Source organism: Telopea speciosissima, chromosome 6 (assembly GCF_018873765.1).
Source record: "Telopea speciosissima isolate NSW1024214 ecotype Mountain lineage chromosome 6, Tspe_v1, whole genome shotgun sequence".
Classification (NCBI taxonomy): Eukaryota; Viridiplantae; Streptophyta; class Magnoliopsida; order Proteales; family Proteaceae; genus Telopea; species Telopea speciosissima.
In genome coordinates, this window is record NC_057921.1 from 62527047 (window position 1) to 62649943 (window position 122897).

The following is a 122897-nucleotide window of genomic DNA, read 5'->3' on the forward strand; positions in this document are numbered from 1 at the left end:
ATGGGTCATAAGTGATAGCAAGCAACTCCAAAACTAAAAATATTTTATATAAACAAAAGGACAATAAAAATGACACCAAAGAGATTTGAAAAGGCCATTATAATTTTAGATTGATTTCATGAAAGTCAACTAATAGATTTCACGTTGATAAATTAAAATTATTTTATTTGCATCAATCTGAAATATTTAAATAATAAAAAATCCATTTGATACTTCAATTTATGAGAATAAATTCTTTATATTTTTTTTTAACAGAGAACAAGAATCATTTTATTAAAATAAATCCGAGAAAGAAAATTTCATTCTCAGGAAAGAACAAGATACAATAAAAGGAGGGGGGTGACCCCAACAAACAAAAGAAAATCCTAACGCAGACGAACCCTTAACAAGAAAATAAGCTTCCCTATTACAATAAAACGAAACCTAATGAAGTCAAACAAAAGAACTAGAAGTAGCAAATCCTCAATTACAACCTTTGAGTCCCAATCAACAGAGCATGAAACATTATTACAACCATTAACCAAACACTAGACAATCATTGAAAACTGTTGTAGACTTTAACCCCAAGGATTGGGCTAAAACAAAGCTATCTCACACAGCTTCAGCCTCTAGCATTAAAGCTGATGATCCCTAGCTAGTTTTGTATTTCGCCGCAAAGAAAGCGCCCGAAGGGTACTTGATGAGAACTCCACGACTGCCTTTGTATGTGGCAGCAAATCATGCCCCATCAGTGAAGACAGTAAAAACAATCAGAATGAATAGTAAAAGACCCAAAACCCGAAGCACCTGAAGGAGACCCATGAGCAGTAGAAGCACACAAATGGCGTTCTGCAACAGAGGTAAGGATGGTTGCCGAAGTATTTACGCAAATTAGGCGCAGAATGGTTAAAAACAACACTATTACGACTCTTCCAAATCTGCCGGTAATGGAAGATCATAAGATATGAAAATCATGTAAATTTTCCTCAAAACACTCGCTATTGAACACGTAAACGTTTAGATGTAAAGGGGATACATAGGATCCAGATCTTCTATTGCCGAGTTGCCCAATAAGATCGTGCTATTGAGACATACCAAGGCAAGAAATGACTGCAGAAGTCGCCTCACTATGTCTCGACAGCACGGTCCTGTACGACAGCTCCGCAATAGAAGATTCAAATTGGTGACACACACCAACACATTGCTGCAAAAGGGCAAAAGATACGAGCATGAGTAATGGACTCCTCCTCCCTATTACACACTGGGCAGAGGGCACCTTATTTCCAGGGTGAAAATGGTCATACGACGAGTTTACAACCCAATGGACCAAAGTACCCTTCAACTTTGAACTTTTTAACTCACTAACACAATCGTATAAATACTGCATATTCTCTAAACCCTAGTTTTCTTCCACAGCCACTACTCTTATTCTCTTCGTAGGTGAGATGTGACTCGAAGAATCCCTTACTTAATTCCTCTTGTGTTAGATGTGGAGTTTGAATTAGTTCTTTCTTTTGCAGATTCAGTTGAGGTTTCTCCTGAAGGATCTTTACCGGAGCACATCGGGCGGTAAGGGTTTACCATATTTTTTCGATCGTCATGAGCTTCTTTCCTGTTTCGAAGATTTTTCATATATCTTCGAGCCAAAACTCATGGTTTTAGGCTTTAATCGTTTTCATTTTGTTCTTCTCTTCTAAATGTTGAAATATTACTTGGTCGGAACGCCATTGATTTTGTTTTTAGTTGTGTTGGTTACTATTCGCCATTTGAGATGTGGAATGCTATGTATTTTTTCTGTTAAACACTTCCTTCTGAACAAATCTATACATGGGTTCTCTGTGTGTTGTGCTCCCATGTATAGACGAGAGAGTTATACATTTAGGGAACTTTACTAGATGTGAATTCATGTCAACAACATGCTAGAATGATGTTTGGTTAGTTGTTATTTTCACTCGAATTGAAACAACAGCTTGACTAATATCCCATTTCTGGTATTGTTATTTGTTTGGTGATTTGGTTTATGATGATAAATCTTCTAGGTTTTATCAGAAAGAATCTAATTATTAAACTTGTTGCATTGTGAATTGCCAGGAGCAGGTGATGGCTCCACAACAGCCAAAGAGTGGACTCTTTGTGGGCCTGAACAAAGGCCATATTGTGACCAAGAAGGAATTAGCTCCACGCCCATCTAGTAGAAAAGGAGTAAGTGACATTAGTATCATGTTGTCAATTTATGCCCCTATTTTCGTCTTTTCTATGGCCCTTCTGTGATCAAGTTGGCTTGGTAAATTGTTGTGCGCCTTGGTATTATATCTAAGTCTTTATTTTCTCCCCTTTAATTATCATCTGATGTATTGTAATGAGGAGAATGCCAAAACTGGATATGTCCAATTCTTTTATTGCTTATTAGCGAACTGGGTCCTTAAAACATTTAGTAGCAACTGGATATTTCATTTGCCACTTAGCAAATTAGCAATTGGTTGCCTGTTGTTCGGATATGAACATGTTTCCTACTGAAAGATATAAATGTTGATGTTGTCACTTGATGGTGGTATTTTTTATATAATTTATGTAATTTATCCATTGATGACTTCTTAACATGATCATTCAATTACCCTTATGTTGTTCAGAAAACCAGTAAAAGAGTACACTTTGTAAGGAACCTGATAAGGGAAGTTGCTGGTTTTGCACCTTATGAAAAGAGAATTACTGAGCTTCTCAAAGTTGGGAAAGACAAGCGAGCTTTAAAAGTGGCAAAGAGAAAGCTTGGCACTCACAAGAGAGCAAAGAAGAAGCGTGAGGAGATGTCCAATGTTCTCCGCAAGATGAGGTAAATTAATAAATTTCCAATCTGTTATTACATTTTCTAGTGCGTGTTGACGTATGGATATCCACAGGATTTGATGGGTGTAGAGACCCTGCATATTAAATAGTCAACCAAGTTCTATATTCAAGTTTTTATTCCATTTGGTATTTTTTCTTAATTGCAAATTGTCTTTTCGTTGGATGGTTTATACAGGTCTGCTGGAGTAGGGGACAAGAAAAAGTGAGGCTATTCATTTTTGTGCCTGCAACTCTCTTAGTCTCTTGAAAAGAAGAACAGTAGGTGGAGATGTTTGCTTAGCATGGGTTTAAGTATTTGTATTGGAGAATGAAATTTTGACCTGAGTCATTTTGTTTTAGTTTGAGACGGAAAACAATGGGCTCCCAATTTTAAGTTTTGTTTCAAGAATCAGAAATTGCATGCTTCACTAGTAAGTTGGTAGCTAAATCAGTTTGTGATTATCTACACTGCTCATACATTAAGCACTTCACCCAGAAGCTGAGAACTACGTGGTTGTTGGGATTTTTACTTTAGCAGTGGTGGTAGTAGCCAGATCCGCCTGCGATGATGAATCCTCTATACTAACACTAATTTAGGGCCCTGCCCTAATGGTGATGTTTGAGAAATGCAAAGGATTTCTGAGCAGTGTTAAGTGATCACTTCTACTGATTGACTTGACAACAAATTCAGCTCTGTTTTGATTTTTATTCTCGTTTTAGGTTTGCAGATGTGAGAATTTACAACCACACTTAATTAACTTTGTGTCTCTCTTTTTAGGTTATAGCAGATCTGAGAATTTTCAAGTACACTTTCTTGATTGTGTTAGCTTTGTTCTGGGCTATTGGTTCCATCCTAGGATGAATTCATCTCAATTGTAAATTCCCCCTCCCTCACGGATGAATTCATCCATCTTACAACACTGTTCCTTTAAAAAAAAAAAAAAAAAATACATGAAACAAAAATTTAGCTACACAGGAAGCCCCTAAATGTGGGTAACCTAGGAAACATGCCCTCTAATATTTCATCATTTAAATCTTGGGAGTTTTAAAATCTTCAAGCCTCAACCCAGTGCAAAGGTTCAGTTTACTTGGTTCTGGCGAAGGCCTTCACTGTTCCACCAATGGTGATGTACCCATTTGAAGTCCCTCTATTTGTCAGTTTCATGGAGATTGTCAGGGATCTTGGGAGGCCCGATTTGAGATAGTTGGGAATCATGGTTTGCAATGTCGGGTTGGTATTACCGACCTGATACCTATCCACTTGTAAGAGGACCCGAAGGTGCAAGTAATAATAAATTATTTTTATTAAAAAGCAGGGCAATTTGGTTTGATATGGACCGATTGAGAGCGCATTTGTATCAGACTGGTATTTTGGCCAGATAGATTCTGATCCGGATAGGCTCTCCTCCCCCCTTTGGTCTTGTTCTTTATAACATTGGGATTGTTCCTGAAATGGGTTGCAGACTATTTAGCATGCCATCGTATAGGTATTTCTTTTCTTCATGTACCTTCTGAGCAGGTAGAATCTAATCCGCAAGGCGTTGGGCTCCTCTCCAGTGATCCCAATCACTCAGGGAGTACCCATCGAACATCCAACAGCTGGCTGACTGTGCCATGCCGGGATGTGTGCTTTCGTGCATCTCAAGCCCAGTCAGTCTAGCCGTTAGATGTCTCATGGGCACTCACTGGGTGATGGACTCCCGGGAGAGCCGAATCCATAGGCATGCCATCTTATTTTGTCCTTTGGCGAAGAAGAGTATGGGCAACTTTCTCCACACGCCAAACAAACTGAATTCATTCTGGCCGATTCAATCAAAAGGTTTGAAGTGATTGTTAACTCTCCCTTCCTTGACAAGTTTGGAAAAAAAGAAAATGAAAATAATTGATAGCAAATGGAACTATATTAGCTTCCCTCTATTTGGGAAAATCCTAACAAGTTGATCATATGTCAAAAACCATGAAATCCAACAGCTATTCTAATCTCATATAATGTATGATGTGAAGGACAGTCTAATAACCTTTAAAGCAAATAGAGATGGAATCCACAATTTTGGTAAATATGATCTTTAACCTGATGACCAGTACTACCAACTGACTAGATGTTTTGCATTATTGAAGGATTGTTATTTTAAAAATGATGTTTCTGCTATACTGTCTGATGCTAGCTTCATTTCATGTGGGGTATCTGGATGGTGTTTTGTTCTTGGTTTCCGGGAGGGAAACAAATCTAGCCAGACTTGGAAGTGGAGACTGTTCCAAGTGCATATGAAGCAGAATCGAAAGGAGCTTGCTTACACACTACCGTCAAGCTATCAGAGATCTTAATGCAGAAACATATGAGGGTTGGGAATTAATATGAATAACAACAATCATAACCTTATTCAAACTAAATTGGGTAGGCTAAATAGAATAATTATCACCTCCAATTCGTTGTCCGCTCCAATTTCCTCCAAATCTTCACATAGGAGCGGAAATGACCACTCTACCTCACCTTGGGCAATGTGTTCGGGCAGGAGGTAGGGTGGTTATTTCTGCTCCTGTGTGAAGAATTGGAACGGACAGCGAGTTGGAGAGGCCAAGACAGTAATAAAAATAAGAGAAAGAATCTGTTGGCCGACCAGATAAACCACAATCTGATCTTATTTCAGACATTTTTAACCTTGATTATATGACTATGCCCTATCCATTAAAAAATTTGAGTACATTAGTCTATAAAAAAAATAATAAATAAATAAAAATCGATTTAGTGTGATTTACAAATTTGAAAAAAATGTCAAATTTTGGTTAAAAAAAAAGGGTCTGATGAGAAATATATTCATCTGGATATTAAAAGCTAAGGGTCTGATGAGAAATATATTCATCTGGATATCAAAAGCTAGCAAAGGGTTACAGTGACAGCCTCTTTTTTAATATATTATTTTATTTTAAATTTACAGCCTTTTTTTAATATATTTTTTTATTAATTATTTTTATTTTAAATTTGAGAAATTTACATAGGTCTTCCCTGAGATATCATATAATTATAAAAACACTCATCAATTTTGGATAATTACATATGCCCCTCATTTTTGTAAAAATAATAAATGCACACTAACAACGTTAGAATTAAATATATTTGGACTAAATTGCCCTTGAAGATATGATAGAATGTGCTTAGGGAAAAAACTAGGGGTGTAAATGAATAGTCAAAATCCGTGTCCGTATCCGTTCAGTACTATCCAAATCCATTCGAAAGCTAAACGGATGCGGATACGGATAGACAATAGCTATCCGAAAAACTATATTTACATGTAAATGGATAAAATATCCGATCCGTGTCCGTATTCGTTTAGCACTATCCGAATCTGTCCGATAGCTAATCGGATGCAGATGCAGATATAACACTAGCAAAAACCCAATTCATCCCTTTGCGCAAGACCTGCAAGTCATCTTCTCCAAATCCTGTTCACTGGTGGGCTTAAACGCACAGAGTTTCCCATCTCCAAACATCACGTAAGGCTTTCCTTCTTTGACGGATTCGACCTGCCCACCCAAGCTCTTGAAGAATGCGGTCGGCCTCACGATGCTGTAGGTGAAATTCTCATCTTCCTCTGATTCTCTCATCAGTTCAGCCTCAAATTTCAACTTCGCACGCTGGAATTCTAGAAGCGGCAAATTGCTGAGAGTAGAACGAAATGCGAAGCACCTCGTCTCCTACCAACCACAAGGCTATTCTTTGTGGCCTCATAATCAATCTTCCACGAGTCCTTGACGCCATCGGTACGGCTAGCAATGCAGGAAACGACAACGTCGATTGAAGATCCGAAGCTTTCCAGACAGTTTTCCAGAAAGCTCAGATGGATGACGGCGGAGAATCGTACATTGGCCCCCTTTAATTTTTCCAAGGTCTCTTCCTTACTGTTTCGCCTTCTAATTCCGCTCCTCTCTCTGGCAATGGCGACGACGTTAAAACCTCTGTTCACCAATTCTTTGACCATGAATTTCCCTATGTAACCAGTCGAACCCACTACCAAAACATTCACGTCTCTCAGATTTTTCTCCCGAAATGTTGACGGGGCGGTTTCAGCTTTCGTCGGTTGGGGCATTCGAAGCCGTGACAGAGCAGAACTTGGCTTAGCGGGTTCAGAAAATTTTAGCAGAAGAGCTGATGATGGATTGAAAAAGCTTAGACTGAAGTGAACTTGGATGATGGGCAGTTGTTGAAAAGGATAGCATTTTTGGAAGCATCGCAGCTGTGCTGAACGAAGTGTGAAGCCATTGCTGGAGAACCAGAGTGACATCTCTCTCTTCAGCTACTGTGAGTGAAGTGGTGAAATTGGAGGAGAAGGGGTTGAATGTTTACGAACGAGGAGGAATCAAACTGGCTTCTGAATTCTTCTGCGGTCGTGGCGAATTGCTCCTCTATCGAGAAGAAATCGAGAGTTGTGGATCTGGAGAAGATGATTTGCATTCGCAGAATTGGGTTTTTCCCTTTTTTTCAAACCCAAGGGTAGAAATGCAAATTCAATCCTATAAGCAGGGGCAATTTGGTCAAAATATATTTAATTCGTTGTTAGTCCCAATTTAACGACATGAGTGCATTTGTTAATTTTTTACGAAAGTAAAGGGGCATGTGAAATTGTCCAAAACTGAAGTGTATTTTTGTAATTACATAATACCTCAGGGAGGCATCTGTAAATTTCCCTTTAAATTTTCAACATTTGAGACTCAATGATCTGTCACCCAATTTTCTTTTTCTCAGACAAAAAAATATTACCCAAGTTATTCAAGTCAAAAGTATAAGTGAAACTCAGAAGAAAACGTGAATTATCCCAAGGCATTCTGACTCGAAACAAAATTTATCACTTCTAACTATAGAGAACCAACGTGTGATCTTTTCTTCAGTCGTATATAACTAGGTGTTCTTGGCCATGGAGTTGAGTTCTCAATCGACTGGGTGAGGACAATTGCAACAGAACAGAGGCAAAGCGTATTCTTTTGGTGAAAGCCAATAAAATCAGCTCTTTTTCCTTATTCCATTTATTCATTCTCCCAGGGTATTGAGATTACAGTTTCAGTTTCCATCCAGGAAACAGATAAAAGAAAAACACTTAATCCCTGAATGTCTACGACAGCAAAATTGAAAGTAAGAATACATAATTCATTTCTCAACGGCTAACACCCATACAAATAATAGTAGTGTACTAAAAAACGTTTCATGTCTTGAACTTCTGAGTGAGTTTCTCTACTCCTTCCCTGCAGTCTCCTACAATCCTCTTTGCACCATCCTGAAGGACAGAGCTAAATTCAGCTGTGTTTTGCTGCAACTTCTGTGTGACTTTCTCTACTCCTTCCCTGCAGTCTCCTACAGTCCTCTTTGCACCATCCTGAAGGGAAGAACTAAATTCAGCTGCGTTTTGCTGCAACTTCTGTGTGGATTCACTCACCTTCAAAACAGCAGCCCCTTGGAACTCTCCAGTTCGTTTGGCAGCTTCGGTGGCCCACTGCTTTAAAACAGCAATCAAGGAGATTATCTTTTGGATTATCTTCTCGACTACTGCTTTGCCATTACCTTTCAGGTCATGTGCCATAGCCTTGAGTTTGTCCGCCAATTTCTCAGCCCGGTTCACAGTTTCAACTGCAGACTGTTTTCCTGCCTCAAGCCATGTAACGCCAACATTGGCATCATCTTGGAGGTCGCTGTCGACAACAACTTTAATGCCATGCCTCTCCCAACGTTCTCTAGCTTCCTCTATAGCTTTCACTTGCTCCCTCGCTCTTTTTGCTTCGTCTTCCGCCCAAGCCCTGGACAACCAAGAATAATAAAGAGGGGGGAAAAAATTTTGAACTTATGTAATATTAAATCCCTTTAGCCTCAAATTGGTCCAGGCAAAGGATAATTATCTATCAATTGTTGGCAATGTGAACTAATAAGTAGCGTTTATCCCTAGACCAATCAGGAAAAGATTAAGACAGTGCTTTGGACATGTCAGCTGAGGTGGGAGCACCCAAGAGGTCAAGACATTTCTCCAAGCTACTTCTCCCAATTTCTTAGCATAGAGGGGAGGGGGGGGGATATTTTCCATTTCTTCTGGTAAGAAGCATGAAGTTTGCTTTTATACTGTTGTTCTATCATGTTTCCCATTTCATAAATGTTTAACATGCAGGCAGTAGCAAATTTTCCCATTTGAAAAACTTTTTTCTTGATTCAGACATCCATGCATATGGAGAAATTAACCATAGGAAAGTCTTGGCTTGGAGGTTGAGGCTATAGGACCCCATAAAAGGGTCTGCTATCCCAATTATTTGCCATGTGTCCCATGTTCAGATCAAGGCAAGACATGCATAGACCCTAGCTAAAAGATCAGGATAAACAGAACTCACCAAAGTTCATGCAATAACATCTGAAGTTATCATTAATTTTTGAAGCTCCACTAAATCTTTCACACTTGAAGATAAATACATGATAATTATTGATCTAGTTGATCTTTCAGGTGGAACATATCTGACAAACCAGATCTATATCTCAGTCACCACACCCTTGGTATAACAGGTGGCAATTCAAAAGCAAACCAGATCCATAGCATAGACTATAGTCTCGGCCCCAAGATCCAAGACACTGTAGATATGATATATCTATCCTATAAAACTGTGAAGGAGAGACAATTATGATGGCATAACTCAATATACATATATAATCATCAAAATAGATATTACTTGTCAAAGTATTATTTTATTTAGGAGAGAGACTAAAGTTCCTCAGTTTGGAAAAGAGAGACACTGCTGTTCATACCTGGCCATGGACAACGCTTTCCGCTCAACCTCCAGTTCATATTGTAGACGGACAATTGCTTGGTTTTCACTTTCAGCTTCCTTCCTAAGCTTGTCAATCCTTTCTCTTTCAAATGATATCTCCATCTTGTTGCTCATAAGGATCTGCAACTGCTCCTCCACCTCATGCCTTAACTGTGACAGAACTTCCATTTCTGCCTCAACAGCAGCTCGTCCTCTCAATAGAGCACTATTTTCTTCCTCTCTGTCAGCTCTTAACCTCTCCAACTCCAGTCTTGCCTCCTCAGCCAACTTTTCAACAGCATCTATCTTTTCCTTCTCCATAGCGAGTTCCTTTTCAAAAGTTGCATTGACATCCTTTTCAACTTCTGCAACTAAAGCACTATGTGCTGCAACAGCAGTTTCAGCCATTGACTCTGCTTCGATACGTGTGAGCTCCTCACTGACAATGTCAGCAGCTTCACCAATGGCAAGAGAAATAGCAGCTTGAGCTTTTGTGACAGGCTTATCCGGCTGAAAAAGTCTTGTGTAACCTGTCAAAGAAAACAGAGCATTTTAAATTTTCACTCCCAAATTGAATATACAACCATCACAATCTAAGCAACGACAATGGAAAACAACAGTATACCAAAGGCTAGTGCCATGATTCCCTGTTCTCCAGCAGATAGGTCAGCTACAAGAGCAGGCCACGCATCTGGGTTTATCTTATCAATGTCTATAAAGCCAGAATGTTGATACATGATCTGGCAATTATTTTATTCAGAATTTGTCAGACATTCATTAAAACTCACAATTAATTGCCAAAAGAAAACTAATTTAACTTAAATGACCTCTCTGTCAACTTCTGGTAGTTGCTTTTTGTCTAGGGCCATCTTCCAGCTCACAAGATCCTGACGAGACAAGGGGCTGCATCACAAAAGTTTAACCAAATATTAGAAGAAAGGTATAGCCATGAGAAGACACAAATCTATGTCAAATTAACAAACTGAAGACAGTATAAAATCCAACACAGAAATGCACATATGTGAAAAACAACCACAAGACTCAAATGAAGACACATGTGATGAGTCTATATCAAACTAAAAGACTGAAGAGTGCCTGAAAAGCCAACGCATTAATGCACATATATGATAATATTGAAGAGAACCTTTACTGGTATTAGTTTCCTCGTTTGATACAAAAAGCCAATTTTTTTTTTCAGGAACACTAAAGTCATAGGGAGTGACTAGGCCAGATTTGGTATGATTTCTATTTCAATTTCGGATTGATTTCATGAAATAGTCAACAAATAGATTTTTTGGTAAAGAAATTGAAATTGTTTTGGTTGCATCAATCCAAAATATTTCAACAATAAGAAATCCATTTGGTAGTTCAATTTTTCTCTATTTTTCTCTATATTTCTTGGGAGAGGGTGGTGGTGGAGGGGGCAGCGACAGTGGTGGTGGTGAGACCATCAGTAGAAGAAGAATGGTGGTGTTTATTTTTAACATGAAATTACTGCTTTGCCCATCAAATTAACCATGTGCTCATTAAAGAGCAAGAGTAAAATCCAATTTCAAAATTGAAATAGCTTCTCAGCTATTTCAGAATTTCTATTCCATTTGACTTCAATTTCACTGAAATAAGGTGCAAACATCAAACCAAACAACTTCCGAAATAGAAATCACCCCATGAAATTGAAATAGAAATCATACCAAATCAGGCCTAAAGTACAAGAGATTTATATCATAAGACGAAAAGAACAAGAAAATGGAGATTGTTTAACAAGCCAACTCTTAGACCTAACAAGGAAGCATCCTTGATCATGGAAGGATTGAACACAAGAACGGTGCAGTCAGAAAAGCTAATATGTATTAAAGGCAATGTATTAGAGACCCTTTCTTGAAGGGATGAGTTAAAATTGCTGGAAGCACTTAAGTTCTCACCTTTCTGGAGAGAAGAAGAAGGGTGTTGGCTCTTCATCTATAGAAGAAAGCATATCACGTCTCGAAAGCTTACTTGAGACAAGTCCAGCTTCTGCCAGGCCTGCAATTGCAATGTATTAGAAACCTTAATGCACATGAACAGAAACCTGTAAAAGCAACACGAAACATTTTCCCAAAAAGTAACAATGCTACAGTTCTGTAAATGCAGAATTAAGCACTTCCATTTTCTCACCTTGAATGGATGGAAAATCAGGATCTTCAGGTGTAATATCATCAAATGCAAGATCCGTAACATTCTCAATGTACATTGCAGGATATACTTTTGAACCTGTGTTCCTATAAGACAGAAAGGAGTTCTTTGTCAGAGGAGCATATGTTGCTTGGGGCAAGGCACATAATGCTTGGTGCTGCTCACTTGCTCAGAAACAATTTTCACAATTATTACAAGCATTCAGCTGCTCATTCTAAGAGTTTAACTATACCAATGGAAATAAGAAAGGGACATACTTCGAAAGAACACTGCTTGCAGAAACCAACCAACGAGCATACTCACGGCGAGTGCATAGATCGCCAGGTTGAACATCAGCCTCAATAACCTAAAAGAAGGCAACATTTCAGATAGCTACATTTGAAATTAACTATCATATAAGTTCAATTCTCAAAAGCTTAATATGATAACAAGTCAGTATAGAAGATGCAATTCAAGTTCTTGTGCATGTATGAGCAGTATAAAATTAATACTGCTTCAGCCAGGTAGAAAGAATTACAGATCAACATGGATCCACTGATAAGGGCCAATATGCATAGGGTTTTCAGTAAATTGGCATGACATTGTAAACAAAATTCAGCTGAATCCATTCATCTACTGGTTTTATTAGTGATCAAACCACAACTGACTGACAATTTGTAATAAACTAAATATCAATAGAAATAGCAGCAGTATCCAACTTAATCTCCAATTCTATGGAGCTGTTTCAAATATGAATTCCAGTTGATTAAACACCCCCACCACAAACCACACACACACACACACACACACACACACACACACACACACACACACACACACACACACACACACACACACACACACACACACACACACACACACACACACACACACACACACACAAAAGGAAGATCTATTTCATGAAAAGTAGTAGTGGGATAAATCAAGCTGTATCCACCATTCATTTAAGAGGGAGTAGGCTGATCATTCAGTAACAAGGGTAACAGAACGCTATTTAATTTACCTTACTGAACCACATTTCTAAAATAAGGTGTTCAATTGTTAGACATGAAAATGGATGGGAAGATGAGACGAGGAAAAGTAAGTGAGAAAACATGGGGGTGATTTTTCTTGGTCATGATACAACTGTTACCAATGGAGGACACCAACCCCATCATATAGTTGAATTCTATCCCTCACTCAACCATGCCTAAGTATGCTTCCTTGTCATGTGACAATCAAGAAAAGGACAAATGTGTAGAGAGATGTAGAGAATGCTTGAATGAATAAATCGATCATTCAGGCCCTGTTTATATAAAGAACAGAATTACAACTGAAAATAGAAACTTAACTCAGTCCTAGTCCTACTAGGAATTCCTAATACAACTAGGAATCCCAAACTAGGACTCGGCTGGGACTAAGAAAAAGAAAAAGAAACATAAATAAAGTGGGACTAATCACCCTAACTCGACTAGGACTAATCCTAGTAAGCTAGGACAGGTAGGACCAATCCTAGTGGAACTAGGACTGCTTACCCCAATCGGGTATGCAGTAAGCAGCCTATTTCAACAGCTTCAATTAAAATATAACGATTAGACACAGATTCCCATTATTTGTCACCCTAGGTTGCATCTAGTGCTATTCCAGTTCGCATTTGTGAATAACCAAGAAAAGAATGCAATTCATGGTATTAAAGTTGCAACTCAGAGAGGACAATGTGCAAACCAGAAACAGGAAGGTGCAACCTGAATTTTGTTTTTGACTGAATGCATGATTTAAGCTCCAAATAATATATTCATTCTTCAAATACAAGTAAATGCATAAAAGCATAGTTAAGTAGGTATGTTGGTATTATCTGATGCCTACTGAATATACCTCCCTACACCAATATTTTGATCCATGGCCAGGTTCTCTAGTCAAATAAGCTTATTGTTATTATTTTTGAAAGTAGACAACAAACAGTTAAGAGTTATTCTCAAACCTTGTTACTAGACTATAGAATGTTTTATCTTTAACCCACGTAAGTTGAAATCTTCTCCAGAGAAGTATGGTTTTCTCTATCAACAATTTTAGAGGAATGAGATTGGGGAAGGATGCTGGGAAGATCAAGGAAATCAAATACTTAAATGACTTTTTCTCATGACTTTTCAACCCACCCACCCCCCCCCCAAAAAAAAAAGAAAAAAAAAAAGACTTCTCATGTCCACTACACTACATACATGGTGCGGCAAATAGCATCCCATTCTTTGGCAACCTTGCATACTTCAGTAGATTTCTTTTCTCCTTTCTTTTCTTTTTCTTTCTTTTTCCCTGCTTTCGCTAAACCACCAGCATGGAATTTCTTTCACTTGTCACTTAATAAAAATGATACTGGTGGATGGGCAATCAAAAAAGATGCCAACAATTGCAGTGTGGACAGGATTTCACCACTTCATAGTTCATACCCCTTAAAGAGATAATATCAGCAACAGAATGAAGAAACTGATTGATATATTTGCAAAAAAGCCTTTTCCATGATGATGAAATGATATCCTGAGGAAAATGATGTCACCATAAAATTCAAGCAGCCACCATAGCAAAACTCAAAAGCCGATCTCAGAAGAACAAATAAAAATAAAACACAAGTGATTGTCTGTACAAGTCAATGGAAAAACAATGATAGACTAACAGTCATCACTTTATATGCCTGAAAACTGAGCTTTACTGAAGAATAGCAAGCATGAACTTATAGAATCATCACTTAATTATTCAATACAAATCCTATACAATAGGCAACTCCAAAATGATCAGTTATTGCAGATGGAAATATCGCATTACCTTCAAAACTTGCAATGCTGCGAATGCCTGCCCCTGAACTTGATCAACAACTGCAGGAACCAAAACCTTGCCAGGTGGAACCTGTAGAGCTGCAGAAACTAATGATGGAGCAGGTATACCAGCAGAGGAGAAGGAACCCTCAGGTATTGGTGACGCAATTAACTCTTTGTTTCTTTCAATCTCATTATAATCATCTGTACTGGGTTCATTTGCATTTGGATCAGCTAAGATTGACAGAGAGGCTTTTCCAGGTGGCCCAGCATCATCTAGAGTATTCTCTTCTAGAGTTGAAGTAATGCCCTCATTTGGAACCAGCAGTGTTATGCTGAGGCTCAGATCTTCTTTGATTGAAAGAGAGGTTACAGTGTCCATTACATCTTTGGACTCAACCTGGGAATCTGGAATCACATCCGATTTTGGAGTGATTGAATTATCCAAAGCTAAAGGCTCGTCAGGAGTATGTTGGCCAGAACCAGAAACATCCAAAGGAACCTTGGAATTTTCTATTTCCCTCACTACAGTAATTCCCTCCTGATGGTCGGAATCAAGATCTGTTGAATCAACATCTGGAACAGATGGGTTAACATGGTTGACAACACTGAGTTCCATAGCCAATTCTGGCAGAGCAGCACCTGGGCCACCTCCTGACTCCTTAAAGTTGGAAGTATCAGAAGACTCATCGACTACATTGTATTCAGGCATTCTAGGTGATCTCAGATTAGAGCTGTAAGGTGTCAATATTTCATCAACAGGTGGTCTAAATTGCAAATCTGCTTGACTGGAAGCATTTGTAGTGGCATCAATACCACTGGAGGCCGAATCAACTTTTTCTATTAATGAAGTCCCCACATTAATATTATCATCAATACTGCTTTCAGAAGTAGCTTCAGTAATTTCTGAATATGAACAAGAATCCTTGATTATACCTGTATTGCTTTCAGGAATATGATCACCATCTAAGCTTCCCTCATCAGGCACCACAGTGTCGTCCTCATTTCTGACCACTTCAACTCCATCATCCTGATCACCAGAGGCTAACGATACTTCCTGCTGCACAGTAAGAGGCTCCATCTGTGGTTTCATTCCTGTGCAAAATAAAATATTCAGATAAATACCAAAAATACTTGTGTGGGAAGAGGATATTCCTAGTCACTTATTTTATGGTTAAACTCTAAATATTTTTTACACAGAATCATAGTTAGAGAAGTTCCTGTTGCTAATTAGCACGAGGATTATCAAAATGGACACCATTCTAACAAATATTAACCAATATATATATATATATATATGAACCAAAAAACTCACTTGAAGATAAATTGTTGATCGTAAACATAAAAAGGCAATTCGCAAGAGAAAAAAATGATATACATGCATACATACCAGAAGTGCTCCTTTTGCTTAGAGATATGCTTGCAAAAGTAAGTCCAGCTGCAAGAATCACTCCAGCTACGCCTACTCCAATAATCCCTGAAAGTAAACTACTACAAAAGTGTCATTAGTCTACTAAAACCTGGGGCTTCAAAGAAATATGGGTACGGACAAGAAAAAGATATGTGCCTTATACATTTTCTGGATGACAAGATTCTGCATTTAGCCAACTGAACCAAGGTGATAGATGTTTAAAATGTTTTACACCAAATGTCCTATTCTGCGGACGGATTTGAAAAAAATATATATATTGGACCGGAGCTCACCAAATTATTTTGTTTACATGTTTACTTCTATAACAGGAGGCATGAATGAGTCTCCCAGATTATATGTGCAGAACTGGTAGAGCCAATTACAGGGTTGGAGCTGAGGGGGAACCTGGTTCCATCCTCCCTCTCCAGGATATTTGGGGGGTGGGTGGGGGAGGGGAAGAGAGACACCATTCTCCCCTAAGTCCCTGTTGGAATATTGTATATAGCTAATATTGTTTTAGTGATAACCCCAAGGGGTAGCTCAGTTGGCAAGGTCCAACACCTCACAATTAAGAGGTCATGAGTTCAACACTTCAACTCTCCATGGGGCTTACTTATCAAATAAAAAATAAAATAAAGGGAGAGGGTTCTGTGGGCAAGCAGGGTACTCCCCACCCTCTCACATTTATTTTTTTAATTATTGTTCTTTCATTAAAAAAAATCATTATAAGAACATGTGAGGAGGTGTAGTATACGCCTTAGGCTCAAAAAGCCTTTTCCCATAAATAAATATTGTTTTGGTGGTTCTAACATGTTTGTTAAGTGTTGAAAAAACTAGTTCTTCATTGTGTATGTTGTGCTGGATTTCAATCAAAGGATTACTCTGAAAAGAAAGGTCTTTCCGTCAACTCCTCTGAAGTATTAAGATCTTGAGAAGCCAAGCAAGTATTGATCACTAAGCTTCAAGCAAAAAAGGTAAATTTCCAACAGCAGTTATTTGGAAGATGTCATCTGATGGATTATGAATAACATTGAAGAGCTCAAATAATTGAGTAATTCAGAAGCCAAGCATCTATATCTTCATCAAGCTTCAACAGTATTATGGTTGTGAAGACTAAACTAATAGGTTTCTAGACTTGGAATCTGTTTTTACCGGTTGTATTCTTTGAATCCTAAGTTGTATTGATCATTCCATGACCTTGACCTATATCGTGACCAATGGTTTAACCAGTCCTCAAAACTGGGCAATAGCTTAAACTAAACCCTGACCTGACAAATGGTGCTGACTCTTCTTAAGAAATACTTGACCTTGAACTTAGAATGGTTTATCACATTTTTAATCAAGTCAAAATGTCCTAGAAATCATGACTATATCACTCGGCATGTTGGCCAAGTCACCCGCCTGAAGTTGAGCCCAAATCTAAATCAAATAGAGGTTTAAAAGCATTGCGAAAGAACTCTGGGCTCAACCGCAAGATAGCCGAGGTCAACCGAAGGGTGGTAGAGAGTTGGGTTTTAGACCTCTTTAGTTCGAGGTCGACCGTGCAAGAGAGAAATTTATAAAAAGGGACACAAATCTTGTAACGGCTCTCTCACCGAGGTCGACCTCGAGAAGCCGAGACCATGGCTGTCTCAACGGCTAAAATTTTATCCGTTCGAATTAAGCCTATAAATAGGATTTTAAACCTAAAATTCAATGACTTTTAGAGCAGAAAATCTTGAATAGAGAGAGCCATTGTTGTGCTACGATCTGAGTATCCAAAAGCCATTGTCGTGGGGAATTAAGTAAATGATTACAATTGTATATCTACCTTAGATTAGAGGGTTTATTGATTTGTGTTTCATTTGATTATTTGCCTACAAAGAGACATTCGTATTATGAGTTGAACAACTCATCTTCACTTTGTGAAAGTGAAAGGGACTGATCTTCTAAGAAAGAATTGAGTTGTAGGTAGTGATCCTAGGAAACTACCAGGTTTGGAAAACACTTGGGTTGGTTGTGAATCCAAAAAAAACATGATGTAAGGATTTATTGGCACCATTGGAAGACCAATACAGTCAGTGGAAATCCAATTGCAGATGTAGTACTTGGTAGTGGATGTAGGTCACGGGAACCGTACCACTCTAAATCCCATGTCTTCTTTGTGGTTTGTATTGTTGTTTTCATCAACCCATTTGATGTAAATAAGTCACTTAGAGGGTTTATTTTATTGAAAATAAGCTTTGGGGTGGGTTCTGTAGGTGTTGGGCTTTTGATCCCATGGGTTTATTTTGTAATTGACCAATTTAATGGGCCTAAAATATGGGTAGAAAATAAGAAAATGGGATTTACTTTCTTAGCTTAGTTAGAGTCCTATTTTGAGTTTGTTTTCTTTATTATTTCACTTTCTTAGTCAATTTAGGTTACCTTATTAGTTAAGATAGGGTTAGATCTTTTCTTTTTAGTGTCTAAGTCTATTTTTGAGTCTTCTATATAAGTTTGTAAGATAGCCCAGCATGGTACACGAATTTTATTAATGAAATATTGGCTTTAGCCTTTGTGAAAATCCTGAGAAAGGTTTGAGGGCTGAGATAGCCATTCCCTTCCCCAACCCCATTCCATCGATCTCCATTCAAGTTCCATTCAAGCTCTAGTTCTGCCCTAGCTGATCTCTTGAAGAAACATATTCAGTTGCTGGAAATTCTCTGCAAGGTTCAAGATATTTTCAAACAAGAAGTAAGTCTGAAATTGAAGTTCTACAATTATTCTTCTTCCCTTCTAGAAGTTCGCATGCAAGGTAATTTTCGCGAGAATTCTACCCAGCCAAATCTAACCGTTAGAACCAACTGAAATTTTGATTGAATCTTCCTCAAACCCTAAGAGAGACTCGATCCAAATTTCATTACCATCCACCCAGCCGATTGTCTGAAATTACCCTTTTACCCTTCAACCCTATTTCTACTAGGAGTCCTCAATAACTTCAGATTTAATCATCTGACTTAACTATTACTTTCAGCATCTCTTCTCTCCCATATAATCCACACTCTCCTAACTTAACCCTAACATCAAACCCTAGCCCTAATTTTACAATTTTCACATATTAGACCTAGCCGAATTACCCATTCAAGAACAGATCCTAGTTATTGGCTTCTAGTTGGTTTTCTACCAATCTAGAACTACATTACCATTTGTTCTTTGAGTGTTCAACGGAAGAGTACGAACAAGTGGGCAACATTGGAATCCAATTCACCCCTCTCTTGGGTTGCTACATATATAGTCCATCAACACCCCTCCAAAAAGTACTGAAATATAAAAATTACTATGATGTACCTTATCTCCTCTTTTACTCCTTTGACATGCCTTTTCTCTTCAATTTGTTTTGTTTCATGTGGATCAATGGAGCTATAAACTCAACCAAAAAAATAACTCTTGTAGACCATACAAATCCATTGTCTCAGCTTCATTCTTTCACTTTATTTATTTTGACACAGGGCCTAGTTTACATTCTGGGAAGACAAGGCAATATGAGAAGACAGTCCCAGGCAGTGGATCTAAAAATCCTTATCCATCCATATGTCAATGAAGGACAGGAAGGAATGATTAATAAACCACCTTTTCATCCGATCTGAAGTGTCTACAGAGAGAGAATCACTCAGGATTGGAAATATATTTTGGGGTTTTCCTGTTTAGTATCAATGGTTTAATTAGTAAAGGATTTTCAAAGCCACTTGGAAAGCATGGACCATTGTGTAGTACTTATGTTGTGGTGCATTTGTGAAGAGGAGGAATTTCCATGACAACAGTAACCAAACAAAGAATCACTCAAGAAAAAAAAACACTGGGATTGTGGTTATCTTATAGTCTAAGTATGGGGGTGGGTTTCTGTAGCATTTAGTAACCATCATTTCAAACCATAAATATTGAGAGGAGCTTGGAGGATATCATCAAGCTGTTCCCAGTGGATGATTTTGGAAACTTCAAAGCAAAATGGAAAAGCTCGGTAATCGTAACAGCAGCATAATCAAATTATCCCCCATGTGAGTGTGAATTAAATACATAAGAAGCTCCTACGCTGCTTCAAGGCTAAAAGTTCCTAACAATCTAAAGATTATGTGGCATCAAGCTGAAGGGAAACCCAGGCAATGCAACGGCTTAGGATTGTACATTTTCCAGCAAACTCAGGAGCTGACCATTACGATTAACATCTAGTTTCCCCTCGATCCTAAGCCACTTAAACTGAGGAAAGTATATTGAGGTCATGCGCCTAAATTGATGCTATAGTTCTGAGGTAGCTATCTTCTGTAAGTTTTACTTCCCTTTGCGCTTCATGCTTTCGCAACTACTATCATATTTCTTCGTTCAGTAAACAGAACAAGAAAAGGTAGAAATTATTCAATAGTACAATACTACAATCATTAACCAGAAAAAGAAGAATCTCGCACACCTCCGAACCCTCCCTTCCGCTGCGAGCCACCGGAATCCGCACCAAACCATCCAGAGAAATTATCATTCGACTTGTCAGAATTTGTCCATGAATTTCCACTAGGACTCCGGTCAGACTTATCACCCTCATTCGCCGCACTTCCAGCGGCAGCTAGGCAACGAACTCGACGATTTGAATTCGTACGAAAATGCGTCCGTGGAAAGGTCAAGGAAGATTTCCTGCAACTAAACCCTAGTCTAAGCTGAAACGAATTCGGCGACGAAGGAATGGTCAAAGATGCCATAATCAATCCCCCTCAGCCGGAGAAACCGATTGAAAATACAGAAATCTGAATGTACAGGCACAAATACAGAATTTTCGAGAGAGGAGAGAGAGAGATTATGGATTGAACAAGCTCAATTTGCAGAGAGCTCCTTCAAAAAACACAAATGTAGATTGAAAGGGAGAGCTCCAAGCCTCCAACTGCGGAGTTTTGGGAGATTTATATATTTTAATGAACACAGGCTTCACTTGCTCCTTTCTTTGTGAGAGTAGGACAGTAAAAATGTTTTTTTTTCTCTCTCCGTCAATACTAAAACCTTTCGGCTTTCGCAATCACCACCTACATTCCCACCGGCGGCCGGGCCGGAAACCGATATTTCCACACGCCGCCATCGTGTCCTCTTCACTCTCTTTATGTTTGCTTAAAGTGACATTTTTGTCCCCAGAAATGGTGGAGGATGGTACACCAACCATCCAATTTAGGAAGAAGTTTTCCTTCACCACGGCAACCACCAGGGACGGATCACCACCTTATCAATGGCCATAAAAAATTACTAGATTAAAATCTTCTACAGTGTGGGCCCCAGAATTCAACTTGTGGAAAAAACTTCATCCTATGGTGTGAGTTCGGTGTAATGTATTTTATTTATTTAATTTTTTTTTTTGAACTTGGTATAGTTAGATGTCGTATCTTTTACGTGTTAAGTTTTCAGGCCTGCACTATAGTGCACCGCAAGATTAGGATATTATAGAGGATTTTTTTTTTTACAAATTTATCTCCTATTTATAAATGGTTGAACATACCACCTAATGTTTTGCGATCCCCTGTGAACACCAATCGAAGGATACCTTATTGACTATGTCTCAAGAAAAACTCGGTTTGAAAATCTATTGACTCATGGGTTTAGTCCTTAGATATGACTTTTCAAGCAAGAAGAGGATAGTATAGACATCTGTAAATAAAACAAGATTTTAAAAACCAAATCGGATGCAATCGATTTTGATCTGAATCAGTTCGAAACATATTGGAATTGACCAGAATCAAGCCAAACCCTAGAAAAGCTATATGAAGTGGTATTCAAAGTGGCTTAAATTGGGATCGGGTTCGACCGATTCCTTATTTTAAAACCCTGTGTACATGGGAGGATAGGTCATTATGGGATCCCAATTGTGGGATTCCTTTTACCCATGCTAAAAGGAAACTTTTGCCTAATTTCATAGTGGGAGAGTTCCCGAGGACACCAATGTGGAGGGAATCTCTTATACTTTTTTTTGGGAAGTGAGGGAATCTCTTACTCCACAATAATGGAGTGTGGAGAACAGTATCATTCATATAGGACCCACATAATTAGGACAAAAGAGAGAAAACAATAAAAAAAATCCATCGAAAGAACTTGATAGCTATCCGACTTAAAAAATAATAGTGACATGATCGGATCAGAATTTGGCCCACATGAGTTGTGCCCCCGCTCGTGACCCGCATCAAGGCTTAAGGGAATTGGTGAAGTTCCCTCAAGTAAGGGTGTCAAAATCAAACTGAAAGCGAATGGAATTGTTTAATAAATGGTTCGATTTTAATTTTAAAATTGAGGCCGTTTAATTAAATGGTTTAAATTGAATCGAACCATTTAACACTCTTAAATGTACATAATGTGTCAAAATCAAACAAAAACGTTTAACGAAATCAAATTGAACCATTTAAATCGAAATCATGAAATATTTAATAAATGATTCTTATGGTTTTAAAATTAAGACCATTTAATTAAACGATTTAACCTGAACCAGACCGTTTAACATCCTTATCCTCAAAGGCAACCTCTAGGCTCTAATAGGGGTGTCGATTCTAAGCTCGTACTTGTAGAATCCACCTGTCTTCAGTCTTGACCAATGAAAGCCTGAAATCAGTCTGACACATTTATGAACCGTTTGTTTTACCCTAATTACCCCATAAATTCCTTAATTTATCTCAAATATACTCCTTTCTAATCTCTTGATTAATTTATCATCTTGCATCATGTAAGCTATATATAAATGAGTAAAAATATAAACTTGATAATTGAGTATTATTGCATTATGAAGTTGATGGGCAAAAAATAAATGGAGCATATAATCAAGGCCATTTATATTGTTTGAAATGCTATCAAATGTATGTCCATTGAGAATGAAGCCCATAAAACTCCAAATAAATTTGAGATTTACTTATTAACCATTATCTTAGTGAAGAACATTTTCTCAAATAAATTCTTGTTTCATCCCAAAGAATTGAATCTCATTAAGAGCTATATGGACCAAACTTGAATAGCCCAATCATAACTAACCCATTTAGTATGAGCTTGTTTATAGGCACGTTTAGCCCATTTATACTCCCCTTAGTAAAAGACCAGTATCCGATCGACCACTTATAAATAAGAGCATACCTAACCTATGACAACCGATTACTTAAACAATCCGATCACAGTGCAGGATCCTAAAATAGGGGGACTGATTAGACTTGACTAAAACTGACCGATTGACACCCCTAGTCCTCTAAGATTGTGACATGGAGCTAATCCTTGGTTTTGGGATTGGGACTGTATCAACAGTATCAAATTGGTCGGTATTGATCTAGTTACAGCTAAATCCTGCTGGTTTTCGACCGATTCCACCTTTTGGAAACCTTGGTACAACCTATCTCTTTTGAAACTGTGGGCCTACTCATGTCCATCCAACAGTAAATGGTTAGTTTGACCGTTTGATAAGAGTCCCAACTCCCAACCCAATGAGTCGAAATGGTTGGCCATAGGACCCCATTCCTTTACAGGGCTTGTTCCATGTAAAAGGAAAATAGTACTATGCCACGCCAGGCACATGGGATGGATGCAATGATCACCCTGCCCCCCTACACAGGCTGCCCATGTGTTTGGGCGCAGCCTGTGCTATGGCACAGAGAATATTCTCCCTTAAAACATTCACAAATAGACAAAAGAGAGAACCAAAGCAATTAAATAAAAATTTATTTTGAGCCAATGGGGTAAGGTAGGATAGCACCTATGTCTATCTCTCTCTTCCTCCCGCACGAACCATACTTATCAACTTACAAATCTGCCTATTTTTTTAAATTTAACGCAAGGAGAAAAAGGCGGCAAAATTAGAAAAAGGTAATATATGCCCATGACGTCAGGCACGGGAGCCTTCGAGATCACAACATTATTATATTGCTCTGCTTCTCCTCTAGGATATGAATCTGGTATGTTGAAATGAAGTTTTGAACAAACAAAACTAAGCTGTCTTTTTTTTCTCTTAAATGTACCAAAAAAAATTAATTATACACTTAACTGATGCATGGCGCGTTAAAGACTCGAACAAGCAACTTCCAATAAGAAGCACCACTCGGGAATAACCATTGCCCTGTCCTGTACTACTTGCCGTTCATATGCTCTAACATTGCAGTAAGAAGGCCTCAAGTTTCCCAATTTTTTAAAAGAAAAAGAAAGGGGTACAAAAAACGTTGGCATTTCCAAAAATCCAACGCCATCAGAGCAACCATCAATTTTCAGTAGATTGGAGATGGAAACTATGGGAAGCTGAATCTTTTTCCTTTGACATTCATTTGGACGAGTTGAGATCTCCAATTCCACCTCCTTCACACCAAACAACACAGCATCTTGATCTACAGCAAATAGAACTGCGAATAGAGATATTCACGGATCTTGTAATACTCTTCAGTTAAGGGGCCCTCAAGGACTACTTGCTGAGTGCTAGTAACTCCACCCTAAAAGATTATTCCGCAAACAAACCATTAAAAAAAGAATGAACAGAAGTAGAAGAAAGAAAATGATATTAGCAAACCCTTGGAGACAAATCACCTTCTGGGTGGCATCTCCAATCTTCCGCAGTGTCACATACTCCCCACATCTTAAGGCACCCCCTGCAAATTCTACCTGAGAGAAGCATTAACAGTAAGAAACATTAGGTCTCAGGTATCAGGGGAAACAACCCCATATTTATCTAGGTTGGAACGTAAGATTCTTGCGTCCGATGATTTCAGGGATTGCCTCCAAGACCTGGCCCAACATCTGAGCATGGTGGATTAGCTAACAGTGAGCCACATTATGTTATCTTCAGAGGGAGCTCCCTGTATTCATTTGAAGCAAGTTGGTCCTACCCCTTTTTTTTGCCTTTTCTCAGGATCCCACTTCGTTATGTACTTATTTGAGCAAGAATGGAAGTCTGAATACCTGTACACCCTTGCTTGCAAGAAACTGCTTGAAATCTGCCAGCTTTAAATCACCAACAAGGACAGATTTATGTGGAGGTGGGGTTGAAAGAGGAAGCAGCGACAGCATGCCACTATCTGTCTTCCCTACTTCAGCGTCAATCCAAGCAATCTCATAGTCCCCCAGCTGTAATTGTACTATCACATCAGATGGCTGCCTGTGTGTGTGTGAGAGAGAGAGAGAGAGTGAAGGGGGGGGGGGGGGAGGTTACTCAGATAGTTCCTACATAATAGTGTGTGTATAATTAAAATTTAATGAAGTTAATAAATACCTAGTGTCATCATTATGTAACTGACAATCCACTAACCACCTCCTCCTGGTTTTTATTAGTAATTTTTGTAGCTTCACCAAGGGAAATTTTGAAACCCTTCAAAGGAACAACACTTTCAAGAAGCCTTTTGCACAAAGAACATTAACGGCCAACTAACAAATGAATGAAAACAGCTTCTTCTTCTTTTTTCCTGGGTAAGACAGATTGGTAGAAACCTCAATTCAATGGATCCCACCTGAAAATATGTCTATGCCAGAAGCAGACTTCTCAACTGGATGACAGTTATCAATTCTAAAAAGACTTGTTGAAATTTCATCTCTCAGATATTTAGGAGATCAGATTGTTTATCATCTGTCAGTCTTTGTCACCAAAATGGGGATCCATTCAACGGCGGACTGGTGATAGGGATCCTAAGTCTAGAAAACGAAAGAAGAGGAATAAGAGCTGAATTATTACCTACTTGTTGCAGACCAAATTTGTGACCTTTTGATTGTGGGTTCAATGGAGTACTTTTTGGAGTTTATGCATATATCTTTAAGTAGGGTTTACCAAGTAGAACGACTGATTACAAGGGTTTTGCAAAGGATCAATGACTCAAAAGTTATTTTCAGTCAAAGTTGTATTTTGAGGCAAATTCGTAATTTAGGGTGCCTGAAAAGGGTACTTTTGTAATTTTAAGTTTGGGAAAATTTCTACTTTCTTAAGGGAAAAGTATCTACTTAAAGCACAGGTAACAAGTTATCTACCAAAATGAGTAACTAATTACTTGGACCATAAGTAACTTACTATATATATAATGTATGGGAAAATCTTGTTGTAACCTTAGTTTTTTGCTCCTTGCCTTATTCCCAAAAGTTATTAATGTAGGGGTGATCTTGTCATTTCACATAGACAATGACAACTTTTGAAAATGACATGATGACAAGTCACTTTCAACTTATTTTGAAAAGCCTTTTTTACCCATTACAAAAATAACTTTTGGGAATATAAGATAGGCAAAAAAGTAAGGTTACAACTTCTTAGTTTACCTATTTGGTGACAACAAGATGCACCCTATATATAAACACCCCTCTATAGGTGTATTTAGAACTCGGAACCTTCTTTTGATTGCCCCTAGTCTTATTCCCAAAAGTTCTTTAAGTTAGAGGTAAAAAAGGGTTTTCAAAATAATTTGAAAGTGGCTTATCATCATGTCATTATCAAAAGTTGTCATTGGCTTTGCACATTTTTCAAGTACATATGTGAAATGACAGGATTTACCCTCATTAAAAAAAAATTATACTGAAGGTGAAAAAGCAAGGTTATAAACTATTTGACATCTTAAGCGATGTCAATAAGAAAATATTGTTTGGAAAGAAATGAAGTGCATGACTACTGCAGTATGGATGCCCCTTTGAAGGTGGATCCTTCAAGCCTAGGTGTATTGCTAGGTGAATTCTCTTTTTTCTCCTCTTTTCTTTTCTACTTTCTGTTTTCTGTATCCATTACAGCAGTTTCTTTAAGCTCTGGAACAGTTCCTTTTCACCACTTCTGTACAGTGCACTAATCTCTCACCAAAAACACAGCCCTAGCCATCTCCATCATTTCACATCTTCATCCTTTCATCAACAATCAATACCTACCTAGTCTCAACCTAAACCCTAACTTTCTCTTTTCTGTATACAATTTGCATGAAGGTCATAAATGGCAAAAGAGCTAAAGAAAGAAACAGAAATGAGAGAGTTGTAATCCCAAAACACAAAGCATATGATTGAAACTCCAAATCAATAAGTGGCAAAGAATTCCCAACATGGCTGTGATCCACTGAACACCATCTTTTGCCTAATGATCTGCAATATCATTCGCCGATCTTGGCTTCCAATTGAATGAGTAGTTCATTTGGCGAGCCATAGCCATGATATGCCTGATAATGTGAGAGAAGTTTCTCTCTCTTAGTTCCATTAAAAATTAAGTGTAGTTGTGATTTGATTCTACCACTTGGACACTGTTATGGTAGAACAGTAGTTCTACATCAATCAGAGACTTCCTAAATTTCTGCATGTTCTATTGTTAAAGCTCTTGCAATGAATGGTTACCATGTCATCAGTTACTTACTCTCCACCTCTATCCTCTGAGCACGACTGAAGAAACACTCAAATGTTTATCTAAACACTAACATCAATGAAATTCTCGGGTGAACACTATTAGAGTCGAAGAGATGACCTACTCCACACACACACAAGGGTGGGGGGGGACGAGAGAGAGAGAGAGGTGAAGAGAGGGCAGAAATAGACAATACAAAGCATTAAAGCATAAGAGGTTCATACTAAGATACCTTCTTGAAGAGCACATTACTCATCAGCCTCTCAGAAAGTTGCACCTACCATTCATACAACAGACCCAAGAGGAAAAAGGATAAATCCAGGGTTATCAAAATACTGCTAACCCACAAAATCTTAAACAGTTGTCGATGGCAGGTACCTTGTATGCACATAAATCTGAGGTGACATCAATTGCTTCCCCAATTTGAGGTGCATAAACATGGGGGCAAACATGTTTCAAGCAATGTTGCTTCAAATGCTCTGTAGCCTCTGCTGTTCCATGCACCAAAACCTTCATATAGGAAAACACATTGTGAAGTTTATTTCTAATGCAAGTGATGCATTACAACCAAAGAATTGAGTACATGAAAATTGCATTAGGTAGAAAGCCTACAAAACTAGTAACAATGGGGAGCCAAATAATTACGGATGATACTGTATAGTAAATCAACATAAAAAAAAAAAGAAAGAATGTCCATACAAGCTTCAATGGGGCCACATGTGCAAGAATTGATTTGATTGAACGGCCATCAGAACGACCCTCAAAGTCCATGTAAACAAGAGAACACTTCACTTGCACCTGAAACAGAGAAAAACGTTAAACATTCATGGGTGATCAGAGAAATGTACAGCACTGCAACATATTTATAGTTAACAGCTTAAATGACAAGGAGATCGATAAAGGTGTTGTTGTAATATGGGTATAGGGGTAAATCTGTCCATAGGGGCATTATTGTACTTGTACCTGTATGTCACTTATTATAAATAAAGTAGGGCAGTCACAATAGCAGTCTAATCATTTCTCATTCAAACATGGTATCAGAGCTGAGATCCACCTTGGGATCCCAGCCGCCGTCTCTCTCTCTCTCCACCTTCCACCACTGCTCTCGGTGCGTCTCTCCTAGGCCACTGAGGGCCAGATCCTTTCTGTTTGGATTCTCAGATCTCTCTTACACAATGATTTGAGAGACACTCTATGTCTCAATTGATTTCATCAGAGTTTTGGGAGCTAGATCGATTTTTTGTGAGGGTTTTGGAGCCTGGATCGACTTTTTCAGGGTTTTGAACCCTCTACCGACTTTTTGTCAGTTTTTTGTGATGATCATCGATCCCTTCAAGGCTTCATCTCACTTTTGTCTGTTCTAATCTGTCTCATCAACCAGAGTGGTAACTATGTTGGCCGACTCAACTGCATCAACTGGAATTGAAGGATCAAGTCGTGGGACTCATAACGATTTCCCTTCATTCCCTGTTAGCTCTGCTCGATTGGATGGGAGTAATTATTTGATGTGGTCTCGCTCCTGTTACCCCTCCATTGATTCACGTGGCTATGCAGGTTATTTGATGGGTGAAACTGGAAAGCCTACTACTACTGATGCTTCACAAAGGAAGTGGAGTTCTGATAACTCCTTGGCAATGCTTTTTCTTATCAACTCTATGCAACCTCAAATTGCTCGAGGTTATCTCGTATTTGATACCGCAGCCACGACTTGGAAAGCAGCTTAGGAGTTAGGACACATACTCTTAGGTTGGGAATGATGCCCAGGTTTATGAACTACACAAGAAGCTTCATGAAACCAAGCTGAAGAACCTAACTCTTTCCCAATACTATTTTGAGTTGCGTAATCTGTGGCAGGAACTTGACTGCTATGACACCTTCGAGGAAACTTGTACTGCCGATGCTACTGCCTTCAAGAAATGAGAAGATAAATTTTGAGTTTATGATTTTCTGGTTGGGATGAATGTTGAGTATGATCAGATACTTAGCCGAGATCCTTTCCCTACGTTGGAGCAGTCTTTAGTCTTATCCATTGATCCAGTTGGAGGACAGCCGCGCAATGCTATGTTACAGCCCACAACTCTGGAACGTTCAGCTCTACTTTCTAGGTCCACTCAACCTAAAGGTGGTCGCCCTCGCTCGAGTGATCGTTTCCCTTCTTATAAGGAACCAATCAAGTGTGACAACTGTGGTAAAGACAGTAATACCAAGGATTTCTACTGGAAGCTGCATGGCCGACCTACCTCCTGCTCACGAGGTTGTGGCCGTGGTCGATCCTCCCAAGCTGCACATCACACTGAGGTTTCTGAACCTGTATCTGCCAGTACCAGTTCCTCTCTTTCTCAGGATGAGCTTGCTATGTTCAGGCATTTGATGACTCGTTTGGAGCCTTCCACTTCTCCCGCTTCCGCCTCTACATCTACTCTGGTTTCCTCCGACTCCCACCTTGCCTACTCAGGTATTCCTTTTGGTGGTCATTGTGCATCGGTTGTCTCTCGTTCTTGGATTATTGATTCTAGTGCCACTAATCATATGACTAGCTCTTCTAGTCTCTTTTTTCAGTATTCCCCTTGTTCTAGTAAAGACAAGATTAGGGTGGCTGATGGTTCCTTCTCAGTTTCTAGAAAGGGTTCTATCATTTGTTCTCCCTCTTTATCCTTAGCATCTGTTCTTCATGTTCCAGATTTTTCTACTAACCTTCTTTCTATTAGCCGTCCTACCACTGATCTGAATTGCAAAGTGACTTTTCCCCCTTCTCATTGTATTTTTTAAGATCAGGTGATGGAGGAAACGATTGGTTATGGTAGTGATTTTTTTCCCTTTTCATTGTATTTTTTGTTGTTTTCAGCTTTGTTACACCATGATTCACACCCAGTTTAATGCTACCATCAAAATTCTCCGTGGTGATAATGGCAAAGAATATATGGAGAGTTCCTTTCAGTTTTATCTTGCCACTCAGGGGATTATTCTAATAAGTTCAACGAATTAGGGCAACAGCATATCTCACTGAAGAAAGGACAATGACAAAGACAAACTACCAAAATATTTATTATACATGATCATGGTACATTCAATACCTAATGAATGAAATAGATCTTATGAAACAGGAATCAGAATGATCATGGTGTATTCAAGTTCTAACTTCTAATGCATGAAGTAGATCTCATGAAACAGGAACCAGAATGATCATGGCGTAAACCCCATTCAATAATTAACAAGATTAATTGATTCACACTCACCCAAACACAACTGTTCATTTAATTCATTGATTTCCCCACTGATTGCACTTAAGTTCCAACCACAACATGGAGACAAAGCATCTTAGGGTGCAACAACTAAAAGCTGTAGTTTAACTTACAGTCAATTCATTTGAAACAACTTTTGAAGGCTTTGAATCAAGTATCAAGTTAGCAGACCCTTCATCAAGTTTCCCATCCAAATCTCCACCAACCTAAGACAAAATGTATAATATCAGTAACTTATTGGACACATCATTTAAGTAAGCTAAAACCATAATATAATACTATATTAAGATATTTGCCCCTTCCACTAGGATATTTGCAGTAAATAGACTAATAAAAAATGGAAACAAAAGATTTGAATGAAGCAAAAAACTTCATACCCATTAACTCACTGTTAGTTAATGTTTCAGCATATGAACAATATCTATTATTTTTTAAGGTCAATTATGGCCATATCAACTCTGATATAATATACAAAATGAAGTTACAATTCTCCTAAATTTCAGAATCAAATGATAACATCAAACCAGGGAAGAGACATCAAATATTATGCTAGAGCACACACAACAAGAAGACAATTGAAAAATGTAAACTTACCCGCATTGATATTTGGTCCATGTCTTCTTCCTTAAGTACGTAATCATCAGGATTAATGACCTCCCCAAAATCATCCCATTCAGAAAAGTTCTCAAAGAAGGGAAACATCGGGGAAACACTAGTGGATGGAGGAACAAATCCATCAATGAAGATGTCTTGGTGTCCACCACCATGTGGACCAGTCACTGCAAAGTATATCAAGAAGTGAATTTATCTATTTTTTTTTTTTTGGGACAAGGCAGGGGTTAAACAGAATGTTATTTAAAGAGAAGGAATCAAACTAAGCATGTGTTGTATTCACAGCAAAGATTGCATGTATAACATCCACACAGTGAACACACAGTTGCAGAGAATTACTGATGCAAAGGGAAATGTTGTTTTGCCTACTAAAAATATCTTTCATCGAAGAAAAGAATATGAAAATGAAAAAGAAAATCTTCTATGGAACACCTAGCATAAATACAAAATGCTGGAGCACACAGAACATGCTTGAGAATGCAAAATGAGCATAGCATATCTTAGGTCATCACAGAATCAACAAACGGCCAGGCCAGCTTGACTTCATGATTCATCCTCTTCGCATTTCCGGTTTTCGAACGGGTAGGAAAGGGCCAAAGCCCAACCAATTGATTTATTAATGGATATTGAGAAGGGCCTACCCCAGGGAATGTTGGCTGGGAAGCGAGGGTTCCTTGAATAAGGAACTGGATTCATTTCCATGAAAGACATACTCTGCCAGAAAATTAGTAACACATGACAATTTTCTGAATATGGTTTGAAGAAACAATGTCAAGCAGACCTGCATTTCACATGCATCGAATGTATGGTAAAAGATAAAACTTGAGATTACCACATATTATTGATCAGAAAGGAACAAAAACAAGTTTCATGACATGAAAGGATCAAATTTCCTAAAATTTATTTCAAGAATGAATTTTAGATTTATCAAAAAAAAAAAAAAAAAAAAAAACTAATAAATGCATATAAAAACTAATAAATGCATATAATCCGGAGTTCCGGAAAGTGCCCTGAACACAACAAAGAACTTATGTGTTTGCCTATTGTCCAAGTTTCACATGGTAAGCGACTCAGGTGGGTAACTATAGCTATCATTTTTTGTTCTCTCCCAAATTATTTTTTACTCCACATAGCCCGTCTTTCTTGTATTATTTTTAAACAACCGAAAAGGAAAATAACAAAAAATACTTTGAAGTGACCATTGAATCATCTAATATTAATATTAGTTCAATAAAGCCCTTGATTTCTTATTTTCTGTAATGGAAAATATCCAACTACATAAATACATTCAACTAAATGCAAGTCCCCAAAAAATAATCCTAAAAGGAAGCAGGTCAGGTGGAATAGATAGAGGAGGCAGATCCGACAATTGATTTTTGCCATGCAGCATGCCAATTGAGAAAATTTGTACCATTGAAAGGAAAGTAGACACCCTGTATCGGTCAGGTGTCACATTTGGGGCCCTCATTCAATTCTATGGCTCACCATCCTTTCAACCTTTTCTCAAATATTTAAGGGTCCAGAATCATTCAAATCTTATAGAAGTCTGCTGGTTAGATGCAATAGCAGCAGAATATGGGTGACGAACTGACGATCAATCGCAGCAAATTAGTAGGTCAGAATGACCTAAAAGTAGGGTTGAACGACCTTTCAGATGGGGGAATAGTGTCCCAAAATCTTAAAACAGAGTATCGCATTGAATCACCATCGAGTTTAAAAAAAACTCTTAAAACAGAGTATCGTATCAACTGAAGAGGATCAGCAACTCTGATCAGTCAAGAATAACTATCAAGTGTACCTTCAAGGAAGACCAACAAACCCTTGAAAATAGAGTCATCCTCTGACCTGATATGGAATAATTGAAGATCTCAAGAGTCATCAAAAAGAGATTTCCAAAACTTGCCGCCAGGATTGTAGATCACAGAATATCAATTGCAATAGATTAGACACTCCATGGAAGGTAAGATACAGATAAAAGGGACCCTAGTTTAGCATTGAATCACCATCGACTAGGGCCTTAGGTAGATTGAATCAGCATAGGATGCTGCAACCCAGAAACTGGGACCTCTTAGAACTTCAAAACCAGATCAAGTGTAGTTGAGTCTGATTATTGAAGCTCTGATATCATGTAACAGAGTATAAACCAATAGCACCAGTAACCAAGGCTTAGACAAAGAAGAAAGAGAGACGATGGAAGAAGAGAAGAATGCTGCTGAACCACGATAGACTCAGCTTAGAGATCTATCGTGGGCTATATTTTTTTTATCTTTCTAACTTACAATCATAGTCTGAAGAGGAAACTAATCATATCTAAATAGGAAACTTATTCTAACTAGGGATAACAACTAACTACTAACAATTAACTCCTACTAACAATCAAAAACATAAAGCAAAAGCAATATACCACAATAGGGACACTCCCTCTATTGTGGAACCACCATGGTACACATAAAAGATGTACCCCACAGTACAACTTTAACAGTGAGGATCAATATCCATCACAAATTGTCACATAGTAAATATGGGGGAGTCCATGTTTTTGAAGACCCACGCACCTATCTCATGGTCATTTGGCCTCAAAAAAGTAGGGGGAAATATCTAAAAGTGAGTCTAAAGTGAAGAAAAGTTACAACAATGGCATCAATTTCTAACGCAGTAGAAGTATGTGGGGCTAGATATCATTCTAGCTCAAACGAACCCTCGAATACACAAGGTATAAGACAATCGAAACTAAGGAAGAAACGGCTGGTTTCATAAAATTCAAGATGAAGATTACAAACTCCACGGACAGCCTTGAAAACGAAGGAAATTTCGGAAGAACGCCTTGGCTGAACCAGCTCCGCCCTATTCACTAGTAGATCTCTGTCTCCCATTTCCAAAAACATGTTATAATGGCGAAGCAGACAACTATAGGAAAAGCTATGCCGCCCGGAAGTTGGCCCTTAGAAATTTAGTACTTTCTGCCAGTCCAGGGAGTCCACGAACTGTGCTGATATCTCCTCTACATCAGTTTCCATTATCATGAGATGCATTCTTGTAATATATGAAAATTTAAATCCATTTCCCATGCTTGTTTCAAGCTGAAATTATCACAAGTATCCAACTGGACCTGTCCATGTCTGCCATGTGTCCAGGAAGCATAACCTTGCGACGGTACCAAATGTTACCAACAGTTTTGACATTGCTTTTTCATCCCCCAAAAAAATTATAAAAAGAACTTTCCAAATTTTGATAGAAGTATAAAACAAAGAGGATTGTACAAAACAGGATACATTTATAGGAGAATCTAAAAGAATACAAAACAATTACAATTAATGCATAAGCATACCATCTGAATTGACTCGGGTATTGTTTGCATCAATGACCATTGGATCACCCAAATTAGCATCAGACTCATGAGATGGTTTTAAATCCTCTTCCTTGCTAAGACTAGCTTTTAGAGCTTCCTCTTTTTTAATTCGGTTTTGTTCTTCTTCATAAGCTCGTAACTCCTCCCCAACCAAAGGAACCCTCTTGCTCATGGTGACCTTTACTGCTTTAGGTGGTGGATCTGCTTGAAGCATGCGTGCTAACGTCGCAAACTGTATGGATTTTAAATAAAAATATCAGGATAGGCATATTTTAAGAGCAATGACAAGGGAATACCAGCCAAATTCATGGAAATTAAATTGTCCAAATATACATGCATCAATACTGAAAAAACAAATAGTGAGCAGTGAGCTTATGCATACTGATGACACACCAAAGATGGAATGTGGCAATCACAACAGCAAATAATAACTATGCATAAGCAATACACACAGAAAGACTTTTTTGGTTGCCTAGCTAAATTTTCATAAACCAAGAAAGAAAAAGAAGATAACTGTAAATACTGAAACCTGCTAGCATCATCCGAGTACATGTGACAGCCAAATAAATAAATTGAGAGGATAGCATTCAATTTCTACATTTGAATACAAAGGGGGGGGGGGAATTAACCAATCTATTGACTTGCCTAAATGCTTAGTTGGGATAAGGCTATGCTGTTGTTGTTGTTGTATTGACTATCTAAATGATGCCCTAAATCATCGTCAATTCCATTCTGATATTTGATAACCTTCAAAACTAAACTGTTGGAATATGGGTATTCGTGTGACATGGGTCGACCCATGATATATGGTCGACCCATGGGGTGTTTTCTTATTCTAGTAATTATTTTCTATTCCTAGTTCTATTCTGATTATTATTACAGTCAGTTAGTTAGAGTTAGAGTTTTATTTGTAATTGGTTTATTCTTGAACTTCTATTATAAATAAATCGTGGAGACATACCACATTGGTAAGCCATTCAATTATTTCTTCATGGTATCAGAGCTGAAAATCGATACCTAAGAGATAAATCCCGCATTCCAAAACTCGATCTCCCTCCTTGAGATTGATTTTTTCCCTCATCCATCTTCTCCCTTCACGATCGATTTCCGCTAGATCGATTAACTCAGTTATTCTAAAACCCTAAACCCACCGAGACCCTTCTTCTCTCTTCTCTTCTCAAGTCACCACTGTTTCATGGGGACGGTACTTTGAGGTGATCTAATAATGATCTAGTACCTGCCCTAGATCTTACCTCCTTTCTTTTATCCTCTTTTATGATCTCCATACAAAGTGAGATCACTGTTTGAAGTTGAAGACCTGCAGATTTTTTTCTGTTTGAAGATCTGCAGATTATTTTTTCTATTCGAAGACCTGCAGATTTTTTGTTTGAAGACCTGCAGATTATTTCAGTTTGAAGACCTGCAGATTATTTTTCAGCCACTGCAGAAGATTCTGCAATTTTTTTGAAGATTCTCGGTTATTGAGGCTCTCGGCATTCCAGGATTTATATTTGGTTTTCATCTTATTTTTTCCTGCACTATCAGATTGAAACCATAAAGGATCCAATCAGCTACACAAAGCCGAGACTTATTTCTTTTGCAGGGATCAATACCTGCACTTTTCATCACATCATATTTATACTTTGGATTTTTTGTGATTGATAATCTTTTCAGTATGCCTGATTCAGATGAGTCTACCACCACCACTGGCCAATCTTCTACACAAGGGAATCATCATGATTATCCCTCTTTTCCAGCCAGCCCAGTGAAGCTCGATGGCACTAATTATGTACTCTGGTCTACATCAGTCTTCCTTTCCATTGATTCAAGGGGCTATAAGGGATATATCTATGGTACCACTGTCAAGCCAAGTGAGGCTGGTTCATTACAAGATAAGTGGAGTTCAAGTAACTCCCTGGTTATGTCCTTTCTTCTTAGTGCTATGACTCCTTCCATTGCCCATGGCTATGTACTACTTGATTCAGCCGCCAAAATTTGGAAGGCTGCTAAAGATACTTATTCCCAGATAGGGAATGATGCACAAGTTTATGATATTCAAAGAAAAATCCATGCAACCAAACAGGGTGAACTTACTTTATCCCAATACTACTCTGAACTCCGTAGTCTGTGGCAAGAGCTTGACTACTATGATAACTTTCAACTTGATTGTCCTTTTGATATTACTAAATTTCAGCATAGGGAGGATAAATTCAGGGTATATACTTTTTTTACTAGACTTAATGTGGAATATGATCAGCTTCGGTCTCAAGTTTTGAGTCGTTCTCCTTTTCCCAATTTGGAGCAAGCCTACTCTATGATACAGTTGGAAGATACTCGTCGTTCCACCATGTTACCACCTACACAGCCAAAGAGATCAGCTTTCATTACTTCTAGGGGTAGCCCTTCTAATACTGGTACACGTTCCTCGTCTGAGAAGGAACCTCTTAAATGTTCCCATTGTGGAAAAGAACGACATACTGTGGATTATTGTTGGAAATTGCATGGTCGGCCATCTGACTCATCTGATGGTCGTAGTGGTGGTCGTGGTCGAGGCCGTGGTCGTGGTTGTGGTGGTCGTAGTGGAACACAAGCCCACCTTTCTGAAGCTACTAAAACAGCTCCTACTACCACGCTTTCTGTAGAAGAACTTGCTGTCTTTCGTCGTATGATGACCAACTTTGGGTCCCTCACATCTTCATCTGCATCTACCTCTACCTCGACTGTGGTTCCCTCTTCTGAATCCAACCTTGTTCTCTCCAAACCAGTTATTTCTTTTGCTGGTCATTGTGCTTCGGCATTAACTCATCCTTGGATAATCGATTCCGGAGCCACTGACCACATGACTGGTCAATCTAATTTATTTTTTCGCTATTCTCCTTGTTCTAGCAAAGATAAAATTAAAATAGCAGATGGCTCTCTTTCCTCTGTATCAGGGAAGGGAGCCCTCCATTGTTCTCCTTCTTTATCCTTGTCCTTTGTTTTGCCCTAAGTTAACTTCTAATCTGCTTTCTATCAGTAGTTTGACATCTGATCTCACTTGTAAAGCTATTTTTTATCCTTCACATTGTGTCTTTCAGGACTTGGGGACAGGGAGAACGATTGGAACTGGTAAAATGCGTGGTGGCCTTTATTTGCTTGACGATGATCTTATCTCTAGTACTGCTGCTAAGCCTGGCCAAGCTCTTACTGCTACTTCCGCTAACCATCATTCATCTGAATTGCATCGATGGCATCGTCGATTGGAACATCCACCTTTAGGAACATTAGCTAAAAATTTTCCTGCTTTATTTCAGCATTGTAATCCTTACTCTTTATTATGTGAGGCTTGTGTTTTTACAAAACAAACTCGTACTATTTATTCTAGTTCAAATAAAAGATGTTCCAAGCCTTTTTCTATGATTCATTCTGATGTCTGGGGTCCCTCATGCACATCCTCTATTTCTGGTTTTAAGTGGTTTGTCACCTTTATTGATTTTCACACACGCACCACTTGGGTTTATTTAATGCGACACAAAAGTGAAGTGTTTTCCTGTTTTAAAGTTTTTTATAGCATGGTTCAAACTCAGTTTCAAGCCACCATTCAAACTCTCCGGAGCGACAATGGTCGTGAATATTTAGATGGGGCATTTCAATTATTTCTTGCTAATCAAGGTATTATTCATCAAACCAGTTGCGTTGATACTCCACCCCAAAATGGAGTGGCTGAACGCAAAAATAGACATCTTGTTGATGTAGCTCGCTCTATTATGTTTGAAATGCATGTTCCTTTTCATTTTTGGGGCGAGACTGTTTTAACAACCGCTTATCTTATCAATAGAATGCTCTCTCGGGTCCTTGACTATAAATCCCCTCTTGACTTTTTAAAGGGGTCTTCTTCCTATATTATTCCTCCCAAAATTTCCGGGTGTGTTTGTTTTGTTCGAAACCACTATGCCCATGGTAAACTTGACCCTCGTAGTCTCCGCTGCATTTTCATTGGTTATTCTCCCACCCAAAAAGGATATAAATGTTACCATCCTACATCTTGTCGTGTTTTTGTGTCCATGGATGTCGTTTTTCATGAAGCGGTGGCTTTCTTTCCCTCCTCGGCACCTCTTCAAGGGGAGTCTATATCTACTCTAGAAGATGTGCCGATTACTATTCCTCCTCTACATGAACCTATTGATGACTATCATGTACCTTTAGATGATGATGTCCAGGGAGAGCAGCAGGTACAGCCAGAGAAAGACTTTAGTCAGCAGTATTATCGACAAAAAAAAGGGCAACGACAGCCCACCACTGCAATATTACCACACCAAGAGTTGTCCTCTGAACTAGGACCGAATAACACTTTCTCTGGTAATATTTCTGATCCTTTAGATTCTGCTCCTTTGGATCCTTCTACTATTATTTCTAAACCATCAATTGACCTACCCATTGCTCTTAGGAAAAGAGGAAAAGGTCTTGTACGCAACATCCAATCTCACAGGTTGTTTCGTATGAGTCTTTATCCCCCTCATTTCATGCATTTGTTTCCTCTTTATCTTCTGTTTCCATACCACAGACTTGGCAAGAGGCATTTGCAGATACTAGGTGGAAAGAGGCCATGGTCGAAGAAATGTAAGCTCTTAAGAAGAGTGGTACATGGGACCTTGTCACACTTCCACCACAAAAGAAGACTGCTGGCTGCAAGTGGGTCTTTGTAATTAAACAAAAAGCTGATGGAACTGTTGACCGTTTTAAAGCAAGGCTGGTTGCTCACGGATTTACTCAAACATATGGGATAGATTATTTGGAGACTTTTGCATCTGTTGCCAAAATGAACATTATCAGGGTAATTCTCTCTTGTGTAGTGAACTTAGGATGGAGTCTACAGCAACTTGATGTTAAAAATGCCTTCCTCCATGGTGATTTAGAGGAAGTATATATAGATGTTCCTCCTGGGTTCTCATCTGTTACAACTCACGGCAAGGTTTGCAAACTTAAGCAGGCTTTGTATGGTCTGAAACAGTCACCACGTGCATGGTTTGGTCGCTTTCAGACGGCGATATTGACATTTGGTTATAAACAAAACAATGCAGATCACACCTTATTCATCAAGACATCATGCAGCATTATTACTCTCCTCATAGTATATGTCGATGATATAGTCGTAACTGGAAATAACCCTGCTGAAATTTCCAAGTTGAAGACTTATTTGGCTAAGGCATTTGAGATCAAGGATCTAGGCATACTTCGCTATTTTCTAGGGATTGAAGTGGTCCATTCTTCTCAAGGGCTATTCTTATCTCAACGCAAGTATACTCTAGATCTTCTTTCCGAAATTGGCATTTTAGGCTGTTCTCCTGTGGATACTCCCATTGAGGCAAATGCTCGTTTCTGAGACATTGATGGTGAACCAGTGGGCAAAGGGAGATATAAGAGGTTAGTCGGGCGACTAATTTATTTATCTCACACTCGGCCTGACATTGCCTATGCTGTGAGTCTTTGAAGTCAGCTCCTGGTAAAGGAGTGTTATTATCCCGTCATGATCATCCACAGATTAAGGCCTACACTGACTCAGACTGGGCTGGTTCTCATGATCGAAAATCCACCACAGGTTACTGTACATTTGTGGGTGAAAATTGTGTTACATGGCGCAGCAAGAAGCAAACAGTGGTGACTCGTTCCAGTGCAGAGGCTGAATTTAGAGCTATGGCTCTTGGTATTTGTGAGCTATTGTGGCTCAAAACCTTGTTACAAGATTTGAGAATTCCTATTACTCTGCCTATGCGACTCTACTGCTACAGTAAATCAGCAATAAGTATTGCCCATAATCCAGTGCAGCATGATAGGACGAAACACATTGAAATTGATCGTCATTTTATCAAGGAGAATCTGGATGATGGGACTGTTTGTGTTCCTTATGTGCAATCTGGAGAACAGTTGGCTGATGTGTTCACCAAAGGATTAAGTGAGAAAGTTTTTCAACCTCTAGTGTGCAAGTTGGGCATGACTGATATCTATGCACCAACTTGAGGGGGAGTGTTGGAATATGGGCATTCGTGTGACATGGGTCGACCCATGATATATGGTCGACCCATGGGGTGTTTTCTTATTCTAGTTATTATTTTCTATTCCTAGTTCTATTCTGATTATTATTACAGTCAGTTAGTTAGAGTTAGAGTTTTATTTGTAATTGGTTTATTCTTGAACTTCTACTATAAATAAATCGTGGAGGCATACCACATTGGTAAGCCATTCAATTATTTCTTCATAAACCAAAATAAAGGAAGAGAAGGTACCTTAGCCAGGGCCTGAATCATCCAGTATTGGTGAGAAAAGAGGAAAAACTGTATCAAGAGTAATACCTTAGCCAGTATGACGAGAAGATCTTTGACACATTTTATTTCATAATTTCAAAAAGACCCATAATCATAGACAATACCATTCTAGTGATCCAGGGGCATAGCTTGTCACATTATTCATGCTATGAGCATGATGCCCTAGAAGTGATGTTAGTCATCAATTAACATGCCACCATAACAACTGTTATACCCTCACTGAATTATTGCTGTAATGCTAAAAAATCATTGTTTAATAATTTGTGAATTACTTTTCCCAATTCAAGCATATGCTAGATCATATATTAAAAGTGAGATATTCCCAAAAAAAAAAAAAAAAAAAAAAAAAAAAAGAACAACTAAAATAATGGCTGTTACAACTGCCATAAAGCAACAGTCAAGATCCATCATTACCGCCATAACTTGAAATCTCTTAAAAAGATAGGGTTATTTATTTATTTGGGTAATAAAAGGGATACTAACTCCACACAGAAAAGGAATTCCTTCTATTAGCATCAACCAGTATAAAGACACCAACTAATTTCCCAAATTAAATGAGGTCGCAGAAAGAGAAAATTTCAAGCAGCGCACAAACATGGCTATCCAGATAACACCTTAATGGCTGAGAAAAGGAACTTCAAGCAGCACCAAAGTTTGTACAATTGAAACCAGAAGAAACTCAATTGTTTCCTCCAACATGCACAATCCAACATTTACCTATCCGACTCTCACAGAATCCCCAAAAAACCCCAACACCACCCCCAGAGAGAGAGAGAGATCCTATTTACAGGCATGAGTACAGCTGCATCTAACTAAATATTAAGAATATTCTTGTTTTTCAGTTATGCATGTTTGTAACTACAAATATTTATAAATGCAGTCGTGCTGCACACATTTGCACATCAAATATGCATGGAGCAAATGGAAGATTAAAAATACTGAGATTGTTACAACCACTTATCCCAAAAGCTCGAGCTATTAAGTAAGTGCGATAACAATCTATATAAACACCCCCCCCCTCTGTACGTGCAGGCCCATACACACACACAGCTCTGCAGGTGACACCATCACATGACACCAAGGGTCACAAGGCATAAGGGGTATGACACACAAACCCTTCACACTTACCAAGGATCGAACACCCAACCTCCTGGCTCTGATACCATGTTACAACTGCTTATCCCAAAAGCTTGAGCTATCAAGTAAGGGCCACAACAATGTATATCAAGTTATCAACACGACAATATATATCAACAGAGACTTTACAGAAAATTTGAATTATCCTATGCCTAAACTCAACTCAGCTTTATCCCTACTAAATGGGGTCGACTACATGGATCCTATGCCGATCAAAAAGAGATAAAAAGGATAAGTCTAATCCATGTCCACAAACAAGTAAAGAATATAATGAAGGAGAAGCTGATATTTTCTCTCCTTCTCATCCCATAATATCTGTCAGCAAAAATTTATATTTTTAAAGCCACTAGAGTGGAAGATAGACCTCATACAAAATATACCTGGCCTCTTTCTGTAAAAAGCACGAGATTCTTGTTGTCAGTAGCCCATTCGACAAATATGTTGTGAGAGAAACCCACTTCCAAACTGGCCATTGATGCTAGAACAATCTAAACAAGGTGAATCAGTACACTATGTATGCATGTACATATGTATGCAAGTGCATTTGTGTAGGGGTTGGGGGGGAGAGAGAGAGGATCCTGACCTTTGGACCATCTGGCATTTTCTCAAGATCATTCTTGTTGATTAGGAGGGTGACGTGCCTGCAATTATTGACAGAAATGGCTCTTACTGTTCAGAAGAAATAGTGGGGAAAAAAGGGAACAATTTAGTGGGTTCAGCATTTTAAGTACTTCCCAACTGTTATTTAGTTATTTACCAAGATATACCTAAAACAAATACGGATAGGAGCAAGAAAAAGGACTTCCAGGTAGCAAAGAAGAAATATTGGCAAGGACGCAATCTTTGGAAACTATAACAAAGTCATTGCTTACCTCAAAAGAAAAGCATTATCTCGTGTGTGTTCGAAGGACTTTCCTATAGAATCACTCATCCACTCAAGGAAGCTTTTAACATACTCAATTGTGCTTGATGCAACATACGTGAGAAAAAAGATGGGATAGGTCAGGTGATGCTGTGCCCAATGCTGCCATTTCAGCCAAAATCATCTTTAGAGTTCTGAGAAATTTAACTTGAAAAAGGACCACAGGTTCAAAAATACCTGTTCCAGCATCAAAATAAGTTCCAAGACTCGTCCAGCTGTATCAACAGGAAGTAGTACATTTCCATCTGCCCTTAGAGTCTTCAGTATGGCATCTATACGAAAAAGAAAGCATCCAATAAAGAAGAAAAAAAAAACCAAGTGAGCATTTTCACAGATGTATATTATTTCAAAGAGTCAATTATCACTGAGGAAAAGGGAATACCAAGAAACTCTTGATCCCTTTGGCGTCTAGAAGGCTGATTGTTCAAGGCATTGTAGGCATCTGTTATCAGAACAGCTGGTCGAACAAAAGATTCCAGGACAGTTCCATTCAAGTGCCTGATAAATATTTATAAAAAAGAAGAAACGTCCGGTGAGCATTTATTGTACACATATTTCCCACTTGGATTCAAGTATTTGGAAGGAGGAGCTGCATATAACCTTTCCTTGCGATGGTTGAAGTCAACAGCATATATTACATCTTCCCCATCTTTTGTGATCTTCCAAACTGTACCTCCCAAAAGATGCCCAGCCACATGAGGGGCAATAACAATTCCTTCACCTTTGCCTGTACGAAATTGTTAAGTTGAAGGAATCAAATGGATGAATTAAGAAGAAAATATAGAAGAATGGTTTATAGAAGAGCAGTAGTTTCAAAATATCTCAATCTCAGACCCACAAGCAGATCCACCTGTGTCATAAGGGCAGTGCATGTGCAAAGGAGCTAGGCCTGCCATTAATTAAGTTATGTCGTGGTCCTTAACGCACCACAAGTTCAGCACAAATGAATCTGCTTGGATGACAGAAATACATATATTCTAAACCAAGTATTCCCCTACCAGATCTCCTATTTGAATAGGCTTTTTAAAGAGGGAAGATTTTGACACCTACCAGTTAGATGATGGTTCTGAGAATATGTCAATTTGGTCACATTTTGGAAAGCGGAATCAATATCGTCTAGAGTAAACAAGTCAAATTCTGATACTTGCTGCAATAGGAAAGAACTCAGAAAGGTCAGCAGTGTCCAAATCTAGCTCCTCAGATCCAAATAACATAAGCTATAATGAGATATGTAAAAAAGATAAGAAAAAAAGCTAGCCAAAGGGCAGAATCGTGGGTATGTAAAAGAAGGAAGAGAACCCATACAAAGCCAAGCACGCAAAAAGGAGCTGATATGATGAGGAACAATTACAAGGCATTCAAGTTCAATATACAAAACAATAGTTGTAAACACTTCAGAATGAAAATTCAACTGGTACGGAAAAGAACATGTTTATCCTTTGAGAGTAGAAAAAAAAAATGCTTAACTGCACAATGCAAGCATCCCAATCCACTATCTCTCACCTTCAAAGGCTCCAATTTCAAAGGTTAGGGGAATGGAGAAGATTCAATGCTTCTTATGGGCGACCAGTAAGTTAAAACCGAAACATTGTCAGTTGGCTATGGGTTTCCCAATCAAAGACTATGATATTTAGGTCTTCAACAAGTGAGCACTATGAGCAAAGCACTCTATTTCAGAATCTTGATTCTTGATAAACCATTACAGAATCTATGTTTCATGAAATTTCACAAATCCAACATCATATACTTCTTTACGTTGTTTAAGTTCCAAAAGCAAAAAAACACAACAAACACAATAGACACAGGATCTGCATGAACCTTTCATTGTACTGTACAATTATAAGATAGGCATCTAGCTCGACAAATCTCATTAATAGAGCTAGGAATGCCCAGCCAAAACTCAGTAGTCAACAGAGTTGTCACGTCACCAAGTCGAGCCTCGGCGACGGCCAGGCACCTAGCTGCCTAAGCAATGAATAGGCAAGCACCATAATTTGACTAAAATATGCCCGGTATGCCAGTACACAGGTAAATTTTTCTTCTTTTTCTTCCCCCTTCTTCTCCTTCTTTGCCTTTTTTTTTCTTCTTCTAGTTCTTCCCCGTTCTTTTTCTTTACACCTTTTCCCTCTTCTTTGACTCGACCTGCTCTAGGCACCTAGAGATACAAGGTGATCACTCGCCTTAGGCATCTCAGGGCTCCTTGTCAACTAGGCAGCACTATGCAATTATGGTGGTCAGTACAGGCCAAACACATCTTCAACTTCTATTTTTTTTCTTTAAGAATAGTAAAGAATTTCCAGATAGTTACATTATCTAGAAGGAACCACCTAACATCTCATGATTGATTATGAAAAAGTGCAGACATTGGAAGGACGGAAAGAAACTTCACCTTTCGTGAAAGATAATGATCATACATTGTCAAGAGGCCTAGTCTGTACACAGGCTCTGTTGAGTAAACTGGAGCAGAAAGTCCGAGGTGTTTCATTGCATATGGCAAAGCACCAAGATGAAGTGTATCTGAATGTGATAGTAAAATGGCATCTATTGTCGAAGATACCCTGCACACACAAGCTATAATTTCAAGGAAATTCCACAAATAACATTGTACAATGGGGCTTTTAAAAAAAGCTAAAAATAACGGTGGCTCCTTTTTTTTTTTTTTTTTTCTATCTTGGTAAAGCTGACAAAGATATGCATGCAATGAAGAAGGCATGTTCACCTTCCAAACACCTGCTAGGTATCCCTGTGCTCTGGTCTACCGACATTCCTCCCTGACTTTCTGTTCAGGCTCAATTTGGGCCATGTACATAAAATATTCTTGCACCATGTGGCACTCTTCTATTGACATGGATTCCAGCTATCAGCCACCAAGGTGTGAAATTGGTTCGTGTTGACATCTCAACTCAAATCAACTCAACTCAGCCTTATCCCAACTAGATGGGGTCGGCTACATAGATCCTTTTTCTCCATTCAGCTCTATTCAAAACCATACTTGTTACTAGTCCTAAGCTATGCATGTCTTTCCTCACCGCTTCTCTTGGAGTAATTTTAGGCCCACCCCTAACTCTTTTAGTTTTAGCTCTTTCAATCTGAATCAAATAACCCCTCCGCACTAGAGCATTTAAAGGCCTCTGTTAAACATGTTCATGCCACCTCAAACAACTTTCTCATAACTTATCATGTATTGGAGCTACTCCTAAATTAGCTCAAATTTGTTCATCACGTATTTTATATTTTCTTGTTGACATCTATAGAACAAAATAATGTCCAACAACGAAAAGGTTAACCTAGGTTCTGAAATAATCACAAAAGACAATCACCCGATATTGTGCCTACAGGTGTGGACACAAGCAATGGGTAGAATGCACCATTTCAGCATTTCATGGGTTCCATCTAGCAGGTCTCTATGCCTATGACTGACCTAATCTTTTGTACTCCATGTCTTGGTATACTATACTACACACTTTCACTCTTAAAAACAAAAAATAAAAAAGATGATATCCACAGGAGGATAGAATATGGAAATTAATTCACTGTTTTGTCCGTGAGGAAAATATGTAAAGCCATAATTTTAGATACCTACACCTCAAAATGAGGGGAGCACATGAAGCAAACACCTCACACTAGAGCTATAAAGATTGGATTCAAATCATATTTAAGCATATTAAAATTCAATCTGAGCCCTGTCATATCTGATAAGTAAAATTTGAGGTTCAAATTCAATTGGATTCTGATCAGACTAGGATATGTCTCCCCTTAAAGGAATCAAGGTATTAACAAACAAAAACATTGAACGTCCTTAAAATATATTAAAACCTGGCAATGACAACAACAATTCTAAGAATTATGAATATTATCAGATCGGATCTTAAGGGGCCATTGCTGGAGCAATAGTAAAAGGTTCCAAATGCCATCGAGTCTTGAGGGTGGCCACTGTGAGAAAAAAACTGTAAGGTTACGACTGTCTCCAACTCACCCCTCCCATGGCCCCACATAAGCTGAACCAACACTGGGTAATGGCCCAGATTGGATCTTAATTGGATCAGATTGAGGTACACATGAATTCAATCCTATTAACAGCACAGATCCACCTTGATTGGTTCATGGTATACGTGAATACATCTGGGATCATGATTAGATCTTGTGACACCCCTACCTCATATGGTTACACTTACACCTAGAGTTTTGCTTCATTTTAAGGGGTTAAGCTTCATAAATTTCTCAGCAGTAGGATTGTCATTACAAGATTGAGACTTCTCTCTCTTTTCTAAATTTTAATTTAGGTAACACATCAATAACTACGTTCAACAAGTTTAGGATTTTTAAACTCTTTGGCAGTTAAATTTCAGATGAAGTGACTTTGGCAGTTCAATTTCAGATGAAATGACTATTGGCAGTTCAATCCCAGATGAACTGACTTTTGGAACTATTTTAAATGATAAAACTTAATTGAGGTCTTTGAGGGACCAAAATAATAATAATAATTGAGGTGTTTGCTTATGTGACTGAATTCGCTCTGTCATGTCATGGTCAAACAGAGCATTTAAATATAATCATCACTGCAATTTTTTGGAATTTTCTACGGCCCCGACTTTCTTTTATACGCTGTATTTGGTGACATATATTGGAAAGTGTATAACAATCTGGAACAGACTAAAGTTTTTTTTTTTTTTTTTTTTTTTTTTTTTGCAAAATAAAATTTCCATAGCCTTGAAAAGTGGAGCATGTAATCAAATAAGAAAACTGCCAAGAACCAACCATAAACAAGCAGATAGTACATTGAACATACAAACGTAACATACCCAATACTTTCTACATAACCTTCAATCCTTTTCAAATAAATAAGAAAATAACAAATAAGTAGGCTAAACTCGTACAGATTCTTTGCCCTTCTTTAACTACAATTATGAAAAGTAACAAATGCAGAATCCAATTCTTTCCTATTCTTCTACTGTCATTTTACCAAGTAACAGAGACTACAGAATGTGTTAACGAAAAATTTTCACTTGAGTTCAATTGCTTCGTCTGCCATCAATTCATCCTTGTTTATTTGTTTAGTTTCCCCAATAATAGTTTCCACTTAAACAAACAAAAATGCGTTAACGAGAAACTTTTAGAAAGGGTTCAATTGGTTCGTCCGCCATCAATTCATCCTTCTTTATATGTTTATAGTTTCCAGGGGATGAACAGTATATAACAAGTTCCATTTCTACTTAAAAGAAGGGGAAAAAAGTTTCCGTAAGAGAATAATGGGGTAGGTACTGACTTGGCAAGGGGTTGAAGAAGATTGGTGTCGAAGAGATCATTCCATCCGCAGTCGACGAGGAAGTTAAACCCATCAATGGAGAGCAGATAACAGAGAGGACTTTCGCTGTAGACTCCACAGAGTGGAGTGACCTGAACCGATGTTCCCATTTTGCACAGTCGCTTGCTTCTTTTTTCTGCTTACTGGAAGCTATCAAGCAGGAGAACTCAGAAGTGTAAAGACCGGAGAGAAAACGCAGGGCCTTGTAAGGGTTTATCTCGAGGCCTCGAGGGGGGATATTTTGGACCAAGTCTCTTATTTTTATCTGAGTAATGCGAGAGTGGTCATTTCTTCTTTTTTATTTTTTTTGGTAAGGGGGAGTGGTCATTTTCAACCCCTCTATTAGATGGAATTGTGAAAATTAAAGAGCTGGCAAATTGAGGGGATAAAGATCCCCCTCTCCAAAAACAAAAAAAGAAGCCCAAATTGTTACAAAAAAAGCAAACAAAAACTCTTGCCCAATAAAATATTCTTTTGTCCAAATAAGGGAAAAAAGATCCCTGATTCATCGCACTCTCTACACCCTCTTACAAGGCACCATGAAATGGTGCTTTTGTCCCTCGGTGGATATCGAGGCACGCTCTTCCGTTGGCCCTTGCATTGGTGTAGAGTGAGGATGTCAATTAGTACGGTACCCCATATCGACATATACTAATTCGTTACAGATATCTCATATTGATAGTTTGATACCGTACTGACTTGATTCGATATTATTCGATACGATATCAATATGGAATGGTGTATTTTCAATATTATGAATATTTGATATCATACCGAATATCGACTCCGTATAGTATCTCATACCAATTTATCAATACCATTTTGAATTTATTCGGTTCAATTTGGTATAGATAATTAGATATAGAAGCAATTTCAGTACTCATAACATAGTGACACCCTTAGTGTGGAGACCATGTGATCAAGTAGAGACCTCTTGCATATATGACTAAATGTCATTAAATAAAATAAATTTAAGGAACTTCAAACAAATGTTTGGCAATAGTTTTCATGCAAGACCTGCATTGAATACAGTTGGATGGACATTTACCAAAGAACCCCCGCCCAATATAAGATAGACTTGATGGGGGAATCTTCCATGCACGAGTCCTACTCCCCTAATGTTTTAACCATTTTCTAAGTTATAATGTTTTGTGTTGGGCTGAAATTTGACTGATAAGAACATAGTTTTAAAACTAAGTATTGGATCCGGAAAGGCCCAATCCAAATCGGAATCAATCGTCACAAATCCAAGATTTTGATCGAGTCACATATGTATCTCTTGGGGCTCAGATCTTGGTCGTTTGGATCGCCTGGATCGGCTGATCCAACCCATGTCCTATCGCCGGCAAGAGGTGTCAAATGTTGGGCCGCACCAATAGGCCTGACCAATTAAAGGCCGACACTCGATCGACCGATTAGTGGACAACCTGATGCTGGGCCTAGCTCGATTGTGACCGGTTGATAACAGTGTCTGTAGTCTGACTGAGACTGACCGGCACCGTTACCTGACAATTAACCAGCCGTTTATTGCCCGATTGGCTTGTTTAAACACAATTAGCTGGATTATAGTCTGATTAGCCGGTCATAGCTTGATTATAGACTAGTGGTAATCGACCAATTAAATCTTTATTGCCTTAAATTGGTGGGAGCCGATTAGACCTAACCATGCCCAACCACTTGACACCCCTACTCAGTATTTGCCTTCAGAACTTAAAAAGTCTCAAACTAGAAGGAGACGGTCAGCAAGTTGTTTTCTCACTCTCTCACTCGTTTTGACTCCAAAACATCTCAAACTCTATGGTTCAGGTCGTTTGGATCTACCAATGTCTTACAAAAATTGGGATTGAAAAACTTGTTTTCTAGGAAATCCAAGCGATATCTACCCAAAGTATTCAAGGAGTTCATAGGTATAAAAGGTTCAAAGATGAGAAAAATCAAATTTGCCACCAGGATTAGATCGGGACCATGGATCACTGCGATCCCAAATTTTGTCCTTGTCTCCTTGAAAAGAAGGCAGCAGAATCCTTTATTCTGTAGGCACACTCAAACACTTCCAAGTTTGTCACATTTCAAATTCTCTTTTTTGTGCCCTAGTTATCGAGGGCTCATAAGACACTAGGAGGGCGCCCAAGAGGGAGAGGGTTGGGGTGGGATGGGACTGGGGGGGGGGGGGGGAGGGAGGATGAGCTGGAGGGGGTGCATGCCATGCACCAATGCAAATGAGAGGACTTGATCAAGTGACCAAAGCCCCCGAGCATGCTTCGACAAAACATACCAAAACCGGCCGACCAAATCTGAAATCTCATCACATTTCAATGGGACCTTCTCATGACAATGTTGTTACAAACAAGGTTTCCTTATCACATATTCACATGTATTGTGTTTCCTGTACCTTATAATAGCTTTTCAAGCCCAGTTAAGTTGATCCAACTTATTTGCGTGTCAATATAATCTTTTTAAGGGCCGAGTTTCCCATCTACTTTCATCGTGAGTCATTATGGTAAGGATTCGGCTCCTCTCCTTGGAGAGCGTCGCCCAATGAGTGCCCCAATGAGGCAGTCAAAGGCTGGGCTGTGCCACACACATCCCAATGATTGACTGGGCAAGCACAGAGATGTGTGCAGCACAACCCAGCCTTTGGATGCCTCATTGGGCGATGCCCTCCAAGGAGAGGAGCCCAATACATACGATAATGGGATAGACATTATTATGAGGGGAGATAATTTCGACCTTCATCTAGTAGTGGTGGGGGGAGTAACAATAACCCTGGATGGGTGGGTGAATCATTTTCCATGGGAAGGAAAACTTTCCTGTATTTCCAATATTATTTGAAAAAGTAAAATTTGTCTGGAACTATTTTAGTTTGAACTCTAAAGAGTATGAACTGTTGAAAAAATACATAAGATAAAAAAATTTCACACATGATGGGTGGAATGGTTGAGATTGTCTACCAAAATGTTCATGTGATCCATCCAATGAATCCCTATTAATCCAAACGTTAATAGACACTGTGATGTTTGACTTCCATTCTGTTTATAACCTAACCTCTTCTCATAATGAGAATGTACATAACCCTACTCCGGTCTGGTCCGGTATGAAATGAACTTATAATCATGAAATCGACTCGATCATCAGATTATAAGTTCATAACCCCAGCCCATTCCCATTTTGGGTGGAACAGAACATTAAAATTGGCAATAAAATGGGTTCAGAATCTTCAGAGTTCAGACCAATAAAATCAGGATATTACTTTGTCCTGAGATCTTGTTCATCTTTTACTATCTGTAATTCAAACACAGAGTTCACAGTTTTGAATAGGAAATCATTTTAGTTGTTTGAAAGGCCACTTATGCCAAAACTGTAGGGATCCAAAACAGTCAGGTCTGGAACGGAGAATGCTACACTTGGTTCCAAACCTGATTACTCAATGCGTGACAAAAGCCTATCTGCTTCATAAACCATAATTTGACAGTTAATTCGATTTTTAATAGGGGTGGCTACAAGATGCATCGAAAAGGTTGGATTCAGCCATTCAGGCATAATTTACCAGATGTCACATGTTAAAAGGATTGAGATAGATTAATTCAGAAGGTCCCACAAAATTAGCATGATCAAAGATAAATGAGATATGGAAAAGAAAAACCTCAGGCAGAGTTGCCTTCTTCTGTTGGGTGGACTGATCATCTAATGTCAAGGGTTATTATCTAAGCCAACAGATGGATCCTGTGTATATCTGAGGTTGAGCCAATCAGTTACTACTACACTGTCAAGTGAACTTTGTTCAATGGGGCTTTAACAGAGGAAATTAGGGTTTACATGGCATCATATCTACTCTCATTCAAGGAACTGCTGGCAGGCTGGAAATGTGTGAGTTTGAAACAGAAAGATCTCATCATCTCACATCAAATCTCGAGATTAGTTGGATGAGATTATAAGTCTGTCTTCTTTTTGGGTATACACTCAGAGCTACATAGCCACTACTAGTTCTTCTTGACCTGTCACAGACTATGTTTTGATACCATAAGAGCACCTCACCCCTGCCCAGGTCCCCAATTATGTTTACTTAATATTTTCTCAATGTTCAATAAATACAATAAAACAGAAATATATATGATAGTGAGTAGAGACTTAAGATTGAAGAACAAAAAAACACATCGAGTAGGTGAATTTTAAACAGAGAGCATCCAGGTTGTGCACATCAAACTTAATTCCTTAACTACAAATTAATTATGGGCATCTGATATCCAATTGGAGAGCACCAGGATAAACAAATCAGACCTGAATCATAAACAGGGCTTAAGACTCAGCCCAGAACTGGTTCAATTATTAGACGGGTATCCAAAATTGGACTTATCTAGGCACAGTCGGGTCTGTAACAGGGACCCATGGACACCCCCACCCCCACTCCCACTCCCAAAACAAAAATGTTTACAGTGACAAAATCAAGATGAAATGAGATCACAGTTTTCAGAAATAAATAGTATGATCTATTCTCAATAATAATTGGAATAAAATCTGACGATAAAATTATGACTCTTTGAAATGCAAAGGACCAAGTCCATGGTGGTACTTTCTGGGCGATTCAATCCTCACGTATTAACCGATCTTATAGCTTTGCTTTTGGAACTGAATTTGCTGGTTTGGCCTTCCTAATTAGACCCTCTTGAGTCAGCGAAACAAGCAGCTGCAAAATCAACATTGAAAACTTCAACTAACATTACAAAACCCCATGTGCAAGAGGAGAAAGTAAAAGGAACATAGCATTGCAAAGTAGAAAAGACAAGTAAATTAGTTACCTCCCCCTTCCTGTTGAATATGCGGCCTGAACAGAAACCACGGGCATTACCCGAGGTAGGGCTATCAATCTGTAAACCATTTTATCCATTAGAGTCATAGTGACCATGAGGAGGACACCATAAAAAAAGAAAATTTTCTGGAACAGAAAACAAGCAATTTTTTTCTGATACTTGCCACGTATAATAGCCATTCATCGGCTTTAAAAGGCCTGTGAAACCACATCCTGGAAAGGAAAAGAAATAAATAAGTATTCAAAGAAATGCATGCCACCTAAAAGATAATTATAATACCAGATGGCACTTCGGATTCTCTAAGGAAAAGAAACTAATAAGAAAAACCAGTAATTCAGGATTCATGTGACATTCTCAGTTTATTTTTGCAGTATACAAAATCGCATTTCTAATAAAAACTAAAATCTGTAAACCTTAATAAACGTAGAACCATCTATTATTAGAAATGGAATCTGAAATACAAATTTTGGAGTCAAACTATAAATTGAGTGATGTGGAACCAGGCCATTGAAGGATTTAAAACATGTTTACTGTTGGATTATTTTCATGTCCATACATGGGGATAGTTGTACTTTTCCATGGGGTCAAACATTATCAGTTTGGTCTTTCTTTTTAAGGATTATTTAACTTACTATGTAGCATAAATTCATTTCCCAAACCCTTTTCCCTCCATCCCTTCCTTGAAGCAAGGACCTAGAAATCTGAAACCCAAGGCTGTCTTAAATGGTAGAGAGCATAACAGTATCACTCCTATCATGGGAATCCAAAACAATCCCCAAAGGCCTATAAAAGAGGTGCATATGCTGTGAATTCAAAGATGTAACTGTTTACGTGGCATTATGATAGAGTGGACCCTACCCGGGAGTTGGATTTCGGTGAGAATCATCCACAAGGGTCAAAGAGCTTCAAGGGAAATGGGTAATTTGGGATAGTTAACATTACTAACTGCTAGAATTAATTATTTCGTCTTTAATTTCTTTTCAGAGCTAGTGCTGGAACTGTAAATTGTGACAATTACTTGGCTTTAAGGAAGGTTCATTAATTATTTTCTTGTCCCTCATTATTTGTTAGTATAGTTGTTTGGGCTTATTTTGGGTCTACTGAGTCATGTAGGTTAGGTAACATCACATTTTCAGCTCATTTATAATCAAGTATATTGGTCTTCTTAATTGAATCCAAGTAGGAGTGCACCCAAGCTGATTTTTAAAGTTGGTAAAGTCTTGGAAAATCTTTGTTGCATATGCTTGGAACTGTGATGCATCTAAACCTAGGAGTGATTCATTGACCCATCTGCCATACTATGTTTTCCCTCTTCTTCTTTTTACCATAATTCTCTGTTTTTCATTAAACCTACAACCAAACTCGAGGCCAACATTAAATGATTAAATCCCCTTGCCTAACCTTATTTTAAGCCCCTTTGAATTTTCTGTTAACAAAACACAATTGGACTGAATTACTTGAATGATCAATGAGATCAGTCAAGCTCTCTATTTATAATAATAATGAAAGAGATTACAAAGGGAAACACTATTCACGATACTGTTCACATGAACAGTGTCACAGCCCTAATTACAATTCTACCCTTGTTCAAAAGTACATAAATAAAGCATAAATAAAATACCAAAAAAGATTCTGGTATACATTATTCAACGCTCCCCCTCAAGTTGGAGCAAATATGTCAATCATGCCCAACTTGACTAGATTAGGATGGAACAAATTTCCAGACAATCCCTTGATGAAAATATCAGCAAGCTGATCTACAGACTTCACAAAGGGAACACAAATCAGCCCTTCTTCCAATTTTTCCTTGATAAAATGTCTATCCACTTTAACATGCTTGGTGCAATCATGCTGTACAGGGTTATGTGCAATGCTAATTGCAGCCTTATTGTCACAGTACAACAACATAGGAAGATGAATAGGAACACCAAGATCTTGTAGCAAACCTTTCAGCCAAAGTAACTCACAAATGCCTTGTGCCATAGCACAAAATTCTGCTTCAACAGTAAAACGAGCCACCACATTCTATTTCTTGCCACGCCAAGTGACAAGGTTGCCACCTACAAAAGAACAATACCCAGAGATAGACTTGCGATCTGTAGAACCAACCCAATCAGCATCAGTGTACGCCTCTATCCGTACGTGACCATGAGGAGACAGGAGAATGCCTTTTTCCAGGAGTTGACTTCAAGTAGTGAAGGATACAAAGAACAGCCTCCATATGAGAAGAGTGGGGATCATGCATAAACTGACTCACAGTACTCACAACAACAACAATGTCAGGACGTGTGTGTGAGAGATAAATCAACTTCCCCACTAGTCTTTGGTACCGGCCTTTATCAACAGGTTCACCCTCCTTTTCTTTGAGACGAACATTAGCATCCATAGGAGTATCTGAAGGGTGACATCCTAACAAACCAATTTCAGCTAATAAATCTAGGACATACTTCCTTTGGGAGAGAAAAATGCCCTTAGAAGATCTGGCAACTTCATTCCCTTAGAAGATCTAGCAACTTCAATCCCAAGAAAGTACCGTAGCTTTCCTAGATCTTTAATCTCAAACTCCTGCCCAAGAAATGTCTTCAAACGGCTGATCTCATCACCATCATTACCAGTAACCACAATGTCATCAATGTAGACTAAGAATAGTGAGTTTTTCACCAACCCTCTTTATAAAGAGAGTGTGATCAGCATCACTCTGCTTGTAGCCCACAAAAACCATGGCCTTGTGAAACCGGCCAAACCATGCTCTAGGTGACTGCTTCAGCCCATAAAATGCACGCTTCAATTTACACACTTTGCCTTGGTTTTTGTCACAAGAGAACCCTGGTGGAATGTCCATATACACCTCCTCATCCAGTTCTCCATTTAAGAAAGCATTCTTCACATCCAACTGCTATAAATCCCATCCAAGATTGACTGCACAAGATAGCAAAACTCGAACAGTATTCAACTTTGCACAGGGGCAAAGGTCTCCTAGTAATCAATCCCATATGTCTGAGTGAACCCCTTTGCCACGAGTCGTGCCTTATATCTATCCACAATGCCATCCACCTTCTGTTTCACTACAAACACGCACTTACATCCAATAGTCCTTTTCCCTGGTGGAAGAACCACAAGCTCCCATGTGTCATTTTTTTCCAGGGCTTCCATTTCTTCCATCATTGCTGCCGTCCACTTTCCATCTGATAGAGCTTTCTGCCTATTGTTAGGAATACGAACAGAAGAAAGAGAAGAAACAAAAGCACGAAAAGATGGAGAAAGAGAGTCATAGGAAACAACATGGGATATAGGGTGCTTAGTGCAAGCCCTGACACCTTTGCGAATGGCAATAGGAAGATCAAGAGAAGAAGTATTACCGGGTGGAGAAGCAGGTTTTGGATCCAGGTTCGGAAACTGAATGGGTATTGGTGCTGTAGTGGATTGAAGCTGCTAATGTTTTCTTGCATAAGTCTGCACATTAGAATCATTAATCCTCCTCTGAAATTCACTAATGGTTTTCTGGACTGGAGTTGTCTCCCCCTGAATAGGAATGTCAACATTATCTGTGATGGTCTGCCCCTGTATAGGAACCTCTCCCCCGAAGGTAGAGGGAGGATTAGGAGTAGGAGGGACAGGAATAGACTCATTGTGAACATATGGAAGGGGAGGTTCTATGGTCAGCACATCTTCACTAACACTCTCCCCCTGAAGAGGTGGGGACGAATAGTAGGAGAGTCTCATGAAAGACAACATTCATACTCACCATGGTACGTCAGGCAGGAGAGTATTAGCATTTGAACCCCTTTTGGGTGGCAAAGTAACCCAAGAAAATGCAGCGGAGACTGCGGGGTTCAAGTTTACCAGGGGATTTAGTATCCCTAGCATAACAAACACAGCCAAAAACCCTAGGGGGAACAATAAAACAAGAAGAGCCGTGTAGAAGCTCGATAAGGGACTTGGAACCAAGTACCCGAGAGGGCAGCCTATTAATTAAATAGGCTGCAGTAAGGACAACATTCCCCCAATAGAAGGAGGGAACAGTTCGAGCAAACATAAGTGCTCTGGCCACCTCCAAGAGATGGCGATTTTTCCTCTCAGCCACACCAATCTGGGCTGGAGTATCAACACAACTGGTCTGATGTAAAATGCTATGAGCAGCCAGGTATATTTGGAACTGACCTCCCATATACTCTGTCCCATTGTCACTTCTCAAGACTTAGAGAGTAGCATCAAATTAGGTCTGAACCATTTTGTGAAAGTATTGAAAACAGGAAAAAACTTCAGCTTTTGTGTGTATCATATAGACCCAAGTGAACCTAGAATAACAATCTATGAAAGTGACAAACCATCAATGACCAGAAATAGAAACCTTACAACTAAGACCCCACACATCAGTATGAACCAAATTGAATAGGGAAGAACATCTTTTATTAGAAATAAGATAATTTGAATGTGTCTGTTTGGCCAAGACATAAGCCTCACAAAAAAACTCTTCCTTATTAAAATTCTTAACTAAGGATGGAAATAAATGAGATAAAGTTCTTAAGGTGGGTGTCCTAATCTAGAATGCCATTGGTGTAACTCAAAGGAGAATGAAGATGGCTGACATAATGAAGAAGGTAACGCTCTTGAAAGAGGAAGTCCATCATCAAGCAGGTACAATCCACCGGGCACACTACCCGATCAAATCGTCTTCCCTGAGTCCAATTCCTGAAAAACACAATGATTTGTAAAAAAAGTTACTTTGCAATTCAGATGTTTGGTAATACTACTAATAGAGAGAAGATTAGTAGTGAATTTAGAAATATGCAAAACAAAAGACAAGGTAAGGGAAGGGGAGCAGCTGATGGATCCTTTCCCGGATACTGATGAGAGGGATCCATCAACCACTTTGACTTTATCCTTGCCTGAAGTAGGAGAATAGGTATGGAAAAGGTTAAATGAACCTATCATGTGATCAGTAGCACTGGAGTCTATAATCCATAGAGTGGAGACAACCGATGCACAATGACCAACAAAAAAGATACCTGAACGGGCAAAGTGAGAACCTGATGGAGTAGAGTAACTGGCAGGAGCAGATGTAGTAGAGGCAGTGGAAGTCTGTAACATATGCCAGAAAGCTTGTAATTCTTCCTGGGAGAGGCCACCTTCAGTAGTGGGGGTTGTAGCTGCACTTTCAATGTGATTAGCCTTGTTTCTAGTTTTACCACGACCATGTTTGGCCTCAAAATCAGCAGGCTTCCCATGTAATTTCCAGCAAGTAGCCTTAGTGTGATATGGTTTGTTGAAATGTTCACACTTGACAGGCTCCTTTGCTGAAACAGCCGAAGCATTACCCTCTGATGGAGGAATAGGAGTAGAACCAGCAGCCTGTAAGGTTGATCTTTCAACCGTAGGGGTGAGTAACATTGCAGCCCTACGAGTTTCCTCAGTGTGAACAAAAGCAAAGGCCTGCTCCAAGGTTGGAAAAGGTACCCGACCAAGAACTTGAACCCAAATTGGATCATATTCAGCATTAAGTCCAGCCAAAAAATCATAGGTACGAATCTGGTCCACATATTTGCGATAGGCAGCAATGTCCGCAGCAGTAGAGAGCTGAAACCGAGAGTAGTGATCCAATTGTTGCCATAGACTCTTGAGGGCAGCATAGTACTTAGAGACAGACAATTCTTTCTGTGTAGTGGCTACAACAATGTATATCAACACACAACACCCCCCGGTGCACATGCAGGCCTACACACATGGGGGCACAACAACACATGACACAAACCCCTCGCAATTAACAGGGATCGAACACAACACCCGACCTCCGGATTCTGATACTGTTAACAGAATAGGATTAGAGAATGAATGCTTGGATAATTTAGTCATCCCAAGCACATCTTTATTTATAATCATAATGAAGAATGAAACAATTGTACATTAGCAATGTGGGACTAAACCACATGTACGAAATAAATAAAATAACAAAGAAAGAGGACCAGAATACCCCCACGGTATTCTGGCCATATAGCTAACACTCCCCCTCAAGTTGGTGCATATATATCATGCATGCCCAACTTGACTCGGATAGGATGAAACTGACTTGCTACTCGGCCCCTTAGTGAACACATCAGCCGGTTGATCAGTGGACTTCACAAAGGGAACACAAATGAGACCGGCTTCAAGCTTCTCCTTGATGAAATGACGGTCAACCTCCACGTGTTTAATACGATCATGCTGGACAGGGTTATGAGCAATGCTAATGGTGGCTTTATTGTCACAATAAAGCATCATAGGAAGATAGACAACAACACCAATATCCTGTAATAATCCTCTAAGCCACAGAAGTTCACAAATTCCTTGTGCCATTGTGCGGAACTCGGCTTCAGCACTAGACTTTGCCACAACATTCTGCTTTTTGCTACGCCATGTGACAAGGTTCCCACCCACAAAGGAACAGTAGCCAGAGATAGATTTCCTGTCAGGAGAACCAGCCCAATCGGCATCAGTATAGGCTTTAATCTTCAAGTGACCATTGGGAGATAGAAGGATTCCCTTTCCCGGAGCAGACTTCAAATACCTCAAAATACGACGGACTGCATCCATATGAGAGGAATAGGGATCATGCATGAACTGACTCACCAAACTTACAACAACTTCAATGTCAGGGCGTGTGTGAGAAAGGTAGATTAGTTTGCCCACTAATCGCTGATAAGCACCCTTGTCAACAGGCTCACCCTCTTTCTCCCTAAGTTTTGTAGTAGCTTCCATAGGAGTATCTGAAGGATGATAGCCAAGTAGCCCTGTCTCAGTCAATAGATCAAGGACATATTTTCTTTGAGAAAGAAAGATGCCCTTTGAAGATCGAGCAACTTCTATCCCTAGAAAATATTTTAGGGGACCAAGATCTTTGACCTCAAACTCACGGCCAAGAAGAATTTTCAAATCCCTGATTGCAGCATCATCATTACCCGTGACCACAATATCATCCGAGATAGACTATGAGAAGAGTAACCTTGTTACCAAGCCGTCCCGATAAACAAAGTGTGATCGGCATTGCTCGCTTGTAACCTGCTGAAATCATAGCCTTATGAAATCTGCCAAACCAGGCCCTAGGTGACTGCTTCAAACCATAAAGGGCACGCTTCAATTTACAAACCCTGCCCTTAGTCCTGTCATCAGAAAAACCTGGTGGAATGTCCGTATATACCTCCTCCTCAAGCTCTCCATGGAGGAAGGCATTTTTGACATCTAACTGCTGAAGATCCCACCCAAGATTCGCAGCACAAGATAATAACACCCTGACGGTGTTGAGCTTTGCCACTGGTGCAAAGGTCTCCTGATAGTCAACTCCATAAGTCTGAGTGAACCCCTTTGCAACCAGACGTGCCTTATACCTATCCACCGAGCTATCAGCTTTTTGTTTAACCACGAAGACCCATCTACATCCCACTGGTTTTTTCCCTGGAGGAAGAGCCACAAGATCCCACGTATTATTTTTGTGTAGTGCTCTCATTTCTTCCAACATTGCTACCTTCCACTTTCCATCTGTAGATGCTTCCTGCCAATTTCTAGGAATCGAGATAGAGGAAAGAGAAGATACAAATGCACGAAAAGAGGGAGAAAGAGAGTTATAAGAAACAAAATGAGATATGGGATGTAAAGGCAAGTCCTAGTACCTTTGCGAAGTGCGATAAGTAGGTCGGAAGGAGATGGATTACCAGGAGATGTAGGATCGTATCCGGAGCCGGCAATTGGATGGGTACTGGTGCTACAGTGGGATGCAATTGCCCTCGGTGGATCTGCCCTTGTATAGGTGATCATGTTGGAGTTGTCAATTCTCTTGAAATTCACCAATAGTTCTCGGGTGAGTCGCTCCCCGAATAAGAATATTAACAACACTATTTTCTATGGTCTCCCCCGTAAAGGATTCCCATTAGGTGAGGGAGGAACAGCCGAGAGGTTGTTGGCGTCTCCAAAGTAGGATGGGCAGCATCCAAAGTTGGATGGGAAGCATCCAAAAAGTGGGCAGCAGCCATGGGTGGTAAAGGGGTTGGACAGCAGCCGAGGGTGGTAAAGATGGTGGCAGCAGCCAGAGGCACCTCAAGTAAAGGAATTTCGAAAGCCACATCTTCACCAAGACTCTCCCCACGAAGAGGTGGGAAGAATAATAAGAAATGGACTCATGGAAAATAACATCCATACTAACCAAGGTACGGCGGGAAGGGGGATGGTAGCATTTATAGCCTTTCTGGGTTGGAGAATAACCCAAGAAAATACAATGGAGCCCCCGAGGTTCAAGTTTTCCTGGAGATTTGGTATCTCTAGCATAACACACACAACCAAACACCTTGGGAGGCACAATAAAGGAGGAATTACCAATCAAAATATCAGAGGGGCTACAAGAGTTAAGTACCCTAGAGGGCAGCCTATTGATGAGATAGGCCGCCGTAAGAACCGCATCCCCCCAATGTTGAGACGGGACATTTTTCGCAAACATCAAAGCTCTGGCCAGTTCTAACAAGTGGCGGTTTTTCCTTTCTGCCACACCATTCTGGGCAGGGGTATCAACACAATTAGTTTGATGAATGATTCCATGGTCAGCCAAATATTTTTGAAATTGTGATTCTTTATACTCTGTCCCATTATCACTTCTCAATATTTTGAGAGTAGCCTGGAACTGAGTTTGGGCCATTTTATGAAAGTGCTGAAAACATGAAAAAACCTGATTTTTGTGTGCAAAAGATACACCCATGTGTGCCTAGAATGACAATCAATGAAAGAGACAAACCACCGATGACCAGAAATAGAGGGTTTACGATTAGGGCCCTAAACATCAGAGTGCACTAACTGAAAGCAAGAAGAACTCCTTTTATTTAAAATAGGATAATGTGAACGTGTCTGTTTGGCCAGAACACACGCCTCACAAAAAAAGTCATCCTTAGTACGAAGGGTGACCAAACTAGGAAATAAATGTGCTAAAATTCCTAAAGGGGGGTGACCTAACCTAGAGTGCTACTGGTAGAATTCAGAAGAGATCATGGAGTTCTGGTGTAGTAGAGAAGGCAATGGTGGTGGAGAGAAGTGACCATCATCAAGCAGGTACAGCCCACCGTGTACTTTACCCAATCCAATCGTCCTCCCAGAGTCCAGATCCTGAAATACACAATGAGAAGGAAAGAAAGTGACTTTGCAGTTAAGATCACGAGTAATACTACTAATGGAAAAAAGGTTAGTAGTAAAATTAGGAATATGCAAAACAGAAGTTAATGGAAGAGAGGAAGTGCAGTTGATGATTCCTTTTCCAGATATAGAAGAAAGGGAACCATCAGCTACCTTGACCTTGTCTTTCCCAGAAGTGGGAGAATATCTATGAAACAAACCAGAGGAACCGGTCATATGATCTGTAGCCACTAGAATCATGATCCCGAGGATGTGAAGCTACGAAGCACAATGACCCCCAAATGGAATACGGCCAAGGCAAAGTGGGAGCACTGAAGTAGCGTAAGAATTGGCGATGGCGATGTAGTAGAGGTAGCGGCCCGTGGAAGACCTCGGCATACGAAGGAGTGCTGTAGATCATCCTGGGATAGACCAGGAGTCGATGCGAGGGGCATGATAATGATCCTCGATTTGATGGGCCTTGGTCTTAGTCTTTGTCTTGGTCTTGGCAACCCTTTTAGCTTAAAGTCACGGTTTCCCATGAAGTTTCAGCGACTTCTCCTTGGTGTGGTAAGATTTGTGATAGTACTCACAAACAACAGACCCAGTAGTAGAATCACCAAGAGAAGCAGTGCCACTAGGTGTAGGAGTGGTAGGGGCAGTAGCCTGGAGTGCCGATCTGCCAGTAATAGGAGGGTGCAACATGGCAGCCCTACGGTTTTCTTCGGAGGAGACCAGGGCATAGGACTGTTCAAGTGTGGGAAATGGCTTATGACCCAACACCTGAACCTGAATCTGATCATACTCGACATTCAAACACGCAAAAATCATAGACTCGATCTTGTCCATATGTTGTTTGTAAGAAGTAATATCGGCATGTACTTGGGCGAAAGTTAGAAAAGTGGTCGATTCTTGCCAAAGGCTACGCAAAGTAGCATAGTACTTGAGACCGTCAACTCCCCCGAGTAGTGTGAAGGACCTTCTTCCGAGTTCATAAACCTGGGCATCATTGCCAAGTGTAGTAAGTTTCCTTGCAAGCAGCCCAAATTTCCGAGGTCGTGTCAAGGAGAAGAAAAATGTCTTGCAGATCGTAGTCATAGAACCAATTAGGTAGGCCATAAGAACTCCATTGTTGGCAAGCCACTTGTCTTGAGCAGCTCCAACCTCAGTGGGCATAACAGTAGTGCCCCTAATATGACCTGTAAGGCCACGACCAGCAATGGCAAAGGATGCAGACCTAGACCAAAGCAAATAATTACTGCCATCCAACTTGATTGGATTTGGAGAAAAAGTGTGATAATCAGCTTATGGTTCCATCACCAACAAGTAGCATCGAATCTACGAGTCACCCATGAAGACAGAGAGAAGCCCAAGTGCGAAGGGGCTGTTGTGAAGAAAAACCCAAGAAATCCTCCAAGTTAAGGGCTGAAAATTGGAGGAGAGCCTGCTGGTAGTGGTAGAACAATGGTCTCCAAAAATCAGCAACAGTAGCCAAGTAGATCCCTTAGATCGATTTTTTTAGGGTTTTGAAAAAAAACCCTGAAATTGATGAGATCGATATAGGGAAGAAGAAGAGCAAAAACTCAGCAGATGGAGCTGAAACTAGGATCGAGTGGTGCTCTAGCAATGCTGAATCACTCTGCCAAATATCAGCCGCAACAAGAACCTGCAAACCCTAGATCGATAGTGCTCAGGGTTTTGAAAAAAACCCTGATTTGGTGGAAGAATAATCGATCTAGGATGTCTTCAAACTTGGTGGAGATAGGAACTAATCCAGAATAGTAAATACTGCTGCAGTTCTTGAGTCTTCAATGATGTAGATTGCTTCCTTGGAAGGGAGTGAGAGCAGTCCACAAAAAAACAGAATCTTCAAATATCGCAGGCAGCAACTGGAGCTGAAATTGTCCCTATCGATCAAATAACTTGATCATAGAATGAGGTAATGGAGGGCAGCCACTGGATCTATTGATCACCTCATCAGTGCTGCCCTAATAGGGGTGAATGAAGAACAAGGGGAAAGGAGAAGAAAAAAACTTGCAAATGAGAGGGGAGGAGGCTGAAATCGAGAAAGGAAGAGAAGGGGGGGTCCCTAATTCGAATTCTGCTCTGATACCATGTTAACAGAATAGGATTAGAAAATGAATGCTTGGATAATTTAGTCATCCCAAGCACATCTTTATTTATAATCATAATGAAGAATGAAACAATTGTACATTAGCAATGTGGGACTAAACCACATGTACGAAATAAATAAAATAACAAAAGAAAGAGGACCAGAATACGCCCACGGTATTCTGGCCATATAGCTAACAGATACCATGTTACAACCACTTATCCCCAAAGCTCAAGCTGTTAGGTAAGGGATACAACAATGTATATCAACACACAACAAGAAGGTCCCTTGAGGGCAGTGAGAGATGGGCTATTTAACTGTCCAGAATGCTTGAGAATCTGAGATCCAGTGTAATGATTGACAGGTCTTGACTAGAGGCCAAGGGCTGTGAGAAAGCCAGCTCAACCAAGTATGGGTCAGACTAAAGGCTAGAATTCAAGGCTGAACCCCAGTTCCAGGCACAAGAATACTAGTACTATTCCTAGAACTACATGAGTTAAGTTTGCTCCCAATAAAGTGGGAACTCAAGACCCTTCGCCCCAAGATGCATTACAAGTCTGAGAGGTCAAAGGAAGTTTGAAATTTGAACTCTAGCAGAGTAGCAGCCTTCACAAACATGAGAAAGAGGGGGAACCTAAACCCCATGAACTCTTAAGTGGAGGTTGTCTTCGACCTCCACCCCAGGGCCCTGAGACCCAACCTGATGCCTAGACACAGATTCATGGTGAAACGGAGGGCTCTAAGAAAGGGTCATGCTGATTGCTATGGTGATGAACTCATCTCCTTGATGACACAACGAGCCCAAAAGACAAAACCTTTAACCTCGATTTTGATAGATGATGGAATCCCCGAATCCCCTTCCAGTTATCGAATGAGAGTAGGACCCTGGAAAAATCAATCACGTCCCACCTCAGATTCTTCTCATCATATTTAATAATGACACCAAAAGCCAAGAAAATAACCTCAAGAGTGGTGAAGCTCCACACCCGAAGCAGAATGCCAAGAAACTGTATCCATTTCATGCCTAAATTTCCTCCTTTTGTCATCAAAGCGAAGGGGTCCAAACAGCAAGCCAAAGCTCCGAAGTCCAAACCATTAGTCCTCCAGTGGACCCAAAAAAAAAAAAAAAAAAAGGCTTTCAAAGCATCAGGCTCAGAAGGAAAAATAGTTGGGAATGATCCAGCTCCTAATGATCGAAGTATCGAACTTCGAGCAGGATAGGGAAACTCATTTTCTGAAACTCTAGCAGAAATCTCCAAAAGCTCTACATCATGTTATACAAAACAGCCCACAAGGGATCGCCTAAGGAAGGATTCACATTCCTTAACCCCTTCTGGATGACCTTCACAACAGGCTCCCCCGCCACGTTATAAGTGATTACTCAACCATCTTTGTTAACGAGAACATAAAATGCAATTGACCAAACAAAGGCCATCTTCCAAAACCCTCTGCTGGAGGAATTTCCTTTCAGGTCTAGATCTATAATACGGTAATATTTGAGGTCAAATAATTACAGTCAAATATAGTTAACCAAATCCTTACAGCAAGATAAGTTTTTCCTATATGTTTGATTGCATGTGAAACTGAATTGTATTATTTAAAGGAAGGATGTGAAAACTTACGAATGATCCAAGCTAAGAGACGACAACTTCAAACCTCTTTTACGGTGAGGATTGAGGCTTACGCTAAGAAGTATAAGATCTGAAACATATGCCACTACGCATCTGCAACACAACCATTTCCACATCAAAATTTGTGTATGGTGAAATAATTAAGTAGAGGGTTGCAACCCAACATATCACAATGAGTTCACCTATTAAGGGTGGCAATAAAAATAATACGATTTTTTCTATATCTTTTCTCTTTTTCTTTTTTCTTTTGTGCAAATTCTAAATTCTTATTGACATCTATGTTACTGGCAGGAATTATAGTTGACTTTCTATGTTATTGGCAGGAATTATAGTTGACTTTCTATGTTATTGGCAGGAACTATAGTTGACTTTCTATGTTGTTGGCAGGAATTATAGTTGTAACTTTCTATGCTATTGGCAGGAATTGTAGTCGTAACTTTCATTTTCACTGCTGTTAGATTTGGCACATTAGTTTACCTTATCAGAAAACTCTTAAACAGACATACAACTCAACTCAACCTTATCCCAACTAAATGGGGTCGGCTACATGGATGTTTGTTTCTCCATTCAAAACCATAACCTGTTACTAGTCCTAACCTATGCATGTCTTTCCTCACCACTTCTCCTAGAGTCATTGTAGGACTACCCATGGCTCATTTACCTCCTTTGATCTGAATCAAATCACCCCCTGTACTGGAGCATTCAAAAACCTCCTTTGCACATGCATATGCTACCTCGAATGACTTTCTCGCAACATAACATGTGTCAGAGCTACTCCTAAATTAGCTCTAATTAGTTCATTCCTTATTTTATATTTTTAGTTTTACCATTCATCCATCTCAACATCTTCATTTCAGGTACACTATGTTTGTATGTTGTTTCTTCACTGCCCAACACTCAGCTCCAAAAATCATTGCTGGTCGCTTAACTGAGCCTATAAAATTTTCCTTCAAGTTTAAAGAAATATGTCGATTACACAACACTCCAGATGCATCCCTCCACTTCGTCTATCCTATTATAATTCTTTGTGCAACATTATCCTTTATTTCTTCTTCTTTATTTATGAGTGAACCTAGGTACCTAAAATTTTCACTTTTTGGTATCTCCCATCATCAATTTTCACCACCTCACTTTCAATCCTATTGTTACCAAAGTTACTTAAAACCTCTGGACTCCAAGGTTGATCTCCATAATTCCAACTTTGTATTTACCTCTGGCTTTTGTTTCATCCACCGAAACAATATCATCAACAAAAAACATACACCAAGGGATCTGATCTTGAATGTATCCAGTCAGCTCGTCTATCATAAGCTCAAACAAATATGAGTTTAAAGCTGATACTTGATATATAAAATTGTAATTGGGAATTCACTACCCAGCTCCCCCTTCCCCACAGTTCTTACACCAGTCTCTACACCATTATACATATCTTTAACTATGTCCACATATTTACTCAAAACACTTACCAAATTAACTCTTTAGGGACTTGATGCAGTACTGAGTACTCATCATCGCAGGAGGACCAAGAAAGCTGATGCTTAGCGTGGCCCAGCTTGATTTAAGGCTCGGGTTCACTTTATTTCTGGTTTTAAGTTGTTTCTTTATGTTTTCTTTGTTTTGAGTTAGACCCAGCTGAACCGGTGATTTATTTGGTCCTATTTAAGTTAGATATTTTATTTCTTGTTTTAAGTGCTTTAAGTTGGATGCACATCCTTCTTTAAAGGCTACTTAGCTAATTGGACTTTAAGAAGGAATGGAGATTTGTAATAGGAATCAGTTAGGGGTTTTCCTAACCAGATTCAAACTCTATCTTTGATTGCTTTTATAAATGAAGACCAAGGGGCTTCCTAGCACATGATTTGACTGTTTTAAAAGCTGCTGTTCTGCTCTTGCGTAGAGAGGCTCTTCATTGTGGAACCAAGGTGTTATTGGTGTGTGATCCAGCCAACACCTTGCGGCGTGAAGCCTGAGTGCCATTGCTCTTACTACTTCCATCGATTAAGGTATTGTTCTGTTGTTTACTGATCTGTAATTCTGCCCATTACTGTTTCTGCAATATCTCAATCCTATCATCACTAGGATTGTGGTTTTGGCTGAGTTCTTTAATGTTGATTTCAATTCTGATTACAAAAGTCTTCAATTGAATTTATGCTCTATCATATTCTACTTTCAATTTCGGATTCTATTGACTTCTTGATGAAGTCCTACCTCAAGTAGGATTACCATTAAAGGCCTGAATCTGGAAATCGATTTAATCTATTTGCTGGTCTGTTTGATCTGAGATCCACAATACAAACTGATGTTCTGATGTGTTATATGAATCTGCCATCTTCTCTTTGGTCTGAGTTCTATATTGACAGATTTGACCTTGTCCTAGTAGTACTAGGAATCCTTGATAAAATCAGATCCATCCATTTGATCAAACTGAACTTTTCAACAATATTAGTAACCCTTCAAACTTGTAGCCTAAACCGACCATCTGATTCTGTTACATGTGTTTTCTCCCAAATTTGGTCGCGTTTGTCTCTATGTTTTTCAATTCTGTTTTGGTACTGTTTTAATTCTTTAAATTAGTAGGAGAGTCCCTAGAGATTTAATCCGGAATGTTCTTGCGAACAGAGGGGTGTCGAGTAAATATATAATGTAATTAAAGATATGTATAAGGGTGTGGTGACCAGTGTGAGATCTGTGGGAGGCCAGGATGGAATTCCCAATTACGGTTGGGTTACATCAAGGATCAGCCCTAAGCCTTTATTTTTTTTTGGGTGAATAAAAAATATTGTTAACAAAACAGGAATTTCGTGAATGGCTTGAATGACCAATGAGATCAGTCAAGCTCTCTATTTATAATAATAATAATAAAAGAGATTACAAAGGGAAACACTGTTCACGATACTGTTCACGTGAACAGTGTCACAACCCAAATTACAATTCTACCCTTGTTCAAAAGTACATAAATAAAGCATAAATAAAATACCAAAAATACCCTTATAATATCGGGTAACACATCTCAACACCCCGCCTCAAGTTGGGGCATAGATATCACACATGCCCAACTTGACTAGACTAGGATAAAACAACTTCCCACTCAACCCTTTGGTGAAGACATCAGCCAGTTGATCTCCAGACTTCACAAAAGGGATACAAATCTGCCCACTCTCTAACTTCTCCTTGATGAAGTGTCTGTCAATCTCCACATGTTTGGTACAGTCATGCTGCACTGGATTGTGGGCAATGCTAATTGCTGCTTTGTTGTCACAGTACAACATCATTGGAAGATGAACAGAACCACGGATATCAAGGAGTAAACTCTGAAGCCACAGTAACTCACATATGCCCTGGGCCATAGCACGGAATTCAGCTTCAGCACTAGATCTTGCCACAACATTTTGCTTTTTACTCCGCCATGTGACCAGATTTCCTCCAACAAAAGTACAATAGCCGGAAGTAGATTTCCTATCAGGGTTACCACCCCAGTCAGCATCTGTGTAAGCCTCAATGCGAAGATGGCCATGAGGAGACAAAAGGATCCCCTTTCCTGGAGCTGACTTCAAGTAATGGAGAATATGAAGAACAGCAGCCATGTGAGTGGAATAAGGATCATGCATGAACTGGCTCACAAGACTCACAGCAATGGCAATATCTGGTCTGGTGTGGGAGAGATAAATCAGCTTGCCCACCAATCGTTGATATCTGCCCTTATCAACAGGTTCACCATCCTTCTCTTGCAGACGGGTAGTAGCTTCCAAGGGAGTGTCACAAGAATGACAACCAAGCAAACCAGTCTCTGATAGTAAATCTAGAACATACTTTCTCTGGGAGAGAAAGATGTCTTTTGGAGAACGGGCAACTTCAATCCCAAGAAAATATCTTACCTATCCTATATCTATTATGTCAAATTCCCGTCCCAAGAAAGCCTTCAGGTGAGAAACTTCATCTGTATCATTACCAGTCACAACTATGTCATCAACATAAACTATGAGAAGAGTGACCTTTTCTCCCTTTCGCTTGATGAACAAAGTGTGATCAGCATTACTCTGTTTGTATCCACAGGAGACCATGGCTTTATGAAACCTACCAAACCATGCCCGTGGAGATTGCTTCAACCCATAGAGTGCCCTTTTAAGCCTACAAACTTTCCCATGGGTCTTGTCAGAGGAAGAACCCGGAGGAACATCCATATAAACCTCCTCTTCCAACTCCCCATGAAGAAATGCATTTTTTACATCCAACTGCTGTAGGTCCCAGCAAAAGTTGACAACACAAGACAGTAAGACCCGGATAGTGTTCAACTTCGCAACAAGGGAAAATGTCTCCTGGTAGTCGATCTCATAAGGCTGAGTGAAGCCTCTGGCCACAAGCCTGGCTTTATATCTATCCACTGTTCCATCTGGCTTCTGCTCGACAACAAATACCCATTTGCACCCGACTGGTTTCTTACCCGAAGGAAGAACAACTAGCTCCCATGTCTCATTTTTAAGTAAGGCCGTCATTTCTTCCATCATGGCTGCTTTCCACTTTGGATCTGCAATCGCCTCCTACCATTTCTGAGGAATAGAAACAGAGGAAAGAGAAGAAACAAATGCACGATGGGAAGGAGATAAAGCGTCATAGGAAACAACATTGGAGATGGGGTGTTGGGTGCATGACCTAACGCCTTTACGAACAGCGATAGGTAAGTCAAGGGAAGGATCCTTACCACATGATGTAGAATCTAGACGATTGTGGAGGTGGTCTGGTGGTGGTGGTAGTCTCAACTTGTCCTGTGCGCTCCTGGGTATATACCTTATCAACAGGGATTTGACTGACTGGTCTACGCTCCCCCTGAATAGGAGCTGAAGTTACAGAGGGCTCCCCCTAAATAGAAGCCGGAAGAATAGCAGACACATCTTCAAAACCCTGATCCTGCTCCCCCTGAAGAGGTGTCTGGGAATAATATGACAAGGACTCAAGGAAGACAATATCCATGGAGACAAAAGTACGACGAGAAGGTGGATGGTAACACTTGTATCCTTTCTGGGTCGCAGAATAGCCCAAAAAAATACACCGAATGCTCTGCGGATCAAATTTCCCATGAGGATGATGATTGCGGACATAGCAAACACAACCAAAAACTTTGGGGGAAACCACAAAGGAGGAGGAACCCTGGAGGAGATCAACGGGGGAACGACCATCAAGGACACGGGTAGGCACACGATTGATGAGATAAGCAGCGGTAAGAATGGCATCACCCCAGTAGTGAGAAGGGACCCGCCGTGCAAACATAATGGCCCGGGCTACCTCAAGGAGATGTCTATTTTTCCTTTCAAGAACTCATTCTCGGGGCGGTATGTCAACACACGGTGTCCGATGGATAATACCATGCGCAGCCAAATAAAGTTGGAACCGACCCTCCATGTACTCTCTGCCATTATCACTGCGTAAAATGCGCAAGGTGGCATTAAATGGTCCGAACCATACGATGAAATAATCGAAAACAGCGGAAGACCTCACTTTTATGGCTCATCATGTACACCCCAGTGCACGAGTATAACAATCAATAAACTAGACAAACCATCGATGACCGTAAAGGGAAGTACAACGGCGGGCCCCACACATCAGAATGAACCAAAGCAAAAGGAGACTCACTTCTTTTATTTAATGAAGAATAATTGGAACGAGTCTGTTTGGCCAAAACACAAGCCTCACATAAAAACTCATTCCTATTACAATGCTTAATCAAGTGTGGAAACAAAAGAGACAAAGTACTAAGGGATGGATGACCAAGTCGACAGTGCCAGAGATGAAGGTCAAGGGACGAGGTGGACTGTAAATGAGGAGCTGTAGAGGAAGCCGAATGCAAAGTAGAAGGCTGACCCGGGTTAAGTAAGTAGAGACCACCCTGCATCTTACCACCCCCAATCGTGCGCCCCGTCTCCAGATCCTGTATGACACAACGAGAAGGGAAAAAAGTCAGTTCGCAGTTCAGATCTCCAGTTAGACTACTAATAGATAGAAGGTTGGTAGAAAAGGACGGAACATGCAAACAGATTTTAATGAAAGGGTAGGTGAGCAGCGTATGGAACCCTTCCCATTAATAGGAGAAAGGGAACCATTAGCTACTCGAACACCTGTCTTTGCCGGAAGATGGAGAATAAAGATGAAATACATGGGAGGAGCGGTCATGTGGTCGTGGCACTGGAATCTATAATCCAAGGACTGGATACAGCCGATGCACACGACTCATCGATCGGAGTACCGAGGCAAAATTAGAACCGGGAGGGGCAGCAGTGCGAGATGCCGCAGGAGGCATGAAGAGGCCTGTAGCATGCGACGGAAAGCTAGGAGCTCATCCTGAGTAAGCCCAATGTCAGATGAAGGGGCAGCAGCAGCAGTAGTAGGAGAATCAGCCATATGAGCCTTGGGCTTAAACTTCCCACGGGCTTTCTTTTCCTCAAAATCAGCAGGCTTCCCATGGAGCTTCCAGCATTGAGCCTTAGTATGATAGAGCCTGTTGCAGTGTTCACACTTGACAGGACCTTTAGGGACAGCAGTACTACCATCAGTAGTGGTAAGAGAAGGAGTACTAGAAGCAACTTGCAAGGCGGATCGATCAACAGTAGAGGAATACAGCATAACAGCCCGACGAGATTCCTCATTATGAACCAAGGCAAAGGCTGCGGTAGGGATGGAAAAGGGGACTGCCCATGTACTTGCACCCGAATAGGATCAAACTCCATATTTAGTCCAGCCAAAAAATCATAGACACGTATTTTGTCAACGTGTTTGCGATAGGCAGCCGATCGCAGCTGAGAGAGGGCGATAGTCGGAGTAATGATCCAATTGCTGCCACATGTTCTTGAGGGCAACATAGTATTTGGAGACAAAGAGCTCCTGTTGGGTAGTGGCATTAGCCTTCTTTCTAATCTCATAGACCTGTGCATCATTCCCCGTACGACCATAAGTCTCTTTGGCACCATTCCAGATAGTATGGGTTGTGTCCAGTAGAAGAAAATTGTTTGAGATATCCCCTTGCATAGAATGGATCAAGTAGGACATCACCATCGCATCATTAGATAACCACTTGTTGAGCTGAGACCCCTCTTCCACTGGTTTAGTTGTTGTCCCAAGAAGATGGCCAGTGAAGCCACGGCAAGCTACTGTCAAATAGGTAGACCGAAACCACTTCAGGTAGTTAGAGCCATCAAGTTTGATTGGGGCAGCAAGGGGAAGAAAATCAGTCCGGGGCTGGCCATCAATGCCAGAAGAGGCCGAAGAAGAAGAATCTGAACCAGTCATTGCAGCAGGTAACCAATCTTCAATGAAGCAGCAAACAGCCAAAAAATATCCAAAAAAAAATTTCTAGAATCGACCCCCAATAGAAGAGGGTTGTATTGGAGCAAAAAATCTCAAATATGTAGGCTGGGAATGATGTCGAATGAAGGCAGCAAGGGTGCCAATCAGATGCAGCAGGAACCAGTAGCCCAACCCCAAGATCGATTAATGTCAGGGTTTTGAAAAAAACCCTGAGAAGAGAGATCGACAAAGGGCTGGGGTCTTCAACCAATCTGATGAAGTGAATAGGGGCTGAGAACAATATCAAATAAAGATCCCACAATAGAAGATGCAGCCGAAACAGATGTAGAGGCCTGATCTCCAAAAAAAAAAGGAATCTTCAAATCGCAGACAGTTCTTCAGCTCTACTCGATCCAAAAAAGAGGCATAAAAAAGGAGGTATGTTGGGGCAGCAGCTAGATCATTACGATCACCTCAGTAGTGCTGCCCTGATGGGAGAAGAAAAACCAAAAGAAAGGAAGAAAGAAGAAGGGAAGAAGCTCGATGGAGGGAAGGAGAAAAAAATCGAAGGGAGGGAGGTGGGTTTTGAAAACCTAGATCAGAATGTATTTGGCTCTGATGCCACGTTAACAAAACAGGAATTTCGTGAATGGCTTGAATGATCAATGAGATCAGTCAAGCTCTCTATTTATAATAATAATAATAAAAGAGATTACAAAGGGAAACACTGTTCACGACACTGTTCACATAAACAGTGTCACATCCCAAATTACAATTCTACCCTTGTTCAAAAGTACATAATTAAAGCATAAATAAAATACCAAAAATACCCTTATAATATCAGGTAACACATCTCAACAACATATCATTACCAAAAGAGAAAAAGATACAGAGAGCCCCGAAGGGAGAAGGAAAGAGAGAAAAAAAGAGAAACAGCCAGCCAAAGCAAAGGCTAAGGGGTTGTAGCAACAAAAGAAACATTAGAGAGACCCCAGGAATCAACAATGAGCCTGTTCCTTGGGGAGTCTTTACAAAAGGACGGGGGAGCAAGCGATAACTTTGCTTTAATTTCAAAAGAAATGGAATCCCAAATCATACGGTAAGATCGAGAATTGGAGGTCCATTTCTTGATATTGCGCTCCATCCAAATATGATTAAGGGCTGCACAGAAAGCCATCTTGCCGACAGAGTCACAAATAGAGGAACCGGCATATGTCATATCAATCCAGATCCACTCTCTAGAGAAAGGCATAATTCTTCTTTGGGCAGGCCAGCATTTGTTGAGAATGCCCTTCCAAATGGCAGCGGACGTAGGGCATTCAAAGAAGCGATGATTCCAACAGAGGTAGCAAGCAGAAGGAACAGAGATCTGACGGCTGCGAAGAAAATCCTGTGTTGGGAGACACTTAGTGAAGACTCGCCAAGCTGTGAAGCAGTGCCGAGGAATGTGATGCTTGAACCAACTTAGCTTCGCCAAGGAACCATAGAGCCATTTGTTCGAATGAGATTCCAAGCTACTTTGGGGGAGAAGGAACTATAGTTGAAAGGCGACCAAGTAACAAGATCTCCTCTAGGCACAGGCCTTCTAGGAATGGAGGGGAGATCATTCCAAACAAGGTTTAGAGATGTGGAGGAGAGAGGAGGGGCCCAACCATTGTGATCCAGGATATCAGCAACCAAGGATAGTCTATGAAGGCCAGAGGCATAAATAGCCCTGGGGGTAACCAAGGGAAGCAGAATTCCTTTTGGATGCCAGTGGTCCAACTAAAGATAAGAGGAGAGCCCATCACCAATCTGAGTACGAATAGCCTGAAGAATAAGGTGTCGGCTAGCAAGAATTTTGCGCCAAACCCAAGAGGCATCAAAAGTGACTGAGGCAGCCCAAATAGAATCATGCCGGAGAAGACCTGAATATATCCAATCAGCCCAGATGCTTTTCTTCTTAGAGACAATCTTCCAGATAAGCTTGATAATACCAGCAGAGTTCACATCTTTGATTCTTCTGATGCCTAACCCACCTTCCATCTTGGGGAGACACACTGCAGCCCAACTAAGCGGGTGGAGAAATCTGGAGGATTCATCGCCCTTCCAAAGGAAAGAGGCTAAAAGGGATTCAAGAGACTTGATAGTTGATTGAGGCAAACCATAAATGCCGGACCAGTAGATGTAAGAAGCCTCCAAGACTGATCTGATAAGAACCAACCTGCTTACATAGGAGAGGAGCTTGCCTTTCCACGGTTGAAGTATTTTCCTGATGAGATCCAGTATTGGGGTGCAATGGTGAGCAAATAGCCGTGCAGGAATCAAAGGAAGCCCTAAATACTTGGCAGGCAGCTGCCCCTCAAGAAAGCCAGACTTGTCAAGGAAGGCCATTTGTCTAGCTCAGAAACCCCAGCAAAGAAAAGCAAAGACTTAGAGGGGTTGATACGGAGGCCTGAGAGCTCACGGAAGTGTTGGAGGCAGGACATAATAGCTTCAAGCGAGTCAATCGTAGCCTTGGAGAAGATCATCAAGTCGTCAGCAAAAGCTAAATGAGTAAGCTTGAGAGCTTTACACTTGGGCATAGGAGAGATGAGCAACTGATCGATACTAATTTGGATTTTCCTAGAGAGGACTTCCATTGTCAAAGTGAACAAGTAAGGAGAAAGAGGGCAGCCTTGCCGAATCCCCACAGTAGCTCCAAAATAACCTGCCGGGCTACCATTGACCAAGACTGAGAACTTTGGAGAAGAGATGCAGGAGCTAATCCAGTTAACAAAGACCAAAGGAAACCTCATCTTAGTCATAACTTGAGCTATGAAATCCCATCTCAGCAAATCAAAGGCCTTGTGGATGTCAATCTTGAGGAGAATAGTTAGGGCATGATTTTTCCTGTCAAAACCTCTGACAATATCATTGCATAGGAGAATATTATCAGAAATATTCCTACCCGGGATGAAGGCCGATTGGTTGTTGCTGACAATAAGGTCTACCACATTCTTAAGTCTTCGAGCCAGGATCTTTGCAATGAACTTATAAAGAAGGTTGCAGAGGGCAATGGGCCTGAAGTCATTCATAGCAGAAGCTCCTCCCTTTTTGGGGATGAGACAGAGGAAAGTGTGATTTACACCTTTGATCTGACTAGTGTTGAAGAAGAAGCTCTCAATGGCAGAGATAAGGTCCTTTTTGATGATGTCCCAAGTCGCTAAGAAGAAGCCCATACTAAAGCCATCTGGCCCTGGAGCACCATTCACCTTGAGGGAATGAATAGCTGCAACAATTTCATCTTCTTTTGGAATGGAGCACAAAGAATCAAAATAATTAGGAGTAATGAACTTGTTGAGCAGAGGGCTCGACAGAGGACCAGAAACACCTTGAGAACCACAGAAGATACCTTCAAAATGCTGCACTGCCATGTCTTTAATATCCTTCACAGTGTTGGCAATGGAACCATCCGGGTGGGAGAGCTGAGTAATGGAGTTTGCATTTACTCTAGCTTTCACAGAGTGATGGAAATAGGCTGTATTAGAATCGCCCAGGTCCAACCATTTGATTCTTGATTTTTGCTTGAGAAAACTTTCTTCCCGAGCTAGGAGGGAGGAGAGCTCCAAGGACACATCTTTCTCTTCTTCAATTAGCTGGCCATTTAGAATATCTAACTGAAGCCGAGGCTGAATGGAGACAAGTCTGTCTTTACACTCCGCAACCTGAAGGGAGATATTGCCAAAAGTGTTGAGGTTCCAATCCTTGAGCGTGGCTTTGACATTTTTGAGCTTCCTTGAGACAGCAATGAGAGGGGTGGAGAAATCATGGACCGGCTTATCCCAAGCTTCTTTGATAAGAGGCAAAAAGGTGGGGTGAGAGGTCCATATGTCAAAGAACTTGAAAGGTTTAGGGCCAAAAGAGGTGAAAGGATGGATGGAAAGGGAAATGGGGGAATGATCTGAGATATCAGGGTTGTCAAAGGTGGCATGGCCGCATGGGATGAAGGGAAGGTGGCTAACCATTCTTCATTGACCAACACTCGGTCAAGCTTACAGACAATTCGATTAGACCCAGCTCTTTTGTTGCTCCAAGTAAAGGGGAACCCCGACCATCTAAGATCAGTAACACCAATGTCCTCAATACAATCATTGAAAGCAGCCACAGCTTCCAAGTCCAAATAATCGCCCCCCTGTTTTTCAGAGTAGTACCTGATGACATTAAAATACCCTGCTAAGCCCTAAGGCTGAGAACCGACAAGGCTTGCAATGGAGGATAGGTCAGTCCATAAGGAGGACCTCTGAGTAGGAGAGTTAGAGGCATAAACCACAGAGAACAAGCAAGAAAAGTGACCCAAGCAAGAGATAGAAAGATGCAGGAATTGGGAAGAAGCAGATAAGGAGGTAATGGAAATAATTTTTGGATCCCACAAAATCCAGATGCGGCCGTTTGGATGATGAGAGTAATTAGAGAGAAAAGACCAGCCAGGGGAGATGGAACTTTGGATTTTAGGGGAGTTATGCTCTTTAATGTGAGTTTCCAAAAGGCAGCAAAAGCAGGAATGAGAGGAGCGAATGCGGGAGTGAACAGCAGCATGCTTCGAGGCAGAATTCAGGCCTCGAGTATTCCAGATGAGGCCGTGAATCATTGGGGAAGAGGGAGAAGAGGCAGCGAAGACTCATCAAGGCAAGCTACGACAGATTTGGACCTGGTAACACTGTGGTGACGACGGCGATAGGAACTACCGAGAGGGGTAGCAGTCAAGGAGGAGGGTCCTGGAGGGACTTTGCAAGGAACCCGATGGGAAGAAGAAAGGAGATAAACGGGCGAAGAAGAAGGGTTCTCTGTCAGGTTAGGAGAATGGGTCAAGGTCGGGTTAAGAGAGTGATTTTTTGAAACATCCGACCCAGAACTAGCAGCGGGTAAAGTGGAAGAAGAGTTAGATGGGAGGGAAATCGACCTAAGGGCAAAAGAGTCTGAAAATACAGAAGTAGAACATAAGGACTGACCAAGAGAAGAGGGGCCCACCAAATAATCGTCAACAGGGGCAGGGCTGACCAGGGGGCTAAAAAGCTCTCTAGCAGGCGAAGAAGGCTCCAAGATGCAACCATCAGAGGGCAAAAGTGCTTTCGACTCAGGAGTCGTCATCGCCAGAGAGTTGGGAGCAGCGACAAGCCTTCCAGAGCCCAGAATGTAAACATCCTCCGAGATTTTTTCAGACATACGCGATCTGCTTCTGGGGCAAACATCAAATTGGATTTTTTCGGGACAAGTGGTAATCTCAGAATCTTCAGCAGGCGACAAAAGACTGAATCGATTCTGCTCGTCATTATAGGTTGGCAGAGTGGACTGCAACAGGACCTGGGAGGTAGTAGCAGAGCTCTTCTCCGACCAACGCTTCTTCCAGTGCCGGAGTCTGGTTCTCGTTCTGCCACGCGAAGGAGATCGAGTAAGAGGCTTACGATGGACATTCGGATCAGCTTCACAGGAAGGAGCAGCAGCATCACCATCAGGAAGAACTAGGGCATCGTTCAGCTTGGCCAAAGGGGAACAAAGATGGGAGTCATGACCAAAGACTTTACACACCAAGCACTGCAGTGGTTTCCAGTCATAATGCACCTCTTGTTCAAAGGAGTAGGCATCACCTTCATTCACTTTGATAAAGGAAGGCAATGCATCATGCGCAGAGACTTCAACACATAGTCTCGCATAAGCTAGTCGATCCTTACGCCGTGTTCGCCCATCTGAAAATAATGGCTTTCTAAGAACAGAGCCAATGGTACTAAGCCTGTCGGAGCACCAATAGTGAAGAGGCAACCCTGGGAGGGAAACCCAAAGAGGAATGGAGGAGAGGTCCAATCGCCCGAGTTGGAGCTGGCGATGCTATTGGCACAAGAAGACTGGTTTCTTCTCCACCAGCCATGGACCACCTTCAAGGGCTCGAGTCTTATCCAGGGACAAGGAGAATTTGAAGATGAAAAAACCATTATCCAGTGTGAATTAATGAAGAAAAAGAAGAAGAAGAAGAGAAAACGAGAGAGAAGTCGAGAATGTGACTTGGGGAGCCACACGATGTGTGTGTCTCTCCTCTAAACTTCAAATATATATCTGTCCACTTAAGGGTAAAACAGGAAAACAAATAAAAATTAAAAGAAATAACTTAAACACCTAAAACTACCAATCTACCCTCTCACAATTATTCTCGGTATTAGCCATCTGCGCTAATACCAAGTCACGATAACACTCCCCCTCAAGCTGGAGCATATATGTCAATCATGCCCAGCTTGTTACAAATATAATCCACTCTTGCACTTCCCAAAGACTTTGTGGACACATCTACAAGTTGTTCTTCTTTACGAACATGACCAGGAGAAATTACACCTTGTTGTAACTTTTCTCGAACAAAATGGCAGTCAACCTCAATGTGTTTCGTCCTTTCATGAAACACTGGATTTGAAGCAATATGGACAACAGCCTGATTATTACACCACAATTTCATTGGAGCATCATCAACAAAACCAAGTTCAGTCATTAATTGCTTTACCCACATCAACTCACAAGTAACATGTGCCATAGCCCTGTACTCTGATTCTGCACTGGACCGAGCAACAACTGTCTGTTTCTTACTCTTCTAGGACACCAAATTTCCACCAACAAATACACAATAACCTGTAGTGGATCGCCTATCAACCGGAGACCCAGCCCAGTCAGCATCTGAAAAACCTGCTATCCGCCCATGACCATGATCACTGTAGAGAAGACCACGTCCAGGAGCCTTTTTAAGATAGCGTAAAATATGCATAAAAGCCTCCCAATGAGATGTCCAAGGAGCAGACAAGAATTGGCTCACCACACTAACAGGAAATGCTATGTCAGGTCTGGTCACTGTGAGATAGTTCAATTTTCCAACAAGCTTTCGATACTTCTCTGGATCACCTAAGATTTCACCATCCTCTGCAACAAGTTTTAAATTGGGATCCATAGGAGTATGTCAAGGTTTAGAACCTAGCATTCCTGTCTCTGACAAAAGATCAAGAACATACTTCCGCTGTGAGAGCGAAATCCCTTTCTTTGACTGAGCAACTTCCACGCCCAAAAAATATTTCAACTTTCCCAGGTCCTTGGCCTGAAATTTCTGCTGCAAGTGTGTCTTCAATTCATCAATCCCAGAAACATCATCTCCTGTAATAACTATATCATCAACATACACCACAAGAAACAATTTTCCAACCTCAAAGCAACGGAAAAATACAGAATGATCACTTTCACACCATGTCAGCCCAAACTCTAACACAACTTCAGTGAATCTGCCAAACCAGGCTCTAGGGGACTGTTTCAGCCCATATAGAGGCTTCTTCAATTTACACACCAAGCCAAACTCCCCCTGAGCAACAAACCCAGGAGGTTGCTCCATATAAACCTCTTCTTACAAGTCACCATGCAAGAAGGCATTCTTGACATCAAGCTGATAGAGAGGCCAATGATAAGTGGCAGCCAAGGAGATCAAAATACGAACAGAAGTAAGTTTTGCCACAGGTGAAAAACTATCCAAGTAATCCACGCCATACACTTGGGCATAACCCTTGGCTACTAGGCGCGCTTTCAAGCGAGCTAAAGATCCATCAGGATTCACCTTTACCACATACACCCAGCAACACCTAATAGCAGTCTTCCCCGAAGGTAAGGGAACAAGATCCCAAGTCTGATTTTCATCTAATGCCAATAATTCCTCATCCATAGCAGCCTTCCAACCTGGACTAGGCAATGCCTCTGCGACAGACTTAGGAATAGGATGGTTCTCAACAGTATGTAAACAAGAAGAAAAAGTGGAAGATAAACCATCATAAGAAACAAAGTTAGAAATAGGGTGTTGGGTACAAGCCTTAACCCCTTTACGACGAGCAATAGGAATATCAAGATCAGAAGAAGATTCCAAAGGAGGAGGAAGATTACCTATTGTAGGATCTGCCGGCAAAGAAGGAGATGGTGTAGGAGTCGATGTCGTAGGGGACCAAGCACATACTTTCCATTGGTGATGTTGAAACACACTGGGTTGAGGTGCCGGTAATGAGGCAGCCTGCGGAGCATGGTGAACAGTAGACCGAACAACAGTAATAGGAATATCATCATCCAAGTCAGACACAGCATGGGAAGAATGAACAAACGGTGTAGACTCAAAAAAAGAAACATCAGCGGTAACAAAGTATTTTCGCACGTCAAAAGAGTAACAGCGGTAACCCTTCTGAGCGCGAGAATAACCAACGAACATGCATTTGAGAGCCTTGGGATCCAACTTGGAGACACCAGGACGATGATCATGAACAAAGCAAACACTACCAAACATACGAGGTGCCAAAACAAACAATGGTGCAAAAGTAAACAACAAAGAAAAGGGAATACCACCACGTAAAACCGAAGAAGGCATTCGATTAATGAGATAGCATGAGGTTAAAACAGCATCAGCCCAAAAAGATTTAGCTACTTTCATTTCAAACAATAAACAACGAGTAACCTCCATCAAATGTCTATTTTTCCTCTCGGCCACACCATTTTGTTGTGGGGTGTAAGCACAAGAGGACTGATGAATAATGCCACGCTGAGTCATAAATTCAGCAAAAGGAGTAGAAAAGTACTCTTTAGCATTATCACTACGAAGAACACGCAAAGGATACGAAAATTGATTATTCACTTCATTCACAAATGCACAGAAAATAGAAAATAACTCAGAACGCTGTTTCATTATGTAGATCCAGGTAACCCTGGAATAGTCATCAACAAAAGTTACAAAGTAACGAAAACCCAAAGTGGAAACGACAGGACACGGACCCCAAACATTTGAATGAACTAAAGAAAGCGGTTGGTCAGACCGTTTACTGACTCTAGGAGGATAACTCACACGGTGGAGTTTCCCAAACTGACACGACTCACAGTTAAAACTAGAAATTGACCGAAAATGACCATCAAGAAGCTTCAAACTCTCCAACGAAGGATGACCCAAACAATAATGAATCTGGTGGGGTGACGCCACACCGGTACACGCCATAGATGAAGTGTCCTCAAGTATGTAAAGGCCCCCTGATGCACGACCCCTACCAATCATCCTCTTCGACGAAAGATCCTGAAAGACATAAGAGTCAAAAGAAAAGGTTACAAAACAGTTATGGGTTTTAATGAACCGACTTACAGATAAAAGATTAAAAGGAAAATCAGGGATATAAAGAACAGAAGACAAAGAAAGAGAAGGTGTAATATGGACAGTACCAGTACCAGTCACCTTAGCCAAGGAACCATTGGCTAAAGTGACACTTGAAGAGGACTTAAAAGAAGAAAGGATACCGAAACGTCAGCATATGCTCGGAGGCCCCTGAATCAATAATCCAGGGACGGAAGAGACGTCGAAAGGCATGCAGTGGCATTACTGCTCAACAAATGTCGCAGATTGGAGACTCAGGCGGACTGAGAAATTTGAAATTGGGTATATCGGGCATATTCATCATCGGACATCTTCACTGTTTTACCTTCAGCCGTGGAGATACGGAGGATCACCAGTAGTAACTGGCAAACCGTCCTGATTTGGTTTGCCATGAAGTTTCCAACAGAAACGTTGGATATGTCCTGGACGACCACAATGATGACAAGTGCGTACTGAACCTCTAGAAACATCAGAATTACCTTGAGAACCCAAGGTAGGAGCCTTATTAGACGAACCAGCCCCACTTCCACGACCACGACCAGAACTAACAGTACCACCACTACCAGCCCCACTGTTGGGCCCACGGTTGGATGGAAAGGAAGCTAGGGCTGAAGTATCACCATTAGTAGTAGTCTCACGAGAAACACGAAGAACCCTGGAAAAGGTGTCAGATAACGTGGCAACCTTGTCACCCTCAAGAATCTGGGACCGAACAGAATCAAACTCTTTCCCAAGACCTCCTAAAAAGCCCATAGCAACCAGTTGTTTTCCGCCGGTTTCGCATCCTGCTCCACATCGCGAGTGATAGGAAGTAATGAATTGAGCTCTTCATACATCCTCTTAAAATCAGCGAAGTATTGGGTCAAAGAACGACCCTTTCGATCAACCCTGTAGAACTCCTGGGACAAGTCATAAATGCGGGACGGATTGTTTTGTCCAGAGTACAAAACATGAAGATACTCCCACAATTCTTTCACTGTATCAATGTGTGTTACCAAATCAACAATTTGGTGATCCATGGAATTCAACATCTGTCCCAAGATACGTGCATCAACTGTCTCCCAAGAAGAGTCATTCTCAGGCTTAGTTTTGAAGAGATGTTGATGCTGATCACGGCCAGTCAATACTAGCTTAACAATTTTCTTCCATTGTAAAAAATTTGTAACTCCTTCCAACTTCTTCTCGGTAATCCGATTTGAAGAGGAAGAAAAGATTTCAGTTGTGACTGATTTGGAACCTTCGGCAGACTTTATTCATCACCCATTGTGTGCTTGATGAAGTGAAGGATGAAAAGAATAAAAAATATTGGCAGCAGGGACAGAAATCGATAAGGGATAGAAAACCCTGATAAATATCGATAAAGGCAGCAAGGGCTGCAATTAATCTCCCCAAAATATGCAGCAAAAAATTATAATCGATCCCCTCAAAGAAATCCCTGACAAAGTCGATACAGATAGCAGAGACAGCAGCAATCGAACCTTCAATCAAAACCCTGACAAACCCTTCACTTCATCGAAAAACCCCTTCAAATATTCTTCAGACAACGAGATAGACCTAGTTCTTAATTTAAATCATGAACTAGTCTCTAAACAGTCCCACAAACAACTCCAAAATACAGCATAGGGTGCTGCACCCCTTCAAGCAGAAAATAGAAGAAACCGCAGGTCTTTAAACCCTAAAAAAAAAAATAGATCTGCAATTGAATGTTGCAGTAGCGGCAAAAATCTTCGAAGGTTGTAGCAGACCTTACAGCTCCGATACCATGTGAATTAATGGAGAAAAAGAAGAAGAAGAAGAAGAGAGAAATCGAGAATGTGACTTGGGGAGCCACGCGATGTGTGTGTCTCTCCTCTAAACTTCAAATATATATCTGTCCACTTAAGGGTAAAACAGGAAAACAAATAAAAATTAAAAGAAATAACTTAAACACCTAAAACTACCAATCTACCCTCTCACATCTATTCTCGGTATTAGCCATCTGCGCTAATACCAAGTCACGATAACATCCAGCAAGAACATGTCTAGAGATCCCTGAGGACGCCATTGCTTGGAGAGAGATTGCTTTACCAGGTAAAAAGGTGGTCGAGAACCAAAAAAATTCCCCACAAGGCAATTTTTCCAAAGCTGGGCTTCAGATTCTAGGAAGTCTACAGGGAAAAAGGCTTCTTTAGAAGAACTGACAATGGTGGGGGGGACATAATGAAGGGGAAGCCCATCAGACTGAGGAGCAGAGGCAGCACCAAACAAAGAGTTCCAGGGGGCCGGTTGGGGAGGGAAGAAGGGCTGACAAGGGAAGGCGAAGGAGGAGGAGACGGCATTTCATCCAACGAAGGGATTACAGAGAGGAATGCAGAAGCAGACAGCAAGTCAAACCTCCCCTAAGCCCTTATTTGTTTGTGCTTATCATGGATAAAGTAATTTAGAACATCCAAAACAAGGTCCCATGGTGTATGCTCTTTGCCGATGATATCGTTTTGGTGGATGAGACAAAAGCAGGGATTAACACTAAGTTAGAGATGTGGAGATCAACCTTGGAAACAAGAAGCTTTAAGTTTAATAGATCAAAGACGGAGTATATGATGGGTAACTTTAGTCAAACTATGATGGATACTGACATGGTGAAAATTGAGGAGAGAGAGATACCATCAAGTGACTATTTTAGATATCAAGGGTCTACCATAAGCAAAGAAGGTGACATAGATGATGATGTGTCATAGAGAATTGAAGTGGGATGGATGAAGTGGAGAGGTGCGACTGGAGTATTGTGTGACCGACATATCCCTTTAAAGCTTAAAAGAAAGTTCTCCAAGACTATTGTCCGACCAACTACGATGTATGGGATGGAATGTTGGGCAGTTAAGAAGTGTCATATAGTGAAACTATGCGTTGCAGAGATGAGAATGTTAAGATGGATGTGCGGCAAAACTAGGAAGGATAAAGTGAGGAACGAATGTATTAGAGCTGATGTGGGAGTTGCCTTGATCAGCGACAAGCTCTAAGAATGTCGTCTAAGGTGGTATGGTTATGTTCAACGGAGGCCTGGGGACGCACCCGTAAGGAGGAGTGATCTGATCCCAATTGAAGGAGCTAAAAGAGCCCGGGGCAGGCCTAAAATGACCATAGGAGGGGTTGTGAAGAATGACATGCATAGTCTGGGCCTTGTGCCAAGTATGATCTCAGATAGAGCCTATTGGAGGGCAAGGATCTACGTTGTCGACACTATGTAGCTGAGATTTTCCTGATTTTCTGGGCTCTCCTCTTTTCTCTTACTTTCATTTTCCATTTCTCACTTCTCTTATATCTTTTCTTCATTTTTATTCTTCAGTCCTCTTACTTTCATTTCCCTTAGTAAGGACCTCAGTTTTCCCTACTTTGTTTTGAAAGGATCCATGTAGCCGACCCCATTTAGTTGGGATAAGGCTTGAATTATTATTATTGTTGTTGTTGTTGTAGTATTACATTAGGACTCTATCATAAGCTTTTCCTAAGACAATAAAGACATATGGAGAGCCTACTTACACTCTCTAAATCCTTCCACTAGTCTCCTAAGCAAATAAATATCTTATGTGGTTGATCTTCCTAGCATAACAAATTGGTTATCCGAAATATTAGCTTTTTGTTTCAAGTAAGTTTCACTTACTTCCCTAATTTCATAGTATGGCTCATAAGTTTCTTTCCTCTATAGCTATTACATCTTTGAATATCACCTTTGTTTTTATAAATTGGAACCACAACGCTTCTCCTCCATTCATTTGGCATTTTTCATGTGCACATAATCTTATTAAATAACCTAGTTAGCCAAATTCCATTAATTCCTAATCTCTTTCACACCTCTACTGGAATACCATCTGGACCTATTGTTTTACCTATTTTCATTTTATTTAAAGCTTCCTTTACTTTAGACACCCTAATTTTTAGTATATATCTAAGACTTGTGATTTCTTGATGGTTATTACAAAATTTTAAAACACTAATACTTGTATTGTTTTCATTTAGTAAGTTGTAGAAATAACTTCCCACCTCTCTTTAATATCCTCTTCACTTATTAATACTTTATCGTCTCACTTTTAATGCATCTAATATGGTTGAAATCTCTACTCTTCCTTTCCCTCATTCTAGCTGGTATATAGATAACTTTTTCCCCTTTGTGCTCAAATTGGTATTGAGATCCTCACATTTCTTAATCCTTGCTTTCCCTACTATCTTCTTATTTTCATTTCTAGTAAAATTTATACCTCTTAAATCCTACTCATCCTTAGTCCTTCGCCAAGTTTTAAAACTAGATTTCTAAGCCTTAATGGTTGCTTGAACTTCATCATCCCACCACCAACTTTCTTTAGATGAATGTCGTTTTCCTTTGGATTCGCGTAATTTAGCTACACTCTTTATATAAGTAGCTATCTCGTTCCACATCAAATTTCCACCTTCTCTGCTTTACTAATTTATCAGTAAATGTCTTCAAGTTTTCTCCTTTTAAGATCCACCAACTTGTTTCCCTCTTGAATAGACATATCATTATTATTATTACTATTTGATTTCTCATGTATCTTGTGGATAATGTTATATACTTTCCTCTTTCCTTACTTGCCTTCGACTAGCTAACTTTATTTTTTATTGGATAACTTCTTGGCAGAACTTCCCATCCTCGATATCTCTGTCATTTTGCAATAAGAAAGAGTATGATCATAGCACATCCAAACTACATCCATCAGGCATTCTTATTGTAAGTTAAAAACCAATGAAAATCAACTGTTCAACTCTATGCATGTCAAGATTATGCACCAGTATACAAGGCATAATCATACAACTATACAAGAGTGGGACTAAAAGGATCATTTTCTATGAGGCTCTGTTAAAACATCTGAACTAACATGGGATGTCAAGGAAAAAAATTACAAGATTCCCACATGTTTGAAATAGAACAGAACTAGATAAAAGAGCCTGCATGTTCAATGATGTTCATCCATAAACTAATTTGATCCAATATATTTCCATGCGAACAAACCATCTAAGATAATAGAAACCATATCAAGCCTTTTGCATTGTTACCTATGCAAAGCTGGATCATCTGAAAGTTCTCCTCTTACTTTAAACCAGAATTTCGTGCTGAAAGTCAGATCGTTTTCAACTGTATCAGATATGTATCACAGAGGAGAAGAAAAAGGAAGGGGGGAAAGGCAAAATAAAATAAAAAAAGGAAACACCAGACTTCCATGCAAAGGCAACTGCTCAAACCTCGGTGGAAATTTAGTCTGGTTGGTGTAGTAACTTCCTGGCTCACAAAACCTGATCTCTACAGGCCAAGACACAAAAGTTTTTGTCGCCACTTTGTTGCGAAAACTCCTATCATTATCCAGCTGTTAGGACTTATTAGATCACAAAAGAACTGGGATACAGCACAATCCATTATACCTGAATAAAAGGTCTCATACAACAGCAATGAATATAAATAATGAAATATCAAATAAGGATTTTATGTTTGAGGAAAGTGACTTGAATAACTTAATCCATCTTGAAGGCCTTCACAGTAACAGCAGATCAGAAGAAAAAGAATGTTAAAAACAGAACAGAAGCTATCCAAAGTCAAAAAAGGCGAGGAACAAAGATTAAAAAAAAAAAAAAAAAAAAAACTTGGCCACTTCTTATATCTCTAGTATCCAGGCTTTTCTAGATTACACATCAACCTATGAAAATTGCCTGGTTTGAACTGTGATTCCCCAAAGTATGCTGTAGCAATATTATTCATAGCTGCATCGTAAAAGGCTAAAAGCTACTTTTCTATGTGGCCTGTCCAGCATCTTGAAGTCCATCCATGTCCCCCCTTTTCTTATGGAGGGGGTTCACTTTCTTTTCTTTCCTTTTAATGGAGCTTCGACTCCTAGGGTTGCATGACTCTCACATACTTGTTCAAAATATTCTCACTGATATTAAGATAAACAAAAATGAAAACCTATCTGGATTTCTGGAATGGAAGACCAAGGTTTAAAGTCACCACAGCTATTCTGGATTTCTGGAATGGAAGGCCAAGGTTTAAAGTCACCACAGCTATTCTGGATTTCTGGAATGGAAGACCAAGGTTTAAAGTCACCACAGCTATTCTATGATATATTTCAACACATCCATTTTTCAGCTACAAATACACCAACAGTGAAACCAAAACGTCCTTTTTTTGGGTAATTACACTTTGGGTCCTCCATGTTAAGGGTATCTTTGAACTGAGTCCTCCATGTTGAAGATACCCCAAATTGGGTCCCTCCATTAGGAAGACATTAGGACAGATCAGCAGAAGTTGTCAGTTGCCACATGACTAATAATATTTTCAAAATTGACAACTTTGCCCATCACAAACCCCTTCTCTTTTAAAATACAACCACGCAACCCTCGGAACAAAATACTTAGTTTCAATTAAGAGCTCTGAAATACCAAGATCCTGACCATCTACCCCAGCAATGGCAAGTGAATTTCAGAACCGTAATTAAATTTCAGACCATTCCATTGACCTCTATACAACAACAACAACAACAACAAAAAACTCAGCGTTATCCGAACTTAATGGGGTCGACTACATGGATCCAACCAAAACAAAGTAGAGAAAACAGAGTTCTAACCAAAAAAAAGGAAAGAAAAGATGGAGAAAGAGATGAGAAATGACAAAAGAAAAAAAGACAAACGAAAGTTGGGAAATAAACAGAAAAATGACAGATCTAAAACTGTAATTCCTTCCTATATTTGGCTACTATGATGCCCACTTTTGAAGGTAACTAAATGCTCCTCTCTTTTTCAAAGTATGTGTTTACAATGGATAAATAATAAGCCACGGAAAAATCTAAAACTGAAATCCCTCCTCGTTCCTCTCTCCAAACCATATTCTTCAAGCACACCTTGTTCGCTAATGTTTCACCTAAAAGCTCAAATTGTTAGGGAAGGGCAGTGTCAATGTATACATCAACACTCTCCCACACATGCAGACCAAGATCCCATGGTTCTTGCACGTGGAGCTCACGCAGTTGGATTTTAGGTAGTAAATGCAAGTAAGAGAAGGAGAAGTTGAAGGAGGAAGAGAGAAGGAGGAGAAGAAGAAGAAGACAAGAGAATAGAGAAGGGCAGTGTTCGGTGATAATTTGTTGTGTTGGAGTGTATTCTCCACCACATCTATATTAGTCCATTGTTAACAAGAAAGAAATTACATACAACTCCCTAGGGAGGTAAAAATGGTAAAAAATGAGGAAATACAATATAAAGCAACTAGACAAAAGACTAGTTCCTAAAGTACCCTTGTTACACAAACTCTAACACTCCCCCTCAAGCTGGAGAATAACTGTCATGCATTCCTAGCTTGAATAATAGGGTACCAAATTGGAGAGAAGTAAGCCCTTTGGTGAAGATGTCTGCTAGTTGAGCACTAGTCCTCATGAAAGGCGTACAAATGCAGCCAGAATCTATCTTCTCCTTGATGAAGTGTCGATCCACTTCAATGTGCTTTGTTCTGTCATGTTGCTCCGATTGTGAGCAATGCTGAGAGCTGCTTTGTTATCACAGTAGAGCCGCATAGGACCTTCAGTGTCAAACCCCAATTCCTTAACCAATCATCTCAACCATATGAGTCCGCACACTCCATGAGCCATAGCCCTAAATTCTGTCTTTGCACTGGATCTGGCTATAACAGGCTATTTTTTGCTTCTCCATGTGACTAAGTTACCTCCCACAAATGTGCAATAACCATATGTAGATCTTCTGTCTGAGATGGATCCAGCCTAATCGGCATCAGTGAAACCTTCCACTCTCAAGTGATTGTGCCTGGCATACAACAATCCTTTCATTGGAGAAGACTTCAAGTATCTGAAAATGCGATATACAGCATCCAAGTGGCCACTCTTGGGAGCATGCATAAATTGGCTCACCACTCCCACTGCATAAGAAATATCTAGGCGAGTCATAGACAGATAAATAAGCTTCCCCACTAGCCTCTGGTACTTTCCCGCATCAATAAGAGAGGAACCACAATCTTCTCCTAGCTTGTGATTTTGCTCAATAGGAGAATTTGCTGGTTTGCAGCCCAACATGCCTGTCTCTTTCAACAAATCAAGAACAAACTTCCGTTGACATAAGTTGAAGTTAGATTTTAGGTTAAGGAGGTAAGTAGAAGAGGAGGAAGAAGAAAGCAAGAGAAGAGAGAAGAGAAGATGAGAATAGTATTGGTTGTAATCGATTGTGTTGGAGAGACTTCTCCATACACCTATATTACTTCAAACATAATAAGGAGAGAATTACATCCACCTCCCTAGGGAGGTACAAGGGAAATAAAGAAGAAAAAACAGAACAAGGTTCGAAAACTCGGGTCTAGGGCGAGATCTCGGTGAGTTTTTGTAATTTTTTTTTTTCCCGACTTGGAAGCCCATCTCGGTGGGTTTTAGACCTCTTTTGGGTCTGAAAGTTGGTATTCAGCCTATTTTAGGCCATTTAAACACAATGGCACTATCAGATTTTGTAAAAACAAAGTCCAAATAGGAGTTTCAGTTAGTGGGAAAGCAGGACAAACACTTACTTATGCTAGAAACCAGGATAGACACAGGACAAACAAACTTATTTATGCCTAATATCATTTATCATTTACTTAAGATATTATTCATAAATAAGCAAATACCCCCCTATTTGAATCCAATAAAAATAGTTAAAAAATCAAATTCCAAAAGGAAAAAAAGTCAACCCCCCAGTTCAAGAACAAAAACTAGATTTTCGGCGGTAGGTGCAATTTTTAACTTTCTAATGCTGGGGTTTTTCTCAAATAAAAAAATTCCATAAATCTTAATATGGTAAAACATTGCTAAAAATAAAAAATGCAGTAAAATATTCATTTGTTTTGATGTCCAAAAATATATTTTCATTCAAAGCGATTTTGACAACATTCGCGCGCATCGAATTAAGTTTGACCGGTACATAACTCCTTCAATAGAAATCAGATTTTAGCAATCTTGGACTTGTTGGAAAGCTTTGTTTTGGTGTGCGCGAATGCTGTCAAAATCGCTCTGAATGAAAATAGTTTTTTGGACATCAAAACAAATGAATATTTTACCGCACTTTTGGTTTTTAGCAATGTTTTACCATAATAAGATTTATGGAATTTTTAGATTTGAGAAAAACCCCAACATTAGAAAGTTGAAAATTGCACCTACCGTCGAAAATCCAGTTTTTGCTCTTGCACTGAGGGGTTGACTTTTTTTCCTTTTGGAATTTGATTTTTTAACTATTTTTATTGGATTCAAATAGGGGGGTATTTGCTTATTTTTTAACTATTTTATTTACTTAAATGATATTAGGCATAAATAAGTGTCTGTCTTGTCTGTCTTGGTTCCGGGCATACATAGGTGTCTGTATACCAAGAATTTCCAGCAAGATCTCGAGATCTGGCACTCATATAAAGGACCTAGATGGGCATTTACCTATGTCAAACCGAGATCTCGACCAAGATCCGAGATCTCGGCGAGATATTGTACTTTTGTGACTCGACCCCCATCTCGTCTCGGATTTTCGAAATACCGAGATCTCGCAAGTTCTCAAACTATGAGACAGAATTACATAATAAGGCAACTAGTAATGAGACTAGTTCCTAAACTACCCCTATTACATGACTTCTAACACTCCCCCTCAAGCTGGAGAATATATATCATACATTCCCAGCTTACTTAGGAGAGTACTAAACTGAGAAGAGCCAAGAGCCTTGGTGAAGATATCTGCCAACTGATCACCAATCTTCACAAAAGGAGTACAAATACAGCCAGAGTTTATCTTCTCCTTGATGAAATGCCTATCAACCTCAATGTGCTTAGTCCGGTCCTGTTGAACAGGGTTGTGAGCAATACTGATGGCAGCCTTGTTGTCATAGTACAGCCTTATGGGTCCTTCAGTGTCAAATCCCAGTTCCTTAACAAGTCTTTTTAACAAGATGAATTCACACACTCCATGTGCCATAGCTCTAAATTTTGCCTCGGCACTAGATCTAGCTACAACATGCTGTTTCTTACTCCTCCATGTGACTAAGTTACCTCCCACAAAGGTACAATAGCCGGAGGTAGATCTCCTGTCTGTGATGGAACCAGCCCAATCGGCATATGTGAAACCTTCCACTCTCAAGTGATTGTGCCTTGCATACAACAGTCCTTTCCCTGGAGAGGACTTCAAATACCTTAGAATGCGATACACAGCATCCAAATGGCCACTCTTGGGAGCATGCATGGATTGGCTGACCACTCCCACTGCATAAGAGATAACTGGCCGAGTCACAGAGAGATAGATAAGGTTCCCCACTAGCCTTTGATACTTTCCCGCATCAACAAGAGAAGGACCACAGTCCTCTCCTAGTTTGTGATTCTGCTCAATAGGAGAGCTTGCTGGTTTGCAGCCTAACATCCCTGTCTCTGTCAACAAATCAAGAATAAACCTCCTCTGACATATGTTGATTCCTTTCTTGGTCCTTGATACTTCAATTCCTAAGAAGTACTTCAAGGGACCCAGATCTTTGATCTCAAATTGTTGTGCCAAGTAGCTCTTCAATTTACCTATCTTAGTTGTATCATCTCCTGTGACCACGATATCATCAACATAGACAATGAGAGTTATGATAGTACCATTACTCTGCTTGGTAAAGAGAGTGTGATCAGCTTGGCTCTGGGAATATCCATTCTTTAGAATAGCTTGTCGGAAGCGCTCAAACCATACCTTTGGTGACTGTTTGAGACCATATAGAGCCTTCTTAAGGAGGCACACTTTCCCTTCAGTTGAAGGCATCTTGAAGCCTAGTGGGGTTTGCATGTACACTTCCTCTTCGAAGTCGCCATGAAGGAAGGCATTCTTCACATCCAACTGATATAAAGGCCAATCTTTATTGGCAGCCAAAGATAAAAGAACTCTTATTGAGTCATGCTTGGCCACAGGGGCAAATGTCTCCTGGTAGTCAATTTCATAGACTTGACTGTACCCCTTGGCCACCAACCTTGCTTTGTATCTCTCAACACTGCCATCAGATTTGTTTAGACCCATCTGCATCCAACTGGGACACGTCCCTTGGGAAGGTCCACAAGTTGCCAAGTACCATTTTTCTCAAGTGCCATCATCTCCTCAGACATTGCTTGTCTCCACTTTGGGTCAGACATAGCATCAATGACATTCTTGGGAATGGAAGCAGTAGAGAGAGCAGTAATAAAGGTAAGACCTGTAGGAGAAAGTGCATCATAGGAAACAAACTGGGATATAGGATTAGTACAAGTTCTTTTCCCTTTCCTAACAGCAATAGGAAGGTCCAAATCAAATGGAGGAGAAGGAATGTCACCTGATTGAGAAGAATGAATTTCAGGATGTGGATCCGGATCTGAGGAGGACTCTTGGTAGGTCTTCTTTCCTGTACTATGCAAGCCTTCACCTTTTTTGTATGTAATGTGGTAATCCTTCTCCTTACCAGAACCACTGTCAACAATCAATTCTGTATTCCCCTTGGTTGATCATCAACCTCAACCACATCTACAGTCCTGTGTTTTCCAATGTCAAGCATAAAAGGAGATGTAGGTAGAGGAGAAAGGAAGAAATCATCAGTAGCCTGTTCACTCCCACAATTCTCCCCCTGAAGAGGATGCTGAGAAGGGACAAAGAAAGGGACAGACTCAAGAAAGGTAACATCCTTGGAAATGATACATCTGCGGGAAGAGGGGTGATAACACTTATAACCCTTGGTAGTAGAAGAGTACCTAAGGAAGAGACTTGAGAGCTTTGGGGTCAAGTTTAGTGCGGGCAGATTTGTTTGCATGCACATAACAAACACAGCTAAAGACTCTAGGGGGAAGAGAAAAAGCAGAGGCCTTAGGAGATAAGATGTCCAAGGGAGATTTGAAATTAAGAAGCTTGGTAGGCATACGATTGATGAGAAAGGAGGCAGTACGAAGAGCCGCGGACCACAAGGTCTTGGGGACATGCATGCCAAACAAGAGACTACGGGTGACCTCCAGTAGATGGCGATTTTTCCTCTCAGAAACCCCATTTTGTTGGGGCGTGTCAACACACGCTAGCTGATGGATAATCCCATGAGTAGTAAAGAAGGTTTGAAGGCCACCAAACATGTACTCTCCCCCTTTATCAGATCGAACAATTTTGATTTAAGTCTCAAATTGAGTAAGAATCATTTGATAAAAATTCTGAAAGGCAGCACAAACATCACTCTTATGCTTCAGAAGAACAGTCCATGTAGCACGTGAAAAATCATCAACAAATAACACAAAATAACGATAGTGTTGAGAAGTGTACCACGATAGGGACAGTGTCCCTATTGTGGTTGAGTCCATTATGATTTCCTTTATTGTTTTATGTCTTTAATTGTTAGGAGTTAGGAGTCAGTTTCCTAGTCTAAGTTAGTTACCTATTTTAGATTAGGTTTAGTTTCCTTTTCCTTTTATGATTGTAATGGTTTTATTATAAATAAGATACTTGAGGGAGGAAGCAACACAAGACATACGGCTCCTCCCCTTGCAGCTACTCTTCTCCTCTCTTTTCTCCTCTACAAGGTTATTGGTTACAGGTCCTAGGTTTTCTACATGGTATCAGAGCAATGAGGAAGAAGAAGAAGAAGAAGAAAAAAAAAAAAAAAATTCTGCTGACCGATCATACCTGTTACCGCTGATCAATTAATCATCGTTTGCTGCTATTGTCTGCGCTCTCGCTTGCGTTTCTTGTTTTCTTCTATTGCTGGTTTTTGAGGATTGATTCGTTGGTTAAACCACTGCTGTATCGAAGCATCGAAAAACAAGGGGTTCTTCTACCACCTTGCAATTTTCTGGGTTTGGATTTCTTCAAATCTTTTGTGTCTGCTACTAGTTGTTGCCATCTGCTGATCGCTGTAGTTGGTTGTGTGGCATCTGCTATTGTTTGCTGTTCTTGGTATCGATTTTCTGAGAAGAAGACATATTGCTGATTCTATTGCTTTTTCGTACATGAAACCATATATGCTACTATTTGCTGATGTTGGCGCTCGGTTGGAGACGAAGGGTTTCGACGGTTCAAGACGACCATCGATTCTCTTGGTTCATTCGATTTGCTGCTGAATCCTTTGTGCGGATGACTTCGATTCATTGGTTTTCGCCTCTGTTTTCATTCTTGGTTACCACCCCACTTGTTTCTTGATTATTTTTTTTTTAAAAAAAAAAGTGATTTCTTAGTTGGGGAGATGGGGAGACGGTTATCTTTTTCTTTCTTTAGTTTCCACTAGAATCCATCCACGATTAAAGACACCCTCATAGTTGTGTGGTCCTTTAATTTTTTTTTCTTTTTTCAGTTTTACCCTTTTGTTTCTTGGAAGACAACTCCAATCATCTTTAACCTTTTCATGTCATCATGTGTCACCATTACCTTATTTGAGTTTCCTCTTTTACCCTTATCATCTTCCTTTATTCAGCTTATAATCTTATATTCATATTTTTTGTTATTACCTAGTCTATACCCAACTAATAATTTTAATTCCCATTATGTCCCACTGCTTCTTCAATTACCCATAGCCCCCTTGCAAATTCTGATTTATTACCAGATTGCCACTCCTCCCTTAAATTTGGCCTTGCTTATGCATATATATGGATTTCACTTAAATTACAGTTCTGCCATTACCTCTTGTTATTCCTATTGTATACTTGGATGGGTCCATCCCGAACGAAATTGGGTATTTTGACCCGGGTTCCACATCAATTGGAGATTGCATGATGTTATTACAGAATTGCCATTGGGTATACATATATGCCATATTATTGCTTTTGTGGGCCCAGATCACATCAATTTGTTTTTTGGCAAATTGGTACTTAAATGATATTGAGGTTGGAGTTTGTTTTGAGGGGGAGATTGGAAATTATTGAGATACTGGTCATATACCAAACTGCCATTGCCCTTTTAATTCCGACATTTCTTTAAAATTCTTGAAGTATAGTTGCCCAGGTGGGCCCCAAACACATGTGGGATTTGTACTTCTTTGAAGGTTGGACCTTGCATGGTGGTTGTTGGCTCCAGTGAGGGGAGGTTAGAAACTGATATATATTGGGATTCTATCTACGGCTGTTATTTGCGGTGCTCTTGTTTATGAAATTTTTTAATGATGCCTATGCTTTGAGATGTTGATTATTGGCCGTTATTTGTTCACGTGTACTGCTACACATGAGGGGGAGATGGAATTGGATATTATTATTTGCATATCTGCTCTGCACAAGTCATCAATTGGAGAGTCTAGAGAGTCTTACCTTTCTCAATTGGAGAGTCTTATCTTTTCAAGAATATTTCGGTGAAGATTTCTCAATATTTATTTCAGTGAAGATTTTTACTTTACTTTTGAAGGGAAACTCCGAAGTTGCTGCCCTCCATCTTTTAAGCATGCTATGGTGTTTTTTGAAGATCGACAGGAAAATTCCACTTTGTGCGATTGAATTGATTCTTACTTTGAAGATGGAGTTCTTTCCTTATATTGAAGATCGCGTCTTCTCTTATTAGCAATCAAGTTCCACAATTATTGGAGAACATCTGTCATTGTTACCTATCTGCTGTTTTTGGATCGCAGTTGATGTTATCTATCGTCCAGTGCTTGGGCTGATATTTCTATTGATTTTATTGGAGTTTCTTCTGTGCTCACTGAAGTCTACAACTACTATTCAAGACTGGTGTTGAGTTTGATTTTCTATACTTTTTAGTCCAAGCTGGAGCCTTTCTTTTAATATCTGTATACTCTAGCTTGAGGGGGAGTGTTGAGAAGTGTACCACGATAGGGGGAGTGTCCCTATTGTGGTTGAGTCCATTATGATTTCCTTTATTGTTTTATGTCTTTAATTGTTAGGAGTTAGGAGTCGGTTTCCTAGTCTAAGTTAGTTACCTATTTTAGATTAGGTTTAGTTTCCTTTTCCTTTTATGATTGTAATGGTTTTATTATAAATAAGATACTTGAGGGAGGAAGCAACACAAGACATACGGCTCCTCCCCTTGCAGCTACTCTTCTCCTCTCTTTTCTCCTCTACAAGGTTATTGGTTACAGGTCTTAGGTTTTCTACAGATAGCCAAATAAAGTAGTAGGGGAAGGACCCTAAACATCAGTATGCACAATATGAAAAGGAGCAACAGTTCTATTACCATGATAAAGATATGAAGACCGACAATGTTTGGCAAACATACATGGTTCACATTAAAAAACATGAGAAGAGGCAATTGTTTCCTCATTACAACAAAAGATGGATGGCCAAGACGACGATGCCATAACATAACAGAATCCACAGAACTACCATCATTACGGCCACACACATAAGATTGAGCTGTGGGCAAAAAAGGGTGAAAAAGATAGAGGCCTTGCTCTTCACGTCCACTACCAATAATCCTCTTCGTCACCAAATCCTGAAAAAGACAGTGAGAAGGAAAAAATGTGACACAACAGTTGAGAGATTTAGTCAGATGACTCAGATAAAAGGTTCAGTGTAAGGTTAGGGACATGAAGAACAGAAGTGAGGGAAATAGATGATGTCACAGGGATATTACCCTTACCAGATATGGAGGAAAGGGAGCCATCAGCTACCCTAACCTTATCCTTACTAGAGTAAATGGTGTAGGAATCATAATAATGAGACGTACCAGTCATGTGGTCTGCAGAGTCAATGACCCAAGACTGGGCGGCAGTAGAAGCTAAGGTGGAGACCTGTAAAGCTGAGGATGATGAGGAGCCAGCCACACTAGATGTAGAAGATGTGCTTAACTGTGACACGACCCTGCGAACCACTGCATCCATAAAGGTGGAGTCATCCTGTGGAGCATCAGCCTCAGTCGTCGCGGAATGAGCTCGAGCTCCCCCTCTACGGCCACCACGACCACGTATACCAGGAGGACGACCATGGAGAGACCAACACCCATCCTTGGTGTGTCCAGTTTGTCCACAATGATCACATTTAAATCTGTCTCGCCCAACTCCACTAGCACCAACTGTCTCCAAAGTACAGGCTTCCTCACGGTTAGGCCCTTGGCCTCTACCACCTCCACGGGTGTCCCGAAAAGAACTGGGATTGAGGGCTGACCTCTCATGAGATGATGCTGGTGGTGGTTTCATAGTAAGCCGCCGAGTCTCCTCGCTCTGTAAGTGACTACAAACCTCACTAAGAAAGGGAAGGGGAGACCGGCCTAATAGCTGGAGTCCAACTGACTCATAGTCAAGGTTCAGACCACCAAGTAAAGAGAAGACATGCTCCTTTTCAAGAGTCAGATATACCTCTGCTTCATCCTCTGGGTTGGTCAAATGAAAGTCCCTGTAGTGGTCATACTCCTCCACAAGACTAAGAAAGGCACTGTAGTACTCAGAAATAGTTTTGTCACCCTGCTTCAATGAGTGAATTTTTTTATGGAGCTGATAGACCTTGGCAAAGTCACCTACTCTGTCAAAGGCCACAGAGACGCTATCCCAGATAGCTTTAGCAGTTTCTTTCCTTATAAACCTTCTCCCAATCTCGGGCTTCATGGAGAAGATCAACCATGTCATAACTGTAGAATTTTCAGTCTCCCATTTATTAAAAGTAGGTGAACCAGCTTCTGGAGCCTTGATAGTACCTGTGATATATCCAAGTTTTCCCCTACTTCTAAAGGAAAGTCTCACAGAATGTGACCAATCCAAGTAATTAATACCATCAAGCTTCATAAAGGAAATCTGTTGGTGAGTACTCTCATAAACCAACTGAGGAGCTGTTGAAGGGGGCTGTGAATCAGCCGAACCAAGCTCAGAAGACTCTGTACCAACCATCATGTAAGGGAAATGGTACTTGACCATAAACCAGATGATAAACAGCAAGTGGGGAGTACACACTCAACCCAAATAGAGGTTCCCAATACAAAATAGAAATTCCAGCAAGGAAGAAAGCTTCACCCTAACACTCTCCACAGAGTAAAATAGCTTACACAAGCTTCAAGATTTCAAATACAGATATTCATAATCATCTCTCAACCAAACAAGAGCCCAATGTACCCTAAATGCTAGGACAACATTATCGGGTTTACCTGGGCAGAAAAAAGGACACCACGAAACTGAGTTGTGCTCAAAGAAAAGCCTCATCCATCAATAGAGAACACCAGAGGCAAAGGAAGGATCCTTCTACGATCCTAATGAGCTACTCCAACAACCAAATCCATGCCGAAATGAGAAAGAAACAAGGATCGCAACTGCTGCAGCGAAATCGGCAGAAACTTGTTTCCACGAAAAAAGTTGTGCTCGATTGAGTCTTCAAAGAAGAGGAAGCACATGGCCCTTAAACAACACTCTTGGGCGATTCTAGTGACCCATTCCAATCCTCAAACCCATGCCAAGAGAAGGAGATACAGGGACTGCAATGGAGGGCTGGCGGTAACTCTAGCACTGGCTAGCAGAACTTCAAATCATCAAATGAGCTTCATCAAAGCTCAAACAGCAGTAGTAATCACTAGAATAGGTTATTCCGAACCTATTTCATAATTCTCTCAACAGATTCTTTACATAGGAAGCTTCTCCTTGAAATCCTTTGTGCCCTAGGATTTCAAAGAGAAGAAAAAATGGGAACAAGAAGCTGGATTCGACTCTCAAACCCTAAGGCTCTGATACCAAGTTAGATTTTAGGTTAAGGAGGTAAGTAGAAGAGGAGGAAGAAGTTGGAGGAGGAAGAAGAAGGCAAGAGAAGAGAGAAGAGATGAAGAGAATAGTTTTGGTTGTAATCAATTGTGTTGGAGAGACTTCTCCATACACCTATATTACTTCAAACATAATAAGGAGAGGATTACATCCACCTCTCTAGGGAGGTACAAGGGAAATAAAGAAGAAAAGACAGAATTACATAATAAGGCAACTAGTAATGAGACTAGTTCCTAAACTACCCCTATTACATGACTTCTAACAGTTGATTCCTCCCTTGGACCTTGATACTTCAATACCCAACAAATACTTTAAGGGACCCAAATCTTTGATTTCAAATTGTTGAGCCAAGTAGGTCTTCAGCCTATTTATCTCAGCTCTGTCATCTCCATTACTATATTATCATCAACATAGACAATAAGAGCTGTGATGGTACCATTACCTCGCCATGTAAAGAGAGTGTGGTCAGCTTGACTTTGGGAATATCCATTCTTCAAAATAGCCTACCGAAATTGCTCAAACCATGCCTTTAGTGACTGTTTGAGACCATATACTGCCTTCTTGAGAACATGGAAAAAGAACTCGGTCGAAACCGACCGAAACCACCGAGATATCTCGGTTTCGCAAGAAACCGAGACGAGTTATGCAGAGAGTTTTAAAAGTTCATGGTTTCGGTTGGTTTCGACCTGAATACCTATATAAGTGTCACTTATCCCCATCGAAACTTGAGGAAACCTGGCTGGAAACCAGGACATGCACTTATTTATGCCAGAAACCAGGTCAAGCACTCATTTATACGTTTTTGTATTTGTATTTCATTTATTTAAGATATTATTCATAAATAAGCAAATAGCCCCCTATTTGAATCCAATAAAAATATTTAAAAAATAAATTCCAAAAGGATATAAAGTCAACCCCTCAATTCAAGAACAAAAATTGGATTTTCGGTGGTTGGTGAAATTTTCAACTTTCTAATGCTAGGGTTTTTCTCAAATCTAAAAATTCCATAAATCTTACTATGGTAAGACATTGCTAAAAACCAAAAGTGCGGTAAAATTTTCATTTGTTTTGATGTTTAAACAATTATTTTCAATCAGAGCCATTTTGACAGCATTCGCGCACACCAAATTAACTTTGAAAAGCTTTTCAACAATTCCAAGATTGCTTAAATCTGATTTATATTGAAGGAGTTATGTTCCAGTCAAAGTTAAATGGCTCTAATTGAAAATAATTGTTTAGACATCAAAACAAATGAATATTTTACCGCACTTTTGGTTTTTAGCAATGTTTTACCATAAAAAGATTTATGGAATTTTTAGATTTGGGAAAAACCCCGACATTAAAAAGTTGAAATTTCACCTACCGCCGAAAATCCAGTTTTTGTTTTTAAACTGGGGGGTTGACTTTTTACCCTTTTGGAATTTAATTTTTGTAACTACTTTTATTGGATTCAAACAAGGGGTATTTGCTTATTTATGAATAATATCTTCAGTTTGGCATAAATAAGTGTCTAACCTGACAACTATGATTCTCAGTACACTGTGCGTACACTAGTAAAGTTGGGTAAAAAACCACAAGTACCATTTTGAGTGTTATTTTTATGAAAATAGTTCATGCATTATGTTTAGAATGTCTAGAATAGGCTGTATACAAAAAATCAGATAAAAAAAAGCATTTCTGGGCCTCGAAACCACCAACTCGAGTTGGCTGGGAAAAAATTAATAGTTTCGACCAATTTCGACCATATCTCGGTTTCTGGCCGGTCGAAACCCGAGATCTTGAACCTTGCTTGAGAAGACACACTTTCCCTTTAGCTGAAGGAATTTTGAATCCTGGTGGAGTTTGCTTGTACACTTCCTCTTCCAAGTCACCATGGAGGAAGGCATTCTTCACGTCTAACTGATATAATGGTCAATCTTTATTGGCCACCAATAATAATAGAACTCTTATAGAGTTATGCTTAGCCACAGGAGCAAATGTCTCCTGATAGTCAATTCCATATACTTGACTGTACCCCTTGGCCACCAACCTTGCCTTGTACCTTTCAACTGCACCATCAGATCGATACTTGATTGAGTAGACCCATCTGCATCCAACTGGAACTCTTCCCCTAAGAAGATCTACCAATTTCCAAGTACCATTCTTCTCAAGTGCCATCATCTCCTCAAACATAGTTTGCTTCCACTTTGCGTCAAACATAGCCTCAGTGATATTCTTGGGAATAGAAGCAAAAGAGAGAGCAACAGTAAAGGCAAGACCTGTAGGAGAGAGAGAGCATCATAGGTAACAAACTGGGCTATAGGATTAGTACAAGCTCTTTTTCCCCTTCTAACATCAATAGGAAGGTTTAAATCAGAAGGAAGAGAAGGGATGTCACCTGATTGAGGAGAATGGGTTTCAGGATGTCGATCCAAAGAGGACTCTTGGAAGGTTTTCTTTCCCTTCAAGCACTCACTTCTTTTGTACACAACTATCTCTTTTTCATTGCTAGCACCAACACCTGGTTGATCATCAATATCAACCACATCCACTTCTCTGTGTTTCCCAATGTCAAGCATAAAAGGAGAAATAAGTAGAGGAGAAAGAAAGGGAACATTATCAGTATTAGCAGCCTGTTCACTTCCACAATTCTCCCCCTGAAGAGGATGCTGAGGAAGGGCAAGGAAGGTGACATCTTTGGAGAGGAGACACCGAAGAGAGGAAGGGTGATGACACTTATAGCCTTTGGTAGTAAAAGAATACCCAAGAAAGAGGCATTTGAGAGCTTTGGAGTTAAGTTTAGTGCGAGAGGGTTGTTAACATGAACATAGCAAACACATCCAAAGACTTTGGGAGGAAGGGAGAAAGCAAAGACCTGTGGAGATAAGGTTTCCCAAGGGAGATTTGGAACCAAGGAGTTAGGTAGGCATGCGGTTTATGAGAAAGGAAGCAGTGAGAAGAGCATTAGACCAGAAGGTCTTAGGAACATGCATGCCAAATAAAAGACTACGAGTGACCTCCAATAAATGGCGATTTTTTCTCTCAACAACCCCATTTTGTTAGGGTGTGTCAACACACGCTAGCTGATGGATAATGCCATTATTAGCAAAGAAGGTTTGGAGGCCACTAAACATGTATTCCCCCCCTTTATCAGAACGAACAATTTTGATTCGAGTATCAAACTGAGTAAGCATATCTGATCAAAATTCTTAAATGCATCACAAACATCACTTTTATGCTTCATCAGAACAATCCAAGTAGTGCGAGAAAAGTCATCAACAAATGAAACAAAGTAATGATAGCCAAATAAAGAGGTAGTAGGAGAGGGTCCCCAAACATCCGTATGCACAATATGGAAAGAGACAATAGATCTATTACCCTAATATGGATAAGATGAATGACAATGTTTGGCAAACATACATAGTTCACATTGAAGTGACACAACAATTCAAGGAATGAGCTGTGTAATTGAGACGACAATGGCATAACATAAAAGAATCCACAAAGCTACTATCATTACGTCCACACATATAGGACTGAGCTGTGGGCAAAAAAGGTTCAAAAAGGTAGAGGCCTTTCTCCTCACGTCCACTACCAATAATCCTCTTCGTCACCAAATCCTAAAAAAGATAGTGAGAAGGAAAAAAGTGACACAACAATTCAAGGATTTAATCAAATAACTCATAGATAAAAGATTAGCAACAAGATTAGGGACGTGAAGGACGGAATCAAGAGAAATAGACGATGTAACAGGAATGTTAGAACAAATGGTATAGGAATCATAATAGTGAGACGTACCAGTCATGTGGTCAGTGGCACCAGAGTCAATAACACAAGACTGGGCTGTAGTAGGAGCGGATGTGGAGACCTGCAAAGTAAAGGATGATGAGGAATTTTCCATTGTAGGTGTATAAGATGAAGTGACCAAATGTAACATAACCCTGCGAAACACTGTATTTGCCAAGGTTGAATCATCCTGTGTGCTAGGTGGATACCCCCTAGCATCTGCCTCAGTTATCACAAAGTGTGCTCTAGCTCCCCCTGTATGGCCACCACGTGTACCAGGAGAATGGCCATGAAGAATCCAGCACCTCTCTTTAGCATCTCCAGATCTCCCACAATGATCGCATCGAAATCTGTTTTTGTCTTCGCTACAGGTAGGCCCTTGGACTCTCCCACCACCATGGAAGTCTCTGTGAGAACTAAAACCGCTCAAGTGATGATGCTGGTTCCATGGCCACACGCCTGGTCTCCTCACTTTGTAAGTAGCTACAGAGTACAGACCTCATCAAGAGAGGGAAGAGGAGACCGGCCTAAGATCTGGATCCAGATTGGTTCATAGTCAGGATTAAGGCCACCAAGTAAAATGAGGACACATTCCTTCTCAAGAGTGTGATACACCTTCGCTTCATCCTCTGGATTGGTTAGTTGAAGATCCCTGTAGTGGTCATACTCCTCCCAGAGACCAACAAAGGTATTATAGTACTTAGAAATGGTCCTGTCACCCTGCCGCATTGTAATAATTTTTTGGAGAAGCTGGTAGACCTTGGCAGAGTCACCCACCCTGTCAAAGGTCTTGGGACATTATCCCAAATGGCCTTTGCAGTTTCCTTTTGCATAAATCTTCTCCCAATCTCGGGCTTCATCGAGAAAATCAGCCAAGTCATGATTATGGAATTTTCAGGGTCTCCCACTTCTGATAGGTAGGAGAGCCAGGCTCTGGGGCCGTAATAGCACCAGTAATATATCCAAGTTTCCCTTTAATCCTAAGAGAAAGCTTCATAAAGTGAGCCCAGTCCAAGTAGTTGGTGTTATCGAGCTTCACAATGGAGATCTGTGTATGTTCATTCTCAAAAACTAACTGAAGGGCTATCAGAGTAGGCTATGAATCAGCCAAACCAAGCCCGGAGACATCCGAATCAAGCATAGTGTAGAAAAAATGGCACTTGACCATAAACAAAGGTATCCAAACCAAGTGGGGAGTACACACTCAACCCAAATATGCAGTCCAACACAAGAAAAGAGTCCCAGCCAAGAAAAAAACAAACACCAACTTTGATAAATCTCCACTTAGATAACCCTCCAAAGGGTAGCATCAACTCAAACCAACTCAAAGAGTTCAAACAAGGCATTCCATAGCCATTTTACAACCAAAAACATCATACATTGCACTCCCAATGCAAGAAAAATGGAAAGAAAACCATATTGGTTTACCTGGCAGATTCCATGAGAAGTGGTACTGCTCCAACAGTTTCTTCAATCACCAAAGAGGGACATATGGAGCATAAAAGGGACCCTTGGGCGATTCTAGAGGTCCATACCAAGACCCAAACACTTGTCGGGAGAGACAAAGAAAGAGGGACTGCAATAGAGAGCTGGTGGTAACTTGAGATGCTTCAAATCTTCATGTGAGCTTCAAGAAAGCTTAAATATCAACTTGAAATCTCCAAATAGGTTGTATATGAAACCTATTTCATCCTTATTCAAGTGTTTCACATAGCAGCCTCCTCCTTGGACTCCTTTGTGCCCTAGGATTCCAAAGAGAAGGGGGGAAAAAAAGGAGCAAGAAGAGAAATACAACTCTCAAACCTGAGAACTCTGATACCAAGTTGAATTTTAGGTAATGCAAGTAAGAGAAGGAGAAGAAGTTGAAGGAGGAAGAGAGGAGGAGGAAGAGAAGAAGAAGACAAGAGAATAGAGAAGGGAAGAGTTCAGTGATAATGTGTGTATTCTCCACCACATCTATATTAATTCATTGTTAAGAAGAAAGAAATTACATACACCTCCCTAGGGAGGTAAAAGGTAAAAATGATAAATAAAAAAAAAGAGGAGGAAATACAATATAAAGCAACTAGGCAAAAGACTAGTTCCTAAAGTACCCTTATTACACAAACTCTAACACACACGGCCCTACCCGATTTTTGCACTTTCTAGGAGTCAACCATTTGACCTCCCTACTCTGATACCCTGTTCGCTACCGTTTCACCTAAAAGCTCGAACTGTTAGGGAAGGGCAGCGTCAATCTACACATCAACACACCTTCATAGCCTTTACAATCTCTCCCAACATGTCCATTCAGATCACCCCCCATAATAATCTTTTCTTCTTGACTAATCGATCCATGTGTCCCCAAAATTGTAACTTACTACTTTCTGTTCATCTGGAGCCTGCACATCCCATATCAAGAGTCCTTTTTCATGCTGAGAGAACATTAACAATGGATAATCTTATCTCCCAAAAAAAAACAAAAAAGATTGATGGTGAATGTATGTTCCACCTGCAAAAAAAATAGTGAGTTGGTCAACTGTAGACAATCTTTGAACCACTTTCACCCAGCAAGTTCGACACTAATTCCCGGAAGCTTTCAGAGTTAGTTGACTACTCTTGATAACCTAGCTAACCTAGCTAATCTAATTAATATTGTGCTCTCTATGATTTTGAATCCCAGGGGTTTGTGTCCTATGTTATCTCCCCTCCCACCAACCCCTATCCCCAAATATTCCACTCCCTACTGGCCCATGTTGAAAGACAGGGAGCAAAGAATACCTAAAGATGTTTTGGTTCTATCGACCATGTAGGTCTAGTGATCAATTATTCATTGAAGAGCCTTATGATCTAATATACTCAAAGTTGCTCATGTATTTGACAGTAAACGATTAGAGCCTGATGACACACTACAGCAAATCATTCATTGTTAGTTTTTTGTACAAAAGCATGGTCAAGGTGTCCTGCTACTGCTTTACTTTTGTTTTCAGTTCTTTTTACCTCTTTTTTTTTTCCATTTCCCAATAAATTTACCTCATAGATGAAACTAAAAATTTACTTTTCACAGTCAAATCATAATAGGAAATATGTCATATTATAGTATATCCATAATCCAATGCAAACATTACCTGGGAAGACGAGGATCAGTAAGACGTTGTTCCCGCAGCTCTTCCATTGATAGTAACTGCAACATATCATTGGAGTTTAAACACCATACCACAAGCCCCTGAAATTCTCTACATAAAGTAATCAAACTTTAGATACCATTTCGGGAGCTGGCACTGACGGCATCGCAACTTCCTGATGTTCAAATCCCTTCTCTTCCTTCTGTAAAATAAATTTGATTGTTAAATATTTTTGAGCTGGAGATACACTTTTAATGCAGTTACCACGTAACATTCCATTGTAACAACAGTGAAACAGAGATGTCTATGTTGAATGGAAATGGATAAGAACATCAGAGGTTATTAATAAGGAGATGCAATTTTATTCAACAAAAAAAAAAAAAAAAAGAACTGTGCAGTTTGGAATACATATCATGACTTAACATGCTGAGGGGAATTTAATCAAACATGCATGTGGCGTTAGTAAGACAAACACATATGGGGCAAAGTGGCCTTCCGGTGTGTACATAGACAAACACATATGGCCATATGGGCAACTGGGTTCAAGGTGTATGGTGGCACTTCCATAATTCAATATTAATTTTTGGGGTAGTTTCCTTCTAGCAAGGATCCAAATGCTCAAAATCCACCTCAAAGGAAGAGGTTTGCTTGGCTACTTGCAATGACCTGATTGAGCAAACTACAACAAACAGTGGGCAGGCTGGTGTGCAAAAGGAGTGCTCCCTTTTTGCTATGGTTCCCACTGGGACACTATCAAGCAGTGACAGACCCCACATGGGCATATTTTTTGAGAGGGGGGGGGGGGTCGGCAACAGTAAAAGAAATTCTATTTGAAACTAAAAAATAAAGTATAATATGGAAACCATGTACAAGAGTATAACTCCACTCAAAAAGGAAATAAGTATGCATGACACCATCTCACAAGAAAACACTGCTTGAAAATTAATCTTCCCCATACAAAAAGGTAAGCACCACTCATACGAATAGAAAAATCCATCCACGAGCAGCTAACCCAGGATAGTAAACTTGACTGACCTTCAAACACCCAGAAGCAATGAAAGACCAAAAGCAACCAACATATAACGAACAGAAGTCACACCTAAGCAACATGAGGAAATTAAGGTGCTTACCTAACTACCTAAGAAGGTTATGGGAGTGTTGATCATTGGCATATTGTGTATAAGTGGGTAGAGTAAGCCACCCTATCACTAGCTATAAGAGATGGTATTTTCTTGGTGTTCTTTGGTTCAGGATTTTAGGGGAATTCATATGTAAATCATTGGAACAGCTGGGGTGCTTCAGTGAATAGGTAAGAGCACGTGAGTAACCTGGGTTGACTTTGTATATGCGTAAAGGGGTCATATGGCTTCCGGTTTGTGGGTTCTCTGGTCTACAAAAAAACTGGAGAAGAAGATTTTTATGGGTGTCCAGATGTGGGCCATTGGCAAGTATACAACATCCTGTGTACACATTGCTATTGTTTGAATAGCATTAAAAAAATTCTTTTGCTTTCTCCAAAAATAAGCTGGGCCCTCAAGTGCAATAAGTTTTTCGGCACCTGAGAAACCCATTTTTTACCATGAGAATTTTTTTCACCTTTGACCTTGGACTTGATGAGGTCTAAGCAGGTGCAGGACTGCTTGGTTTTGGTCTCTGTCTTTGTTAAAACAGTTCCCCTAATATTTAGCGTTTCATTGTTACGTTTGTCAAATGAACTTTTGCTACCGGGAAAAAAGAAAGTCTTTGTTAAAAAAGTTCCTTACTTAGTGTCTATATATATATATATATATATGTCATCCAAACCATAAATGAAACTACATGTAACAAGAGGGTGTAGATTACTTATCTAAGTTGTAGACCAACTAAGGTTGGAGACAAGAGAAGAGAAAGAACTAGTGGTCAGTTGTGTCACCAATTTTTGGATGGCAGCCATCTGATCCGGAGAGAAAGATGCTGTAGTAGAGGTAGCCAGACAATTATCAGGTGCTTCAGAGAGATGATCCTAGGAACGAGTATTGCCCTGTTTGGGATTGCGTCCACCCTTGGGACGCCCATAGAGCTTCCAACAAGTATCCTGTGTATAACGAGAGTGCCCATAATAATCACATTTCACGGGTTCCCATGCAAAAGGAGCCTTGGAAGAATCTACAGTGAGAGGTGCAGGTGGTGTAATAAGCAAGGCAGACCGTACGGGAACAGTTGGAGGCATCAAAACAGTCCGTCAATGTTCTTCGGGCTGAACAAAATTATACGCCTAAAGAAGAGTAGGGAATGTATCACACCCTAATATCTATACCCAAACTTGATCATATTCAGGATTCAGGTCGGTCAGAAAATTTTACAGACATTCCATCTCCCTTTCCTTTTGAAATATACCAGCATCATTAGGATGAACAGTGGGAATGGGATGATAGAAATCTAATTGCTGTCAAAAAGTGGTCAAGGCAGAATAGTAGGCAGTGAGAGATAGTTCCTTCTGAGTAGTGCTACAAAATTGATGCCATATCTCATATATTTGGGCATAATTCCTTGCCTGCGAATAGGTCTGTCCAACTGCATCCCATAGTTCCTTGGCAAAATTAAAGAGAACAAAGTTGGGACTGACAGAGGGCTCCATAGAGTTGAGCAGGAAAGACATAACCAGCGGATCATTAAACGACCATGCGGTAGGCTGGTAGCTGCCGTAAGATCCATTGGCTTGGGAGTGTCTCCTGTGATGAGGCCAAAGTAGTTGTGTCCCCGGAGTGTGAGAAGACATGCCCTGGATCAGGTGAGGTAGTTCTGACCATTCAGCTTGATGGGGCCAGGTTGGAGAGTATGATGCCCAGTGTTACTCGAATGACCAAGTGGGTGCACCTTTGTTGTGCCAGTGGAGGGCGCACCAGTGGAGGTAGCACTAGCATTTTCATCAGCCATAGTATCCAAAGAGGAGGATTACTCTACAACTAAAAAGGGCAGCGGCAAAAGAAACCGACAGAAGACGCGACGACCTAGGTGAGTCACAGCGGCACTGACAAAAGAAACCGGCGGGAAGGTGCAGCGACCCGCTAGGTCGCGGCGGAGGCGAGAGGCAGCACTGGTGGCAGAAGGAGCCGGCGGAAGAGGCACAATGACCTGCTGGGTCGCTGCAGTGGCGAGCGGAGGCAGCGCTGGTGGAAAGGGGGCAGCAGAAGAGGCACGACGACCTGCAGGTTGTGGCGGTGGCGAGCGGAGGCAGTGCTGGCGACAGGAGGGCCGGCGGAAGAGGCGCAGCGACCTGCGGTGGGCCGTAGTGGACACAAGGGTGATGAAGGGGTCGCGGCAACAGTAGTGAGAGGCGACCAGGAGTAGCTTCAAAGTGGCAGCGGTAGCGCCAGCGACGGGAAAGGTGGCAGAGGCAACGGCAGTGGGAATGTGTGGTGAAGAGGCGCGATGTAGTGAGAAACTCAAGAGAGCATGGTGCAGGTTTCATCTACCATGCTAGACAAGGAGGCTACGGCCTCCAACGGGCGGCGGTGGTGGTGGAGGAGAACAATGCAAAAAAACCAAAAAAACTTTCTAGGGTTTTGGACTCTGATACCAAGTTCAGAATCAGAGTTGAGAGAATGATGTGATTAGTCATTAATGACAAAGGTCCTCTTTATTTATAATAGAGTAACAAACCTAAAGGGGTAAAAAGGTAAAAAGGGAAAAAATAGAAAACCCTAAAGTAAGGTGTAACAAGATAATCCCACGGTTCTCAACCAAACCCTAACATAGAACACTCTCTAGCCGACGTCGGTCAAGCCATAGCCGATGTCGGCCCAAGAGAAAACCAGACCAAGTCTGGACCGGAGAAAAAACACAAAGAGGTATTTTGAAACTTCAATTGTATATATATATATGTGGGGGAGGGTTACCCACACTGCCATTGTAGGAGTAATCTCCCACGCCATACAAATGGCAACAGACAGTGTGGTATTCTCAGTAGGGGGCCCAAAATGGTCAGAGAGGAGAGAGAAAATAAATAAAGAAACCCTATGAGAGAGCCTACAATAAGCGGACAGTTTGGGTATATATATATATATATAAAATCCATGTTTGGTGTTATGTTTGTCAAATCAACTTAGCTACAAGTAAAAATAGGTTCGGTATATATATATATATATAAAATCCATGTTTGGTGTTATGTTTGTCAAATCAACTTAGCTACAAGTAAAAATAGGTTCTTATAAGGATCAACTGCGATTGCTTTTGTGATAACTTTAAAGGAAGCTTGGGTATTTAATTGCCCAGATCTGCTTTCCTAGAGCAGTTTCTGAAGCAGTTACCTTTCTGTTGGGCCACTACCTCTTCCCCACCTCCCTCCGCCCACCCCCATCCCCTCAAGATAGAATTCGAATTTGGATAGTTAGGTACTTCGGTCTGAGAATTTGACCCACCATCTTCTGATCCCTTCAGCATGTGTTCCATGCAAAACGTAAGAAACAGGCCAACTCAAGCTGCTCAGCTCAAATCCAAATACTGAATTCGCTTAACTGAACATGAACTCTAAAAATTCCAATGACTCCTTTTACACTGCCTGAATAAACAAAACGATTGAGGCAACCTTTCAAAACAGGCATCGTTCCCTGATTTCCAGCAAATTATCTGAAGATACTAATTTATATGGAGCTTCATGGGAATATCTACTATTATGTTTGTTAAATTGATCCATGTTATACAGACATTTGATTCAAGATATTTTTGACGGAACAAACATTGTTGCTGCTCCATCCCCCAAGTTAGAGTGAGACATACAAGAAGACTCAAATACCAGTATATCAGAAAGTGAATAAGCCAACAGTGGGAAGTTAAGAACTGATATATTAGATGGGGATCATTGGATTTCAAGATAGATACATAAAAGCCAAATAAATGCACGAAGCAAATGCACACACCACAGCAAACAAAAAATCCAAAGAACTAACCTAGAACTCTTACATCTCCTTCTCAAAATTAAGAAAGAAACTACTTGAAAATTCTCTAATCCTTTTCATTCTCCAAACACATTACAGATAAAGAAACCACATCAAAAACTGCCAAATATAAGTCAGTACTATGCAAGACAAAAATTGCAAAACCAAAGTTAGAATGCATTACTTGAAATGAGGCAAGTATCGTGAAAATTATATTTCCTCGTTGCATTGCATCCACTCGCCGGGTAGCAAAGCTATGTCCATCACGTAGACGATGAACTTGATATATGATTGGCACTACAAAAGCACATATCTATGATAAATTTTTTTTAATTCATGACTCAACCCACAAACTTTAGGATTAAAAAGCTTTCCCATTGAAATCACAATATAAACAGCTAAAAAGTGCTAAACTACATCCCAGGGGATTTTTATTCACCCAAAAAAAATTGGACACTTTAAACGTGTCATGAAAGCACAATCTCAGACAGAGTTGGGCAGTGTAGGGCAGTGCCCCTAGGCAACTGGGTTGTCTAGCCTAATTGATCAACAGAATAGATTGAAGTGTTCAACGAAAATATGGTTTTACAATATGGGAATAAAACAGACAAGATTTTGATCAGATCTAAGTATATCCCAGTTTCAATTCAATTATGTGTCAATAAGATTTAATTTGGAGGCCAGACAAACAATATGGCAATAAAACCTCTCAAAATCCCTTATCTTCCTTTCTGGGGTTTCTGCTGAAGTTAAAACTTCTCTCCAAAACTTGACTGGGTTCTCCTTAGGCTCTCTTGCAGTCAAATATCTTGGGCTGCCTTTGATCCCCTCCAGGTTGACTGTTCACCACTGTTCCCCCCTAATTGATCCCTTGCGCAAGAGACTCCAACTTTGGAAAGGCAAACTGCTTTACTATGCGGGCCACCTTGAATTGATCAAATAAATTATCCAAAACAAAGCTTTCAAACAAGTCCAAAATTGCTTAAATCTGATTTATATTGAAGGAGTTATGTACCAGTCAAACTTAATTTGGTGTGCGCGAATGCTGTCAAAATCGCTCTGAATAAAAATAATTTTTTGGACGTCAAAACAAATGAATATTTTACCGCACGTTTGGTTTTTAGCAATGTTTTACCATATTAAGATTTATGGAATTTTTAGATTTGAGAAAAACCCCAGCATTAGAAAGTTGAAAATTGCACCTACCGCTCAAAATCCAGTTTTTATTCTTGAACTGGGGGGTTGACTCTTTTTTCTTTTGGAATTTGATTTTTTAACTATTTTTATTGGATTCAAATAGGGGGTATTTGCTTATTTATGAATAATATCTTAAGTAAATGTAAATGTAAACATTTACTTAAATGATATTAGGCATAAATAAGTGTATAAATAAGTGTCTGTCTTGGTTCCTGGCATAAATAAGTGTTTGTATACCAAGATTTTCTGAAGAGGAGAGTAGTTTTGGGAGCTTTGGACAGAACTCGACCAAGATATGTCAAGTTCTGTTGAGTTAGGTACGTAAATAAACTAGTAGATAGGCCATTTTCTGGGTCAACCTGAGAACTCGAACCAAGATCCGATATATCGGCGAGATATTGGACTTTTGTATATCGTATCCCATCTCGTCTCGGGTTCTCAAAAAATCGAGAAACTCGGCGACATCTCGCCGAGTCGAGACGAGTTTTAGAACTATGAGCACCTCTTCTTCAGCTGCCCTTTCACCGCCAGGATTTGGATGGGCCTCCTTGCTCGTATTTGGCCTCTACTAGCAACCTTTATCCGCGGCACAGCAGCGGATAAAAATTCCTCTACTAGACGCCGGATTTTGCCTTTTCAGCATGAGTGGATACGGATTGACATGACTTTTCGTGGCTCTTCAGTCTGTGATTTAGTTGGCATGCTCGTGTTCGGCGTCGCAATCCACCACATTTGGCAGGAGCCCAATCTCAGACGATGGACTTCCAACTCTAGATCTCTACAATAGATTTGGGAATCCATCTCCTTTTATGTCAAAACAAGCTTCCGTCTTCGCCTTTCAGATGTCTCGACTCCCCCAGAAATTGCCACATTGTGAGGTCTTGGAGTCTCTCGCACTACTTTTAGTGCAGGGCTGCTTCCTTTTTTATTTTTTGGGCTTTGTGCCTTGTACATTCTTTTCCCCTTGGGGGCCCCTCGCGTTTCTCCTTTTAGTAATGAATTTTTATTTACCAAAAAAAAAAAATTTAATTCTATTTGAGATCCACCAACTATTCTGATAGATATTCAGATTCAGATTAGACTCAAATTATATCAGGTGTATCATTCACTAATAAATTAAGAGTTCAATAACGTCACAAGTAGTTCTAGAATTTACAATGTTCTGGTTGTTGAACCAGCACCCAAACCACCAAAGCTTAGTGAACCAGAAAATATAAAAGATGCATTTAGGAAAGACTTAATACAAACAGGTGTAATATAATAATAATAGGATCAGACTTTTATTGGATTAAAAAAAGTTGTGTGAATCTGATCTAGTCAAAAACAGATTTATCCTAGATTGAATCTTAAGCCTCAACCAGGAATTGATGGCAGCACAAATAAAAAGAGATAATAAACCAACAAACATAAGGAGAAAATTTGGTTCTACACTTTGCCTATGCCCAAAGGCAAAGAAAACAAAGAAAGCTTCCATTAACCAAAGGAAATTTAAGTGACCACCCAATCACACACACCAACAACAAAAGAGACCCAAGGGAGAATAATCTCCCCAATAGAAACTCAAAATCTCAAGAGATACACCCATTACAAGAGAGAAACAACCAACAAAGCCTTAAATTAAATGGACCAGTTATTTATTATTTTGCATTGATTCTTGAGTTTCGTGTTGGAAGATCTTGGGAAATAACTCATTGTTGTTGTGGCATTGAAATTTCTTGACTCTTTAAGTTGTTTCAAGTCATAAACAGTTTTTTGTTGCTTTGTTAACTATTCTGTGGGATATTTCTTTTGTGTGTGTGTGTGTATTTCATAAGGCTCTTTGCCCAAAATTGTTAAAGGGGAAAGCTTTAATGATATATGGAGAAATGGGAATGTGGATGCTCAACCTACTCCTCATCTCAAGCCTGTCAACTTTCAAGTGGATCAGCATCTCCCAGATAAAAATAATATAAAATTGAAAGTGGGCAGCTTCTCGAAACTCTCTGACTGTGAGGTCCTTCCTATTCATGTTAAGAATCTACTTGTACCCATTTACAGTGGTTAAAATTATGTAACATAATGTGTCTATGCAGGATTCTTGCGCAAGTAAAGATAAGCAATAAATGCTGAGCTGAAAAGGGGAAAGGGGGTATTTAAACAAAGAACGTTTAATATGTTTATCCTTAAAATTTATGATCTCCTTACACCCCTCTCAATGCAGTTTGATCATTAAAACATACAAAATGAGAAAAATACCTGTAAGAATATCTCTAAAATTATTTTTCCATTTTTTTCTTCATGAACGTACTATAATTACCGATAAAAATTATAACAAAGCGTGATAGCTAAACTATTAAAGGGTATTTCTAACACTTCAATTATGATTTTTATTGGTACTCACACCCTTCTCCAGAAATGCTTTAAGAAACAGGTAAGAGATAGGTTCTTGTCCAATAAGGGCTTAGGGGATATAAAGTTACACACTAGGATTTTTAGATATGATTCTCTTAATTCATTGGTTTCCCAAATATATTTTAAAAAAAGAAATGAGGAAAAGGAAGGAGTGTGTGGAGAGAGCGAGAGAGAGCCTGCAGATGTCCTGAAGTGAAGGTTATACCTCAGATTCAGAATCCAAATGGGAAAATTTATACCGTGATACTGTAATACACTGATACGAAATAATACTATACACTTTTCTATTTAGTCCAAAAGAAAAGACAGAAAATGAACTTACTCCCTAAATCCCCAACAAGAAGGAAATAACTATGCAAGCTATGGAGGAGTTTAAAGCAATCAACAGTTTTCGATGCTGCAGCCAGTGCCTGCAAATCATAATTCAGTTTCAAGAATCATGAAATTGAAACTTGCTAATATGAATTCTATGACGTAGCAATGTGATTTTTTCAATATAAAAATGAAAAAAAAAAAACTCAGACTATTTGGATGAAACAAATATTCTCACAGACACTTTGCTGGTAATAAATAGAAGCTAACAAAAAAAAATTGTTTAAATTAATATTACAACCAGATGTCAGATTTGAATTTGCAAATCTATGGGATACGAAAACACTATTGGTTGCATTAAAATAAATTTTACTCTAAATCCAATTATAAGCATATATGATATAAAGAAATATTCTTCGATTTACTACTTATGTTTACAAAAAGAATCAATAAATTATGGGCTCAAGTGTTGAGATGATCCCAAAAAAAAATCACAATGAGGTTAACTTGGTGTATAGGAACACTCCAGAAATTTTCCATGGTAATCAATAGAAGTTCATCAAGAAGTCAACATCAAATTTATCCAAGTCATGCAGTAAGTGCATTTCTTGCGTGACTGTGTGGCAACATCCAGATGCATGCATCAGTAACAAAGGCCATATTTGGGGACTCATATGTAAAAACTGTATAATTTCTGTCTGACAAATCAAAAGAAAACAAGATGAACCATGCCTGTCCAATCAACTGTCCCCCGAAAACCTGTGCAAATTTTGGAGCATCTGGCAAAGTAACTCCACGAAAGATGTCGACCTTCAAAACAAGTGGACAGAAGAAAATTTATTTTTGCCTTCACGTCTGCATGACAAGAATCTTTCCATACATAATATGATTTATGAAAGCTAAAAAAGAATAAGCTGAGATTATGTCTCTAAATATGCATGAAAGGAGACAGAGAGTATAGTCTAGTAAACAACATATATGATACAAGAAAAGTAAAAGTAGAAAAAACAATCAGACATAGATTAATTAAAGCACATTAAGTAGTTGGGATTTTATAATATTTGAATGAGAGATTCAAACAAATCAAACGTCTAATAGTCCACCATCTAAAGCATTACAAAAGCATCAGTACTCAGTTAGCTAGGGATACAGAAATATCATACAAACAGGATGATGACATACTTCTATTGGTTCTAATTGCAGTACAAGCTCCACCAGTGAGCGGGTCCCATGTTTTTCATCTGCGTCTCCATTCCAAATCGATTTGGGCTGCAGCAATGCACTATGTTCATGGTGCAGCAGTAGGCATGTCAACTGCCATCACTAAAAATGCATCAGAACCCAGTGCAAGTGTCCATAAAGTTGCAATTGAGAGGCAAGGCAATATATTTCACATAGGATTTACTACAAAATGATAACTGCAGCTACCTTGGACAAAGCAATAATGTCAGCCGAATGATCAAGAGATACAGCACCTACAAAACCATCACAATCAGTGTCATCCATTGAAGATGGAAATTTGGTTTGACCACCAAGAAGTAATGCAATATCATCAGGTATTGTATATATAAATATAGTACACAAGAATATATGTCGGCCATTTAAATGTTTGAACACGATTAAAAGAAACACTGAAAGGAATCATGATGAATCCCATTAAAACTAAAGGATAATTTTTACAAGACAGCATACAATGCAAAGAATGATGTTGAAGCTAAATGCTGGGAAGGAAAGAAACAGCATATACATAAAATGAAACTGAGATGAGGCTGTTGAGATTGATGACCAGTAAGACATGGAAGAATAAAATAAATCATCAGCGAATGCAAATGAGGAGTAGTGATACGCATGAAAGTTTTAGAGGGACAAGGGGACGGCCAAAGATGACATATGTTGAAGTGATGGCAAAAGGCATGAGCATATAAAAGTTTACAGCAGATATGGCCTTAAATATAGCTGAATGATGGTACAGGATTTACATAGCTGACCCCAGCAGTTGGGATAAGGCTTAGTGCGATCAGTCGAGTTCTTCCCCTGGTAGGTGAGAGGAGGAGGAGAAAATTGTGACTTGCAAAATGTACACTGTCAACATGTCTATTTATAGCATTTTAGTTCTGCAACTTGTGCTGCACTTTTATGCGTATTTTTAACTTCATTACTATATGCTATTTAAACTACACGACATCCTAGCAGAAAGATATTTCTTCAAGCTGGCTCATAAATCAGCTGTAAAGACACATGTTTTAAGTGTTTATTGCTTTGCATTTAGACTCATATATCAGAGACTTCAACGAACATTTTCTCAGAACTTGGACGGATACTCTAAGTTACAGATTCAAGCAAAAAGATCTGCTCTGAAATACCACAGTAAGAAAGTCTAGAAGGCTATAAGGTTTGCATTCAGTATAATTCAAAGGGAAGCACAGTATTGATTTCTTTGGCTGTCAATTATCAGCCAACTATTTAATCCATGTCACCAACAATTGCAAGGACATTGTCCGCTTTGCCTGAATGGGTTTTTACTTTTCTTTCTCTAATATGAATATGCACAGTACAACTATTTTCTCCTTCAAATCTGGTAAAATTTCAAATCAGTGATGATAATTGGCACCATCACGAGCTTTGGAATTCTCCAACATATTATTAACCAAAGGCCAAACTGTAACAGCAATTTATTTGACTCCAAATACCTGACATTGTTCCCCCTCTCTTCCCTTTTAATCACAGAAACATGTAAATGCACTACTTATACATATAATCCAATAGTCATACAACCTAATTAACACATAGACATCAGTAAAAGATTAAACAAAATGCATCTGCGGCATAAAACTTCTAAAGAGACAGTTAAGGATGTCAAACCTAAACCGAACCGGTAAAACCGGCCCAATCCGCCTGAGCCCGATCCAAACTGAACCCAAGGTCTTATTGGTTCGGCTCCGGTTTCCGGGTTATAGCACAATTTGGTCTTGGCTCGGTTCAGGCTAAACCAATGAGCCGCCTATTGGCCCGCCGGATAGGACCGAACCTGAACTGAATCGAATACTAAAACCAACCCCCAAACCCTAAAAAATCTACCTTATCCCTACCCAAAACCAGCCTATACCCAAGTTTCAAACTGAACCGAACCGAACCTGAGTCCAACCCGAGCCAAAACCAAAAACTCCTTATTGCTTTTGTTTCGGTTCCCTGAAACCCACACCGAAACCAAAAAAAACAAACCAAACCCGAATTGAACCGCCCGATTGACACCCTTTGAGACAGTATTCAGTTAACGGGGAAAAAAAACATAACCAATTATGTGGTGCCGAGTTGGAATTTTAGCAAGTGAAATGTGGCCCAGCAAAATGGTTTTATGAGTTTGAGCACAGAAACCCCCTACGTGATAAAATTGGTTTTTTTTAGGATAAATCTGAAATGAAGTGGTCGGGTGTAAATGTAGGTGCATATATTTTGCCTTTGCTCGTAAAAGGAAATACATGAAATTGATGAAGGAATCCTGTAGAAGCCAGAAGCATTACCCAAAATGCTGCGGGTCAGCAGTTATCACCAGGAATTAGCTACTCACCGTGACCAAAATAATCATATTTCTTCAATTGAAACTCCGGACTATTTTCTTCCTCAGCATTGACAGATGCATGAACTTCAGCCTGCCATTCAGGTTTCACAGTATGCATATTTCAATCATAAAATAACGCCTGCCTCTACTACAGATATCATATGTATCAACCCTTGGAGCTAGTCACCTATTTAATCTGCTAAGAAACAACTAGGATTTACCTCTCCTTCCCAAATAAAATAGACTCCATCCCCACTGTCTCCCTCTCGAACAACATACTCACCACGCCCTACAAGTGTGACGAATCAATCAATAACAAAACCAAAATTCCTTCATTCATTGATCATAAGGATTGTAAACTCTGAATTTGATTTAAATTTAGTGTCGGGGGAAAGAACAAAAAGAGAAAGAAGAATTGCATCCAACCGTAATGTTTGAATTTGACGACCTCGGCAATTTTCTTGATGGATGACCTCGGTAACCTCTGAAGTAATGGAACTTGACTGAGAAATCCGATCACTGCTGTACGAAAGACAGATCAGAAGTTCACACAGAGACACGTTCTAATCAAGTAAAAATGTATAATATGAACCAATCCAAATGTATAATTCACACAGCGTGCGCAAAATAGATTCAAGTTGAAGTCTGCAAGACCAAAGTAGGAGAAAATATAATCACAGTTAATCGAAATTAAGGTATATGCTTCACCTGCTTCGGTGTCCATTTGCGGAATTTCGATGCTTATGAACCGTCTTTTCTGTGTAGAGATTTCGACACGAAGAAGCAGAAGCTATTGAGCCTATTGCAGTTGCTCGGGTCTATCGGAACTCTGGCTTTTAAAGCTTCCTGTTGTAAACTTTCTATGACAATTGAAGGGTAAAATCCAAGTAAGTTGTAGCTGAAGCTGAGCGGATATATCTACCACGTGGCAGATCATTAATAGCTGAAAATTTAGGGTAAATATAAAATGGACAAGAGATCGCTGCTTGATCCGTATTCGCTTGCATTTAAAAGTCGGTTAATCTTTGGGGGTTTTTGTGTGGTTTGTGTGATTATACTTTGGATCAAAAATTATATACATTTGCATCAAGGGCCAATGAGAGCATATAAGGCATCGACATATGTGAGATTTTTTATTTCAGAAGAAGTTGAGTGACAATTTCATGTATTCCTAGGTGCAAGAGCCATGCAATCAAGCATCATTCTTTTTTCTACAAATAGCTTTGGAAAGTAGTTTTCTGTCAAAGAGTGTGGCTTAAACTAACACTCTCATGCCTCAAAACTGGGAGATATTTATACCATTTCATAGATATTTAATTGTTAAGAATCTACATCCTTTGTCCACATGACAAAATAGCTACACCAACGGACCAATCTACCAATTTCGTTTGTGGATTACCTTAGAGGTTGCGTGGCTTGTGTGGCTCTTACAAAAGTGCAAGAAAATACTGCACTACCCCCATGAAACAAAAATGATATATGTGTTTATGACTTTACTTGCATTCTCATTGGCCATGTACTAGTGCCAACACTACATGCCCAGATAACAATCTCTTACCCTCACCTTTAATAGGTGGAACTAGTTTTGTTGATTCTCCTATCTGATAGAGAATGTAATGACTTTGTCTTATGTCACTAGTTCCACCCCCCCTCCCCCTCTCTTTCTCTCCTCCCCGTTTTCTTTTCATCTTATCTATCAACATTTAGGAAAAGGAATGGATATGCTAGCCGTATACAATAAGCTAGTACTTTATATGATTATCTCTCTTTTCCCCTTTTGAAATAACTCCATTACCTCTCAAAAAAAAGAAAAGAGAGATGGACACATAGGGTGCTAGCTTACGGTATACTGCTAGCATACCCAACCATTTCCCCAACATTTAATAGAAAGGAAAATGTTCTCTTATTATGCAACTCTCTTCTCTTTATCCTTGTGTCAGGTTCATATTTATAAGTTGTTAGCCATGCACGCCCTTTGCTATTTGCTCAAGAAATCTGAATCAAGAAAGGCCTTTGGCACCATTTATCTTACGTCTATCATCACTGTAGTTTAAAAAAATTATATTAATCCCCTAAAATTACATTTACCCCCTCTAGAGGGGAGGTGAATGTAATTTTAAGGAAAACCAGTATAATTTTTTTCAGGGTTTTTTTTTGTAATTTTCCTTTTTTTTTTTTAAGAACTAATGACTTCATTAATGACGTACTTTCATGTTCAGTGGGCGTCGATTTAACTGACCGCGACTCGCGAGTGACCGATAAAAACTTTAAACCGATTGGACCAATTATTAATTGGTAGGTTCAGTCCCAACGCCCCGACTACTAATCAGCAGCGTGATAGAATCGAAATTGAACCAAATCAAACTAATCGGTTAAGCCTTATTATGGGAGTTTTGTAATGGAACTTTGAGTAGGTGGACTTTATATTTTATGGAATTTTTTGTCTAATTTTATCACAGATTAAGTATGGGTTAAATAAAATAATTGAAAATGATAGATTAAGGACAGGTTAAAGGCTATTTAATTAAAGGATTAAAAAACAATGATTGACTAGTCGATTATTAAACAATATTAACTGTAAAACACAAGATTAATTAGTTGTTCAATCGATCAATCTAGTCTAGGACCTCATGGTGGGGTTTGCTTAGACCTCAACCAAACAGCGGTTAACACATCTGGTTTGAGGCTAGTACAATAGAGAGAGAGTTTAATCCCAAGAGGCTTAGGGTTCAGAGTTTTTTTTTCCTCACCTAGTTTAGGAATCCCCTTCACCCCACCAAAAATTAAAAAAAGGAGGTCATGGTCTTAAAACTTGCACGCATGCCCTCAACCGCATGAAGATTTTATTTGGAAAATGGTTCAATGTGAGGACTCCATAATTTACAACCTAGGACTAAGGGTGTTAATTGGTTCGGGTTTCAATTTAACCGGTCAATTTAGTTCATATTATAATTAATAAAAATCAATACTGATTGATCGGCTTGTACTCAGTTACGGTTATACAAATTGCTATCTGTTCAGTTCCGATTAGAATACTTCGGTTTTATTTGGTTAGTATATCGATCTTAATCAATGTAATGGTATGCTTATTCGGTTTATCGTTTTAAATGATTTAGATTTAAATGGTTCAAATTGATTTAAAACCGACAATTTATTGACCAAAAAATAAAAAAGACCAAATACTTGTATAATACATAAAATCAAAACCAAACCAAATAAGAATCAATTCATACGGTTTGATTCAATTTCAATAAATGGTTTCAGTTTGAAATTAGCACCATTACCCAAGACTTCCATGGTAGATTATTATTATTATTTTTAAATCGATTCATAATGGATTTTAATCGGTTCGATGGTCTGCTTATTCGGTTTAACCGGTGTTGTCCAATGCATATTTGGGTTAATGCTTCAGTTTAAACGGTTCAAAACGATTTAGAACCGGTGATTTATTGAGAAAAATCATATAGAATACTTTTGAAGTGCATAAAATCAAAACCCAACCAAATAACAATCGATTTAAATATGTTGATTTTATTTGATTTATATAAATGGTTTCGGTAACATAACATGCTAAACCGCCGGACCAAATCAGGGATCGCTACGGTAGAATGGTAAATAGGTTGAAATCTACCCTAATTTGTTAATTGCTTTATTAAATGGCATTTTGGCGCAAGGAAACTTGAACACGAATCCCCGATTTTCTCCGTATTTTATATTGGGGTTTTTTTACAAATGCCCCCCTGAAATTATTCATTTATCTAAATGCCTTCTTACAATTTTTTTAATTGCAAATTCTTT

General features: G+C 39.8%; 4 protein-coding genes and 1 pseudogene across 12 annotated transcripts; 1 reads left to right on the forward strand and 4 right to left on the reverse strand.

Annotated features, from left to right (window-relative positions):
• Nucleotides 1-1404: 1404 nt before the first annotated feature.
• On the forward strand, nt 1405-3295 carry LOC122666231 (60S ribosomal protein L36-2-like). 3 transcript variants are annotated; one of them, XM_043862387.1, is made up of 5 exons: nt 1405-1419; nt 1500-1548; nt 2071-2181; nt 2610-2809; nt 2999-3295. In XM_043862387.1, the coding sequence occupies exons 3-5, from the start codon at nt 2080-2082 to the stop codon at nt 3027-3029; spliced, it is 333 nt and encodes a 110-aa protein (XP_043718322.1). In that variant the 5' UTR covers nt 1405-1419; nt 1500-1548; nt 2071-2079; the 3' UTR covers nt 3030-3295. The 3 variants fall into 3 exon arrangements, with proteins under 3 accessions (XP_043718322.1, XP_043718320.1, XP_043718321.1); XM_043862385.1 differs by having other exon boundaries at nt 1412-1548; nt 2077-2181; XM_043862386.1 differs by lacking the exon at nt 1405-1419 and having other exon boundaries at nt 1470-1548.
• A 2906-nt stretch (nt 3296-6201) lies between these two features.
• Nucleotides 6202-7122, reverse strand: LOC122666032 (annotated as a pseudogene).
• A 659-nt stretch (nt 7123-7781) lies between these two features.
• On the reverse strand, nt 7782-20815 carry LOC122664230. 5 transcript variants are annotated; one of them, XM_043859962.1, is made up of 12 exons: nt 20369-20814; nt 15925-16011; nt 15471-15629; nt 14545-14942; nt 12006-12094; nt 11731-11834; nt 11499-11598; nt 10404-10479; nt 10202-10316; nt 9575-10106; nt 8121-8586; nt 7782-8075 (listed from the first exon to the last, which is right to left on the reverse strand). In XM_043859962.1, the coding sequence occupies exons 1-12, from the start codon at nt 20649-20651 to the stop codon at nt 7998-8000; spliced, it is 2487 nt and encodes an 828-aa protein (XP_043715897.1). In that variant the 5' UTR covers nt 20652-20814; the 3' UTR covers nt 7782-7997. The 5 variants fall into 5 exon arrangements, with proteins under 5 accessions (XP_043715897.1, XP_043715898.1, XP_043715893.1 ...); XM_043859963.1 differs by having other exon boundaries at nt 14545-14633; nt 20369-20813; XM_043859958.1 differs by having other exon boundaries at nt 14545-15629; nt 20369-20815.
• Nucleotides 20816-24209: 3394 nt separating this feature from the next.
• On the reverse strand, nt 24210-48313 carry LOC122665237 (cleavage and polyadenylation specificity factor subunit 2). Its single transcript, XM_043861327.1, has 18 exons — nt 48069-48313; nt 45192-45360; nt 43853-43949; nt 43403-43529; nt 43185-43300; nt 42980-43074; nt 42753-42904; nt 42464-42521; nt 42261-42368; nt 34421-34673; nt 31075-31259; nt 30594-30686; nt 27938-28036; nt 27617-27748; nt 27471-27515; nt 24847-25011; nt 24475-24549; nt 24210-24380 (listed from the first exon to the last, which is right to left on the reverse strand). The coding sequence occupies exons 1-18, from the start codon at nt 48215-48217 to the stop codon at nt 24279-24281; spliced, it is 2220 nt and encodes a 739-aa protein (XP_043717262.1). The 5' UTR covers nt 48218-48313; the 3' UTR covers nt 24210-24278.
• A 4094-nt stretch (nt 48314-52407) lies between these two features.
• On the reverse strand, nt 52408-119933 carry LOC122666177 (acyl-CoA thioesterase 2). Of its 3 annotated transcripts, XM_043862315.1 has the most exons (17): nt 119808-119933; nt 119526-119618; nt 119321-119388; nt 119109-119190; nt 116969-117015; nt 116723-116854; nt 116273-116350; nt 115551-115638; nt 111825-111937; nt 106864-106926; nt 106728-106783; nt 87450-87557; nt 87264-87320; nt 65777-65878; nt 53079-53127; nt 52904-52972; nt 52408-52791 (listed from the first exon to the last, which is right to left on the reverse strand). In XM_043862315.1, the coding sequence occupies exons 1-17, from the start codon at nt 119821-119823 to the stop codon at nt 52714-52716; spliced, it is 1299 nt and encodes a 432-aa protein (XP_043718250.1). In that variant the 5' UTR covers nt 119824-119933; the 3' UTR covers nt 52408-52713. The 3 variants fall into 3 exon arrangements, with proteins under 3 accessions (XP_043718250.1, XP_043718251.1, XP_043718252.1); XM_043862316.1 differs by lacking the exon at nt 53079-53127; XM_043862317.1 differs by lacking the exons at nt 87264-87320; nt 87450-87557.
• Nucleotides 119934-122897: the final 2964 nt, after the last annotated feature.

Excerpts from the sequence above, each read along its gene's own strand:
- LOC122666231 (XM_043862387.1), top strand. The coding sequence starts at position 2,080 with ATGGCTCCACAACAGCCAAAGAGTGGACTCTTTGTGGGCCTGAACAAA. Across the intron at positions 2,182-2,609 it reads GCCCATCTAGTAGAAAAGGA|AAAACCAGTAAAAGAGTACA; the intron begins GTAAGTGACATT and ends TATGTTGTTCAG. Across the intron at positions 2,810-2,998 it reads AATGTTCTCCGCAAGATGAG|GTCTGCTGGAGTAGGGGACA; the intron begins GTAAATTAATAA and ends TGGTTTATACAG.
- LOC122664230 (XM_043859958.1), bottom strand. The coding sequence starts at position 20,651 with ATGGCATCTTTGACCATTCCTTCGTCGCCGAATTCGTTTCAGCTTAGA. Across the intron at positions 12,095-14,544 it reads CAGCATTGCAAGTTTTGAAG|GTTATTGAGGCTGATGTTCA; the intron begins GTAATGCGATAT and ends GCCTTCTTTTAG. Across the intron at positions 10,107-10,201 it reads AATCATGGCACTAGCCTTTG|GTTACACAAGACTTTTTCAG; the intron begins GTATACTGTTGT and ends TTTCTTTGACAG.
- LOC122665237 (XM_043861327.1), bottom strand. The coding sequence starts at position 48,217 with ATGGGAACATCGGTTCAGGTCACTCCACTCTGTGGAGTCTACAGCGAA. Across the intron at positions 43,530-43,852 it reads TCAGAACCATCATCTAACTG|GCAAAGGTGAAGGAATTGTT; the intron begins GTAGGTGTCAAA and ends AATTTCGTACAG. Across the intron at positions 25,012-27,470 it reads GTAATGTGCTCTTCAAGAAG|CTGGGGGACTATGAGATTGC; the intron begins GTATCTTAGTAT and ends GTACAATTACAG.
- LOC122666177 (XM_043862315.1), bottom strand. Across the intron at positions 117,016-119,108 it reads ATATGATTATTTTGGTCACG|GTGCTGTATCTCTTGATCAT; the intron begins GTGAGTAGCTAA and ends ATGGTTTTGTAG. Across the intron at positions 65,879-87,263 it reads GATGATCCAGCTTTGCATAG|ATGCGTAGTGGCATATGTTT; the intron begins GTAACAATGCAA and ends GTTGTGTTGCAG.